Raw genomic sequence first — 137,343 nt, 5'->3', positions numbered from 1 at the left:
TATACGGATAAGGTGGCCGTCTTAGAAGCGCTCCAGTGGAATAACATGGCTCATTGCCCAACTTGTGTGGCTCTTGTAACCCGTGAAGCATCTTGCACTCAGCATGAAATGCGGTGCACTGTGACACTTTCCGCTTGTCTCCGCTTTTCCTACTAATTTCTCTCGGCGATGACACCAAGAGCTTTCACAAGTCGCTCCTTTCAGAGGGGGGGCCTGAAACAAGAGAAGAAGATATATACTGACCCCTGCACAGTCAATGTGCTCGCATAGGATTGTGCTTCATCATTAGGGAGATATGGTGCAAGGCCAAAAAACTACTCAAAAGGCGCCACCTCTCCTGTCAGCCGGCTGCGAACCGCACGTGCTGAGGATGCACACGAGGAAAACTATACTCCCTCCAGCAAGCATGCATAAGCTCAACTAAGCGGTTGAAGGTTCCAACATCAGAAGTTGTTAATCAGTCACGCACCGCTGATGGGTACACCGTCTTCTTTGCAGGGGCGTGAGAGCCATTACTGCCTGAAAATCCCTCCGCGGTGGCGCACGAGGTGGAGGATAGGCGTCTTTCATCTAAAACTGCGCTGCGCTCGTTCACTATTGTCAGATGAAGTGATGTTCGCAGAAACATGCTGTTGGTACGCGGGAAGTGAGAGGTAAGAGCAGCGACATACTTCGGGGTGACTGACTGATGCTCAGCGTATCGCAGTCCCGGGAAGGAGATGGCAACCAAGGCAGAAGAGGCGCAGGAACACATTCACGCCGAACGAGCAAAATCATCACCCCCGTCTATGGGCGTGAATCGCGTAAACCTGTTTATGGTCAGTGACCCGTGGAAAAAGCTCTTTTAGAACGCCTTTTGAAGAACTGGGGCTGCTGAAGGCCGTAAAGGATCGAACCGGCGTATCCTGCCCACTTTTACCGTCCGCCACCCATGGAATCGACGTTAGACGTCAGAAATCCGTCACTTAACCTGTCGCATGAGTCTCGCGCCGGCAGTCTGGGAAACGCGCATCTGAGAATGCCCGGGCATGAAATGCAGCCCGCACTGTAGCGGGACGGATTCTGGTGTTTCGTAGCAAATTCTCCCGGAGACCTGGCATACGTGCACCGGATTGCATGCTACGCACGACTACCATGCGCGATTGCTGAGATAGTACAGCACCCTCGAATCCTCTTGTCATGGCTTGTCTATACAATATACCCAAGGCCCGGCAGTGAGAACGGTATGCCGTTTCGTGTCACTGAACATCTTTCTGCAACGTTCTATTTGGAGCCAAATGTGGTGCTGGAGAAGCTTGGTAAGCAACCTTTTTGTTTATATTCATCCGAGTTCGGGACCTCTGTGGGGGGGGGGGGGGGGGGGCAGGTACGGATGGCGGGCGGCACAAGGGGAATCGAACACGCCGAGATAGCTCAAACACGTGACACGAAAATCGGATGGTTTTGATATAAGAACGCACAGTATGGATTGCCACTGAAAGCCCATGAACCCACTGCGTTGCCATCGAGTAGATCTACTCACAAAGTGGGAATTTCTAGACACGACATGGAAAAGAACTGAAGGTTCTAGTGTGGCCCTGATGCAGTTCCCGAAACCGGGCAATAACGGGCTGTTTCCTCGGCCACAGGTGGGCGCTCCACTAAAGCGGCGCCGGCGATGGACGGAGCACATTGAGACCATGACACTGGCGACGACATAAGAAAAGACATCCGTTGATGCTTCTGAATATCTTTGTTGGCGGGTGTCGGCACTTGGCCCTTAGTAGGAACCTGCCCAGAAGGCAGCAATTGACCGTTTTGGTAATGCGAATTACTTGCGTTGTGACTATTTGCTCTTTTGACAGGCTCTCCCCTGTCAAACAGCCATGTTGCAATCGCCTGACCAACGCCTCGCATAGCCGACGTCGGCGTGCCTGGAGCAGGGGTCTCTGAGTCTGCAGACACTTTCACTGGCAGGTCGGGTGACCGGACTTTCCGACGTCGCCGCTGAAGGCGTGGAATTTGCTGAAGGGTGAGAATATATTCCTTTCGTGTGCATACCCCTGACCGCAGCTCCAGGTCTTCAGGCAGATGCGCTACGGTTTCACGAAGATTCACAGCCGTGTGGACACCAGCAGGGTCAGAAGTAGCTGCAAGAAGGGGAAGGTCGGCGGTGCCATCCCTTGTGGAACCTCGCTGTTCCAGCAACTCTACCGCCTGCAAGGCGGCACTCGAGACCGGACGAGGTGTGAGTCTGTCGCGAAGCGAGGGTTGCAGCCGCTGTATTGCACCCTTTAGAGCGCTGAATCCGCCATTCAGGAGCAGCACACCTGGTTGCAATAGCACAGATCGAAATATCGTGGATACAGTGTCCGCACGCAATGCCGTGTCTGTTCGACATCAATCATTAGATAGGGAAAGGCGGCGGCGCGCCGCCGTCGCAGACCGATGGACCAACTCGGGTCGCGTGCGGGGGAAAACTTGTGTTAACTCAAGCTTGGCACTGGCACAACCCGATGAAGCAACACACGGGGCTTACACGGCTGTTTGGTCAAACCATCAGCGGATACGAAACAGGATGAGGGCCAAATCTGTGCTGAGACTATTTGATATTCTTACCTCTAACCGCAGCAGATGTAAGGCGAACGTAGGCTTCTTGAAGCACGGACATTTCAGACCATGGTACGTTGGGGTAAAGGAGTCCGAAGTCGAGCAGTTCTTCGTTAATTTGCGTTCCATCTGGGATGAGAATCCAGATGCGCATGACCCTGGCAGCAAAAGACACCAGTACGACGAGAAGCACATGGCTATCCAAGTCGAAACACAGAATTCAGAAGCGTTGCTATCGGAAACTTCTGTTTCCCTGTGCCATGTGACTGGCATGGTATCAGCTCAGGGGCGGCAGTTGAAGGCAGGTGGGACGGACCGGGCAATACATGTCGCCAAGACCCTCAAAGGAACATCGAAAGCAGATTGCAAAAATAGATATCACGTACGAAACGCTTGAGTCGTCTATGTGATGCGAAATGCTCTTCTGATACTTACTCTGGCGTTGTTGTTTCCGTTTCGTGAATATCATCGATGAGGTTGTCCAAGCTGATACTGTTGTGACCACCCTCCTCTCTGTCATGAGTCCCCAGAGGAGTGGTCGTCTGCACCAATTTGTTGCGAGAAACGCTTTGTACGTTTTTTTCCCGTACGACACCCTTTCGATGCCTTCGCCGTCGCATGAGCCAAACTCCGCTACCTTCGACAGCAACACCCCGAGACTGCTGGACGGACACATAGTTTTTAAGGCTTCCCTGTACCTCACACGGCCCTTGCGCTATTCTTTTACGGAGGCCCGCAGACGTTGGACAAGATTTACCGGCGTCTCCGGCGATGATTTGCGGCAGTGCACTTCTCCGCATGACATGCATGTTGTCGAAGGCAGCAGGTTCGCTTGCTTGATGCTGACACAAAGAAGACGAGCCCGCCTCTAACGTGCTAGGAGTCGGTCCCGACGAAGGCAACCTACCCCATCCAACCGTCAAACTTCGTCGCCCCGCCTGGCTGTCTTTGGCATTGATTGAACAGTTGTCTACTGCTTTTCGGAGCCCCCTTTGTGTTCTGACAGGTATCACCCGATACCGGGCGCCACCGGGTAGGCGATCAGGACCAAGTCCAAGTAGCGTTTGGACCGCGGGACCGCACTGACGTTGTGAGGCTGATCGGAGATCCAAGAAGTGAACTTCGACTGAGTCTGATATCCACGCTGATGCGGCGGACGTGTCAACTATGGGGCAGGCGCCTGCTGTGCCTCGTTTCTCGAGCACCCTCGATCTCGCGAGGGGGCCTTTAGACATGGGGCAGGTCGCGCCATCACGAGCCTCCCGACTGTGCGATGCCAGGTCCACATTTGAGCTGATTGAGTCCTCCTCACAGGACGCACTAGTCTGTGAGGCACCCCCCTCGGCAGGGGCTTCCGGTATGCCTGAGCGGGACGTGGAGTTTCGGGCGCGACGAGAGGACATGGCCCCGCGGATCAGAGCCAGGAGTCCGTAGAAGGCATCATCATTAGATGAGGAATCGAGGGTAATGGATGTAGGGGAAACGAGATGCCTGAGCAAAGAGAACAACGTCAAACGACGAAAAACATAGTGGACCGCGAGCGGATGAGGGTGGATCTCCAGCCCGAAGTAGCCCATCCCGAATACCGTTGTCGTCCAATTTTTCCATCCATAGGTTGATCCTCGCCCACAGACCTCCAAGAGATAACATCCTTACCTCGAGACGGAATCAAAGGCATCCTGCCTACATCGAAGGGGAGTGTGCAGCTCCGTGAGTAGGTCCAGCGGATCCAAAGACAAGCAAAGCGAGTTCTGCAAGGACATGAGGTCCATTTTCGCTTTAGCACTCGTGTCCGTTGCAGCCCGCATCTCAGAACTCATCGCTAACGAGCTTGGGTCGCTGCTCGACGCGCTGAAAAATTGTGCGGTCTCTTTTGCGAATTGCTCCTGTTGCCGAACAGGAGACACCGGAGATATCCGAGAGAGGTGACGCGGTAGAGAGTCGCGTAGCCCTGACCGAGCGAGAGAGGAGCTGCACGACGAGAAGCAGCACAGAGAAAGCTATTTCAGGATAGATAATACTACAGTAAAAATCGCGACTGCAACGCGATGTCGGCGACACTCCCAGACGGGTACCACAGCAGATCCTCCAGTACCACCAAGCCTCTGAAAAACGAGCAAAACGAATGCAAATCCACTGCCCTCTGCGAAAAGAGTATGTCTTCCATAAACATGTTCACGCGTTCCGTGCTTCGCGGATCGGCGACAGGGAACTGACTACTCTCGCAGTTCTGATCTGAGGCTCACCACGTGACAATTAGAGCCTGAAGATCCTGCAGAGCAGTAGGTGGTGTCAGCGAGTATAGCTTGAACATGCAATGCAACACACGGCGAAGGGGAAACGAACCTGCGAAAAAAAACCATCACCATACGCACGAAAGACGAACACATATATCTCCGAATTCCATGATCCCCAAGTCCCCTCACGTATGACGATCCACCAAAGAACGAGCGGTAGGCGCCGAACGACCAGACGCGACTATAGCCCAAGAGTGCGCTTGTTACCCTCGCGTTTGTAGTGAAGGGCCCCCGAGTTCTGCTGTCAATGGTTTCACGGAGCATGACAGCAGTGACATGCACTGTATACCGCAAAATAGAACCCACCGCATACAAACCAGCAACAAGAGAGGTACCATCATTCGATGAATTGTGTGCCTTACGCTGCCAAGTTGGCAATTCAGAACTATCATCGAGCTGTGAAATCGCGCTCGTAGAGGAGGGAATTTCTTCTTCATCTATGAAACACAGAAAATAATGCCAAACGAAAACGAGGTTACACAAAAATGGGAATATATAAGTCTTTCCCACGCTATCAATGTGAGCGGTGGAATATGACCTAGAACTGCTTTGTCGCCTTCTTCCGCCTGTTCAGGGTAGCGGGGCGAAGGGTTGGGCGACGGTTGTGGACTGACAGACAGCAGACACTGGACAGCTATACGATGCATTAATACCAGTGGAGGTGTCCATGCATGTGATGCCTCTAAGGCCAGCACTCGCGCGAGGTTTACTGATCCGCGAAGAATGAACTCAAAACTAGCTCACACCCCGGGGTGTTGCACATGCTTGACGATGCTTTGTGGCACTCACGGCACGCAGGGCAGGGCTCTCTTGAGAAGCAGGAGTGATCGAAAGAAACATCACTATTGATTATTATCTCCGGATATTTGCGAAGTTCTTCTTTATGTAGGTCCGCGTAAGCAAGAAGGAAAAAAAAGTATCCTAACGGCGTAGCATCATCCGGAGCCTGAACGCCGGCACAGAGAAAGGGACAGCATTGACGGACCCACGTGACTGCTTTGTTAGTAGGAATCGGTTTTTTCGACGAGAAACTTCAACAGTTTAGTGCGGCATCAACGAAACATGACCAGTCCAAAATCGACAGCGCTTCAAGAACGCATGACAGCCAGGAGGTATTTTAAGTGCACCTGGACGTATGCCTGCTGGGTCAGTAGAGGTCGCACAATCCGAGATTGGAATAAAAGTCAAGGACAAATAGGAAGACCTAAATTTGGGGAGGAGAAGATGCACCATTGTCCTGGCTCATAGAAAAAACTTTCGACGCGAAGTAGTTCCGGCTGGCGACCTGCTTGTAGAGAGGCACAGTCGCATACAGACCCTCATACTTTCCATCAGACTCAGGGGCAGGCAAATCATCACCGCCGCTGTGCTGCGTTTCGCTGTGCGTCATTGACCTTATTCTTGGAAAGACGCCTCGGGCGGAACCCTCTGCGACCTACTCGAAGCTCCAAAATGCAACGCCATATAGCAAGAAGCGTTCGTGGATCACGAAATCGTGAAAATCCAAGCGTGTGAATTAGCCTGCAGAACCAAACAAGGTCAATCGACCTGTACTGGGAGGGAATGACGGATGCATATTTGCAGAACAGATGTGTCAGGCAAACGTGTAGGCGCCGTTTCCCTCCCTAGACACCCCGTTAATTTTCTGGAAGGTTTGCTGACAATAGTCCAAACCGACTTCTGTAGCGTGTCCAGCTGGTCTCTTATTCCAGTGCATTGGTGGGTATGACGTGAGGTAACACCTCCTGCTGAATTTGCATTTGAAGCACCAGCGCCATAAAGACACGCTACGACCTGCAGCGTGTTCGGGATACTACCGGCCTTACGTTGTTTGACTCCACGTGACAGAAGGGATGAGACGTTCAACTTCGCTTGTCACAGCAGGAGAGAAAAACTGCAGTAACTGCCTGAAACAGAGGTGGAAAACACAAGGCACATCACCAGCGGCAGGTTCATCAAACCACAGTCGAATAATAGTTCTAAGAGCGCAAGCACCGAAGTGTCAAGTGAGACGCCATTGCTGTTGCACCATAACCCTACGCTCTAATCATCAGTCTAGCGGCTCCAGCCAATTCAGATACAGGGCAACACAAGAATCAGAATGTCTCGCGGAACGCGCCTCTCCCCTGACACTCTGTACCGTCTGTCCTGTTCTGTATCTACGGGAGCGTGACGGCGGCGGCTGCCTGTCAATATTTGGTAATCCTGCCAGTGACATGCCACACAATACACTCCAGTTGGTAATTTACCTAAAGAGCCTCGTTACGTTGGCCGAATGCTCGAGGGACTGCTGTGGCGGGAGCAGCAACCAGGGGGCGAAGAGCATCACAAATGCTTCAAAGAGCAGCACTAATTGAGGTAGGGAAGGCGTCGGAGAAAGGAAAAGAAATGCAGCGCATAGGTCGTGCATGCCTGAGGGAAAACGAAACAACTGTACGGACTACCTGGGAATCTCGTGACTTCGAATATTTTAGAAGACGCATAAAAGGGTACACGACGCTTTCAGCAAAAAAGAACGAACTCACAGGGCGAATAGGCTGGGTGCTAATCTGTCCCTATTTGCCCTGCTGTCGTATGCCGCAAACCATAGCCGTCATCCTGGTTAACAGAACCAAAATGACATGGCTACGTTCCCCCGTCTCGCAGTCGAAGCATACGAGCCTCCATTGATGGCGTCCCTCCGGGAATGTCATCGCCTATACTCGGCGCCCTGATCCCTCGTCTGTCACCTGTGGGACTGCTGCCTACCTTGCCAGTAAGAAACTCCGTTCATGATGCAGAAGATAGAAACGGCGTCAGTAAGCAATCTCTTGATCTTCACGTCATCTTCTGCATATCCTTGAGCAGTCTCACTCCTTGGAGGATTGCGATCATTGATCCACCGCTGACGGGCTACATCACCTGCCAGCAGATGGAGATCTAAATCTTCTGTCGCAACTGGGTCGCCTTTCCCGACTCCTCCTGTAGCTGGAGACGTTGGACAAGTGGCAGATCCACATCGTGATCCTTCTGCAGATTTCTGTTTGTTGGACTCCGGCCTGACTTTCCGTCTCTCAAACTCGTCCACTACGGAATTCACGCGAACCGCATCTGCGCGTGAAACTTGTAATAGAGTCATCCACTCGGATAAGGACAGCCCCGGCCGCCGTACTCCTTTGCCGCTGTCCTTTTGCCGAATGCTAGCATCGTTGGAAAATCCTACCCGCTTGCCGCAGTCTCGTTGTTGAGTCCGCACTGATGGATCATTTGTCTGCGTGAGAATGTCTCGCAGTTCGCCATGCGAAGAAGGCTCATCTGCAATAACTGGTAGCTGGGATCGGCGCGGCGTTGACGCCGAGCTGCACAGCGTTAAATCTCTTGCACACGAGTTTCCCGCGAAGGTCGGCGACTTCGAATCAGAAGGCGCGCGCGAGGGACCTTCCGCTGCAGAAATTGTTTGCTCCTGCAATGAGGAAGAAGCGACTTCAGGCTGTACGGGACATGCATTCGCAGATGCTGAGGAGGCTTCAGTGTTGCTCGGCACGGAAGAGAGGGGGGAAGGTGAAGTTGGAGACACCGGCGTGAGGTGTTCTGATACAGTACAGAGACTCCTAGGATTTGCAGACTGCTCGCCCGCTGCTTCAGAAGAGCAGTTGCACTTCTTGCCGGAAATATCAAGCTCCACCTCCGTCCGCTGGCACAGACGCCCATCTTCGCTAGTTAGGGTCTCCGTACCATCGCTCTGGCGGTCCGCGGGAGCACTTCCTTTTGAAGGCAACTCCTGCGCTGCCACTCGAACACTTGCAGCGTAATCACCGCCGCCACGTGTGCAAGCATGTCCACCATCAGGGAAATCACACAAGCTCGGACTTCCATGAAAATCGCCAACTAGTTTCATCGTACCTCCAGGTTGTTGACGGACTTCCTGTTCGCAGTGTCGGTCAGATGTGAACCATGTACTCTCACCATCCTCATGTATGAATGCCTTCGTGCCCCAGGAGTGATTCGTGCTGTCCGGCGAATCGTGTGGCGCTTCGCCTCGCGTAATCGTAGGTGGCACGCTTGATCTAGAAGATGCGGTATGATGGCGGATCTCTCCTAGGACACCGTCACACTCCTTTTTCTGCTCCAGGAATGATGCAGTATTACGTGGGATTACCGCGTCGCCAGTGTTGACATGCGGGTGAGGTGGCACGTGTGTTGGACAAACGTGGGCACTCTCGACCGTGGCACCGTTTTCGCGTTGCTGAACGTTCGGCGTTTCAAAAAATGCATTCCGACCCCCGGCGTGCACGGTCTGCAGTTGCCATTCTGCTGGCCGATGCACTACCTGACTGCCCCCCCTCAGACAAGCAGAATCACGATGCAGGGTTTGCCAGACCCCAGCAGGTTCGCCTCCTGGAGAGGAAGAGGGATGCTGCATCACGTGCGCTTGCCCGTGGAGATCAAGCTTCTTCTCGGAAAGAATGCGATTAACTTGCAAAGCTATCCTGACATCAGGATGCTTGATATTTGAAGAAAGCAGCGGACGGTGAACAACAGGTCGGTCGCTCACGCCTGGATCTACCGGAGGGGACTCTGCACACCACCGCTGTAGCATCGGGCGCAGCTGAGACTGAACGAGAGGGGGACCACTGCCCCTAGAAGCCGTGACTACAGAGTGAGGCGCCGGCCGGTCTGTGCCAACGCAGACTCCCGCCTGCAACGATGTATGCTGGTCGGAAGCATCGCTTCGGTCGACGGATGTGAGTTGACTCTCACCGAAGTGAGCGTTGCTAGCATGCATACTGTCCAGATTTCGACCACCATTTACAGACACACGGACGAAACCACTGCCCGGAACTCCATCGGAGGCTCGTCCTGTGTGGGTACCTTTTGGAGACAAATCTAAGCTGGAGCAATTGGTGACTCGGGTCAAGTAGCCGGCATGTCCTGCGGTTCGTGACTCAGGAACCGAAGCCGCCCCGGAGTCATGAAAATTGAGGGCCGTAGCAGCAGGGTTACTTGTTAGAGAAGGGGATGCTTGAGCTGGCAAGGTCTCGGCGACGACACAGCGACTCGGTTTCCACTCAGTCTTCACTGTTGAGAAGAGGCCGGCTTTGCCATAGGGGACCTTCTCCCTTGGAATATCTCCTGCGTGAACCAGCCGAGCAGGTGTGCGCAGATCTCCTAGGGCAGAGCTACTTTCTAACGGCAGCCCGGAGAGCGATAATCCGGACACGTCGGAGCTTTTCCACGGACCTCTCCCAGCATCGCAGTTTTTCTGCTGCACAGAGTCCAGCACCCCCCGCGAGGAGCCAAAGGCACCATGATGCACGCCGTGTTCTCCGGATTGCCGGCAAAGAACGGGGGATTCAGATTCTTGTCCTGCCTCAACTGGCACTGCGGCACCATTCTCGGTCCGCCCCACTGAAAGAGGCGTAGTGACCCCGACTGCCACGGCAGTCGGAGACAAAGAGTCACGCAAACGCTTAGAGTCCTTCCCAGCGTCAATTGGCTGAGGCGCACCTGGGCGATACGGAATGGATGCAGAGACACTCAGGCGATCGGCGGTGCTTCCTGCTGATGGATTTCTCTTCGAGAGACATGGCGACGTGGCACTGTTTGGGCAGACGACTTCTTGTTGAGACGCCTCACGGAGTGCATTCGCCGCATCTACACGTGCTGGGACAGATCCGTCTCCCGATTTCACGCCCCTCGATAAAGCTTCCATCCAGTGGTCGGTATCTGAAGGGACCGCCTTCAGGGCGTCACACGCATCTTGCTGTTTTGTATGGGCGGTCTGGTTGCCGGACAGAGACTCCGCAGCATGGCATCCGCCTGCCGTCGCACGCTGTCTTCCCCCTGGGCCTGTGCTCTCCACAACACAAGCGTTTCCGTTCGCCACAAGCCTGTGAGGATCCGATATGAACTCAGGACGGAGGAATCCGACAGAAGACCCTGCTCTAGAGGACAACTCAAGATCATTTTTCTTTTGGCATGTGAAGGTTTCAAGACGCCTTTGCGGTAGCTCCATAGCGCACGATCGAGCCACAGACGTCAACACACACGGAGAAGCACAAAACGCCTCAGACCCGCTGTTCTTGACAGCATGTAGCGGCAACCGGAAGGAAGGCGACGAGGCCCAATTCAGCATGGGGACGGCTTGGGCACCGTGAGAATCTGTTATGGAGATCTGCTCCCTAATGCCATAGCGTGGAAGAACGGCTTGGGTTGACGAATATCCGGACACCCCCCTTCGACAATTTTGGCTTGGGGACTCAATGTGCACAGAGGAGGAGGAACATGGTGTTGGTCTCTCATGCAATCCAGACTGAGCCACTGAAGATGCGCTACTCCCACCGATTCGAGACCGATCCATCGAGGCGCCTGATACACGTGATTGGCGTGCAGCCATTTCACGAGCATATGATTCATGAGAAGCAAAGTTGGCAGTGGCGTACGTCCTTGCCATTACGATATTTCTGTCTTCCCTCTGCTTCGAAAGAGAGGTGCACGGCGAGCCGCTCTGCAGCTGAGATGGTATTGAATAAGGAACACGTGGTGACGACTTGGCACCTGATGCAGCGGTAGAGCCTTGCGATGCGTCATCTTCTTGAAGAAGATGTCCTGGCTCGAAAAAATGGAGACGACCTGCAGCGTTCTCTTCGTCCGAAAAGTAAGCAGTCGTTGTCTTGGTGCATAAGGCAGCGCTAGAGATTTCATCAGCTGCCATCGTCGATCGACCTGGCAGTGGAGCCTGTGGTGAGCAGTCTTTCAATGCAGAAGGCGGCATGATTTCACATGATTGCTGATCCTGGTGCGGGGGCTCGCGTAACGGACGCGGTGCTTCCTTACCACCCCTGAATCCGGACTCTCCCGGGGGTGTCCCAACCGACGTGGTGGAAGTGCACTCGCTTACACGAGAAGTGATTTGAAGACAGCCGCTGAAAAAATTCGGCAGCCTCTTCTTGACAATCCCCCAGACACTCACAAAGGCTATCGCTTGATTTAGCCAGACCCCCCGACTTCTTCAACTTTGCTGGGAGAAACGCGGCCCAGCGCATTCATTACCAGACGTTCCTCGGTTACACGGGGCAGCTTTAGGAAGAAAAATATGAAGAACAACTCGGGTGACCCTTGCGCTGCGGAAGAGAGTAGTGAGGAGGATGATACACCCATTCAGTTGACCGACGCATACAACACGCCTCACATGCCTCAGGCGCGAGACAGGTTCCTCATACCGGCCACACGACGTGGACGAACGGTAAACAATACGGACGAAAGGGAACGCCTCCAAGGTTGAGAAGACAATGGATCTTCGCGTGAATGTCACTTCGGGAAAACGATTAAAACGTGTACAGCGGTTCTTGGAAAGAGGTGTATACACTCCTGCCCGCCTTTGTTTTTAGCATGGCGTTGCTAGTGGCTGCACAAGCGAAATAGCTATACGAGACAGTGCACTGTGAGCTATCTTCTGTAGTCTCCTCCGAAAAACATCACGAATCTTGCAGGCGCCCCTCAATACGCCGACCATCACATACGAACGAGCACGCTTGAAAGCCCCATCAAAGGGTGCCGATTGAAAAGCGTGGGTGGCGCGGATGGCCCGACCTGCAGCGCGCATGGGCAGCTACAAGACGCGCCTGCATGGAGCGCCAGAGTTCGCTTGCACGGGGACGCCCGCGCTCGACATAAGGCACGAGCGATTACAGTGGCACAACATCAGCCCCCTGCTCCTCTGATCCCTGTGCAGTTTGTCCCGATATATCCCACTGTGTTAGCCTTCTTGACGGACAGGAACGAAGGAAGGCTGGTGGTCTGGATGTGCCAGCGGCTGCAACTAACATGGCAACTGCGATGTCTTGCCGTGAGCTGCCGGCAGCGTTGTCCCTAGATTTCAACACTTCCAGAATGGCGGTGGGAAGGACATGAGAATCTCGGCAGTGAGTCTGAAAATATAGTATATTAGATCTGTAGGAATGGTAGTACCGGTGGTAAATTGAGATGGAGATTACCAGTGCAATGCGAGGGTGAGGGTTTGTGCGAAAGTGTTCATTCAGCGTGGAACTGCAGCGTGAGGACGGGGCCTTCCTGAACCCGCCAAAGTCGGCTGAAGTCTTAGTGTGCCCTGAATTTTGGGGCATTGCAACAAGGAAGGTACTGATGTGCATGCGTTCCTTGGGAAAGATCCTACCAGTTCTAAGTAAATAAAAACTTCGGTCTCCTCTTGCTCCCGGTGGGGATCGAACCCACGACTTTCGGCTCATAAGACCGACGCTCTAACCAACTGAGCTACGAGAGCTCAAAATGCTTCTCGGTTTGCGGCGCGGGATGTCCTTTATACTAGCGCACCAGTCAATATACGGGTGGCCTTTTGCTCCTTCAACACACACAGTGAAAATGCCATCGAAGTAGAGGCATAATTGGTTCATAGGATTCCTTCTAGGAATCGACAAGGAACAGCATCAGAAAGTATCCACGCCAGCTCATAAAGCCAAGTCCAACGCTGAAAACCCACGGTCGCGGCTCCTCCCCTGGTTGCGAGTTTAGAACCCTTCCCAGCGTTGTTTTTCTGAACTAGTCTGAAAGGCTGCACTTCCCACCGGGAAGATACTTGGCAGGCACTGACCAGTGCGCGAACATGTACGATCCGTCCCGCCGCAGTGGAACCTAGCAGTTCTTTACACCTAATGTATGTTGAGAATCCGCTCGCTGCCGCTACGCTTCTGTCTTTGTTGCCATCGGTTGTATTCAAGCGAATACGCAGCAGAACGTGAGTAGACACATGCAATCTGACACCGGCCGGCAACAGCGCAAGAAGTGGTAGCCGCAGCAGGGTTCGCGTTGACGGCACTGATTTTGCTTTTTCTTAGAGCACACGCCTTCTTTCTCATGAGAGGTGAATTTACGTCGTCTCATCATCCGTAGCGGCTCACGTCCGCGCGAGAAGGTACGCAGGCTGTGTAGGCCAGCTTCCGCCTGCCAACGGCACCGTCGTCCTGTGCATGCACTTCGCCCACCGGGCCAAGCTGTCCGCACTTTCTTAAACAGCGTGCCGGTATAGCTTTCCCAGATGCACTGAACCGTGGACAGAGCCACGACTGTAAAAACCAGCCAGCTATGTGAAGGCGGCCATGACCTCATCATCGAGGGACGCTGCAGGCTCTGCTTGTGCCGTTACTCCGCGACAGAACCCGCGGACGCCAAGCGAGAAGGAATCAGCTCATGACTCTGGGAGCAGATGTGGCTTGTACGTCTTAGGCTCCGAGGTACTTCCGGCGACTACAGATTCGGCCTTACCGAGCTCAGTGAGAACTGAAAGTCATTGCTCCATTCGACCTCTCGTCTCGGCATCTGCTGAAAGACGCCACGCGAGGATGGCAGCTGATCAGATTAATTGACAGGGAGCTATGGCACCTGGTTTGCTTCAAGAATGCAACTGACTTGTGGCTGGACTTAATCTGACGTTCCCCGTGTTGCTGCGGCGTTCATCACACTAGTGTTTCCAGGTCGATGTGCATATTGCCAAATGGCGATTATCTGCGTGTTCCTGGTGGTCCACTGTGCCACGTCGTGGCGTCTACAATTCTTTGTATACGACCACGCTTTTGGGTGTGTTCCACCATATTTTGAGTGTGCGGCTTCGTGACCCAGCCGCAGGTGGGTCATCCACATCACTGGAAGCGCATGCTTTTTACCGACCAAGTCCTGACAAGAGTGGCGACCACGGCAATACATCATCATGGTGGACGACACGTCAGCGACGCCGCCGCTGGAAGGCGCCCGTTGTCGCAATTAGACGAAATTGATTTTACTCCGTTTGACTTTCTTCACAGCAGCAAAACTGGCGCTTGTAGAAAACGCTATAGTGTGTTGCAGATACAGTGTGGACGGGACCACAGAACGAGCCTGCGCCAAGACTTCGACACGAGTGGCGCGGCTTGGTAGCCCGTGGACAGCGCTTTCGGCTGCCTTCTTGCGTTGGGAATGTTCCGGCTCATTTACTGGTGGGTCGCAACGTCATAAGCCTCTTCTTTTTCGCAGGTGCCTGGCACTATTTCAAGATGGAAGGTGATTCTCCTCGAAAGAGACAAAAGAAGTGAGTGAGCTGCACCGACAAGGCCACACATACTAGATTGTATTAGGCATCGACGCATCTTGAGGTATTATGGGACGGAACGAGCTGAGCAAGTTTCTGGCTGGGAAATTATCGCTACCCTGACGGGTCACGTCTTTCTCCAGTGCTTGAGTGTACCCCACCGTCTGTTTTATTCATAATGCTTTCTCGGTGATACGGGTTGTGTGGAAGGTCGGGGTCCACCTCTTCGAGAACGCCGCGGAGACGCGCGTGCTTAAATACGGGCCGTGTAATTGTGCTTTCTTAGTTTCGAAACTAATCAGTTTCTTTGACAACTGGAAGCCACCGATTGCTGGCTTTCGCTGCTGGGTCCCCTGAAGAGACCCAGCAGCATCTGACCGTCTCAGTGGATGCTACGCCGGGTCGTCGAGCGGAGTGATGGTACCGTGGTCAAATTGTTTGCACTGTGTGCCCCAAGCTTCAATGCGGTAGATGTTTTTGTCTGCCGCATACGTAGACTGAATCGCCCATTTATGATGCCGCAGAATCAGGCGTCAATTACCAATACCAAAAGCGGATTGGCGACTGCTCGTGCTGCGGAGGGTCGCAGTGGTGGTGGTAACGGAGGCTTCTAGAGAGCAGTGAGAACATGCCCAATTCATTTGGTGATGTGCAGTGGCTCTTCTCGGTGGTCGGCCTTTGGACACCTGTGGTCTACTTGCGGCCGCACGCGTTGTCTCTGGCGGCGGCATCAAGACTACTGCATTACTTTGAGTGACTCACTCTCTGATGCGCCTTTCGGTAGTCCGCGCCGAAGCAGATTGTCGCTTCGCCCTGTCTCGTTTCCAGCTTGTTATTGAAGGCCAAAGGGACACCGTGTCGAAGGAGGCTTGCTAACCTCTCCTTTATACGTGGCACTTTCCCTCTGTTTTGCCCCGGTCTGCGTGCTCAGGCAGAGCCGTTTCCGCGTGCTGGTATGCGACCCTATTGACCAGGCGGGGATGGAAATTCTTTCGTCCTTTGCTGATGTAGACACAAAGTTCAAACTTCCTGAAGAGGAGCTCTGCAGCATTGTTGGTAAGTCGGATTGCCACTGGCCTGTTTTAGAAACGCCGGAATTAGCGCGGCTGGAAGCGTATTGCATGAAACGTTCTACTCCACTCGTAACAGCACCATCGTACAGCCTCTTTACCCCTGTGGGGGTCACTGCCGAGGATGCCTTCCTCCGTCGCATTTTCAATTTCAGCCTGCTACGATACGAATCAAGAGGTAGCTCCACACGGGAGTTGGCTATCGCAGTTCTGCCACGTCGTGTGTTCTAATATGCGAGACTTCAAAAAACCAACAGCTGCTGCTACGGTAGATGCTGAAGGCAGCGTATCACTGTGTGCTGTCCTTAGTTATGAATGACGATGTATGGAGCACTTTTAACTGCCGCTCGAAGCACTGGTACTTACGCGAGCCTGAAAAAAAAACTCTAGTGAGAGATGGTGTTTCGGGGGCGCAGATGTGAGCACACACACGATACCGATAGATTCGCGCGCAAGGGATATATAAATATATGTATATGCGGATGCGCATGGAGTGGACGCTGCGCAAGCGTGGTTCCTGATGCGAAGACACCTTGGGGGGACTGTATACTACGAGTCTGATTACTGGTTAGGTCTTAATTATTTCTGTTTGCCGGCAAACACATTTTCTTTCATGCACCATGGCCAGTGTTGAGAACTGGATAGCGAAAGGTTGCGTGCACATTTTGCATAAAAGATTCTCTGCAATTGCTTAACATAGCAGCGCTGAGTGGGCACTTGAAGTGGAAAGCCAGGCTTCCAAGTCAAGTCAGCCACGGAGTAACTACTATAGGGAGGCGGGCATCGCATTCTTCCGACGTGGACAGTGTGCATGGCGCGGAATAGGGCGTGAATGCTGCGGGGCTTTGGTCGTCGTCGCAGTCAGGGAGGTCCTTCATTCTGTGGCTACTAGTTTCTGGAGTGACCATTCGACGAGAGAAGAAGCATCGCGTTCACTGTTTGTTGAAGGATTTCAGAGACGTTGTGATGAGCCACAGGGTGTGACGTCACGCTGTACTGTGCGTCCCCGTATTCAAGGTCGTGCCTACCCTTTTCTCCCAATAAATATTTATGTCTGCCACCCTGTTGAAGGCTGTATTCGCTGTTTGATTCTCTTGTTTTCCAATTTCACGCCCCTTGCTATGCAGGACAGTACGACGGACTCATGGTTCGAAGTGGCACGACCGTGACGGACAAAATTATCAAACATGGCCACAGGCTAAAGATAATCGGTGGGACGGGCGTTGCTTTCTTTTTTCTTCCTCCAGCACTTCCGTCAAATGGGGACGCGCTCCATATTTCTCCAGAGAGCCGCTTAAAATTTGCGTACTATCCATGGGTGAACACACCGCGGGGGCGTGGCGGCTAGGTTTTGCTTGCGGCCTGCCAAACATCACTGCGCTGTGGTCCTGCCGTGAGCGTGTGATTTTTGTGTAACTTCTACAGGTCGTGCCGGTGTCGGTGTAGACAACGTCTGCGTCGATGCGGCCACAGCGCAGGGTATCTTCGTGGTTAACTCTCCAAATGGCAATACGTAAGTATTTCCTCGTCGAACACTCCCCGTTACTACTACAGAATGAACGCGTTTGCCTGATACGCGGCCCGTGCGCCGACGGCGAGGTACAATTGGCAGTGCGATAAATCTTTGCGAACAATAGCAGAGCTAGATGCACCAGCGTTCTGTCCTAGTCGTCCTTACGCCGTAGCATTGTGCGTGTATTCGATATTTTGGAGTCAGGGTGGCGGCGGCGGAGTTAACCTTGGGCCTGATGATGGCACTTGCGCGCAAGATACCCCAGGCCGATGTGTCTGTATCAAGAGGCGAATGGACCCGGAGCAAATTCATGGGAAGACAACTGAATCAGAAGACGATCGGAATTATTGGTCTCGGCCAGGCAAGTGTTTGACTCAGGGTCCGTCCAGCATGCAAACCGTGAATCGATTCCGTTCTCTCGCCGATTACCGGTAGTGGCACTCAGCCACGGTTGCGTGAGTAACACGTAGATAAACACTGCGTATACACAGCTTGGCACCAGTGTCCGAGCGTTCCTTGCGGAAATACAGAATACAGTGTGAAGTAAGTCAGAGATACATCGAGTGCAACGTTGTTTCTCGGGCACGCCGTGTCTGCCCACTAGTATTCACTGGTTGTACCCTCGCACACGCAGAATCTAGTTCTGAGTCCTATGATATGACTTTTGGAGGGGTCTTCCAACACTTCGGGACTTCCCTCGTGCGTACGCACGGAAAGTCGTTCTACGGTGACGGCTTTTCGCCGGCGGTGTGCGCAGCGTCTGTCTACCGTATTTCGGAATCTGTGAAGCGATTTCTTTTTTTCTTGTGTATTATCAGGTCGGTACTCACGTCGCGCGTGTTTGCAATGCACTAGGGATGGAGGTTCTTACCTACGACCCCTTTATCACTGAGGAGAAAGCGAAGGCCATGAATTGCAGGAATGTCGGTCTTGATGCCCTTCTTGCTGCCAGTGAGCGAACAACAGGGAGAGTAGTCCTGGCGTCAGAGTGATCAGGGCATTCTTGCTGAGCATCATGCGGTGGCGCAGCAGTCAGCCGATCAGCAACAGCTGTCCTACCGACAGAGGCGGTTCTGCGTCCTACGTGTTGGCGATGAAATACCGACGGATTCGTTATTACTGGTACACACCCGTTACAGAAACGGGAGGTGGACTGGCCGCTCTAACGGGACGCTTTGCCCCAAGTCGAACCTTTGTCTCTCCTTGAGCTCGTCGACTGAAGCGTCAGATGCAGCCCGATTCCAGCTCATGAACACGTCTGGATCTAGCATAGCGACTCCTCAGGGTTAGAGATTGACACATGGTGGTATTCAGGCGCTCACTTTGTTGGCAGCGAAGCCCTCCGGGGCCATAACTGGTATGAGTCCATCGACGCCCATTCGGGTGCCCGTAGGTAGGTTAAGTAAAGGCTCATTCTTTGTAGGCTTTTTTCGTCTCCATTGCAGGCGATTTCATTACGCTGCACGTCCCTTTGCTTGAGCACACCCGGAACCTTATCAATGCGGAGAAGCTGAAAGGTGTTAAAAAGGGTGCTTGTATAATCAACGCCGCACGGGGTGAGCGGTTCATCATTGCGTGCATCCCCACGGTTCACTGGTTTTGGAGTCAAAACCTGTTTTAGTTGCACATGCGGCAACGCTTTTGTTACGGTAGAAGGCTAAGGCATTTGTTTCGCTAAGACGCATGAACAATGTACATTAGACGGTAGCGCGCCTACCTTATTTCCTCATGTGTAGGGCACCTCCGGTGAATCTTGCAATTTCGGACGTGCTCCCCGCGAGGCTGTCCGTGAGATCGGCCGCATGGAGGTGTGTCCGGGCGCAAGAAGAGAATACCCGCATATGAGCTGTTCACATCTGTAAGGGTAGCGGAAGTTATGTTGTTCCATATTCAGTCGTGGGGAAGGTGACGCGACAAACTCTCTGTACGCTGTGAACAGGGGGCGTCGTGGACGAGAAGGCAGTTGCGGAGGCCCTCATGGCAGGCGACCTGGCTGGAGCCGCTATGGACGTGTTCGAGAATGAGAAAGAGTTTTCGAAGGACAATCCCCTCATCCAAGCCAAGGAGAAGGGCAAAAACATCATTCTCACTCCCCACATAGGTTCGTTTCTTCAAGCGACTGAGCGACAAAATTGCTTGAAGGTGGTACTTTCCCGTCGCCTCAGTTTCCGGTTTTCAACCGTCAAGACAGTGGGCCGGTCTGCATCGGAGCTTGCTCGAATGGTAGAGTCACTATCACGCAACGACCGTCTGCCGGAATGTCAGGCCGCTGTCGTTCAGGGGTTGTCCAAGCCAAAGAGCAATGAGAGGAGCGAATTCGTAAGCGTTCCTGTCCGCAGGCTGACTCGTGTTTTTTTCAGGAGCAAGCACTTTCGAGGCACAGCACAACGTGGCTGTAGATGTCGCTCTTCAGTTCAGAGAGGCGCTGCTGGGCGGTCTGCCGCAGTCAGCCGTCAACCTTCAGGTAGGGCGCCTTTAAGTGGCTCATGAAGAGGCCGTATGGGTTTTGCTCATGAGCAACAACAACCGCATTATCACCGGACAGTCGGCAAACGTATCGAGAAGTCAGGGAAGTCACTGTTAGTGCGCCTGTGGTTCCCGCCTTTCTTCGCCTTTCGCATGCAAGCACTGATTTGTTCGCCCACCCTTAGCAGCTCAGTCCTTTCGGGGTCTCTCGTGCACGTGCATGAGGGAGCGTCAGTCGTGTTCTTGCTGCGGAGACAGGATCTCGGCCGTAGCAGGTTCAATGATATTCAGTTCCTCGTCTGACTGTCTCCTGAACTACAGTGCGTGCGCTCCCAGCATCTTGCCAGCGTTGTTCATCTTTCCGAGATTCTCGGTAGGTCAGGCGGACGTGCGAGCATGGAATATTAGCTGTTAGTAGAAACGGTAACACTGTAGCATTTGCCCTTTGTCCTAGTATCGATGCGTGGCACCGCTAAGTCGGTCACATAACACTCGTAGACTGTTAACGCTCGCCACATTTAACAAAGCGTGTAATGTGCAGCAGGAACTGCAATCGCTTCCGCGGGAGTCGACCATGCTTGTAGCAAACCACTGTGTCACACGCCTGTAGCCCGCACGATTCGGAGCGCACCGAATAATTGCAGGTGACGCGCGTGATTGTGCTGTGGCCGCTGGAGAGGGCTTCTCAAGAGCGGCTGAATGGCGGGAACTACTGTCTCCTTATGGATAGGGTGCGAATGCCATATTCTTCGCATGTACCAGGGCGACTATGCAGCAAATTAGTCGACGAGCCCGTGGAGACGCTAAGCTTGAAAATCACCGGAAGCATAAACAGTGCGGATGCGGACGTCCTCCTCTTGTCCGCTGCCCAGGTGCGTTGTCCGCGTGACTTATCCACGAAATCCGTTCCTAGTTGCCACTGCGTGAGGCACTGGAGGGGGGGGGCGGCCTATTGTCAGCAACCAAAGACCTTCAGTGTGCTCTCGTGTGTGTGCGCGCAAGCGAATACACTGACGAGGAACAACTGTGTCGGGAAATCTTTCAGTGCTTTCTTACCGCCGGGATGAACGAATTCTTTACGACACTGTGATTGCCAGTTATGCGAAGTGTTTCGCCACAAACAGCATATCATCATATGAGGAGTGGTGAAATGAGAAGATACAAAAAGGATGATCAACAGCGAAAGCATCTTACTGAGTTGATGCTGACACTGAGATGCGATGGAAGCTGCAGGTTTGTGCCAACCGGTCTTTGTTAAGACAGAGATTACTACATGACAAGACTCCCCGGTCACGGAACGTGACCATGAAAGGGAGAAAAACGTGTCACCCCATAATCGAGATTGTGACCCTGTGAGAGTAGAGAGGTTCAGTTCGTTGTGAGAGGTACTCCCAGGATGTGCGGTGTCTTTACGAAGTGTATCCGATAACTCGATCTTCGATGCGTAAGAAGCAGGGATCGGCCATGTCAAGGACGTGTGAGCCTTGGCGGCGTGTGTTGAAGGCTGACCAGTAATGCGTTGCCTCTGTATTGCCCACATATGAGGAGTGTGGCTGGAAGATTTGTACCACAGAGCTACTGTGCCAGTTAACGCGGGTCCCGAAGACCTCTGATTGAAGGGTATAAGAGAAAGGCGAAGCAACTCGTGTGTGAGAAATGCTTTTTTCAAACAGGGCATGCTCAGGACGCGGTGCGATCACATTGTGAACTTTGTGAATGTAAAGCGCATTGCCCACGAACACAAGGTTGAGCTCGTCGTTTCCAAAGGTAAAAAAATCATACGCTAGCGACCAAGGATAACGCCGTCTCGTATACCGTGCAGACAGAACCTACGAAGAAACACTGTGGAGAAAATGGATTGTTGATCCTGTTGTGGACGTTGGTTGCCTCATGAGTAGGTTGCTTGCCTTGTGTGTTTCGTTGGGCAATGGTAAACGTGCCCGTGTTTAGCCCTCTTTTTCGTGTGTCTATCAAATAAATTTGAGCATGACTGCCGCAAGCACGGATCTTCATCCATGCCACTTTGTGGCGGCGTAGGGGCATCGCTGAGCGGAACTGGGAAGCTCCGGTACTGTGAGTTTTTTCTCGATCACGACAGAAGCACTCGGCATGCGTGAATATTGATTGCGGTGATTGTTGGATTGCGGCCTATGCGCGTCCTATAGCAGTTACACCTTTTATGTTTATTTTTTGCTTGGCGACAGAGGAACTGACAGCTCCTCCACAGTACTCTATTTTGGAACTGACTGTCAAGACGAAGAACTCGGTGGCCGCAGTGGAAGGATGCTGCGCTGCGGATGGTAGTGTTGTGCTGAAGAAATTTCTGGGTACGCCGATTTACCTTCAAATGCCATCTCGACGACGTGTGCAGCGCAAAGCAAGACTGAGCTTGGAAGAAGCACTAGACACGTGTAACGGTGTCGCGGCAAATGGAAGCCCCTCAGCCGCTGATCAAGATGAACCGGACGTGAAGGATCCGCCGATTTACATGATGTATACCCTTCACAGGTAATATTCTAAACGGCGGTCATCCCGTCTCAGGCTACTCCCCAGATAAAAACTCCTGCTTCAGATTACTCGCCCGTCACAGACTCTCATCTTATTCGTGGGTATGGCAGAACTAAAGCTGGCCGTCGTGAAGGGAGTCAGCGCGCACCTCGTTTCGGCGGTGTCACTGGAAGACTGGCTAGGCGCAACCGATTGCGGATCGTTGACAGGAGCCAGCAGCGACGTCATGCGGTATCATTTTCTGCGTTTCCGATTAGTCATTCTGGTGTCCTTCCACAACAAGCACACCGAAGCAGTTACCACGATATAGTTGTATGTCTGCCAAGAACGCGAGTAGTTGCACCCCATGCAGCGCGGTCGCGCGTTTTCTCCCAAGCATCAGTGTACCCTGAGTTGCTTTTCGGGCATAGGTACCCATCAATACGAACTATACGCATTGATTTACATATGGTGGATAAAGGTCGCATATGCGCTGGGTGTTTAACCTGCCTCATATGCGCATATGTGACCTATTCGGATTTGTTTGCAGTGACAAAGCCGGAACATTGGCAAACGTGGCCCAGAAGCTGGCAGAAGCCAACATCAACGTTGCGAACTGTCATCTCGGGCGGAGACTGGTAGACGATGCTAGTTCACCCGAGGGAAAGACTATGATGGGGCTTTGCATTTTCCACGCAGACGGCGAAATTGACGATGACGTCGTAAGGTCCATTCGCCAGCTGGAGCATGTGAGGGAATGTAGAGTTTTCGCAACTCCGCAGTCACTTGGGTTGGAGGCCAGCTAACCTGTGGATTATTGGGCGACTGGGGCTCAGTGCGTGTCGGGTTTGCTCCGCTCAAAACCCGCATGGTATGTCGACGGAATACAGGAATGTGGGCCCGACAAGCTAGAGGGTCTCGGCGTTCACAAGATAAAATTGTCTAAACGGAAGAGGCGGGGGCTCATATATGTGTAACGCCCATTCGAGCGTGACCCACATACGATACGCCAGCATCAATTTGGAATACGTGATCGCCTCGTTGAAATAGCTTGTTCTTTACGGGAAGGCTTCACCAACTTGCGTGAGGGCTAGGTGCGTTAGGAGAGCGAGAACGCTTCCTTGTACTCAAACAGTGGTATTGTGCAGGAACTATCATACAGTCGTGGCATACCTAAGTACACTCAGAGGCGGTTATTTAGGACGTATCGAAGAAGGGCACTTTTTAACGGGATCCAGCCTCACTTCGTTGCAAGGTTGTGCATCGCGTTATGAGGTGTAGCGCACCGTACGACCACACCTCGGATGGCGAGGCCAAATCGTTCGAGGCACGGTAGTAAAGCCCGAGCACGCAGGTCCGACTTCGGCTGCCATCTGACAATCCGTTTCCCCGTGCGTCGGTCCCCGCAGCGCGCGCGGAGTTTGACCTCGCGGAGCAAGCCACCCCTAGCACGACGCCAGCGCTGTGATATGCTCGACTACTGTAAAGGATGTTGTGCTCACAATAGTCAAAGCGTTTTCGATCGGTGACGATGCCGCCGTTGTAGCTCTTATAAACCGGCAGCAGGGTAGAAGAGACTCCCGTCCATTTGAGATTGAGGTCCTGGATTGAACATGCGCCCACGTCAGCGGTCTTCGGGACACGAGAGGCCCCTCGCCGGCATAGAATCGAGTAACTCACCGTAGTGAGTTTTTCAGGATAATCCAGTTATATGGGCCTGCTTTCTGGCAGTTGAGGGGAAAGAAGCGGAAATCAATTACCAACTCTGACGGCAAGAGCAGCTGTCCCCGAGCGATGCAACACGGGCGCCTTCGTCTTCACGATTTCAGACTTGACCCACGCTCGGCATAACGGTCTGATGGCGTCACATACCTCTTCCGCGTTAGTCCTGAGCGTTCGTACACCAAACGACACTTCTGCTTTCAGGATACAAGCAAGAGAGCAGAGCCGCCACGTGCCTTCTGCTCGCCAGGCCGCCGGTCCGGCTGTACCATGAGCACCCTCGATATGACTGTCACTCGTACCGTCAGTCGATTCATTTGCCGAAGGAGACTCTGCACTAGATGGCAAGCTGTACGCTACACGTGCGACAATCTCAGCAAGCCAGCACGAGAAAGAGAAACGCCCACCGTTCGCGACGTAGGCACATACACTGATCGGCACGGGGAGGCCCAGGCGACGTTTCCAGTCGTGCATAGCGACGGGAAAATAGACAAGAAACACACGTGGTGTCCCCACCTGCAAAACCGCAGCACCGGCGACGCTGAACAATTGCCGAGCTATTCGAAACCCTCATCCACTAGGACGCGAGACACCCTTTGTGACCATACTACAGATGAACCTCTGAAATGACTACATAGCAATGCACCACCTTCACCTGATACGCTCCCAATTCTTGCAGTGAACGCGCAGTAGTGGGTTGTGCGTGCAACACCGCGGCAAATATACGCTAGTGTACGGCCGCCCGCCGCGCTGAGACTCCCCCTCCAATAGAAGCCCTTACACCGCTTGGCACCTGTTTGGAAGCTCGAAGGCCGTGCTCCGCTAGATGCGCTCTCCCCTCTCCTGCCCCGACGTGGAGGCGTGAGCGCCTCCTAGAAGGGTAGGTGCCCTCACTTGGGGTCCCTATCGCGGGAAGGCAATTCCGCTGTGGGTCCAGCGTGCGGCGATTGCGTTCTTAGTTCAAGACACGGACGTACACAGAATCGTGCACCTGACACGCATCTGCAAGGGTTTCCGTTCAACCGGGAAAGTCCGGAGGTACAATTTCCGCCGCCACCTCAGTCTACAACTGTGGTGACGCTTCCCCTCTCTTGGACTCAATGAACCTGTTCTCTGCAGCAAGGGGCGGAAAGAGGAGAAGACCTTGTATTTCAGCGAACTCCCCTATGGCTGGCTCCAGATCTTGGTAGGCGTGAATACTCATTGCAGACGGAGCCACGAACCCGGAACACCATTCTGATGTTATTGACATGAAGAACAGCAGTTCGTCGATCCTTTTTCAGCCATGAGGCCGCGGTAGGAGGCGATCCCGCAACGCTTCCACTTCCCGTGCGCCTGTGCCTGGGTCCTACAGGACGACTGGCGGAGCTCGGCCCTGCGCTCGAGCCCTCACTGTTGTTGCGTTTCCTTCGTCTAGGCTAAAGGTCCTCGTCTGTCTCCTGCTCTGTTTCGTCAGTCCGGGGACTGCAACCTTCCGCAGCTCTGCTATCTGCTGCATCGGAAGACTCCGTCTGCTGGGTTGGCAGAAGCGTTGGATAGGGCTCGCTAGCGGGAAATATGACGGGGCCCATCTCCAATTTGTTTTTCTATATTTGCATCTGCAGAGCGTACCCAGCTTCGATTCCTTTCAGAATCAGCGCGTATCGGCGAACCATGCTCTTGACGTATTCCGACACTTTGTCAACAAGCCGATCTACGATGAAAAGGATGTGCTTTCGTCGCTTGCCGACTGCGTTCGTGCCAATACCACAAAAATAGGTGGCGCGGCTAATGGTTCTGTTGTGAGCCATCAGGACCTGTGGTGAAGCTGCAGGTGGTCGCTGTTCTTTCTCTGCTGCACCCTGGGTGGCATTGCCGTGGATTAACTCACATACTTGGCAACATGCACGTGCAGGTCTACCCGAAGCTTTGTCAGGAACATTACGAGCTGCGACGTCGTATCAGTAGCCTCATCAAAATGGTATCTCGAGCCAATATGCTTAGAATTTCGACGATTCTGGGAGCTTTCTCGTTCCACATGAGCTTCCGTACCCACAGATGCGTCACTCGCATCACGGGCTTGACCATCGCGCCGCTTACATGGTTACAGGGCCGCCCTGACGGAATTGCGTCAGGTGATTGTTTCAACGACAGTTCTTCCCCTGGTGTGTCGTCTGCGATTCCACTTGGCGCATTGACCTTCGAGCTACGGGTCAAACGAACCTCGGTATCTCTAAATTTGTCGCACATCTCCTTTAGAAAACAGTGCATCTTCCTGAACGGTGCGTTGCGGGATAGTAGCTCACGCTCCTCGAATGTATCCATTTTCTACTTGATATCTGCAAGGAGGCGTTGCATAAGTCGCTGTTGCTTGTCGAGGTTTGGCCTCCAATTACGTTTCGCGTCGCGGGGTCGGCGCCGTCGAACCTCCTCGCCCTCCTCACCCAGCCACTGTAAGCCAACCATGAAATGCACTTTCGACTCCATCCGCTGGGTGCGCGTCAGACGTTTGAACGGAGAAGGCAGATCTTCCTCCAGCGCTTGCTGAATGAGCTTTTTTGCCCCTTCTGCTCCCCAAATCCCCCCTGGGAATGCGGCGGCCGCAGCAGCCGCGCCCACTCCTACAGCCTGTAGGAGGCCTTTTTGCTCGCGAGAAGGGCGTGGCGGGGGCTTTTTCAATTCTAGCGCTAGTGGCCGGGTGGCTGCTATCTTCGATCCACCGTCAGCAGGGTACCCCTTTTGGGCTTTCCTGTCCCCATCCGACGGGACCGCATTCTTCTCTGCGTGCATACCGTTGCTCTCCTGTCCATCGGGAAGCTCAGGCTGTGCTGGTTCGTTCGAAGCTGCAATGGTACTCTGTAATGGACTGTGGTCTTCGTCCCTTGACAGAGCCGTCACTGTGTTTGAAGAGAGTTGGTCCTGATCGCGATTACTGTCCAGGGTCACTACTAATTCACCACCAGGCGTTCGCTCTCTACGTCATCCGCAGCAGCCGCGTCCTCGAAGTACCCCTGCTCGGCGTCCTCTTTTCCATGGACAGTTCCGGCGGCATGCCCAACCTGAGAAACTTCCAGTGCACCCGCCTCATGTACCGTCCCATCCTCCGTAGGCGATGGTGCGGACCCTTCTTGCGGAATAGTCTCGTCTGTTCTCCCTGCTGAACCTGCCTCCAGGGCATCCCCGTCTGACAAAGAGAACTTTGCCTCTGTGTCTCCTCGGTACTCGACCTGGCTATCTGCAGTTTGTGGAGCATTCTGGTTGGGCGCGGCGTCCGTTGCCTTTTCGTCGCCTGGCGCTGCAGCTGCTAGAACACCTACCACAGAGCTCCCCCCAACAGATCGAGCGCGCCTTGGTCAACGCCACCAACTGCGTGAGACACGTCACCAACCAACGCATTTGGCGGCTTCCCTGGGAAACGTCTAGTGGAGTGCTCTTGGAAATCTGCCGTAGACGGGAAGAGTGCCGCCCCAACAGACATGGCCAACGGCACTTCTGACAATGCTGTCGAGGAACCTTTGTCTGTTTCGTTCTCTGGTGTCGCAGGTAGCGATTTCCCGTCCGTGCTAGCAATGTCCGCAGATGCAGTGCACTCCAATGAAAGAGCGCTGTTCTCCGCGATGCCCTTGTCCACCCTCCGAGCAGAAGGATGGCCTGCGAGCCGCCCTACTGAATGACGTTTGCGGAATCCTCCGATAGATTTTGTTGTACCGCCTTCCTGAGAAGTCATTCTCCTCATCTTGACCCGTGAAGAATGGATCATCGTCACTTAATTCAGATTCCCCTTCTGGCCGTTCACGAGGTGCTGCATCCGATGACAGTGTTGCCGCCACTGGGTCCTCGGAGGAACAGGCGTCTGCGGAGACCGTCGCGGTTGAGCCGAGGGGAGCTTCTCTCTGACCAGAGTCCCGTTCTGCTGGATCGCCTGCCGCCTCGTGTGTCTCTAGTTGACTGGGCCTTGCCGGGTCGACAACAATGAGGCTTCTGGTGCTGCTCGGGCTTCGCTCCGGATTCCCGTGACCGTCATTGTTTCCTAGCTCGGCAGAGGCATTTCCTCGCCGTTGCAGTTGTGAATCGGACGCCTGCGCAGCCGGTTCGTTAGGCACTCGCTCATTTTGTGGCCCATCTGCTTCAGCTGTGCCACCATGGGGGCAGGGGTCAACCTCCCCTCTAAGATCAGTAGCAGCGTGAGCTGACGCCCCCGGAGCCGCAGGGTATGCTGCCGCCGACTCTGCCGGTGGTATTGCGTTCGTACAACCTGCCTCGTCATGGCCCCCAACTGCTGCATCCGGACCCTGCATGTCATCGTAGAGACCAGACTCTGCACTGGTGACGAGTGCTGCGGTATTTGGTTGCCCGCCAGTACGTCGCATGGGTTCTCTGTACTCCCCATCCAGCAGGAAAGACAGAAAATGCGCTTTATCGGCGTCGTGTGGCGCAGACGGCCGCGCAGCTACTGCCGACCGTCTGGATGGCTCGACACCAGCACCTCCCGCGGGGAGTCTTCTTGGCCCAGCGGAATGGCGGAATAGCCAAAGGATACCCACCAAGAATAGAAACGTGTAGAGAACAGCCGTTCGAATCCATAGTTCACCGTCTGCCTGACACTCCTTTCCAGCCGCTGTTTCCTGTGTTGGCTGCCACGTTGTCATCTCGTCAGGAAGCCGTAGCTCATGCCCACTTATATAAGCTCCTCGGATAGGGTATTAGCCTGAATGACGAGGCGACACAGAGTATGCATCACGTGAGGAAGATGTTGCGGATGAATCTGGTTCCTGGGTCATGAGGCGGGGCGGCGTCTGCCCCCCAGCATTAACCTCCCCCGCAGCACCGGCCGGATCTGATAGCGGCGCAGAATGCACGCCCAACGAAGGAGAGACGGAAGAAGCCTGGGGACTCCGCATTTTCTCGGCAGCGCGACTCACGAGGAACGAGGGGCTGACGACAGGAAAGGAACGTGGGTTCACTTAAGGGATACGACCCTGCGCCGCCGTGATCTCAGGGCATGATCGCTCCACATTCGTGTAAGTTGGAGCAGGCCCCAGTTTTTCGGTGGCAGCGTCGGAAACACGAAAATGAAGAAGGCGCCGACCGGGTGGTCCATTGTTTTTCGCATGGCAACCCGAGTTTGGAATAGTTCCGTCACATCGGATGAATCTCCACTCTCGATCAGCTGCTTAAGCCTATTGCGGGGAGCGTGCCACGGCGCTGTCAGGCCGTATAGAAGCCGTGAAAAGAAAGAAGTCCAGCGGCAAGACTGGAGAGGCACAAAGTGAACTCGATGAAGCGCGCCTCACGAATCAGGACCTGAAGCAAAAACAGCCGAAGCTCATATTAGCAGGTGCCGCTTTAGAATAATGTGGGGCCTGAAACGTTGCAGTCCTCCCCAGTATGCGCTGCATTCAAGGAAAAACCTTTCCACAACTGTCCGCTGCTATGGTGCCCGCGAGTCGCCCGAAGGTTGGTCCTTCTTCCGGAAAAACAGGAGGTACCGGGTCGGCCTCGAGCTTGTGCACCTGCACGGACAGTCAATGGGTAGACCATGGGTGCAGGATCGAGTCCCACCTACCAGAAACACGCCACCAAACGGTTCCGAAGTTTCTGTTCGACAGCTCGTTGTATTCCCATAGAAGCAACCCGGAAACATCACTGCCTTGCAGACGGGCACGGGAGCGACCGACTCAGCACTGGGACAGAGTCGCTGTGTGTAGCAGCCGGGGGCATGCAATGAGGTCCACTCTACGGAAAGCCGCGATGCTTATTGTATACCGTGTCGAGAGACAAGCATCGACAAAGCATGAGAGTCTCGCCCGTCGAACCTATGTGGTTCAAGCATCGTGGGTCTAGCGACCGCCTGAAACCCTGACAGATACAAGGGCCGACACTATACTGATCTTATAAAGCCAGAGCCCATTACACTGCCTTTATAGTTTGCTCAAGGCACGATCGGCGTTAAATGACCACCCGCTGGCTTGCCCACGGCTTCATGGATTCCAGCGCCAGCACACTGTTCTGGTCACCCGAGACGACGAACGTAATCAAGCGTGTGTTACCAGCGTTCAGGTTAAGATTGAACAGCCAGACACCACGGGCGCTGCAACGATTCGAAAATCACCCACTTCACTGATAGAAGCTCGCTTTCCATGTTACGCGTCCAGGCGTTCCATGTGTTATCTCTTTGACTTCTGCTGTTCAGTCTCGTACCCGTGATGTAGGCACCGCTAGCGGAACCCTATCACAACTCACTGCTGTTAAATCCTCACGCTGCATGATCTTTGGATACCACGCTTTTGTATCCAAGGATAAAACCTCCCGAACTTGCTTGAGGGATCCAATGCGGCGTCGAGCCCAGCATAGTACGCGCGGAGGAAATGCAGCGCACCGCTCTACTTTGCCTTGCCCAAAGGGGCACCACTGATGTATCAGTGGAGAATAGTGCTACCCGTGAGATAGCAGCCCTCCGCGGGTATTCGTGTCACTATCCTAGATTGATTCCGGGCGGATGCGCGCGAAATACTGCTGTAGACACCTGCGCCACTGATGGTATCATCTCTTGCCTTTCATGACCTCATGCTTCCTTCAGCTTTGTTATATCTTCTAGAGGAGTCGCGCTGAGTCGACGAGCGGCAGGTCTTCTGGAAGCGATGAGATACCGCCCCGCAGGTTTTATGGCTTTCCCAGCATACAGCGTTAGTACGACCGACGGAGCCTCCTGCTGCAGTTTTGAATCGTGGAACTACTTTTCCGTACCTGCGCAAGAACAGCTTGCCGCGTTCGAAAGTTGATACTACAGAATACATGGCCGTGGAGTAAGTAATTTTGGCCATGGTCTTCAGAGTGTTTGAGTCAGCTTCCCGTTGTACTGTGCATAATGGCCACCCGTAATCCAGACGACGTCACTCAGACTTTCGACCCCCGTGTTCAAAATTCGTCGCGGGCGCTGGTGGTGTACAGTGATTGTTGAGCGGCGATTTTTTTCCATGCCTGCCGTTTACCCGATGTACGCAACGGTCGCTTCTATCGTAATGTTTGTAACCTGCGAGTGCGGCATAGTGGCGTCTCAGGTAGTGATTCTTCCTTGCGAAATACAAGCACATCGGCAAGAGAAAAATCGATCATAGTTAACGGTGAAGGCAAAAATGTTAGAACTCGAAATAGAAGAGGCATCCTCGGGTGATGCAGGCGGGGCACAGTGAGCCGTCGACCGGAGCGGGAAGGAACTGAACTGCTGTTTGCTGCCTCAGGACCCTTGCGCGCACATGACTGTGCCATCTACTCACAGGAACGGTGAGAACGATTTGGCCTGTAGGAGGCCGCCGTGGTGATGATTGCCTGGTGGTAGAAAGTGTGCGAAAGAACTGAGGGAAGAAGTGACGATTGCCGCGCCCGATAAACCCTTGATCCTGGGTTTACCATGGTGTCTAGTGATGTGTTTATGTCGGTACGCAAATCAATGGCACCTTAAACTCTTGGCCAGTCGCAGCGCCGCCCTACATGTGTGCGCCGCCGCGTCGACCTCTTCCCTTGCGGCATGGTTGTCGTACGGAGGGTCTGTTTCTTCGCATCTCAAGGATGGGCTCCTGAGGGAATCAACTGGTTATCTGCAGTCTTGAGCGATAGAACAAATGGCTGCTACTGTTCTTTCGAAGATTGGACTTACAACCGGGAAGAGCAGGGATAAAAAATGCGATATAGACAGCATCGCCTGTGCCTCGTTTGCAGCAACGCAACTGTGAGCGAATTTGTCAGACCCGTTCACCTCACCCAGACCTTGTTATGGTCCGTCGCCCCGGCGAACTTGATCGGCAGACTACGACTGGACGATAGTACTGGCAATCACAACGCTAGAACCAACGACGTGTCTTGCCCGTCGGGTACGGTGCTTCGTTGCGATAGAAGCCTTCGGCTCCAAGAGACTTTCTCAAGAAATGAAATCCTTACCACCAATATCTCGCGTGTAAGCTCGCAATTCTCTCGCGCTGAAGGAGAAAGGGAATTCCTCTACCATTCGCGAACGTTTTACGCGGGTCTTTCGACGCAGCCGCGAGATCGACCCTCCCGTCGGAATATAAGGCGATATTTGAATGCCTTGTGTTGCAAGGGCGAACAGGAGACCCCCGAAAAAACCCGTTCTGCAAGCCGCACGTTGGCTGCTCGGGTACCAGTGGGGAGTTATGACGCGCTTCCGGATTCGCAGTTGTCTCGTGTTTCCTTCATATTTCTCTTGGCCCTTGCACATTACTTTTTCGGTGCAGAATCTGAGGTTTCCCATACCCTGCCCTATAAAAACTTTCTTTTGGATCGGAGGGTGCCAGTTCGAGGATCGCAGGACACAGCCACTAGCTGTCTGCAAGACCGCGAGCAGTTGCGTCTCTTTGTCAGCTAACTCTCACTGCAATTGTACTTCCGCGAAGCGACCATTTTCATACGGTGCTGCCAAAAAGCTTGCATCGACATCGCACCTCTCTCTGGATTCTTCTATAAGGGAGATGGATTACATCAAAGATTTAATTCAGAAGACCCTTTCTCAGTATGTGGAAGGTACGTCATTCGATAGCGTTGCCGGGCTAGCAGGTCGTGTTCAACAGGGTACCTCGGCTCTTTTACATTCTGGTCCTCCTGGAACTGGATTCGTTTTCTTTAACGCAACAATATTAAGAAGAACGGCGCAGCTCGAGCAGGGAATTTCTACGGGTTCGGCTGAGTTGCTGGGTCACCCTCGTCCCTGCATATGCGTCGCCATGCGGTCGCTGCGCTGAGACTGGTTGACTCTCGTCATCGCGCCCGGAGCCTGTCCACCTGTGATAAGACAGAGTATTTGCGAGACATCTAGAGATGCTGGGTGTCATTTTTTCGTCAGAACCCAACTCGAATACGTCGTAATGCGCTCCAGCCGCTGTTGAGCGCCTACCCGCATTTTAGGGGCGAGCTGCGAATGCCGGATCAGACGCTCCATGCGCAATGCTCATTCGACCGTTCTACCTGCTTGTGTCCAGCACCGGTTAAACCTTTTAGGCCTTCCTCTCTTTGGGAGAATAGGCAATACTTGTATACAACTGATCGCAAAAGCGTCGCGTGTAGTCCATGGAGGTCGTCCGGGGCATCTATGAACGTCACCAGAAACTGAGGGACGGAGTGTAGGGCGACGGGCAGCCACACGCGTTTCTATATACTTGTCTAGAGACACTGTGCGCTTGTTAAGGTTTTTTATCGACTGACCCCCCAATATCTTCTTATGGTTTCCATAGCTGCTTGCGTTGTTGCCTTGCGTGAAATGCGGGTGAAGCGCAGCGCTGCACTGTTACATGATGTCTCGTAGGATGCGATTGCTATCGTGTTTTGGTCGCTACTTATCGCACTCTCGCAGTTCCGTATGAGGGACAAATGGAGGTTGGTAGCGGATACCAGGATGTGCCGCTGGGGCGCGGTATTTGTCATTTCGTCGGATTTGTAATGGCAGGCGCCTTCAACGTGGGTAACCGCTTCCGCCGTAAGCGGCTTGGTTGTTCACCAGCTTGCATATGATGGTGTGGACATTCAGGTGTCAACGAAAAGACTGTTACACTTGGTTTCAATGAGGGAGTGGAGATAAACAATCTTACACTGCGGACGGATTTCGTCAACCACTTGCTACAGGTAAGACCAGTTTGGTAGTTGACGAGGTTGGACCGATTAGGCACAATGATCGTCATCTTGCCAGTGTGCATAATTGCATGGCTGTCGCTGCCGCGGGCAATCGGAGTCGGAAGAATTATTTTTGCCTGACAGCGCACTGTGGTGTATGTAAACTCATGATTAGTCACCTCTCATCACCGTTTTTTCTGAACGAGCGTCTTCATCCCGTTAGCTCGTTTTGGTGACATACACCACATCAAATGTCCTCGCTTAATCCACGTGTTGGCGCTGCCTGCGTGCCCACTGTGTAGAACAATGGCGTCGATGCGCGGCTCGACTACGGTCGTATCGGGAAGCTTCGGCTGGTGTATACTGCTCTTCCGGGCATTGTAACGGTAAGCGCGCTCAACGTATGCATGGTGCATCGCCAAACCCCAGCTATCATCGTCAAGAAGTGGAACCCGAGGACGGGGGTGTTTCTGCAAGCACTCGCGCGTACGGGCCAAATTAGGTTAGAGGAGCGTGGAACAACCATTATCGTCTGGTTGTAGAAAATATCTCAGTTTCAGTTCCATGGGGACGTGCGGTGCCCTGATCACTGTAGATAGTAACGCAGTATCGCGCCAGTCGCGCATACCTGTTCCATCAAGAAACGATTATCGGACACATAATATCATCTTTTGTTCTCTCAGATGCAAGTTGACGGTTTGGATATCCGGCTAAGGCCAAACTTCACCGGCACTGCACTTAAGAAAATCTGCACGACCCTTGGAGAGTTACAAGGAGAAATTGAAGATGTCGATGCAGCTAAACCACACACGACTTTACCTTCGTGCAGCTTGCCTTGTCCGCCACCAGTATACCCTCAGTCTGTCTTCGGCCCGAAGCAGCCCGACATACACGATACTTTCTCAAGGGTAAGCTCCCTTCTGTAGGCGTGACATTGTTTGGCCTCCTTGCCACGAGTGCACATTGATTTTTCCTGTAGCTACACTGTGCTAGATCCTACATCAAAGGGCACAAGGCACAAGCGGTGTTTCGCCTTCTATGAAGCCGGTGTAATCAGGGTTGATTCAAGATCTTCTGTTTCATGAATATGTGTGGTCACGCTTTGCTGCTTACTCTCTCACCCTCAAGTGATGCTTCTGCTCCGGCCCATGGGACACACGCCATCACCCCAACATGCCTGTACCAGTCGGTGAAAGCGCTGTGCGATGCCCTTTATTTGCCGACTCTTCCAGAGACTCCCTCCTCATAGAGTTCCTCGGCCGCCGCCAATCGTGAGGCGGGCGCGCTACGTAATGCCGGAGGCGCCGATGGCACAGCTGGTCGCTGTACAAGAAGCTCTCCCGTCGCCTCGATGCCCAACCGCTTTACCCAGTCTACCCAAGTGCGAACTGCAGCTTCCTTCGTTCGAGGCGCCGTCCCTCCCTCCTCTGTGCGATAATGTATACGGTTTTCTTGAAGGCTGCACGGACACCCTTGCGAAAATCACCACCCCTGCCCACGAAAACTTCAGCGATGTCTCAATACCTTCATATCAATGCTGCGTAAGTTCAGTATTGCCTCACTAGCAGGATTTTGTATGAAGCGGGGCCACACCGGGAGGCTGCCGGCTGAACTGCATTATCACCGTCGATACCGCCCGGAGTGCTACAGTGGGTGCGGCAGATTCCGCGAACACAACTTAATTCTCGCGTCCATTCTTGCGTTGGAAACTTAATGGATTTCATTTCATGCGCCGCTCATCCCAGTCCTAGCTGTGATGCATTTGCAGTGCAGGTCCTATGGAAGAATACACTGCGTGACATCGCGAACTTGGGCGGGATGCATCAGTAACTTGAGGGGCGGCAACTGACTGGCGCAGCATGCACTTTGTATTCTGACCAGGATCGCTCGAGAGGCGATGGCCTGGCCGTAGTAACTATATTTGAGTCCCTGTAAACAACCGACCGATATGAATGTGAATTGCTTTCTTGTGCTTCGTGATTTTTGCATGAACTAGTAGTGGAGGTTGGGAACCGCATCACCGGTTTTTTCTTTGTTTTTCAGCCGAAGCCTTTTCGGGACCCCCCGATGCAGCAACCATACCTACTTCCGCCGATAGGAGAGCGTGGCTATTTTGAGCTGCAGCGTGCGCCGCAGTACATCACAGCGCCGTCACAGGGCAGTGCTGGGCCGCCTCACGTGAGTTTTGCTCTGCGCAGCGCTCGATGACCTGCGCGCCGGAACGCCCGAACTTCCTTTTCGCGAGAATTGCAGGTGTCTGGGCAATCCAATCAAGGATTTAACAAGGAAACGGGCGGTTACGTCCGTATGAGAAGCCGGTCGCAAAGTGTCCCTAGGATGTGTACTACGCGAGCTGTGGTACAAGCGTCTCGACGTGTGACACGTACACATAGCCGCACGTACTAGTTGCGTGTTAGGCTTCGCTTCACGTGGTTCACGATTTTCCAGTTTGTGCCGAAGGGGTCGAAGGCGTTCTCGTCTGCTGCAGCTTCACCAGCATTTATCACTATGCTCGCGACGGCAGCAGCGCCTCTATTTTCATTCACGGCTTCGCGGATCGCCTGCCTCGGCAGCTCGGGAGCTTGCTGAAGCCCAGTCGGGTGCCGATCAGCAACTAGACACCATATACAGTTTTGTGCATCGACGAAATTTTAATCGGTCAATGAGGACGTCGGTGGGCCTTGGGGCACAAACAGAACGACCTGGACGTTTCTGCACCCGGAAGTTGTCAGTAAAAATACAAATGCGGTAGATGTTCTTGTGCAACCCCTACATCGTAGAGGTTTTGTGACCGTGCAGAGCCTGGCTTTGCTTCATTAAAAAGTGTTTTTGGGATTGCTTCTTCTTCGTCCTTAATTTGGAGGCACAGAGCGTTTGTCTCATCGTAGCGGCATGCCAGGTGCGAACTTTCCTTGGGAGCAAGCATCTTGGTATGGGACCATGATCACGGACGAACGCGGTGACGACAGATGGGTCTAGTAGGCGAAAAGCGACGCCTCTTCTGCATTCATGTTTCGCCGTCGTTCAGAAGTCTTTTCACAGGAGGGCAAAGGAGCTCATGGGATAAAAGTGGGGCGACACCAATTATGTTTGTCGCGCCCATAGAGGTGAAAGGCGAGTGTAAAAAAGAATTTGACAGCGTCAATTTGGCAATGTTTTCTTTCAGCGGGCTCTGATGTTGCTTGAAGCAATATGCACACCTTGTTCTGTGCGATGCCGTGACGCATCGTGGCTATCTAGGGTATGTGGTAATTTGAACAACGATTTGGCGTGTAACGACACCTGCTGTCGTCGTTCGGACAGAAAATCTACACGCGTGGTCTCGGGCCGTGTAAGCAAGTCCAAGTCTCCTGTCAAAGTACCTTACCGGTGTTTCAAAAAGGGATACTGACAGGATTTGACCTCCGTACACACTGAGAATCGTAACATTCAAGCGTAGTGAAGCAGCTTCGATACTACTGGTTGCAGATCCAAAGCTTAGCGGCGATATCACCCTCATATAAGGCCGCTGGCGTAGCTGTAACTCTAAGAAGGACTTTGGGCCTCGCCGTACACATCACTTGGTCAGCACCGTCAGCAATTCTGAGACGCACGTAGCGCTCCTATGTGGGCGTCATCGCAAGGCAGGGGCGGAGAAGCTAGAGTTTCATGTAAAGTTGCCTTGTGGTGAGGGAGCCTGGAGGGAGTAGGTACATGCAAGCCCCCGACTTCGTTCGTAGTTGATAGCTAACCTGATGCTTTGAGAGCGTCAAAAATACTAGAAACAGTGACTAAAACTGTCCGCGTTGCACCCTGGGACAGCCAGAAAGTATTTTATACGGGTCGAACTGCAAGTTAGAGTGCATGTATTTACGTGCACTGCACACAAACAAGACGAAAGCGGGCGCAGTATATCCGACTAGCAATGTTTTAGGCCTCCACCCGTGTAATATGGAGGTAGCGCTGGCCCTTCGCGCGGGCGATTCCGGGACACGTTTGAACCAGAAGCCGCACGATGCACGTTAATCATATTCCGTGCAACCTTAGGCTTTCCTTCACCTTGCCCTTGTGCAAGCACAATCGCATCAACAGGCCATACGGGACACCGGTCATTCCGTCAAGACACTACCAGTCCTCCGTTTAACCACATCTGAAGTATCTGCGTGTAGAGGTCCCTGTGTATAGCCCCTGACACCTGCCTCCTGTGTTTTTCCGGTGAATGCATTATCGTGGACTGTCTTTGCCAAATCCAGCTGGTTTAGGTCACGTAACGTTGCAAGCCTGATGCGACACGTTATAGGGCCACCACCACCGCCGCTTGCTGGCCATCGGAAGACGCCATCCTTTTGAAGGGCTGCTGGCCGGTCTTCTGACGAGGCGTTCTTTTTGTCGAGCCCCGACAATACCGACAAGCACGGAGGTGGCGCGTCACATCCGCGACATTGAGCATATGAACAATGCTGCTCTGCGGAAATTGAGTCGCCCATGTAGATCTGCTCCGTCTGTGATGCTAGTTCTGCTGCCATGACTGTTTTTCCTTCGTTCGATCCTGATGCTGCATCAACTTCAGAGAACTCATTTGCAGGAGTGCGGCAGCACTCGACAGAGTCACGGCGGCTGCCCACATAGGGTGTTGTGTCCCCCCGCGTCCTCGGCACGCTCCCGCTTCCACCGCTTGCTCTTCCTGTCGGCGTCTGCGGACCTGCAAAATTTGCTTCTAACGTCCGCCTTTCCTCCCTAGGGACAATAAACAATTCCCGGCTGCGAGTATCTGATACGGCGCCCGGCAAGAGGTGGAGGAGCCGCCTCTCCACGGCAGTCACTCTCTGAGGATCTTCGTGGAGGATTCGACAGAAGGACGGCGGCCCACGCGGAACTGGACAGGAAACTGCTCGGAATGAGGAACTGTGCCAACGGAGGAACGGATCGTCGGAGCTACCGTTACAGTACCCCTTTTTCGTGCTTTCATCCGGGCTGCCGGCTCTGGCTGTGTCAGCATGTGCCCTTCCGAGGTGCCCTGCTCGGCCACTCCGCTTCACGACAATATGTGTGTATGATACGTGTCCTTGAGCATCCCGAGATTCGGGGGCGTTAAGGAAAGATGTCGCCCAAGCGCTGCGGTTTGCCGTGCGCGTAGACCCTAGGCAACTGCTGCATTTCAGCGAACCCCTGTTCAAAGGGCACATGGAGGGCACCATACACAAAGAGACGGACGAGAGGCTTGCCTGGAATCCACGCACCTCGAGGGCAGACGCGATAGCCCGAAAGACCGGTCCAAACGCCGGAATATATCGGTCTTTAACGATACCAAACGTTTTTCAGACAGAGTAGTAAAACTGTATGGGGGCTTCTGGCGTGCCGTTCCTACAATTTTGCACTGGCAGCCGCTGGGGGTCGACCAGAGCCCTGGATCACGCCTAAGCCCTTTCGTCTTTCCACCTAGGTGCCCGCGTTTTTGCAGTGGCGCTCGTGAGAGAACTAATGCGCCTATCACGTGCTGCTCTACGCTTATTTTGTATGACTATATGTCAGCCTACACAGGCTACCTGGAACTTCTGTACCCATTTCGGGTTCAGGTCACTCGTTTTGGCACAACGGTTCAGTTAGCACTACCACGCCCAGAAACGCACGTGTCTTGGTTTGCCACGTAAATCTCGGTTTCTAGACCAAGTGGCCTGGCGAGGCATCCAGATCTAGACTTCAAGTTTTGAAGCATCAACTCGGCCGCTTCCACCTCGTTTTGAAGTTTCGCAACCTTTACTGCAGGCAAGCATCCTCTACGGTGCCACCAGAAACAGAGAGAGTCATCATGGCAAGAATAGTTTCAAAGCAAGGGATATGTACAGTTGCATGCATCTGACTTGGGCTTTCTGCTGTTGCTGCCGCTCCCACCCAAACTAAGGACTGAGGTGACAAAGGCCAACTGATGAGTCCCGCACGCCCATGCGTGCCGAAGAAGGATACACGCACAAACGGTCGTGCCAGTGCCTTACCAATTCGTGTGTAATACTTCTAGTGAGCTACTGACACGCCTGGGGTGCTTACGGTCTGCTTTTAAGCAGTCGCTCTCTTCTTCGGGCGCCTCCATCAGGGCTGGGGCTGTGCGACCTCTCTGCGCTGCTTGGTCTCGCTGTCAACGGCTTTTTACAGAGGCAACACTCCATGCTACCTCCTAAACCAATAGCGTACCCGATAATTCAAGAGAGAAAACGCCCCTAAGAAAACCGTTCTTCAGCCGCTACTATTTGATGCGGTTGGAGCCACTGAAGTGCCTGTGTGTCTGAACTTATGAACAACCCAGAATCGGAATTTGTTTGGAAGTGGTTCCAAAGGCCTACTGAACACGTCCGACTGTTCCAAGGTACTGCTTGTGGCATGGCAAGAACGTTACGAGGATTGAGGGCCAGCGCAACACAAGAAGAAGTGTCGCATGCGATTCTCTGGATCGATTGCTACCAAGATGACAAGCGACTTGGTGCTATGCAACGAAGAATTTCTGCAGAGACCGTATGTTTCCTGGTTGCAGGAAATGTGTTCGCCTGTTTTCTTAAGCCCCCTGCGTTCCATGGGCCCCACGCTTGTGGTTGCAAGTGTTCGGTTGCAGCGTACCCCGCATGCGATGAGTGGTGGCGGAACAACTGGATTCAAGCGCACTTGTGACTCGCCAGGAGACATTCCGGCTGCAAGGCGGCGCATTCGTGCGACACACCTTACTTCATACGGCCAGCAAAACAACTGCCACTGCGGCAATTAGGAAGGCTTCATGCGCGAATGCCGGGCTGCGCACAGGCGGGGGCGGGGCTCAAGTGGCCCACGACGACAGGAAAGCTTTGTTTTTGCTATCATGCAATGCGCCCATTGAGTTTGAGCCGCATCCTCCTCCAAACCGACTTATCCATTACTCGGCAACTTTGACTGTATTGGCACTATGTTTAGGTTCTACTTTTTCCGCGTTCCACGGCCTGAACACTCGTCACAGCTACCTTGACGTGGCAGGCGTGAACCACATGAGAGGCACCTTTACTACGCTTGTCCCGATTGCCGCGTGCAGGGGCTCGGTCACAAGCATCCTGTGCTCGGCACGCACAACCATATGTAGCAGCCCGCCTCTCCGATGAACACTACGCTCCCGTTAACTACGGTCAAGTCACGTTCATATGCTTATTCTAGCTTTTCTAGCCCACTTCTGGCAAGATTCCAGCGATGCGTATCTAGAGTTGGCAGGTGCGGACGGTGAGCTTGACGGACCGGATAAACACATAAAATAGAAGTGGTTGGCACGTCGTAACGCTCGAGAGGCAACAGTGGACGGGCGTGTGAGTAGTGACCGAACGGCCGATGAGCCCCTGTCCACTTCCAGTGGCGAAGTGACACATGTTTGAAACTAGTCTTGCCAAGCGAAGCCGAGTTCCTGCACTCATATCTCGAAACCGCCGCCATGAATCTGAGCTCCACACTGGCATGCGTTCCCCCAGAACAGCCAAGCAGGCCGACGTCACCATGTGGACTGCATTGACACCCACTACATAATCCATATTGCTCCGGCCTCCCATGGGATTTTCCTTATAATGACGGCCGATAAACGCCTGTCTTTTAGCATGCCAGGGTACTGCGTTGCCACCGCAGGCTTTCCCTCATAGGCGTGCTTCCTGAGTTCATGAATGCAGGTAATAAGCAAATGGTCACACACCGAACACATCCGGTGAGACGCGCAACAATGCAATCGAGGCAATGCAGGTCTGACTTAGACTGCGGTAGTTCTCACGTATGCTCCCGAGGCGCTGAAATCTCCCTCTGCCAACTTCAGCTTCCTCGGCGTTCTAGCGCAGCTCGCTTTGCCTGCAGCTTGGCTGTCGCTTCCTGTTTCCGCCGTTCTCCGAACTGCAACCACAGAAGGTGAAGTCGGACACCTGGACTTTCGACGCGGCAGCAACGTCATCCTCTGCTATACACAGTGCAATGGATGATTCTTTCCCGCTAATCTGTCAGCAGACTTCCCGTGTGCTTTTCTCTCATCGTCACTCTGGAAAGCGAGCTCCACAATGCCACATCTCACCCAGAAGGTAATCGCTACACGCTAAACTGCACCAAGTCGAAAGGGGCGGGACTTTCCCGAGATGACGTTTCATCTCAACTATTGAGAAATCTTTTACGCCATACTCGGGTACCGATTGCTAAGCCTCACCTCTATTCGCTCTAATAATCGCTTGTGCTTCTTCGAAAGAAGTGCCTTCTTGGCTTCCCTTTCCTCTAGTTCTTGCCGGGCTTTCCTGTTGAGTAACCAGCTCACGCATATGAGCACGACCAGTGTTTCGACAGCATGCCTGTCGCCGTATAGCACGCGATCCCCTCCCCTACCGACGAAGAAACGCTTCTACTGCCTTGACAAAAGCTCGAGGCTCTGGAGCCACCGCACGAATACTATTCTTACCCGCTCAATTTCAGTGCAGAAGGCGCAGAGCTATCCTCGTCCCGGGCCGTTACGTCGCTCGACCTCGGCCGCTTAGCGCTTCCGCTTGTGTTACTCGCCTGAGTACAGCATTTGCGAACATACAGAATTCGACGCTCCGCCAGTGACGGCAAACTTTGTGAGTCCCCTCACAACCGAAGGGACGCGTAAAAGTAGCTGCGATCCAATCCGCCCCCCTTCTGAATAGGCCTTTGCAGTCGAAACGAAGAAGAGGTCACACCTGATGGTTTCCTCTTGATTTTGATAGGGTATATTCGCTGAGCGGAAACCCCCGGTGGTAAATACCCAGTCGATCACTTTGAGCACGCAGTTGCAAATGCGTCTCCCGTGTCCTTGAATCTGTGTAATGTGCACTCCCACGGAGACATGGACGGCTGACGCCGGTTTAACGCGCCGTAGTGCTACACAGCTGTCACAGCCATGTGCAGTTACGGCGCCCAGCAGCCGCTCACTGGAAGAGGTTTCTCGACGCTTTTTGGCAAATTCGCATACCACACGCTGGTCCCACCATTTGGCGTCCCAGCGCAGAAGTGGAATTCCGAAGGCGCCACAGCCCGTTTGGAACAAAGACGTTGCGAAATTTCACGGACATCTCGTACCGGATTTACTTCAAGAATCGACTAGCAACAGAGGTCACCACGAGCATTCCATGGACGAATTTCCAGAATGCCAGCTTCTTACCGCAACGGAACCATCTTCGTCAGGCGAGTTCGCTTGTGCCTCTCCCTCGACTTCCGACTGGAAGGTGCGCTCCTGCTTGATTGCTTCGTCATCGTCCGATGCATCGCCACCTGCAGTTAAGGACAACATGGCTCATGACTCTCGCCATCTACCCAAAGCCCGCTTCCACGTCGCTTCCGCGGCAGATTTTCACAAGCGCAACTACGAGCGCATACTTATTGCCGGCTCTACACAGCGTACTAGGTCAGTCCGACACGAGGTCAGATAGGGCTAGGGTGCAGGGAAGGAGACTTAGCGACATCGGGTACCCTTCTTACACCCACACGTGAACACGACGTGTATCCCCGCTTTCTCCGCCGAACTCGGTCGGCGGCCCCTAAATTTAGATAGAACTTACTGTCAGCTGCGTCTAGGCCGCTGGTGAATTCCGACTGGAGACCTGCCGCGGCAACACCCTTGCGCTCCGCGACGAGGCGATCGAGAACATCTCGCTGTTTCGGCACGTAACCCTCTTTTCTGTCATCCTGAATCGCCGAAGCACAATTACCACGTCCCAAAGTGACTATGGGTTTAGGGTTTAAACTTGACGCAGTAGCTTCCTCAGTTAACAGAAGGCATGAGTGCCTGTAGCTCCACGCCGCGCTTCACATCATGCCGGCGTGGCCGGCGCGTAGGCATCGGGTTCCATGCGGCATCGGCGGGAACGATCTGATGGTGTACAGCGTCCCAGCTTAGCCCAGAGCCGCCCCCCGATGCTCCGCTTGAGAGGCCACCCCGGTAGCGAGCTGCGTTCCACATCTTCACGTGTCACGCTACCATATAGCATTTCGACCACCACAGCGGAGAATGATGAACTCGCTGATCCCACAGGTGACAGGCCGAGCGCTGCTCACTTACCACGAATGGCGAAAGATGAGGTGGCAGAGGCTTTCCAGGTGCATAAAGATGAATGGGCAACTGGATGCCGGTGTTGATACTGTCCATTACCCACTGGGGCTGTACGTAGTCTCGCTGGCTGTTTTCCATTCGCCGCATGCCTAAGGCACACAGTCACAGACCACGGCGAATTCTCACACACGGCCATAACTGCCTCCGGTGAAACAGCAGCCCTGGCGCTTTTCGGAATTGACTATCATGCTCCAACACGACAGTGGGCTGTACAGTTTTCCTGAAATTCCCAGTGAGTATACGAACAGCAAAACGTGGAGAGACGTTCTGTGTGCTGCCCAGCAGACCGTTCAACTCAACAGATCCTTGCGCGGGTTTCCTCCACAAACTGTAAAACAGAGAAGTAAGTCGTCGACTAGACCACACGTACACTCAAGGGGCCGATCAACGACGTGGTGCGTAATGCTTGAGTCGTCCTCCAGAAAGGGTGAGCCAGGGCCTTGCCAGCCAAGCTCCCCGCCACAGCTGCGGACCATGAAAGCGAACGGCAAGAGGGGCACCTCTCTGCAGGCAAAAGACGAACGCAGTACCCAAAACCAGCGACAAAATACGACGAAAGCAGTCACCTGGGGATGGTGCACCCCTGGGTAGCAACCAGGCCTCGTTCACATCGATTGCTACAAATACCTGCCCGGGATGCAACGGTAGAACGAATCGACCGCAGAACCTACTCTGCCCGCTCGAGAATCTCTTCGACCGTGTACATGTTACGCAACAACCAACATGTGAACCCAGCGCCAGTGATCTGTTCCCGCGTCTCTAAAGTGGCATCACCGCCCTCGCCAACGCAACACTCAACGCATGACCTCAGAAAACCCAACGAAATTCCCCAAGTGGAGATCCCCACCTGCTCAGGAAAATGACGCAGCCCTTGAACAACTGCTGGACAGCATGTGGCTGTACCCCACACACGGATGCCGCCCCTTCGCTCTGCTGGAGTCCCTCTGCGGTATGCTTTGCAGCACTAGGCTTTTCGTCGGCGTCAGCGTCTTCCGTCTCATCCGAGTCCTCTGCTCGGTCGCCTTCCTCACTGGGCTGCGCCGTCTCTCCGACATCGTCATCGTCCTCCTCTTCTGGATCCTCGTCACCTTCGCTTTCGGCATCTGCTTCGCTAGACGGTCCTGCTCCTTCGTCTGATTCTTCCTCTTCCTCTCCCTCTTGTTCGTCGGTGGCACCGCTGCGCTCTGCCTCTTCACCGTCTTCGCGGGGGTTAGCACTTTCTCCCCTGGTCGCTTTGCCTGCATGCTTGTGGACTTGGTCGGTAGCAGTCTTTTTTGTTTGGCCCTCCACAGGCGCGGACTCTCCCGCGGTGCCCTGCACGTCCCGCGTCCTTCTCGCCTGAAGAATAGGGTAGCGCCACCCTGCCATCCCCCAGGGCCCATCTCCATGCAGCCCTCTCTGCTGCGGAGGCAGCCGGCCCGCCGCCAGAGCTTTGATTGCAGCCGCTTCGTCCTTCCCGATGCGGTGCTTCCTCCTCACCGCCTCGCGCTTCGTGGCCGTCGGAGGATAGGCGAGGCCAGCCAGAAGGAAGAGCTTGAAGATGACCAGGTGCAGAGTTGCGGAGTACAATTCGAAAAACGTAGATAAAACGCGGAAGTCGACTTCCTCGGGCATTTCCTGGAAAAAAAAGACATGCAGATTTGCCCGTGAGAGGAACAGGGAACGACTCGTAACGGCTACCCTTAGAGCAGCGATACGCTAACAGAGCCTGCCGCAGGTAAACTTCCATCGCTTCAGCCTCCGTTGCACCTGCATCTGCTCTGAAAGAAAACCAGCCCCCAGAGAACAAACGACGCACCAAAACGGTTCCAGCCCTTACCTGCTTGAACTGGTGGGGCATCAAAAACGTGACTGCGTGGCCAAGGAACTGAACTTGAAAGTAGTAGCCCTTGATGGACGCAAATACACGACGAAGAGCGCGTTGCTGAGTGGCGACCAGCAAGAATTCATCCAGCAGCTGCCCTGCTTTGATGCAGTACTCCGCCTTTACCCCCCTGCGGCTGTCAGCGGGAAGCACTGCAGAGCATAACCGCAACACAAAATCTCGTCGCCTCTGCCGTCCTCCGCCTTTTCTGTTTTGCTACGCCGCCAAGAGGCGTTTAAGGTTTTGCTTCACCAGCTCTCTGCCTATATGAATGAGCAGCACAACTGGAAGTTCCACCAGCGAGAAAACTGTCAGGCCTGGTACATCTGCCTCGTCTCTTCCCACGTCAGCACCCGTCGGATATCGCGGCTCTCCAGTCACCAGACACTGAACTCCGGAATCAATCCTTTGTAAAAAGAGCTTACTCGCAAAGATGCAGATAGTGCTCAGGGCATCGTCGAGATCCGCCACAGCGTCGCTGAGAGTAGGAAACCGCTCTCGAACAATGTGGTGAAGCCGAACGGCCGGTTTCGACCGCGCATATCTCTTGGCAAGTTGCATTTCCTTTCTTCCTAGTGCACGCCGGACCTTTTTGTTGGTCGCCTTCAGCTGTCTAAATGTCTCCAGCAGCGGCTCATGTGCAATGTGCAACACATCTTTGGTATGGTAATAGATCTTGTCATTTCCCTTCTTCTTCTTTCTCGGGTCACGGGGATAAATGCCTTTCAAGATACATAACCGCCGAAAGCTCGAAAGAGGTAACTGCAAGAGAAACAGAAAGGCAGAAACACCCGAAAAGATATGGTGCTGAAGCCGGGGCCACGACGGATACCGACGCTGGAGCGACGTGCACGAATGCATCTCTCCATCAGTGTACTTTCGAAATTCACATGCCTGACTGAGTGCCAAGAGGTACATATGACAAATATACGAACTACCAAGAGAGCTCGATGTAGGCGGGCCATTCTCGAGGCGTTCAGACCATGCCGCTCCCCAAGTCGGTCCGTCTTTTGTGCCAAAACGTACAGGACCCCCACCGAATGTTAGCATATGGCTCACAGCTTTCAAAAAAAAACCATTTCCTCACAGTCCGTTAAAACTAAGTGACATACCTGCAGTTTCTTGAGCGCCTGGCCCCTGGTCATATACTGAGCCGCTTCGCCGCGGGTCCCCGCCTTGATTTTCTTCCCCATGGCGATTCATGCACCTCACAACCAGAAAACCAGCCTGAGCAATCTTGTCATAGGCATATGCAGCGTCAAGGTCGACAACACACAGGATCCCTTAATACTCCGCGTCACGAGCTCCTCTTTGCTACATAAGATCCGAGTACGTACAGCCCGGTGGTAGGAACTCCCGCCCCAGTGCCGCGTACTCCCACATGCAAATGAGACAAGGCTGCGTCACCTTGGGACACGGCAAATGATGATGAGCAACGGGGCAGTCAGAAACGAGATCAGCCGCCTGTTACGCGTGAGAAGCCAGATCAACAGCTGGACGGGCCTGACAGGTTCCAACTTCAGCCTCACAATGACGTGTTCACGCAACCCCTATCTCATCTTAGCAGATCAGGGGGGTCGGCAAACATAGTGCAAAGTACGGCCTGCAAATGCGGACAGATCATGAAGTCCGCTGTTTGAGAGTAATTCATCTCGGGCCCCACACGTTCATGAGGTAGAAAATGCCGTGGAGTCGACGATTCGCATGCGTGCGGTGATGTTGAATGATGCATGCAGGGGCACGCATGCACGATGCCGGTCGCTGTGGCCACCCGCGCCATAAAGGACGCTGGTTTCACGCCTTTTCTCACAGCAATTTTCCAGGCCTCCCCTGGACCCAGTATCATTTTTCTTCATAAAATGCTTTCCCTAAATATGTATACATGTGCTACTAGGAGCTGAGACCAGAATATATTCGTACAAAGAGGTGTTGCCATTTCCTTGTCTCCAGTACCCTGTGGGAGACGAGCTGGGACCTTCAGGCTACCACCTCAGGGGAGCCTCCCTTCGACAGGCGCAAGTTTTCTTTTCATTCTTTCCAACGTCGGTTCTAGACCGGCATTCTGAAAGCTTCCCAGCTCCCCTCCGCGTGCCCTAGTCAAACTATCCATCAGAGCCCTATTTTCAATAACTGGTACGTGGGTCACGGTATTTCAGAAGTCGCTCGCGGGCGGTACCCTGTGTTCAACTGCCGAACCTGGGACTGATGAAGAGAGTGGAGTTGTTCGTCAAGCAGACGCTTCGGTTTGAAAACATGGATGCAATCGTATTTATCGTACCACAGCTATATACCGGTTGCCATGTACGAAGAGCAAACCTAGGAAACTCAACCGATCTCAGTCTAGTGCCGAAGTTTCTTCTGGAACTGGTCTTCGGGGAACTGGAAAATCCTCACAACCGGTACGCGGTCCAGAATCGTCGAAAGTGGCGAAAGGTAGCACCAGCAGGCGAAAATCCCAAGCAATACGAGCTACTGTTTACCACACCAGGCACAAGTGAAGGACTGTCAGCGAAAGCAGGGCCAGCCATGACAGTGCATGTGGTTGTCTGTCTTCACATCTGGAAAACTTTGGGGAAATTGATAGCTTGGGATCATGTCACCGCGCACAGCCTGCCCATGGGCCACGAGTGGAATCGGCCCGGTTGCCACATAGAGACGTGTCCTGTTGTCTCACTTAGCCGCGGCGGTGAAAACGGGAAATCACCGATACATGTCACGGCTCCATTCCTTCGCATTCGGGCAGTGAGAGAAGGCATCGCTCAAATGCGTTCCATCTACAAAGGAAGGCAGACACGTAACCGGAAAAACGGGACGGTAAGGCGATCGTGCACGTGCCGCTCCGTCGGAAACCGAATATGCATCAGTACGTGAGGCGCCTAGAATGCCTTTCCTGCTTGCTCCTACATGCTAAGGTAATTTTTGTGGGAACTGCGTTCTTGATCTGTATCAGTAGTTTTTTTTTGTTCGGTTCGCGTCCAGAAACCGGCTAACCCACCATAGAGAGTAGAGCTTCTACACACAACGTACCTTCACTAGAGCAGGAAAGAAGCGAATTCCTTGATCTGGCAGGCCAGAAGGGACAAGACGCCACCGCATTAGCTGTGATGGAAGATTATATCTCTGTAGCACGCCCCCGTTGCTTTCAGTAGAACCGTCTGATCCGACAGCCACGTGCGACGAAGAAGGAAGGTCATCAGTTGCGATGTACGCGAACGGGTAAGGCTTTCCATTCAGGTCCTGCGCACATGAGATGACACTGCCCGGAGTGCTCTTCCTCAAAGGTGCTTAGAGGCGTCATCAGCGAATGCCTCATATCAACAGCGTGCTGTGGCCCTCCCCTGAGTGAGCTGACAAGTAGAACGGCTCATATGGGAGCATAACTTCCAGTTCCAGTGCATTTACAACTGCAAGGCCAAACTACGGCTGCCGGCTTGCGTTGGAAGGACAGATAGGGGGCTGGCAAAAGATCACAAGGGCATCATAAAACGCCGGGCACTCATATGCATCAAGATGGTGTGCCGTCGCTGAACTCAGGGGGCTCGTACCTCTATATGGGGATCATTGGGGACAATGGCTGCCCATGAACTCTCATCGGTGGTGCCACGGCTGCCCGGTAATGAGTGGGTCAGATAAAGACGTTCAACGCGACGGTCACCCACCGTCCACCCGCTGCCGTCGGGGAAATCCTTAACATACACCGGAGCAGCACCAGGACCTAACTCAACAAGCTTATATACGCCGTCCAAGAGGTCTGGTCGTTGTTGATCCAGATTTTGAGCGCACGCGAGATGAGAGCGACATGAAAGCTCAAAACCCCATAACAGCACGCTTGCTGCATTGACAGAAGTAGAGACAGAGGCCTTCGCGGTGAATGTGGAACGTGAGAGTGTTCTCATGATCCGAAATCACTCCTCTGCTTCTACGAATGAACTTCTCCTCAATCGGACCGCTATTTCATAAGCCTGTATCTTAAGCCATCATTTACAGCTGCGGAGACGAGCGGCAACTCTTTGCCCGGCCTCAGCTATAGAGGGCTGTGACACTTCCTCTGCAGGTTGTTGAGTAAGGTTGCTTACAAGGCGGGCCCCCGTTGTCCTCGTTGTCCCTCGGCAACTCGTCTCGGCCGCAAGGTGATATAGGGATCTCCAACACAAAAGTCTTGCACTTTGCCAGCATCGCGGGTGTGGCTTTCTCTGTCATAATGCACTCGTCGGTTCGAGCGTTGTCACTCCTACGACCGCTCAAAAGCCCCGCCTCAGATGCCGTAGGAGGGGAGAGAATAGTTGGAACCCTATCTGTGACTTCTAGTCTGAGCTGCCTTCGATTAAAATACTGACGGTCATACGTTAGGCGACCCGAGCGGTGGCTTGCCCAGCTAACTGCTCAGGCAATTTCTGCCATTCAGTTTAGTGTCTGCATTAACGGTTACTTACAGGAGCCTTACATGGCATCAAAATGAGCCGGAGACCAAGGAAGAGTAGCGTCAGTTGCGCCCAAAGCAAGAGCCGTGTCCAGGCTGTCCAGAGAGCCTTTAAGATCCTCTTCCAGCGCCCACAAGAATGTGGTAACTGGAGAAATCACTGCGGAGACCACCTGCAAAGGATATCCTGCTTCCTGTAGCTGTCCGGCATGCATTGCCATTTGGCCCCCATGAGAGTCACTGTCCGTTTGGGGACGGAGACCAGTCATCGTAGTATGGCTGGCCAGTGCCTGCGGGCATGGCGCATGTTTGCAACGACTGGCATGTGAGGCGAAAGAGAACAAACTGAAGGGACAAACGCGTTGAGTGTACCTCTATCTGTTCGACGTGGCTCAAGAAGCTTTCTACAATTTTAGAAAAAGGCCATTCCTCGACAATCTCTGGAAGGTCGCGCGCAAACTCGCGCATAGTGGTGCACTTCAGATCTCTTAATTCGCAATAGTTGCGAATCTCCTCGTCCGCCATTGTAGCGGCTTTTTTCATGGCCTTGCTCAATGCTGCATCTCCATCTACTAACTCCTTGACATCGGCAAGAAATTTTTTTGTGTCGAAATCATTGAAGCTGATACCACCTGATGCGTTACTCAGCTCCTGATGCAGGGTTTTTGTACGCAGTGATGTAAGCGGTTGAACGTTCCTGAAGGTCTCCTCGGACACATCTAGGCCTTGCAGGAGCGACACAGCCTCATCCTCGTCAGGCGAAAGACCGACGGATGCCAAAGTGTATTGGTTTTTTCCAGCCCTCTGAAACGACGGTACAATGGGAAGCATGACTGGAACCACGATCTTCGCGCCGTGCCCACCCTGTGGGTGCAGGAGATGTACGTCGAGCACATCTGGTAAAGCCTCACCTGCGAGTAGTGTCTCATTGGTGCGCGATAGCTCGCCAGGGATTCCTCTGTGCGTGCCAGTCTGCAGCGCAACGGGTCGACTCGGTCCATACGAGGTAGCTGCTGGCGCACCGTGGGACCATCCTCCAGAAGAAGACGCACCGGTATGCATAGCAAGGGGTCTGTTATTTTGCAAAGCATCCATCATGTCTATCCTAGGCCAAATACCGTCTGAAGGGGTTTTCTGCTCTGCAACTGAATGGCGGGCTATCAGGGGCAGGACGCTGATCGGTAGCCTGTCGCGCGGCGCGGCGACCCCCGGTATCAGGCTTGCCCCAGAAGGTGGAAACCCTGACCACGCGCTTGCCGAAAACGCTGACTGGCGGTTAGTGTACGACGCTGAAGCGCCAAACTCCAAAGGAAGCCCACCGAATGCCAGTATCGTTATGATCATGACCTTCATCCGCGCCCACGTACAAGACTCCATTCCCAAAGAACGACAAACCGTGCGGGCGGTGGGGGATGACTGAAAGCATACAATGAATTCGAAGCCGAGGAGCAGTAACCCGGATGATCCGTTGTGTCTCAATTTTCAAATGACAAGTGATAGACGCAGATAGCAATGAGACCTTGATTGTCAAAGGCAGGGCACACTGCGTGTGCTGCCCACGCGCTGCTCCAACAAGTACGCGCCACTTCCAACTGCGGATCTGCACTCGCGCCAAGGAAACTGCCCTTTTGGTGAGCGTTTCATGCGGGACGTGAAAGCACGGGGGCGCAGAAATGAGGGTGCCTCGCAGAAGGACAGGGCCACAGTGGGCAAGTGAAAAAGACCCTTAACCCCCGAAAATTGAAAGAAACGTTACGATCCGTGTGCCACGCTTTAAGCCAAAAGTCCACTCCCAGATAACCGCGACGCATAATAGAAGTCAACTATCAACTACAAACTTGGTGGATGTAAAAAAAATGGGCAGGCGCTCATGTCTGGCCGCTGCTCGCCCGCCTGGTCACTAGAGTGTGGCTAGCGTCCCGGAAGAGCGTCCCGAGCATCAAGCCATCGCTGGGTAAGGCGGGGCGACGGAGGGCAGGCGGCAGGTGCATAGCGGGTTTTTGCTCGACCGAGCACAATTCTACCCTGGCGACAGGACAGGCTTATCTCACTGTGTGATGTAACTAGAGGGTCTTTTTGGCCAAAGAAGAGCAAGAACTGAGTCCGATGGTCGGTTTGAATGTGACGTGGTACGACTCCGAAGCGTGGTTGGCGGCAGCCGGCGCTGGTTGGCCTGTGTGGAGGCGGCGCGTGCACGTCTGCATCAACGGAAGCGTGGTCACTCCGCTGGCTTTCGATGTTGGTGGTTGGCCTGTGCGGAGGCGGCGCGGTGCACGTGTGCATCAACGAAATCGTGGTCACTTCGATGGCTGTCGACGTTCTCACGCTCGCTAAGCAACCACGAGGGGCCAAATGCGTTAGGCAGAGATTCCTGTCTGCAACTGCGTTTGCTCTTCCCTGTGGGCGTGCACTCACACGTATTTTCTACTACGAGAGAATTCTGCCCGTGATGTCCACTGCTTTACCCCGTTAGAGGACCACTGGCAGAGCTCCGTTACTCGGCGCTCATGCTGAAGCAAGAGATAACTGTTCACATTTCCTTGGATACTAACCCCCGTGTTCAACAGTGATTTCAGCCAGTCCCTTTTCCTTTTTGTGGCAAGTGGCAGTTCGTTACCTCGTCAAATTAACCGTGCATCGACGAGGGCACCACAAGCAGTTGCGGTGAAAGAGACGCACCGCTTGCTTTGTGTCGAGAAGGTCCATCGCCGGTAGCAGGGACAGGACCCGGCAGTAACGTCTGCCACACGATAGAGAGACCCGGAAAAGGTCGGTATTGTGTTCTCATGGTGCAGGGAAAAGTGGGCTGTCGGGCATGTTACTGCTACAGTGGATCTGCCTACTTCAGAATCGGTACTTCTCTGGTACGCCATGCGAATGAGAGGCTTGCAAGGAATCACAGTTGTGCGGCACCGTGGGTGTGTGAGCTGAAGATGGTTGGCTTTCTGCAGCGGTGCGCGGAAGCCACTAGTTTACTGTTATTCAGTCCACAGTTCACAAGACGTGTGCATCGGGGTTAACAGCCGCAGCTACCTGCAGGACGCGTGGAACTGAAGGCCAAGAACTTCCGCCGCGGTGACGGCTTGGGTGGCAATCGCCTTGACTGAGGAATCCCGATTTTTCTCTGCGCAAAAATGAGCCACGAAGAGCGCGTTCATTCTCTGGCATCTGCATTACCGAGAGAGGAGGCCACAATGAACCACCGTGAGGCGGGTGATTGGAAGCGAGGGCACATGCTCGGCGCTCATAGTCTATGCCATCGGAGGCCGTGGAAGCAAGACATTGTAGAAGAGCAGTTAATCGAGCCCCGAGTTATGAGGCAGAGTGATGCACGAGAATGGATTCAGATTGCCCTCTTGCAGCCGGTGGATGTTCGGACGAAATATGTGAAAGTTCCCGTCGTGAAATTTGTGGATAAATACGTGCCGAAGATTATGTATCATGAGAACACGATCGAGGTCCCTCGAATCGTGCACAAGACAGTACAAAAATTTGTTGAGAAACCATACATCAAGTATGTTGACAAGTATGAAGAGGTTCCTGAAATCCGATACAAGTATACATACGTGCCCAAAGAGACAATCCAAGAGAGGAGTGTCTACAAACCGCGTTTTACCGTCGTCGAGAAAGTCAAGTACAAGGAGAAACGGCAGGTCAAATTTGTTGACAGGTACGTTGAGATCCCTGAACGCGAAGTGGCACTACAGTGTGAGGCCGGGATATTTCCGGAGAACAACCAGTTGGTTGATCACGTGGTTCAGGGAGAGGAAGCCGCGGAATCGTCAACTTCAAGGGAAGTTCGTCTTCTGCCGAGCGAAGACAATGACACATCAGGAGAGGAGGAAAGAAAGTCCGACCAAGATGTGACCTCTAGTGACCTTAGCAGTGAGTACAGTTTCGGAGGCAGGTGCCTGAGAACTTGCTGTAGTGATTCCCGTGGCATGGCGCGTTCTGGAACCCCCCTATGGAGCGTACAGTCGTGCGTGTGTTCCGAATGCAGATACACTTCGTAGCCGACTCCGCGGGTACCCTTCGTAAATGCGTGACTTGGCGTAGACCCTAAGAGGAATTTCAGCGCTGGTTAAGCCAGTTGCCCATTGCGATGATGTAGAAATCCTCAACATCTTGGAGTTCATCGCACTGGAGTGCGTTTTCTTCTTTTCCTCCTGTGTTTGGTAGTTCGGCCGCGACACAGCAGCTCACGAAGCGTTTTATTGTTTAACTCAAGGGCAGCTTCAGGTTGGTGGTGCGCTTTGCCATAAGTTCTCGAAATAACTGAGGGCGAACTCGTTGTGCATAATGATTTGCCGGCGTGAGGGTGTGTGGAAGGAAAACGATCTTGTTTCTGTGTCGGCATTTGCCTTGCTCGCGGACACGGTGGTCAGGCGTCTGTACGTGCTAAAGAGTAGCGCAGACCTTGAAGAACTGCCAAGACCCTCTAAACGATAGCGAGCCCTGCCTGCAAAAGTGGGTAGGGAGCTGTATGATACATTTTTTGGTACCGATGCAGCAGTACCAGTGACCAATCAGGCATCACGCGTTGTCACAGCCCACTAGGTATTCTGACAGGGGGAGAAGCAGTTGTTGCCAGGTGACCACCCTTAGACCCTAGCCATGCGGGCAATCCTACTTACGAGGATGATGTCAATCTGGTTGACAGGGAACACTCTCCCGACGCAAGCCGCTGCCAGCGCTGTCGTTCATATGTGCCTCGTGAGGGCTAGCTCGACTCAGTAGGAAATAGATAAACTGATGACAGACGGTCAGCTTGGAACACAGCCTTAACGTGCATGTGGAACATGGAAATCGCATTCTGGCGTCGGAGATGCGGGAGGCCGCGTGGTCGGCTTCCGAACGGTAAGACCAGCCGGTCAACAAAGCGTACCATCTGGACGAAGCACGATATTCACATATCTTTGGGTAGTATCTTTCTCTACACACTGCAGCCGGCACCCGGACGGACATGGAAGGAGATTCATAGGTTCTTCCACTACCTCCGCCACCTCGTTCTCGAGAACGTTGCCTTTCAGCATGCCGAAGTATGGCGGACATGCTGCTCACTCGCTCGAGAAACCGGCAGAATTTCTAATAGACACAAAATCTCAATAAGTTTATCCGATTCTCAAATTTAGGTATATTTGGGCAACAAGCGTCATGCGTACTTGAATTATCCGGTGCGTGGAATTTTGGCCCCCGGCCCCCCACTTGATTCTGTAGGACTGCGCCGCGGCGGCTGCCTTTTTATCTTGTGGCCCCAGGAACTATTCAGCTAAACCAAGTTCCTATGCTGCGCTATTTATTGAAACCAAGTTGAGTATTTGAGCACCGCACACTATTGCTGGCGGCGGTTTGTGAGTGCTATGCACTGATCCCGGCAACTCCCCTTCTCGGGGCCGACGGAAAACAACGCTGCCGTGGAGGGAACATACGCGTGCTGCATAGCTCACGTGTGCCGCCTCGAATATAAGCGCGGACCGGACGACAGCATGCTCGCCGCCAGCCGCCCTTTTGTTGGCGCATGTCAAGCTTGCGTTGCGCTCGCGTTTCATGCGACCTGTATGTCTTCCAAGAAGCGCTGCTGCTCTATCCGCGTATTTCCTTGCTGTCGCTTCTGCAAATCTTTCGTGGTTAGATTTCAACCCGATCTGCGTGGTCCTTTCTCAATTTTTCTGTCGACCGCTGAACAGAATGGCAAAGGCCCACAGGAGGTCGCCGGTCTCTGGCCGCGTTGCTGGTGGGAAGAAGGGCGCTGCGGCCAAGCCGGTAAAGGTGAAATTCACAGTCGACTGCCAGAAGCCGGTCGACGACAATATCATCGAGGCAAAAGGACTGGTAGGTTGCCAAATGTTGGAAGTTTTGACCTTTGATGGGTCTCTAAATCGTGCCCCGCATCGGTGCACTGTTCCGGGGGAGTTTGCTTGCCCCACTGTTGTGCGTCAATACGATAGTATTGCACTGAAGCGTTCGTGCGATGCCACCCGTTAATGCCCGTCTCGCTTTCTGCCGTCGTTTTTTTCGCCGCGACGCACTTCTTTTTCTTGTGGCGGGATCCTGTCCTGCCTACCTACTTGTTTGACTCCTGCGCCCCTTAGCGATCGTGGAGCGCAGGGCCTCGATGTTTCCGCGTGCATGCCGCCGGTGCATGGGGAGGACTGGCTGCCTGTGCCCGCGGTATTTGTACACGACACGCGGACATAGTTGTGCGCATCGGTCCACTGGATGACTCTAGTTTGTTCAACGTCGGGTGTGCACAGTGGAAGATGGAGCTTGTTGCGTAGCTGTAATGTGTCGTGCTTGGGCGGGTCTGACATATTCGCGGGCGCTCCAGTGCGTGTTATACGGGCTGCTGCCCGAGCGGCTCTCAGGGATGGTGGAAGTATGGCGGCGTGATTCATCCTGTGTCATCGAGGTGCGCATGTGGATTGCTTCTTGCGTGATTTACCGTATGTCAGCTGGACGAGATGGCGGCGTGGACACCGTAGTCTCCCTCGGGTAAATCACCCAACGCTGTCCACAGGGACACCGTGCAGAGACGGTAGCGTGCTGCAGAGCTCGCAAGTGCTGTTGCTGCATCCGTGCTGTATATGCACGTCGGCCAGCAACCTCGCGCGGGGCTCAGAGGAAGTAAAATAATTAATGCATGTTTTCGTGGGTGTTGCGCTGGTTCACAGGAGCGATTCCTTCAGACGCACATCAAGGTCAATGGCAAGTGCAACAACCTCGGAGACCGCGTGCAGGTCTCGCGGGAAAAGGCGAAGGTGTTCGTTACAGCAGAGCTCCCCTTCTCCAAGAGATACATTAAGGTGAGCGAGTCGTGTACCGGCCGTCTCGAGTATCGTTTCGTCACTGAACAGGGTGAAATATGTCAGCCAGAGGCCACTTGGTCGATCTCGCCTTGGTGCACCGAAGGCTCCTAACGTGTACTACTAGTGCTTGACGGCTAGTTTTCCACAAGTGCCTCTCTCTGAGTGGAGGGCGGCTGGCGGAGCCGACTTTGGCAAACTGTCACGGCAGCAGGTGGATATGCGCTGTGCATTAGACAAACGCAATTTAACGCTGTTGCGGGAAAAAGTGGCGAGTACGACCCACAGCGTCGGCTTGCCATTCGTCTCGACACTACCAACGAAACAGTGCGAGAAGGCAGGAGGTTGGGCAGCCATCACGTCATGTAGATGGGTCGCGAACATTGGTGCCTCACTGGATTGTCTTTTTTGGTTTATGCTTGTGTCCTTCAGTATCTGACGAAGAAGTACCTGAAGAAGCAGATGCTGCGTGACTTCATGCGCGTGGTCAGCAGCCGCGACACCGTGTACGAGCTGCGCTACTTCCAGATGCCTCAGGAAGACGACGAAACCGCCGCGGCATAGACGTGTTCTCCCGTTTGTTGTATGTATCCGAAGGTCGCTGGCGTCGTTATAACTCGTCATCCTCTGCCGAACTTTGTTTATTGTTCTGGTGTCTTGATTGCGCTGACGCTTCTAAACTCATTCGTTCATGGGTTGGAGTCGGCTAGGTTTGTCAGAAAGCTTATCCGATTCTGACATAGGCGGACGGTTTTTTTCGTCCAGCTTGAGACGCTTTTGTGTACAGCTGCGGCACCTGCTCAGCTGTACTGCGAGGGATGGACCCAATAGACCGGTTGCGCAGAGCGAGTTAGCTGGTTTCTTCATAGGATTTCTCGATTGTGTTCAGAGGGTAGCACCGCTTGAGCTCGAGAACGTGTTCATAGCTTTGTGGAGTCGAATAGTGAGTGCAACGTGGCGGTGGCGGCTTCCAAATCAGCAGCAGCACTTCTTGTTAGTCGACCCCGCCCTGACTGGACAGTCTGCGATATGAAACTGGTGATTGCTCATTTTGCAACACAAGCACAACACACGAAGCTTCACATCATCTACGGCACTAGAAATGTGTAAACCGCCGGATTTCTCCGGGGCCACACGCCCGTGCGCCGCACGTGTAAGACACACGTCCACGCTACTGTCAAGTCCTTAGCTCTATGTGTCAAAGCCAAGCCTGCGTCACCGCCCGCGCAGTGTATAGCAACACTTTGTTCTGAGGGTCTCCTTCGCTGGTGCAGCCGCGTTGCAAGGAGGCAGGATCCGCCCGGTGGGCGGACGCCGGTTTCTGGTGGGGATATATGCGGTGGAAGTTTTCCCTCACGACCACCCCTCAGTGAAACAAAAGCTATGATTGGACACGGCTCTATTTTACAGGTACCTGCACCCACCCGAGGAGAGGTACCGTCTCTTACCGTGCATCCTACTCACTACTCGAGATGCGGCTCTGAAAAAGGAGAAATCGCACTGTTGCCAGCGTCTTGCGGTGGACAGCCTGCCTCATCAGGCCCGTGGAAACGCGGTTCTCATACCATACCGCCTCCTGTTGAGCGGCCTATTGATGTGAAGGCACACTATCGTTCCATTCGCATGGGGCGTTCCAAACGATGCGCCCCGAACGATTGCAAGCTCTTAGTAAAATTTTACAGCACTGCTTTGCCCTGCCATGGCATGACTCGAAGCAGCAGCCGAAACCGAAACCGAAGTGCGACATCCAAAAGTTACCTGGATGGGGAGGCCGAGGATGCCTGCAACCTCGATCTCAACAAAGGTCCACGCGGTTGAGGGAGGACCACTCCACTGACAGAGGCGCCCAGTGAGTCTAGGGAACTGACGCTGCTGAAATCCGACTGCGGGGTGCCCCCGTCCCGTCCAGGGGCCTAGTCACGAAGACACATTGCAAGCTACTACATCTGCTCACAAGAGGCAAAAGCTGACCCAAAAGGAACCGCCCTCGACTTCAGACAAGGGCTCCAAGCCCGACCTGCAGACGTGGAAAACCGAAAGCAGCAACCACAGCTGCACCGTGACCCTCCTGCCGTGCTTCGCAAGTGTGTGATCGACCACGACTGCGCACCTCTCATCATCCTCTCGGATGCCAATGGACGCATACTGTAAGTCCCATTTTTGTCTTCCAGGTCGCACTGCAATGGTATCTCCCACGAGAAAAGACCAGGAAACGCCAGTCCCCCATCGCCGAGCCATCACTCGAGTTTGAACACTTTTACGATACGCCCGCCTGCCCAGGAGAAGGCACCTCGACGAAGTGCTCCACCACAACGTTCACCGGGACTTTTGATCACAACTCATCATGGAGCCAACTCCAATCCTCGTCGTCGCCATTTCGTCGTTCCTCGTCTTCCTTGACTTCCTTTTCAATGTGATCTGCTATGTCGGCGGGCGACATATTCTGTTTTCCCTGTCTTTTCCCCTCTTCCACGACCCGTTTCACGATTGAATGGAGACTGAGCTCGTCATCGTTTTCATCGTCGAGGTCGTCGCCGCCGTCGTGGTCACTCCACAGCACGTCCTCGATTTGCTGCCAGTCCAGGTCGATCCAGTCAACGGCGTCGAAGTCATCCAGGTCTTCAGCGCCCAGGTTCATCCCATCGCCAATGTCCACAAACTTGTCGAAGAGCTTCTTCGTCGCAGCCTCTTCTTTTTCCATCCGATGGAAACTCACGGGCGTAGTCGCTCGAACGTGTTCAGGGTGATAGTCGGCAGGTCGCTCCTGGTGGAACCAACGGCTGTGCAGTGCAGGAATCTTCAGCTGGTGCATCCACAACCCCAAAATCATGTCGTCCGCGGCGCCCTCGGACGGGCACTGACACGTTTCGCACTCCAAAATCGCCTGAACAGCCTCGCGATCTAGAACCACGCCGCCGCCCATGGTAATGTAGTCGTATCCACGTCCGCCAGAATGCCCACTGTCCGTGTGCCCGAATGAATACCGCTGCCCCAGATACAGCGGGGAGACGCGATCTACCACGCGCGAAAGACTTTTCTGGCCGCCGCCGCTGCCAGCCTCGCCTGCCGCGTGACCCTTCACATACGCCTTCGAAATGAACGACAGCGAAGGCGGCGCGGGACTGTCATTTCTAGAAGTTTCGGATTTCTTCTCGCTGTCTGACTTGCCCGTCTGCGGCCCTCCTGCACTGCCTTCCTGTCCGCTGGACGCATCCGCCCGCGACTCCTCCACCGCGTGCCTGGCTTCCCAGTCACTCAGGAACGCTTCAATATCGCTGGCGAGCGCCCGGTACGGGGCATGCGCTCGGCGAATGCCGTTTTGGTCAGACAGCGCCTCCCGGAAGTACGCGCGCGCTGGAACTGGCGGGTGCAGCGTCATCGAAATCGCATCGAGCAGATGGCGGACGTTCACAAGCGTGTCATCATCGACGATCACAAGGAACCTGCGCGTGGGGTGGCGCTCGTAAAAGTGCTTCAGAATCGCGCGGAGCTTCTCGCACAGCGCCCTCTTCTCTCCAGGGGACGACACCTGGACAGTGACCATGTCTGCAGGAGACGCGGCCGCGCTGCTGTCTTCAGCTTCCTCGGAGTAGAACTCAATCGCGATGTTGCGCATGTGCTGCTCGAGACTCGCGTGCTCACGCTCCGCGACCGCGGCTTCAAACGGGTGCGAGTGCCTCCCGGCCTTCGCGCGCCGCTGAGCCATTTCCAGGACGACGTCGGGCGCAGCCCAGAGCTTCTTCAGGAGCGGGACACGCGTCGTGTGGTTCTTCGGGTGCGTCTTGACAGCGATGAGGACGTCCTGAACAAAAAGAAAACCCAATGTGTAACTAGCATGTCCTCCCGCGGTTCAAAGTGCAGAAAAAAACTGGGACTTGAAAGCCACTGCGAGGAAACGAATATGCACACGGCGAAGAGAGCAGCCGTGACAGGAACGAAACTGACACACAAGTCGAAGAAAGGCCCGGCCCAACTTGGCCACTCTGGCACGCTAAAACAAGCGAGAAGGCGCTCCAGCACGGAAACACATCTTGTGGAGAATGCGTCGTGCTGCTGCAGGACTCGGGCCTCGTTCCCTTACTTCTGGCTCAGCAATGAAGACCGGGCGCTCCTTCAGGAGGACCTCCTCTTTGGCTCGCAGTTCGCTGTTCTCATCCGCGTCCGCGTCGATGGGGTACTGCTCCACCAAGGCCTCCTTGCGGTCGAGAAGATCCTGCTCGAATGCAAGCAGCCTATCGAAAAACTGGTGTGAGAGGATCGGGGAGTGTCTGCATCCGACGGCGAACGACACGCACCCTTCGATTTCGTTCTTCTCCGCCCGCGAAACTACGGGGCTCCTTCTGCTGCCCGCCATGCCTTTCGCGGTGCCCTGCTTGTGCGCGCCTCCCGCGTCTTGCTCTTCATCATTGCCGCGCAGGCCCTGTTCTGAAGGCCGTAGTCTCTGATGCGGGGGTGGATAGATGTCTTCTGCGCGATCGAAATCGCGGGGAATCGGCGAAGCCGGACAGAATAGCGGAGAGTGCTGCACGAGGAAGCCGCGGGTTTCATAGAGGAACTTGAACAGTTCGTGAAGCGGGTCGATCTCGATGCGCGCCGACAGTTTCTTGCCTTCTTCTTCGATCGTCTGATCCAGGAACGTCAAGAAGCGCCGATCCATGAGAAGCCCCGCATCCAAAAACGGATACAGAAACGCTTCGTCGTGGTAAAAGTGGTGTGCGATGGACAACACTTGGTCTCTCAACCCGAATCCAATGCAGAGACCGTGCGGATACCACTGACTGCTTGTCGGCGCTGCCTCGCCGCTCGCTTTCGCCTCGTCCGCGAGGAGAGTCATCAGCTTTTCCAAGGAGGGTCCGACAATGCGACTGTATGCTGTGCCCAGCCAGATAAACTCGATTTCAGGGGGCAGCGCCTGGTGGACACTCCGCAGCCACGGCAGCAGGGCGGCATAGCTGGATTTTCCGTGCTCCGACAGGAGAATCTCATCGAGAAGCTGAACGTGTCCGTTTGGAACTTGCAACGTGTAGAGAAGGTTGTGTAGAAGGTTGCTGACCACGTGGCTCTCGAGGACGGGTTCATTGGCAATGAGGAAGAGAGTCTTACTCTGTAGAAATGGGAGGGGATCCATCACGCGCTGAAGAGTCGCGGGCTTGGGCAAGTCACCGTCAGCCACCTCGCACTTCCCATCGAGTGACGGAGTACACGGCAGAGCAAGCACCAGCCAGAGGAACCGCGAGAGCCAGGAGGCTCCCCGAGAGCTGAACTCCACCGGCGCCATTTTTGCTCGTCATGCACAGGAAAAGACAGGATAAAGTCCGCTGAAGCAACTGGATTGGTGGCCACGTACTGCGGATGGAGGGCCGAGATACCGAGAATTCTTCAAAATTAAAGGCACATCAAGTGACGATAAGAATGAACGCAAAACTCAACCGGAAACCCCCACCGCCAACCCAACGCAGACGTGGATGGTTCAGTCCACACGACTGCAACACGAGGTGCGGAAAACGAGGTCGACCCTTTGACATAATAGTTTTCTCTTCTGGGTAGGACCTCTACGATGTTGCGGATTTCTGACGTCTGCAGCTGCAGCACCGCACACGAAGTGAGACACTCAAAGATACAGGCTAAAGGGCCTAGCCCGTATATCGATACCACTTTTGATTCCCACGTATAGTCCTGATCCCAGGTCCTTCGACCGACCAGAAGACAATTTAAGAAAAAATCAGAGACTCGGATACAAGGAAAGGAGGTGTTGACATGCCTCGACAAGCGCCAGCCGTTGCAGTGTACGGTGTCTTCGCAGCTTCGGTAACCCGCGACAGAAACAGATGGCCACGGCTGGTTGATGCGAACAGACACCGCGCGCTAATACGGACTGGTCAAGGAGGAGGCATGTTTTGTTGGACAACAGCGAAAACGTCTCGCAATGTAACGTGGAATAACGCTGAAGATGCTCTGCCGGCCCGATTCGATGAGTGGACTGAATCAACCTGCGCACGTTTAAACGAGCAGGTACTGGAACGACTTTTAGAGAAGAAACACCTCTAGACTGGTTTTCAAACTAGGGTCCAATTGCACCCTCCCAAGAGAGGGGACACAACATGAAGCTTTCTCGCAGAAACGCAGTGGAAGACAACTTTACAGTACGCGGCACACACAAACGAACCCTAGAGCTGGAGGAAAACAACGAGCGAGGAGGGGATGGTAAGCGCTCTGCATTGCAGACAACCCGTTTGTAACCGTGTGCTCCTAAACTCTAGACTCTGGGAAAGACAAAAAAAACGGTGTCTGCTCGTTTGCTTCGCTCCTCGGTCCGCGGGCGAGACACGCTGTCTCGTCGGTCAGCGAGCCCTGCGAGATGTCTCGGTTGTTTTCCTGTTTTTCGAGCGCATGCCAACCCACAGACTTGTTCGACCGAAGCACATGCTCTACGGTATTTAAAAGTCTACAGGCGTACAGCCCCAAATGGCTTCTTCGTGGGTGTCCGTTCAGCTCATAGATGTCAGAAGAATAGGCTGCTGCGCAGAAGTAGCTGGGGGCTTGCTCCCTGCGCCGCCTGTGGCAACCCGTGGCGCCGAGGAGTGACCTGGTAAAGTGTGCAAGCCCTTTTCCATTGCCAGTACAACGAGTTTTGCTTTCCTGCACTATCAGTGAGTCCCGCCTGCTGTGCTAGTCCTTCCTCACGTGGTTCGATTGCCACTTTTGTTGCCCTCGCGGGCGCCTCTTTGTGAGCACGATTCGTCTTGTACTGGGGTCCTACCCGCGGTGCGACTCGTCGCTGTGCCCAGCGCCAGACACGACTGGAGTCTAGAATCTTCTGCGAATACTGCTGAGAGCTGCTTCGAAGCGTAAAGAGCGTTAGCTGAGAGACCAGTTCCGCGTGTGCCGGTCGACCCACCCAGAAACAAAAACGTGTAGAAAGCTCCTGGGCGTATTGGGCCATCGGACTTACCTTCTTGGATTTGGACGTGACACCAACTTTTGTCGTGACTCGGGTACGCATCTACCAGACTCAACAACAAAGGACGACTAAAAAGAGTTGTGCCTGATATCCCCGTTTCGCGCGGCAACACTATGAGCAGCCTGGTCGCCGCTCCCGCCGGAGGCGGGGCAAACACAACGGTGTCAGCTTTCGCTGCGGCGATTGCTGCTGTTTGTCGTGCCCTCGACTATAGCTGACGCTCACCAATTTTATCACCTATGGTGATACTGCTGGCGGACATTGCTTCATTCAATAGCCCATTCCTAGACCTCCCGTTTAGCCCACTCGGGCTTCCCCCATACTGCTGCGCTGATGATGGCATATTGCCGGCGTTTATCGCGGTTGAGCAGCCGACATGTAAATAGCCACATGAAGTCTTCGGCTGCTTTCCTAGGTAACAAAGTTGCCGCCGGCTATGAGAGCCTGGAGAGAAATTTGTCGACGGTAGGTGGCATGGACGTCCGTCGCTAAAGCAGGACGACCGAAACCTCTGCGAGAGACGATCGGCTACCTATGATTAATAAACTGTCTTCGTGCCTCTGGCGACTTCAGTCTTCTTTGCAGCAACTCTGTAGATATGCCTCACACTGAAGGCACTCGAGTGGTTCAGTGTTCTCCTCACACGCGTCACAGGGAGCTTTTGGATTTCGTTGAAGCGGCATACGTACGATTTGAACGGGAAACAGTCAGTGCTCTGAAAGTCATGAAGCTATTACTGTGTGGGAGCCAGCTTGCGGGACTCACTTGATAAGTTTATTTTGCCGACGCGTGGTACGCTGAGCGGAAAGTATGCCGGAAATACGCGAAGCTACCATGCTATGCCACGCCGATATTCGCATGTCTGTCGTCCTGCTGCTGGAGCATCGGCAAACACGCACGCACTCTAATGATGCCGAAAATGAACCATGAAACAATTTTTGGATTTCGACATGGCAGCCGATGCGCCACAGTAGCATCTGCTCAAAATGCTGGATCTTGAGCTCGTACGATGACTGCGTGAGCGCGGTCGCCTCCCTCGCAGTCTCTGCCTTCGCGCCGGCCCCAGAAATAGAACAGCGAATCAGCTTTCTCTTGTCAAGGACCACGTGAGGCTTTGCGCTGCAGGCGACAGCTCGAAATGGGGCTTGGCCCTGCTACTCATCTCACTGCAGCGGGAGTTTTGTGTCGCGCGCCCAGCACCTCGCCGTTTGGTTACTCGTGCGGGTGAACTCGGTCCCCGACGTGCAAAAGGTGGTGAAGGGTTTCATAGATCACCAGGTTTTCTTCTAGTGGCAAAGAAAAATGCTGCAACAAGACATTGTACACGAGTCAGAGCCTCACGGGGAGAGACCGGAAGTCCACGATACGCAGTACGCCGACTCTCACATCATCTACCGGTTCACACCGGGGGCCAGGACGGTTGCGTGCCTGCGTCAAACGACACGGCCTCATATGTTGTTTTCGGATCGGTTTTTCATCGTGACTGCGCGTTCAGCACGAGACGACTACACCGCACACGAAATTCGATTTGCAGCTGCATGCGTTAAGAAAACGACCGCTGCGCTGCCCCTCCTTCAGCTGTGATAGGCATGTGCTGCACACAGAACCGCCGCTTACCTGGAACGGCACAACCATGTTTGGCCGATCTTTGACAAGAAGCGCGACGTAGAAGATAATGTCACAGACGCGGAATCCCTGCAGGCAGCACGCCAGCGCAGCGCACGGCCTCTCAAGGTCTTTTGTTGCCGCGGCAAACCCACACCCCCGGCTGTGCCTAACCCCACACTTCTCTTCTCGTTCCTCGCGCCTGAACCAGAGACTCCTCCCCAAGGGCTGCGGCAAGCGAGCTGTCATCGAGGTGGCGTGAGACGAGCGCCCCGTGCCACATCAACAACCTGGATCCATTATCTGAGCGCGGCAGACCCTGAATAAGGCTACATTAACTCCTTAGACATGCAAGGCCCCCAGGCGGCCGCACAGCGAAAAATGCGCCAAGCACAGCACATGCCAGCCGCCGCGCTTTCCGGCACATAGAGGACCGAGTTTGCGTGCGCACGACGCGAGCCCAACAAGGGCTTTCCTCAAGCGGCAGGCAACTCGCGCCAAGCCATCCTAGTCAATGTAAGGATGGGCGTTCGATCCCAGGAGGCATGTGACGGGCAAGAGTCGAGAGACGGAGGCACACCTCGTTGATAATGACGTCAGAGACTTGCGAGGCTTCAATGAATTCGCGCCGGACGCCGCCCCAGCGGGTCGTGTGCTGCAGCTGCACTCCAAAGTTGGCGACCACCTCGAGGGACTCTGAGTGCACACGCAGCAAGACCGGACAAAGCAATGAGCGAAAAAAGCCGTTTACGAGCTGGCGCGCTGTAGCGACAGCGGGGGGTGTGTCTTTGCTGTCATATACCTCAACATGCTCCCAGCAGTGAAACAACGCCCCTTTCACCGCCTCTGGAGTGCGGCCGCGTTCGCACTGCGCAGTCGACATTGCGGCAGCGACCAAGAACAAAAGGAGCAGCGCACGCCGAATCCACCAGAAAGCTTCATCCCGACGTGCTGTGAACGGGACGATTGCCAGCGCCACCGCCTCCTCGAGAGCTCACCTTCAACGATATGCGGCCCGGTCAAAAAGGAGGCGAGCACTACGACACCCGCCGCGAGGCCGACCACCGAGAAAACGAGGCTCGCGGCGGGTCGCCAGTAGGCGAGAGGGGACGAGTGGAACACGGTCTTTAGGTAGTGCATCAGTTCTGCGACCGAGCTGGCTCCACGCGCCGCGCCCGTGGCAGCGGTAGGGAAGGTCTGCACACACATCAGTCGCAGCCTCGCAGCCATTCCCAAGGAGTGAGAGCGCGCTGCTAGCGCACAGACACACGCATAGCGAGTGAGGAAAAAACGGCGTCTAGAGGGGCCCATGTAATGAAGCGTTGCCGAACTGCCTCGGTTCGGTGGCCTGAGCGCGACCAAGTGAAGCGCACCTGTGCGAAGGGGCGCGTCAGCGACATGATTGCCGCAACACCAATCAGCGCTCCAAACGCGAGCCAACAGCGCGGATGTGGGCGGCCAAGAGCTCCGGTCACCAGCGATGCTCCACGAACGCTGGCTCTCTTCATCCTCGAGGACTCACGTCCGCCGCAGGGCACGTCTCCGTGCGAAGCCGACGCTCGGAAAATCCGCCGATCCTCACGCCACGCGCTGGCATGGAAATGTCCACTCCCGCACCCCACTCTCAGCTGTTTGGATCTGGGACAAAGGCAGCCATATACAGGAGGGCCCCTTCCGCCGCGCGCCGGACACGAGGAAGGCTGCCGGCTCGGCTGGAGCTGCGCGGAAGCCGGGCACTCACAGTCACGGTTTGTTTCATCTCCCGAAGAGGCGGCGGGCCCCGCTTCACTCCGTCGAGCTTGTTGCCCTTCGTTTTCGGAGACTCGTTGACGGCGAGTGCCCGCGCGGGCGCAACGGGCACACTCGAACGCCCTGAGGACTGTCTCCGCTACATGCGGATTCGCAAGGCGGAAAAAATCGGCACCAGAAAGGATCCTTGCGGGTCGCCAACCCTTGCGCGGGTGTGAAGATACGGCGGCTGTCTCAGCACCTCCTGGCCACGCGGCATCCACGTTGCTCGTCATCGTGGGAGCGCCAAACGTATGTCCTGCAGATTACGCGCCTCGTCAACAGTGAAGCGATAGACTGGTCGGCGTAGGCTGCTTAGCCTGAGGCATTGGAAAGGTGCCCGAAGGCCTGATCACTAGGCCTTCGTAGGCGTTTCTGCCTGGCGGAGCGGCACGGAACTGGAGCAGTACGTGCGCGAACTACGCAGACTACCGAAATACTTGTAGCTCGTCTAGGAGAGCTAGAGATAGCCAGAACTTGCTCGCTACGGGCCACATGCTCTGGCAAAGATTTTTCTCAAGCAAGAGCGCCGTTGCATGCATGCGGAAGTGACTGCCTTCGCTGAAAGAAAGCATGAGAAGATCCATGGACAACTCTGTCGAGTATGCTAGAACAAAACGAAAAAAAAGGCTTGAGATCTACTCTTTTTTCTGTATGCAGCATACGCGCGCGATGCCGAGTGCGATGCACGCATGCAAGGGACACGACGCCAGAAGCTGAGCTGGTTGAGCGATAATCCGTAGGAGCTTCTGGTGGGACCACTGTCTGGCGCAGTTGGATGTTCTCAACTTGTCTACCTGACACTGGTTGGCCCGGTCGCTAGGCTGTTCCGCAACAATCCGTTGGGCGCTGTCTCCAGACAAAGCCGATAACTCCAGCGCTCTCTCGTGAATATGAAAATGGTGAGCAACTATAGCAGTGACCTGGCGGCGATGCCAGTTGCTGCCCTATCTCCATCGTCGCCCCTGTTGAGAAAACATGGCTCGTGAAACCTACAGCGGCGAAGCCATGTATCCTCGTAATCGCATTTCGTGTTGCTAGCATGTCTATACAATTGAAATCGTGAACCTCGATCCGATACTCGATGACATCTTCCATGAGCTTTACAGTTGTGGTGCCGCAATTAGTCTAGCGCCGTAGACGAGCAAAACGCCGTTGAGACAGGTCTGTTGGACAGGGCACCTGACCAGACAACGACCCGACCTGACATCCCGGCAGAACCGCCATTGGCTCAGCAGCGCTCGGAGCTCGCTGTTCGTTTACAAAAAGGAGGGGGATTCCGCGAAACTTTGGATGGATGAAAGCACCGGCGATATACGAAGGAATTGATTCTCTGCTGTGATGAACGCAAGTTGCGGCTAGAACTGTCGACCGTGAAACCAAGCATTTCACGCGTGTCTTCAGACATTTCGGTGGAGGCTCGTGTATCGCGCAATATACAAGGACGAAGTTGAGCTCGGCGTTCGCCTGGAAATTTATTTTAGTCGCATGTATGTCAAGTAGCTGGCATTCCGTGAAGTGAGAGGGCTCGACGACTACTTCCCGCTACAGCAAGAACGCTCAGGGCAGGTTGCACCATCAGTTACCACAAACCCTTCCGAAAGCACCAACTCCTCTGTGCAAATCCCTCTCTTCAGCAGTTTGTCATGCCTGTATCCTGACATCGGAAACACGCGTTTTCCACCTTATGCCCGTCCTAACAACTTGCAGCTGCAGTAGCGCACTGACAGCGCCTCGAGGGGATCCAATGCACAGTCTGGATATTGGAGAGCTGCTTTCCGGTAACCGCGTACCCCGCCGATGGCCGGTACCGCAGCATCCCCTGACCAAATGCAATCACCTACTCTGCGCCTACAGGAAGGGTGGGCTGAGCCTCTCCTTGCTCTTCTATGATGACTTCTTCTTCCGGTCCACTACCGAGAAGTACGGGGCGCTCTTAGCCCGGGGCCCGGCTGTATTTCTGTTGAATCCTGTGATCTGTGAGGTGTGTTTCAACTAAACGGTTCACCTCGCCATGCATGTGCTAACTAGTGTTGGCTGGAATGAATGGGAAAGCCAAAACTGGTTGCGCCGCAGTGAGACGCAGAGGAGGAGTTTCAAAGGACGCAACCACCACGCGAAAATTTCACGCTTGCGCCGGAGGCGGGTGCTCTAGCGAATCTTGAGACATCGGAAGACCGGCCGAGAGCTTGACACTCCACCTCCGCGCCCCCCGAAGGTTGCGAGTTCAACGCGTCTCGGGTATGTGAGAACGGTGCGCGGCGTCTCTTTGTTGCGACCATTCCTCGAGGGGACATAACGGCAGCTGGCAGTCAGTTTGCACAGGTAGATGAGAGCAATTATTTCCCAAACCGGTCGAAAAGTGCGGTCGGAACTTGTATCTCGTGTATGCTGAGAGTTTGAGAATTTCCGTAATAGGGCCTAGAAATGTACTGGGCGACTCGGCGATGCCGTTTACGGCGACTGCCCGCCAGTCATCGGTTGCAACGGGCGTGTTTAACGGCTGTATTGGGAGCTGCCTCTTTGATGGGCCCGGCTTTGGCCCAGAGTGTCGTTCGACTTGAGAGAGAGGGGCACCAAGGGAGTGCTGCCACAGGAATGAATACCGGACCTGCTTCCCACAAATTGATTGTGAAGGTCAGCTCTGTGGGGGAACGGTTATCTTCTGTGTTGGACGGCCTCAGTCACCGGTCACATCGCTCGGTGCTAGTGGTTCTTTCGCACACTCGGGTACACCCGGTTGTGGTGGGCTTTGTTCAGAAATACATGCCTGCAGATTTTTCAGTGCGTGGGCCTCTCCACGGTGAGGCCGCCCGTGCAACTATGGCCCTTCCGCAAATTGAACGAATGACCGGCGATCCGCGCAACCTCCTCAAATGCGCAGAAATTGTGCTCTATGCTTTGAGGCTTTTTACTGCGGTTGTCGCGGACGCTTTCTACCGTAGCGACCTAGAAGGTCTCAACGAACTCATGCAGACACACCTTCCCGTGGTAAGACGAGCACTCATGCATATCCTGTCTTTAGTGGCCGCCCTGTCGACGGCAGAGGAGGAGAAATTCGCACCTGTGCTCGCTCTTCTACAACATGTCGTGCTAGATTTTAGTGCATTGGAGGAGGCGGTTGTTCATGCAGTATCCACCGCACCAGGGGGTGCAGAGGCTTCTCCAGAGAGCGAGCCAAAGTATGAACCCAAGCCATACCAGAAGGTGGTGGTAGTGAAGGGCCGGCGAAGTGCAGTGCCACTGAAGACAAAAAACAAGTCAGCATCATGGCTTATGCGGACGGGAGGGGCTGCTCTAGCGCTTCTGGCGGTCTTGTGGGTGTTTCGAAAAAGGCGTCCATCGTTTGTGGACGCCCTCGGGCTTCATCTGAGAAACAGATTTGATCGTGGCCGTGAGTTCGGCGCCGCTGCGGCAGCTGCTCTGCGCGTCATCACTGACCCTCCGCCTCCTTATTCTCCTCCCCGTTCCCCCTTCATTATGCCAACCGGCCATCCGATTTCTGCGGCATGGGGGAGCCCTTCACCGTACTTCGCAGCAGGAGATACTCCACGTGTCATGCCGTCTGCTCCCCCCCCCCCCTAGTTTTTTCTAGGGCTGTTTGCAGCGTATCACACGATTTTGGTGGATGAGTGCCGTCCTGGGTAGCTCGGTGCAAGGGCGTTGTGGAGCCAGGCAACTGCGTAGTTTGTGCAGCGGCCAGATATGATGTGCCGCTGCGCATCTGCCGTACACGGATGTTTGCCTGGTGTAGTATGGCATGGTGAACCGAAAAAGTTGCCCGTGTTGTCGACAAAGTTTTTGCAGCACTGGTGGTGGCTGTTATGGAGCTAAAACTCATCGAGTCCTGTGACGGCTGGCTCTTTTTCGTAAGAGTCTACCATGTAGCTTAGCATTTGACCAGCTGCAGCATGCTTGAATTCTGTGACTCATCTGCGTGTTACCCGCATCGATGCGGTAACTCTACTCCGTGCTAGAATCAATGATTCGTGCGCCGCTCTAAAAACTTGGAGTTTTCACGAACGGAGGCACGCAGAATGAAATGCGTTTCAAAGGCTTTGAGTACAGTACATGTGCGTCGGAGTTTCAAGGAGATAGGCGCCGGGGCCTACGACCGACTACCTGCCGTCCCCATGGAAGCTAGCGTGTGTATGCATGTGCATGTGAAGCCGCGAGAGCAGATGAACGCCTACGGCACATTGAGTGGCTCGCAAGACGTTGAATAAGACGCTGAGTGGCGTGGGTTCCAGTGTTAGTTGACACTGCCAAATAAGGGAAGCCAAGACGTCTGCGGGTTCTCCTGTTGACCGAGGGTAGAGAGACTGCTCGTGGCTACACTCGCTTCGACCTCGGAAGAGCGTGAAGAAAGGAAGAAATGGTACGCCAGCTTTTGTGGATTGGTGTTCGCCTGACACGAAAAGCTTTGCAACTGTGCAGTCTGGAGCGAAGCTGCAGACTGCACGGTTGGTTATAGATGCGAGAGGTATCCAGTTTAGTGGACTACTTGCTGCGAAACGATCATTTGCAAGTGCATTTGGGGAGGGCGGTGTGGACAGCCGCGCATGGCGCAGTGGAATGGCAAGAAGAGCGGAGCGAAATTTTGAGGGAGACGAGCGTGTCGCGGTGTCGTCGCACGCGTACTCACCTGCTGGTACAAGCTCGTGGAACGACAGACTGCTGAACACCATCAAACAACTTACATGATTCAGTGGGCTGTGAGCCCTCACATCCCACCGGTGGATGCCCCAGTGGCAATGAACGTGCATTTCCTAATGCGGCTTTCCTCTCTTAGAGGTTCAACTACTGCACGACTCGAATAATCCATCATGCGGGGAAATTAGTCCTTGCCGTTGTGGGTAAACACTGAAATAAGCGGCGGGCGGTGCCTTACGCCTAAATGAGTTTAGGCCTCTCACTCTCAGATGATTCAATTACAGTGTACGAGTTAAACACAAACGCTCTTGGCAACGATGATGATCGAACGGAATTTCTATGTGCTATTGACGAAGGCGTGCGCTAGACCCAGCCCTCGTCGTTGCACGCCAAAGTGGATGGGGCCCCACCAGGTGGATATAGCACAAGACGCACACGGTATTGGTACTCGTTTTGTTAGCACTGCCACTGGTGATGCCTCTAAAGGATGGTTACTCCGTTTGACGATGCCTTGGACAGACACAAGCTAACAACCTCATCAGTTAGTGAGGCTCCGTGGGTGGAAGGTCTGCCATGCTGCCACAAAGAAAAGCCTCAGTCATGAACGCGTCCGGAGAGGTCAACAGATTATTCTGCTCAAACTATGGCCGGGTATGATTGTCTTGATGCCTCCCGAGTGCGTACTTGGCCGTGCTTACTCATTAGATAGAAGTAAATAACAGCCCCCAGCGTGTACTGAGAGCTGTCCGTAGATCGCAGCGGTGGTAGAAAGAGGGACTGGCACGATTCCCACAAGGCACCACGAAGCATCATTGCTCACGATAATGAATCTTGTCTACTGTACTCAGTTTCCAGGGACTGCAAGACCAAACCAGACAGTACGGCTTTGGAGGGTGTAAGCTACCACGAACCTTCGTCAGTTCTGCTCGAGGCGTGGTCCTTCAAGGTGTCACACGGCTGCTGCGCTGGTTTTCAAGGAGGAAGGCAGCTGCGGTCAAGCGCATAAGCAGCTCTCAACGCTATCCCCTACAGTGCTGTAACCGTCCTTCCAGTCGTGATGCGTTTTTCCCCGCGCCTGAATCAACTCGGGTTGAACGACAACTGTTACATGCTAAGCGAAGTTGCAGTGCGTGCAACCTGGAGAGCGATTTTACGCCGAGGGTGCTCCTGTACCAGATACCGTGACGGACTGCTCTTGCTGTGGCCAGCAATGAACAGAAGAGTCTTAAAAATGGGCCAAGAGCACGGGTGTACTGGCCGATCAAAGGCGATGAGATACAGGTTCGTCTTGCCGGGGGGTTAAGAATGGATAGTAGTGGATGTTCCACGTAGGGTACTCGCAGTTACCGCGCCATTTCGTTTTGACGTATTCTAGATGTCTTACACAGAAACGATCGCAGGGACAACCTGCACGCGCAGGGAGCAGGCGGTACGCGACGGCACTTTCTGTGCGCGGGGATTGGGTCTACCATTTCAGCATGTGTGGAATGACGCTCACTTGCAGTAACCCTCTGCATGTCGCCTGGGGTTCTTGCCAATGCCAGGCTTAGCCTGCAGCGGTAACTAGCCACAGGAATAACACGCACAAACTCGCTCTTTCTGGGGACATCGCGCTACGTCCTAAGAGAGGACGAAACACACACACGCACCTCATCCCACAGGTACATTTCACCTTGCAATGGCCCTACAGGACACCCAGATCAAAACGGCTCCAGGACAAGGTGAAGTGTTGCATCTGACGCCTGCAAAGAAGGCGGAAAGGTACTGAGAGCTATGCGGATGTGCATCCGGAGCAACGGCCTGCCATTTAGAAAATCTCCTGTGACTGAGTGTCGTGGCAGCTGCATTCCCCAAGAATTCAGAGCGAAGAGACTACTTCATTGAGAGGAGCTGTTGCGTTTTAATGCTGCCTGCTCGAGGGAGAGCGAAAAACACAGAGCAAATCGAGAAATGATATATCCATCATTTCCTGTTTCTGCACTATCTCGCATGTACCACTAGTATAGGCGCATGGGAACGTCACCATCACAACCATCCTATATACCTACCGAAGGGGAATGATCATAAACGCAGATTAATTGTCCGTCTCGCCGGCGACCAGGAAGAGCCAACATCTGCCAAACCGCCTTCCACGGCAGGAATAACAATGCGCGATTGTGATCAGCGGGATGCGGCGTGGCGGCATTGTGAAAATTTCTGCGATATAGTATTTTACTCGGTCTTTCTGATTCTCTGACGTCCAGGTGTTATCGCGGGGACTGGAAGGACAACAAAAGACATGGATTCGGACTGCAGACGTGTAGCGACTGGAGCACATATGAGGTACATACCGCCTTCCCCAGGCGTGGAGGGCGCTTAGCCGCCCCATGATTTCGTACCTGAGGGAACACTTGAGGCCATTCACGTATAGGTGCGTCTAGAATGGGCATGCCGTGGACAGGAACCGTGCGGTTGCGTGGTCGTTCGTCTTATTACATGGCACGACAATTTCCTGCACTGTTGAAGCCGTAGAGTCGCGTCTCACTATTAACGCACTAGCAAGGTGTGAATGCCCGTTAGCAGCGTGTCAGCGTTTCCGTAAAAAATGTGAGAGAAGTAGCAATCTTCCAAGGAAAGATTCTGTCAAAAGCCTGGTAGGTCGACCAGCCTAGCGACTACCGACTGCCACCCGCTCGATTAGCTTGCTGCTGTGCAGGGCTACTGGTACGACGACCGGAAACATGGACACGGGACATTGTGGGAACGAATCCCCGGATCTGACTTGTGAGCCTATGAGTGCGGTGTCGGACGCTGCGCCAATCAGTTCATCTCGATAGACAGACGAGGGTTGATGCACTTCTTACTGGCCAGCCAGCCTACGATATTCGCGTTCAAAGACGCCCCTTTACCTGGCCATGAACCATCTCTTGCACACACTGTTCCATTACTAGATGCCTTCAAGGTGCTCTACGCCTTTGAGTTTGGATCGTAGATACCAGAGAACGTACTGCGGCCAATGGCAAAGAGACAAGCCATGGGGCGAAGGAGAAGCGCTCACGGCAAACGGTGGGAGGTATGTTTTTCAGGCATCTCACCAGGATCTGTCTTGGTAAGCCTTGCAACTATATACAGGAGTCACCAGATGACGCAGAAAGTCGCCACGTTGATACCACTGATTCTCTGATCTAATGACGCTGAACGACGGCCATGCTCAAACATCGAGGGGTGAGGCTGGGAAGTTTTCACTGGTGGCGTTACTTATATTCAGACCCGTTCGACAAGCTTGCGACGCAGATTGCATGCCTGGATGCTGTTTGCTTATGAAAGCAGATGGGAAAAACATTTTGTTCTCAACACGGTCATACGCTTACTCTAACAACAGGTACAGGGGAACCTGGAGAGCAGGCAAGAAGCATGGGTGGGGCGAAGAAGTGGACTCAGCCGGTAATGTGTATACAGGAAGCTGGCGAAATGGTCGGAAGTGCGGACAAGGCACCCTGAAACTGTAAGCACGAAGAGCCCGCGACGAAGTCTTCGTTTGCTGATTACGAATACGAAGAAAATGCCGTCACAATTTAGTGTTTTTGGAGCCTGAGCATCGCACAAACCTATCACGTCGGATATCCCCAGCACAGAGCAGGGCACGCTTCCCTCGCCGTCGGCATCTCGAGGGCGGAATACCGCGCCCCCCTGCTTTGTTAAACTATGTGCACCTATTGACGGTGTTCATCAGAGTCGCTTTCTGAAAAATTCACTGTGACTCCCATCCTCCTCCGGTGACGGTAGCTTACCTCTGTAAGACATCCTACGCCGCTAGACGTTCTATACATGTTAAACAAATTTACATTCATGTACCCACGTGGTCAATGCCATGTGTTCCGTGTTTCCTCTGGGACTATGCATCGGGAGCCCTCGCCTTCCCGGCTGGCAAAGAACCTGCGATTTTGCATTCACCTGCATCGTAATGCGCCCCAGCTGACTCGCATTCTTACCTCGCCACGTGCATATATAGGGACGTACCGTACTTTCCCGCGTGTGCTCATACGGCCTTACAGCGTGAACGGCGACGTTTTCGCAGGGACTTCCGTCAACGACAAGAAGGTACAGAGGAAACCAGGCAATATGCTTCACTAAAAAATTCATGGGTCACGTGTCGAAGGAATGGCCGGCCGCGCGTTCCGCGTGCTGCCTCTGGTAGCGAAATAAATGTCTAAACAACCTGTACGGATGAATTCACTTTCTTTCTGCTTGCCAGGAGGGGAGAGGAATGTACATGCATGCATCCCGTCGAGTTCGCGTAGGCGAATGGGTAGATGATTTCATGATCACCGGTAAGAACCTCCATTCTTTTCTTCCGCGTAAACATGGCTCGTAACAAATTGGCAACAGATGCGGAAGCATCTCGGCGACAGACTCGCCTTTCACCTGGAGATCACACAGACAGACCGTCATACACATTCCTGCGCCGACCACCTGGCCTTTGCGCCCCAGGGGCTGGCACCCGGAGGTTCTAAACGAGGGCGGTACAAGACAGTTTATTTTTTTTAAGTCGTTAATCCGCTCGAAAAAAACGTGGAAGCAGGAGTGTCTCCTCCGGTCTGCGACTGCGTCACTGTCTGACCGAAGCGAAATGCGGTCTTGGCCTTGCATACTTCTGCCAAGAGAAAGTCAAGACGCCTTCGCACACTTTCCTGGGAAGACATTCTTGTTATTGAATGAATCGTCGCGCTGATTCGCTTGCGCAACTGCATGCGGTGCAGGCGAGTTCTGGGATACGTGGCCACCGCATTTCCATCCAGGACCAGAGGAGAATCCTGACACTGGAGAGTGCCTGCCCACGTGTCTCGCGGATAGCAGCACCTTCAGCCCCGCCGGCAAGTTGACCTGCGAGAGTCGACCCCACTGCAGTCTGGAGGATGCGTCTCTCTGCGACAATCCACTAGAGACTTTAGACTTGAAGAAGCCCGCTCAACAACCCGAGAGTACCCTATGCGTTGACCAGGAAGAACTAGATGTTCCGCTTCCCCCCCTGGAGCTTCTGCATCCGAGTCAAGTACTTACTACTGCGCTAGCGGACGTCCGAAATGCGCGCAGGCTCCACAGAATCGAGAACACACCAGTACGTCCGTCAGACGGATTAAACGGGCCTCGCAGGAAAAAACGCCTAGGCTGCTGTCCACCAAAAAAGTTATATACACAGCACTTTCAGCAGCGCGCCTCCCACAGATCTCACGACCTGTTCAGAGTTCCACAACGAAAAAACTAGCTGCTTCTGCCTTGACCCTGGCCCCAAATACGGGCGCTTTGAGTATCTACTGGACAGCAGGGAGACCGCCGGCAGAAATCGGCAGAAGGAGCAAATAATTTGAGCCTACGGCTGACTAATCATCACTGAAAAGCCTGCGTGAATCAAAGAAGACAAGGGGATGACCACGGAGATGGCGGATTCCCGCGACTGCGACACGCAGCAATGACGGCTAATAACGCATGAGTAACACGCAGAGCAAGAAGTTACCGCAGGTCCAAGCAACTAGTAGGCGCCGACGCAGATAGGTTCCATTCTGTGGGGGGAAAGACTGATACGCTTTTCGTCGTTAATCAACATGCGAAATATGGTTCTCCTGTTTTGCCTTCCTGGCTCTCCCAGCTGAACTTGTTACTGTCGAGTGACGAGATCGACGACCTGAAAGAATCCTTCGTGAAGTCGACCACGGTAAGCCAGCACGTGTCTTCTAGGGAAGAAAATCTGAGTGGAAACAGCTCCGCAGGAGTTAAGCACGCATCACTCTACCAGCCTCATTCATATTCTAAAACGACTTTAGCTGAGATAGGGTTCTCTGACTCGTGGAGCGTTATGGTTTCGGTGAGACCGGCGCGCTTTTCACCGCCGCTGTGGAGACTCGGGAAGGCTGTCATTTGCACCCCTGGCCTCAACACCATCCGCCTCCGGTGTCCAATGTTAGTAGCGTCTAGAAGAATACGGTAGAGAGGGAAGACGGCACAGAATAGCCGCGACTTCGAGAGGAGAGTTGGCTCTGAGGGGTGAAGGACGACAGCACAGCGAGTGACGTCGACTAGCCTCTCCCGGTGCTTTCCCGAGTCTGGCTCTCTGTCTGCGGCTTGCGGACAACCTAACCGCCCCAGTGGAGTCAGTGAAGCGGCGATGAAAAGCGGGTCTCTTTCCTCTTGCAAGTGCATCCATGTGAGCATGCGCGTGTCCGCCGCAGGGCAGTTTCTTCCTTAGTAAGGATGGTCTGGCGTGCTTACTCGAGAAATACCAGAAGAAGGTGTCTGGTAAGCACTTTGCGTGACTGCATCCGTCTGCACTACGGCTTTTCGAGATGAAGTCTATAGCGAGACTTCACCGGAACGGTTCTTCAACTAGATCGACCGTTCCAGGCCACGCGCGGCTCTCTCAACACACACGTTCTGCCACTATGTGATTTGAATACTTTGACGAGCCGACGCGTTCGGAAGTCCCCGTTTTCTGCCTCAGCTGAGGAGATGTCTCTGTCGCCCCTCGTGGCCTCCGGTGGGCGCGTCCTTTCAGTTCTATCTTTCCCGATCTCTGTGATGATTCTTTTATTCCACATTTATGCGAGACACGCTTGATATGTTGCATGTGAGCGAGCTTCGCAAGCCAGTCGAGCGCAGCAGAGGCCACGGTGCCGATAGCAAGCCTGCTACTGAGTTCATGTGATCGAACGAAAGTATTCAAGACGTCAGCAAGAAAAAAGCTGAACTGTGGTGCCCTCTGTGCGCAGACGCGGAACTGACATTGCTTTTTGACCAGTTTACGACATTCAGACCTCAACGGCCCCGTCGCTCTGTCCACGCAGCGGAGGGAGTCGCGTCTAGCACAACAGAGAGCCGACCCGCCACAATCCATGCACCGAGGGTACGCCTGTGAGTGCTGTCCTCAATTTGTTTCGAAACTATCCTGACGGCAACCTCCCCTTTGCCGCGCATTTGCCAAGATTCATCCACGTATATCTCCGGTCGCATTCGGCGCACACGCAGTGGTGCCTGCCTCCGTTGAGTTACCGACCCCCCCCGTCAGATTACCGCACGCAAGTCCAAACTAACATAACTGCTTGAGCGGTTGTAGGACCGCGGCAGGCCTCAATTTCTGGGCGCCCTTTTTCGCTTACACAGGCTAGCAAACGCTCTATTCCGCAGTGTGGATGACACTGCGCTTCTGCTCTGTAGAGAACGAATGAATGAATCGTTTCGAGTCTGACACCTTCTGCGCCGCTTGTGAACGACTTTTGCCTCCCTTTCAGGGCGACAAAGAACCAGCGCCAGCGCAGAACAAGGATGCGGGTATCAGTCTCGACGACGACGGGCAAGACAACCACCAGGACGTCGAGGACAAAGGGTTTCCGCTCGAAAATGAAGGCCTCGACTTCACACGCTTTGCACGCCTGATGGTACTCGTGTCGCAGGCGGAGCGGCAGCAAGCAGAGTTCGATGCGGCAACTTTGCCGCCGCCCACCAGCGCTGATCACCACGCGACCAGCCAGCAGAACTGAAGGCTGTTTCACAGCCGACCCCATCAAGTGTGTGAGCGGGTGTCGTTGAACCACCAAGCGCCCAGTGCCATGTGAGAGTGAGCAAACCTTTCGTCTCTGCACGCTAATGCGTCTGCGGCGCGAAGACGTGCCTGCCGCGACTTGGCGGACTCTGGTGAATCCAGACTGCGACGCATATACGTTTCCAAAATTCGGATACACCTGCGCGCGTCGTGAGGCGGCGCAGTCTGAGTCGACAGCGGCCCTGCTGAACTGACGCACGCTCGCCAGAGTTGGAGGGCTCAGGATGGCTACGCGTACAGCGTTTCTCTTTCGTATCATACACCTGGCTCCGGGCGCCTCGGAGGCAGACGCCGACCGCAGAAATCACCCGCACAGCTGGCAGGACCGTCAAACTGCGCCTCTGTTGAAATCGCTGGTCGCGCACTGTCTGAACTGCTTTTACTTTAAATACATGTACCAGCTCCACCTCTCCGTTGCATTTGATTCATTTCTGCTGCTCATGTGGGCGGTCTCTGCTGATGACGCTCGCACCCGTGAGCAGCTACACACGATCAGCCAGCCACTTCGCTCGTTTTCGTCACGAGCGGAAAACCCCGCTTCCCGGAGCTTGAAGAGGATTGAAAACACTTGGGACCACGCTCCACAGATGGGGTTTTCAATTTCAGCCGACAGTTGCGGTTCGGGGACTTTCACCGCGTAGCAAAGGAGAGGAATATTTCCTTCAACTAGAAACGTGAACAGAGAGACTAACGATAGAGTGCGCGTCGGCACAAGAATACAAAAGCCAAGGCGCCCACCGCTACGCCTGTATATACTAATACACGCATACATACAGACGTCGCTGTTCACACATTTAACGGTGGAGGTGCCTCGACAGAGAACGCGTGCAGCATCCTTTCCATGACTCACGGGACAAGGAGAGAATTGGGCAGTCAGAGCGGCGAGCGCGGAATCCCCCAAGAGAGGGAGGCGCTACGCCGAGACGAGCGAAACTAGAGGCGAAACAGAGACGCTGCACTGCCACCGGAGCAGACACAGCGGAGCCCGCAGCCCAGCGTCTCATGCTTAGGTTAGTACCGTAGTCCCTTCATCGGCCCTCCTGCGCCGCAGAGGCCTATACAGACGTGGAGATCACGTGTACTGGAAAACCTTCAGGGGCGTGCGGAAGCAGGCGTCTCGCGACTCACCGCTGTAGAGCCATGGGCTCCGGCTGCCGCACTTGAGGCTTCTCGGCGGTCGGAAGGGGCGCGCCCTGCGCCCACCGGATGTGCTGCGCGAGGCGCTGAAGAATCCTCAAGTTGAGAGGATCCGGCTTCGCATACGCCGCCTGCACCACGCACGCAGAAACACGAGAACCCGCTGTCGAAACTTCGAAATTCCCACGCTGACCTCAGGCGCCAAGAAGTACAAGGACGCAAAACAAAGGTGTCTGCACTCCGCTGGGAGACTGACACCCGCGTCCCCCCCCCCCTCCGACTCAGAAAGTCTAAACTCAGCACACGCAGAGCCTCGCGTCGTGCTTTGCATGGCAAACTCCGCCTCAAGCGGGGCCCCTCGCCATGCATGCTAGACTGGCCTAAGACTGGCGGACAAGCGGAGGGAAAAAACGCGTCTTCCGCGTCCATCTCAGACGCCTTAGCGAAAGACAGCAGCCGGTTGCCGCGGGCGCCGCGCCCGTCGGAGTGAAGGCGCCAAAAAAAGTTCAGCTGAATCCCCATTTTTGAAAGAACCGCGTACTTTGATGGGTGGCCCCAATGCTTTCTGCCGCAGATACTCTTGATAGAGATTCGGCTGCCGCAGTGCGGCCGCAGGTACGGGCTCCGGCATCGCGCTTCCTGCAGTTGCATCAGTTGAAAAACGGAACCCTGAAAAATGTGGCTGCCACTGTTTCCACTCTTCATGGAAGCGAAGGTCGCTCCCTGCGCATGCAGCCTTTTCCGCGCGTATGGCTTTTATATACATAGATACATATATATATATATATATATACTTGCATAGAGAATTACGTGGAGGTCCATACATCTCAGTGCGCAGCATTCTCTACGCACGTCAACAGCGCCAGAACCGTCCCAAGGCAGCACACACTCATGTGGGACTATAGAGAGAACGAAAACAAATATAAGAATATATATATATATATATATGCATACGCGTATATGCATAGGTGTATTCAAGGACCATCTACAACTAAGTCTAAATTTGACGGCCATACATCCCCAGAGTCGGGACTGCTTTCCTGCACTGTATGCCTTCCTAAGTCAAAGTCAGAGATTAGCCTCTCCTTTTTTCTAAGCCCGTTCAACCCAGAAAAGGCTACGATCGCGCCTCCCCAGCCTCGACCTTTGCTGCCACAGCCGCCGGAAGACAGATCCTTGACGAGGACGTACCTGACAGCTTCGAGATGCGAACGCACTCGCCGTTCATCATGAAGCGCCGCTTGACGCGCGTCGGCCGTCTACCCACAGAACGCAAAGCCAACGTCGGTCTCACTGAGCGCCGAGTTCACTCGGAAGGGATGCGCCCAGACACAGACTTACCACATGCGCGTATATATCTCCATTAATCTTCGCATCAGCCTCTGTTGACCGGCTTACCAGACACAACCCCAGTCAGCTCTACGAACAAACTGGTGTCTTCGTGCCTTGCCGCGACAGATACCATCAGGCGTCTCTCGAGACTCTCTCCAGACTCCCTCTCACCGAAGACACAGCAACCCCAGCCCCGCTCGCCAAAACTCCTGTCTTCGAGCTGCTCGGCATGCCGCATGCAACATATATATATATATATATATATATATGTAGATAGGTGTATTCTTATAAGCCGACTATTTTGATCAGAGTTCCACTCGTCTGCACACCTATATACATATAGACATACATACATGCGGATACACATATATACATACGTATGTACACGGCATCGTGCGTGGACTGGAGCTCTAGGTGTGTCTCAGGAGATGTGCGTATGCCATCGCTGGCGTTGGCTAGAGACACGCGGAGGCGTCAGCCACGTGTAGGGGGTTTCGTTCGGCCTTACTTGACAACGGGGTCGAGGAGGGCGACGTTGGTGATGTGAATGGGCATTTCTTGCGTGACGAGAGAGGACCCAAAACGAGGGTTCCAAAAAGTTTTTTTCTGCGGATATGCCGCATGCAGAAACACCCCGAAGCCGCCCATTCCTCGCCTTTTCTGTGGCCGCGCACTACGTAGACGCCTCGCTCGCCCTTCCACTTTCAGAAATTCGGGGCCTCTCCGCATCTGTCTGCCCACGGCGGCTGCGGGGAGACCCCAAATCTCGAATTCCAGAGGAGAAAGCCTCAAAACAGGCAAGCTGGAAAGCTCTTTCACCTCTCAAAATCGCAGCCAGACTCCGACAGAATGCAACCCCAAACGCAGACGCCCATCTTTTATTCATCACCGCAGGATGCAAATTGGAAAAAGCCGACAGCCACGCGAGAGAAGACTCCTATAAAGACTCCAGAAAGCATATCGCGCGAGACCGCCGACGCCCTGAGTTGCCGGCTGCGCGCAAATAAGCAGCCCAGGTCGCCCCGCGTGCGTGTGCGGCAAAGACTGCCGACCGAAAAGCAACGCAGCAGCGGGAAACATACCCGAATCCGAAGATACCTGGCGACAATTTAAACAAAGATGCCTACCATATTGCATCCGTCCACGATGACAGTGTTTTTCTTTTTATTGATGGAAAGGACGACGCCCTGGCGACCACAGTCAGGGCCGTGTAGCACCTGCGCCACGTTGTACATCCATCCAAACATGCAAAGAACACTTACGATCGAATACAAGGCGAACAATTCTTTTGAGCATCCTCTACGCTCGCGCGAAAACACTGCAAAGACCCAAAGCGCTGCGCGTCGGATCTAAACATTAACTGCCTTGACATAGGTCAAGACGAAACACAGCTTTCTGCACAATCGCAGCGGAATACACTCGGCGCGGGTCCCCTGCGTCGACATTCGGAGACAGGCTTTGTTGGTCTGCCTCTGTTTTCTCTCCAGCTGCTGCTTCCCCCCCTCCTCCCCCCCTCGCGGAGTCCCCCGCCAGTTCTTGGGTTTCGCGCTGCGCCTCCTTCTCTTCTGGGCGCTGAGACGAGAGACTGTCCCTGCGATGTGCGAAAGCTGCAGAACCCATTCGTGTATCGATGCGTTGTATGCGCGTTCAAAGCGACAGTCGCCCGCTGCGTTTCGCCCCCTCAGCACCACAGTTTATTACTATTGAGTATCCGATTGACAATTTTGAAGAATAATCAGTTTCCGCGGCGCGACGGGCTGCAGCAAAGCAGATTGTCCGCGTATTGGTAGCACCATTTTGCTGAAAATACTGCAACGTTTACGTATCTTTTCTTCTTCGCGCGCTTTCCACGTCCCTTTGCGGGATTCACTGCTCACCTCGACGAGGTCGCCGACTTCCATGTTCAAGTAGTACGACAAGTCGATTGGAGCCGGTTGAAGCTGCGAAAAGCGCAAAAGAGAAGAAAACGGCGCGGCATGGGAAGGGCCAGCCACAGGGAATGGCTGGAACCAAGAGAACGAAGGCAGGAGAGACGGGAAGAGAGAGAAGGGAGAGAGAGGAAGAGAGAGAAGGGAGAGAGAGGAAGAGAGAGAAGGGAGAGAGAGGAAGAGAGAGAAGGGAGAGAGAGGAACAGAGAGAAGGGAGTGACGGGAAGAGAGAGAGGGGAGAGAGAGGAAGAGAAGTCGGAGAAAGAAAGAGAGAGAAGGAGGGAAAAAGACGGAGAAAGAGGAACGCAGAGAGAGAGAGAGAGAGGAGAGAGAGAACGAGGGCGCCGACCAGAGCCGGCGAAGAAAGACAAAACATGCAGGGGACGCAGAGGAAAAAGAAACGGGCCTCCTCAAAGAGCGCAGGCGCAGAGGAGCAAAGCGGGGAGAGGAAGAGTTAAACTAGATCTACCTGCTAACACAGACTTGAAACTACGGCGCTCTACCTGCAGGTGAAGACCTCCAAGCGAGCCGCGCAGAGGTACAAAGCAGCAGATACCCTCAATCGCGGCAACCTCGAGGCTACTGCGGATCGTTCCTTCCATCGCATGCCAGCAGCAGAGTGGGCTTTTTTCTTTCTCACTTTTTCGCGAACGGGAAAAGGAACGGACGTTTCCTTAGTGAACTCGAGAAAGGTGGGCGTCCAGGGCAGCGGCGTCTTGCGCCGCTGAAGGTTCATCACCTTCCTAAAGACCTTCACGTAGCGCGACATTTTGGAGAGCTGCCTCTTCAGAAAACGGGGGCGGCAGCGCCACAGACATACAGTTCACTGCGCGAGCGCGAGATATAGACATACACCCACGTACGCACATATATACATCTATATGTATACCTATATATATTATAAATGTATGCATATCACCGGGTGTCCCAGAAGTGGACGCAATAACATGTGATGAGTATCTTCTGGTGCAGACACAGAGGAGAGACGCGGAGAGGAAGATGCTTCGAGTCGAGAGACTTGCGAACACGTGTTTGATACCGCATGCGTCGCTGTGCAGGCTGGCAGCTCGGGACAGGTCAGATGCAGAGCGTCGAAGACGACAGACAGCGAAATTTCAAACAGACAGATTGCGGACGAGGCGCCACAACACAGAGAAAGAGACAATCGTGTGCGCCCGCAAACACGAAAGGACGGAGTTCGTGTTGTTGAATACGATCGGCATCATTCGCAGGAACCAGGGCTGAGGAGACTGTTGACCTCGGCAAAAGAGAGCATGAGAAGACGGGTGGACTCCACCTTCCTCACATAATTTGAAAACTCGAAACAGAAAATCCTTCAGGGCGACACGCGGAATTCAGTCCGCGGCCGCTGACGACGGGCGAAAGCCGCGGAGGCGCTCACGGCCGCCCAAGCCGCAGAAGGTGAAGGAGAAGAAAAGGGAACTCAGCGGGGAAAGGAGACTAAGGAGAGACAACATGAAGAGGCAATATGAAGGAAAGATGTTCTCTGGAGCCGCGTGTGGCCCCCTTTTGAGCCACTTCGTTTATCTCCCTTTTTTCCGCCGCATGCAGACGCGTCTGGGCAAGGAATCCGCGTGCGCATGCGGCCGCGCCCTCTCTTGCGAGCGTCGCGAGCGCTTCCGGCTGCGGCGCTTCTCTGAGCCGCATTCGACCTCACAACACTACACAAGAGAGACAACACTGAAAGAAAACCGAGCCTTCAGGCCGAGGACGTCTGAGAAGAATGCACACGTTCGTTGCGCGGCCGTTTTGCCTTGCTTTCTCGTCGCGCCGCTCACCGCCTCCGCAGCTGCATCCGCGTCTCGTCGTCGCGCCGAGCGCTTGCGGCTGTCGTGAACACTCCTAGTCGACTGTACAGACACAATAGCTGCTTCTAAAGTGCTCGTAAAGATACATGGGCCAGCTGGGACCTTTTTAGGTTTCGAAGACCTGCTAGCTCAGTCTCTCTTCGGGGCTCGTCAGCCTCGGTAGCCTTCGTGCGAGAAAGCGGAAGCCGTGAGAGCTCGATAAAGGGTTGCAGCGACGAAGGCTCCGCGTCACCGACTGGCGATCGCGTCCAGGATCGTGCTTTGAAGAGTTTGCAACGCAGGAACGCGACACGTGTGCGTTCCATTTGTTCTTTGTCCCGCCTCATCCGCAGAAGCGTCTTCATCCTCGCCTTCAACGAGGGTGCAGTTCGGAGCGCGGCTGCGGCGCGAACTCTTCTCCGCCCCCTTCTCCATTTTCTTGCTCGATTGCGCCTGCCGCCTTGATCTTCCTCACTTCCTTTCTGAGGTCTGCTGCGACAGCTCCGGCAGGAGATCTTCATGCGTGGCCTCCACTGTCGTCCCTTCCAGTGCTGTGTTCCTTTTCGGTTTCCAGCTCCTGTTTCTCTTCGAGTTTCCCCTGAACAGCTTCTTCCATCGTTCATCTGCCTCGCGCCTCCTGAACCCCTAAATTCTCTTCCGACGACGACTTACTCTCTGTTCGTTTCTCCCTTCTCCTGCTCGATTTTTTGTCGGGTAGTTACCGTCGTGCGCGAAAGTTGGTTCACGTGTAGATCAAGAAGGACCACAACTTTCCACGCTGGCAGCCTCCTCACTCTGAGCATCTCGGGGCGCCTCAGTCCGCGAGCGCCCTGCTCCGATTTTCTCGCTCTCTTCTCGCGGTCTCAGCTTCTCGTCTGGGGGGCTGCGAGTCGCCTCGCCTTCTGACTGGCGCTGCGCGAGCGGCGGCGGCGAACGCCGACAGGCAAGGCCGAAAACGCGCCGAGCAAAACAGAATGACTGAGCCTCGCACCGTGATGGACGGCCCAAAGAAGGAGCCGCGCGTCATTGCCTTGTTCGACCTAGACGGCACACTAACAGAATCGCGACAGGTAGGAGGAAATCGGAGGGGGGAAGAGAGGGGGAAAAGGATAAACGCTGAGCGAGCCACTTCTCATCTTCCTCCGAGGGGTGAAAGTGAGAGGCTGCCGGTGTGATTGCCGCCCTCTGATGACTGCGACGTAGTCCCTAACCCGTCAACCCTCTACGCGAGCGCCAGGAGTCCACACCTGTGTCTGCGGCTTCGACATGGTGTCCTTCTTGTATATCCCGAAGCCCGAGAGGCGTCTCTCGAGTGTTGTATTTTCGCGCAGGCAGACACTCAAATGCGCATGCATTTCATGCTTCTATATCTCTGCTTTGCCTTCTGGAGGGTCGCCCGGGCGCCGCGAGGGGCGGAGACTGACGCCTTCGAGGTCAAGATTCCGCGCAGGCATCTGCAAATGAATAGATCGTGGAGGCTCCAATTGTCACGCGTGCGCAGGCATATATGTCTGGCTGTTCTGTATGTGCAAATACATTCGCGTTGCTATTCATATTTGCACCTATATAATAATATAATTACCTATATATATATATATATATGAAAATTGTGTTGTAACGTACATATATATATGTAGTTCTGCGTGTAATGGTGGCGTGCGTTCGATTCTTTGCATGGTAGAAGGCCTGAATCGACTTGGCGTCTTGAAAGGTAGCTGCGTGTTTCGAGTTTCGGCTTTTTTCGCAGCCCGCCTCAGAGGACATGCTCGAGTTGCTTTCGCGACTCAGAGAGGTCGTCGCCGTGGGCGTTGTGAGCGGCTCAGACGCGCCGAAGCTCCGTGCGCAGCTGGGTCGAGTAGGTAGGAAGAAAATCGGGAAAAATCGAAAAAAATGTGAAAAATCTCGCACAAGGCATGAGAGACGGGCAGACGTGAAGAAGAGTTTCACGCGCGCAGACGCGTACAGGCCACAAGCGTTTCACGAGCTGACAGGAGGGAGGGACGCGAGCGACTGAGGGCTGCAAAGGAAGAGGAGAGCAGATGCGAGTGCGGGAGCAGAGGAGACGACAGGCATCCAAAAACACAACGCAAGGCCAGACATAACCTTGCCACGAAGAGAGACGTGAGGAGAGTGCAGAAAGAGGAGAGACGCAGAGTTTCTGTTGAGACTCAAGCTCCGTGAATGCTCAGGGTTCGCCGAAGCAGCGGCGCACGAGGGTGCTTCGCAAAGGAAGAAAAGAGAAAAATCCTGACTGTAGAGGGAGGAAATGCATGAAATTGGATGCGATTACGTGTTTGCCTCAGACTTCGCGGCCTTCGATTTTGTTTTCTGCGAGAACGGATGCGTCGTCTACAAGGAGGGAAGACTCGTCGCCGAGCAGGTACGAATCAGAGAGCGATAAAAGGACGGGCGCGGAGAGTCGAGCGGCAGATGCTAAGAAACGGAAATTACAGGCTGAGACCCAGAGGGGATGCACAGCATATGGCGAGAGAGAGGAATGGGGTGAGAGGGAGATCAAAGAGAGGAGACGAAAGAAGACTACTGAGGAAGGAGGGCGGAGACACGAAAGAAAGATCCCTCGCCGAGTAGTTGTGTAGGGCGTTTCCTTCCCGAGTTGTCGTGTGGCTTGTAGAGTCTCGCATCGACGATCGGGGAGCAGAAGCTAAAGGAAATCATCAACTCCTCTCTGCGCTACATCGCCGACCTTGACATCCCGATCAAAAGGTAATCCCTACCGATCGTTTATAGCTACTAATATTACGAAGAATAGAATAGGTCGTTCTTCAAAATATTTCTGCTAAATATCATTATATATATTTTTTGTAATTATTTTCGTTAACTACAATAATAAATATCTATTGTAGTTATTTTATTAAGTACCTCTGGCGCTCACCGATGCGGGTAACATACACCTTCGTGGAACCACGCATCTCCACAGATGTACCTCACAGACCTGCATGCTTTAGGGTTGCGCTATGTTGCTTGAACTTGAATGTTTTCGTCGAGGCTTGTTTGTAAAAGGTTCCTTTGATTCAGGCCTGAGGGCGGTGGAGGGTCGAATCATGCGGCTTTGCTTCGGTGGATTTACTTTGTTCCATTGTTTTCCGTCATGTCCCTGCCCTCCCAGTGGCTTTCTTTCCGCCTTTTTGTCTTTTTTGCTTTCGCTCAAACTTCGTTTCCGCCCTCGCGTTCCCTCTCCGTGTCTGTTCGCTCGCCGCACATTTCCGCCTGCGGGCGGCAGACGCGATTCTCTGCTTTACAGTCGCTTCGCAGCCGAAGCAGTCGTTCATGGTGACCTCGCGGCCGCGCCAACCTTTTAATGAATTATGCACCATCCGCGCGCGAGAGAGACTGGCGCAAGAGGAAGACACGCAAGCAGGCAGGCTCGCAAGGCTGCATCCTTCGTGGGCAGGCATTTTTCCTTTTCGCTCAGAGGCACCTTCGTCGAGTATCGCCACGGCCTGCTCAACGTCTCGCCGATCGGCCGGAACTGCAGCCAACAGGAGCGCCTGGCGTTCTTCGAGCTGGACAATAAAGAGAAAATCCTTGAGAAATTCAAAAAGGACCTGGAAACGCAGTTCGCCGACTGCGGGCTCCAGTTCAGCATCGGCGGACAGATTTCCATTGACTGCTTCCCCCAGGTCGAGACAGCGAAGAAGCGACTGAGGCCTTCGCAGCCCCGCGTGGGCGTTGTTGTCGTGCTTGCGTTTCTCGTTTCTGTCTGCAGCTCTGTGAAGTTTAGGGTCGCCTCTTTTTCTGCATTGAGCCACACCTCCACGGAGGGTCTGAATTCCGCGATGCATCTGTCACCGTTGCGGCGTTCCATCGATCGCTAAGCTCTAACCTTTGCAGCGAGTCTCCTGTTTGCATCTTTATTGCACACTTGCGGACCCTGGACGTCCACCTGCGAGGCGTTGCCGCGTTTCAAGCATACAGTTTTCTCGCTCTTCTGTCTTCTTATGAAGATGCATTGTTGTGTTCGCGCGCGCGCCACGGACGTCTTGTTGCCCACGCACAGAGAAGCTTCACTCCTTGCGCATCCACCTGCCCGTAAACGCCGCCTTCGCTGTTCACTGTCATTCTGAGACCGCGTGTTGCGTATTGTTTAGTTCTTCAAGGAGACAGGCAGACTCTACACGTGAGACGAAGGGCGGTGATACTCGGGAGGCCTCCCGGCGGGCCTGCAGGAACGCTGTCCGAGTTCGTCGTTACCTCTTTTTTTTTCTGCGGTGATCTGCGGCTGCGGTCCGCAGGGCTGGGACAAGCGACTGGCGCTGCCGTATCTGACCGAGCGCTTTGAGACAATTCACTTCTTCGGCGACAGAACCCATCCGGTGCGTGTTCTGCGGCTGGTCGCAGGATAAAGGATCTTCTTACTTTTTAGCCTTTGTGCCCGCGCTTCTGTGATGTGTTTGTGTCTACTTTCTCCCGTCTTCAACTACGCGCACGTCGACGTCTCCTTGGCGTTTTTTGCCTCTATGCACAACGCCTGCATGCAAACAGATGTGTACATATCTATACATAGTTACAAATATGTATGCATGCATGCATATGTATGTCTGCATATATATATATATATATATATATATATATATATATATAAGTACGGATGTTTATATATATATGCATGTATGTAGGTCTGTATTTATGTGTACATGTATGTGCATATGCGTGTATGTATGTATGTATGTATGTATGTATGTATGTATGTATGTATGTAGACGTGTATGTTTGTGTCCGCTTGCACGCACACGACTGTGGAGGAAGTGTGCGTGCACGCCGCCGCGTGTGCGTTTTTCCAGGGTGGAAACGATCACGAGATCTACGCAGACCCGCGCACGGTAGGCCACTCCGTGAGCGGCCCCACAGAGACGAAGCAGCTGCTCCGAAAGCTCTTCGGTGTCTGCTAGCGCACAGGCGGCGAAAAGAGCTTGCACGCGGAAACCGGACGAGGGGTTCGCGACTGAACGTTTTGGGGCAGAGGCTCCCACGGAAACTGTCGAGCGATCTAGGACTGCAGGCGATGCAGGGAACGGGGGCGTAGGGGCCCTGTTTGAGCATTTCGAGTTTTCCGCCGTCCCCGAGTGAGAGGGAGGGCGCCGCCTGCGGCCCGCCGCCTCGGCCGCGACGCTACCGCGTGGAGTCGAACTGCGCGACTGCCTGGACGCTGGGCGAGGCAACGCAGAGTCGTTCTTCCAGTGACTGGGGTCACGTCTATTCGGGTGTCCACGTAGACACGCAGGCGCAACTCGCTTTCGTGTCAGGGTTCAGGGGAAATCTGTTCCGGAGTCATCCCTCTGCGTTGTAGCCAATGGCAGACGACCTTTTGTCGCGTTTCAGTTTGTTTCTTGTCAAAAAAGGAGGCCTGCAGAGGCTTGGTTGGCGCTGCGCACTGGGAAACGCCAGAACTGAGCGAGTCATTTAAATGCGCTCGAGTTTGTAACTTGAGACTTCTTTGTCGCCGGTCTTCGCCCGCATGCAGGCGGAAATCAAACGAGTCTTCTCCGCGGGCGCGCGGATCAGTGGACCCCCCTACACATGCTTCTCGGGAAAACACACAAGTCGGCTGGGTCCAAGAACGCGCCTCCACTTACATTCGCAAATTTTTGCCCAACCTCGCACCGCCAGTCCCGCCACCCCTCCTACGTACACTGCACACCGGAGCTTCCAAGCGTGGCCGCCGGTGACGCGAAATGAAGGAACTTGTTTCCGAATGTCGGGGCTGAAGGCGGAACGCGTGAGGAGTAGAAGGCGCAGACGCACGACGGGAGATGCCGGAGAAGCTCCTCGGCGGCAAAAATAAAAAATCTTTTCCCCGCTTCGGTTCTTGTCCGGGGTTTCCACGTTGCGCACGCGACCCTGCTTGACGCTGGCTAGACTAAAATATATATATATATATATCTATGCTTCGCGTGCTTGGAACACTCGCTGATCAAGGTCCATACCTACATATATCCGGCGAAAATGAGACACGCATCGAAGGCACGGGCCGCTGTGCGACTCCAACATTTATATATATATATATATATATATACATACTGTGGATGCAAAACACGCTTGAGGCTGGCTCAAGGACGGCGCATCTGCGATGAGAATCTTTTGGGCTTGCTTTATGAAAGATTCCAGCCCCATTCCGGAGGCTCAGGTTGTGCAAGCGTCACACAAACGTCGCAGAAATGGAAACCGTTTTGTTTCCTGTTTCCCGAGCAGCGGGCGGTGCGGCTGTATTCTTGAGAAGGTGAGTTCTGCAGCGTGCTTCTCAGATTTTGCTCCGCGGAGGTTCGCGCTCTTTCAACTTTTTGGCGGAGGTCGACTCCCGCCGCGTGCTGCCCAACCGCGCACCCAAGCTCTGGTTCCATCGCACGTCCAGACTTTCACTGTTTAGCCCTCGACTTTCAGGCCAAACCTAACCCACGCACTTTGAAAAGAATGAATACCTGGGGCCCGTGCGCCCGCATCGTCGTTCCCACACGAGCGCGCGGACGTCTCAGCGCCTACGCACACGCCTCTGCGAGCCGCGGTTTCGTTTTCTGTTTTTGATTTCAGCCAAGGCGCGAGGCTGCGCCGTCCGTTACACTTTACATCGCGGCCAACGCTCGACGGCAGGGCACTCGCCAGGCATGCGTTGCGTTCAGCGCGGCTCCTAAGGACGCCGAGAGCGGGGGGCCGGCACAGCGCCACAACGGTTGGATGTGCGTGCAGTGAACAGTTTCGCATCGCGCCACGCATCTTCGCCTGCCTCAAAAAGAAATTGGCTGTGCCCCTGCGGGCACAGCCAATTTCGGACGCACACTCGGAAACATACGTACAGATCTATACACATACATGCGTATACGCATGTATACATGTATATACATATATATACATATATTCATAAATAAGTATATAAATATATAGATACGTATAGGAGTACGTGTACGTGCGTATACGCACGTGCGCACATCTGTATATGTGTGAATGAATTTGTGACTTCAGCGGCAGACGTGTCCATCTGTGTATGTGTTATGTTGGCGCTTTCGCTGAGCCTTCGGGCGAGCGCTCTACTTCCGCACTCTCTCTCTCTCGAGCGAAGGATGCGGTGCCGGCGGCTGAGTGTTGAAGGCTGCGAGACACGCTGAAGCCGGCGCGGCGTGCGACTCCAGTAGCGGCCCTGGAGCAAGCGCGTCAGCGTCCATGTCGCGCGGATACTCGACGTTCGCCTCGCCATTCCTGAGAAAAGGGCGGGGGGGGGTTGCACGGAAGCATTGGAGGGCAAGAATACACACAGCTATCGGCCTCGTTCCACTCCGAACACAACTGCCGCAGTGCCTGCTCATCTATCTACACACGCATCTATATGTGTCTACGCCTCTAGATCAATCTATGTACCGATCTACATCTATCTATGCCTCTATATATCTCAGACGCTCACACGTCTGTACCTAACTATACTTTTTATCTCAATTTAGGAATCTATGTGCATCCGGCTATACTGACACATACATATCTCTCTGAGTCCCTCTGTGCGGGGGGGCTGCCCCCAACCGCCGTTCTGTGCACAGACGCGCGTCGCCAAGAACAGGCCCCTCGGACGCAACAGCCCTCGATCCCTCGATCGCTCTTTCTTACAGCTGCTCCATGTAGATCGAGTTCTTCTTCTCTCTGGGCTGCGGCGCGGCGGCTGCTTCGCTCGGCGAAGCCCGACGCGACTCGCGCCTCCTCTGCGCGGCAATCGGGGTCGCGAGGAAGTCCTGCAGGGGGCGCCGGCGCCGGTGAGCGCCGTCGACCGTCGGGGGACGTCCGACCGCCAGAGGGCCCGCGCCGCCCCCCGAAGCGGCCCATGGAGCGTCCGCGGCCGCTGGGTCGCCCGAGAGCAGCAGCGTGTGGAAGACGCCGAGGCTGACCTGCAGAAAAAGACGACACGATCCGACCGATACGTCGGAGTGGCGCACGGGACATGCGGCGAGCCGCGGGGGCAGGCGGCGAGGCGGCGAACCAGATGCCGAGAAAGGAATGCCTTCCTTCCGCCTCGCAAGGCTGAAAACCCACGTTGAGCCGTGGGGTGTCCACGGGGAAATAAAGCTTTGTGTGGATGTGTGGGGCGCAGCGACGGAGAGCGACCTGAACGACCTCGACATGGATGATGACGGGCAGCTTCGTTTGCCGCGGCGCCGGACTTCCAGCGGCCGCGACGCTACCGGAACACACAGCCTGCGCGCGACTCGCTGCGCGGCAGACTTGCGGCGTTGGTGTGCGCTGTGCTGCTCACCGTGGAAACAAAGTAGCCCTGAAGAAGAGGCACGCGCGCAGGGTCGAGCTGGAGCGTCTCGACTTCGCCGTCCGCAGAGGCACTCCGCAGAGGAGGCACCGACGCGAGGCCGAGCGAGCCAAAGCGCTCGCGGCCCCAAGTCAGGACTTCGCCCGTGTCTGTGCAGACCGCCAGCCGCCGCCCATCAGGCGAAATGCATGCGCCCGTCGCCTTAAGCCGCAGCAAATTGATCTTCTGAGGCTCAGACGTCCTCGCCAACCTGAACGGCACACCGGAAGAAGGCGGCGACACGCAAGACGCCGCTGACGGCAGACCGACCCCTCGGGCACTCGTAGCTCGCTCGCCACACAGCAGTCGCGTCTCCGCCCCCCGTCGCATGCTTCGTTAGGCACAACTAGGCCTCGCCTCTGTGGCTCGGGCTGTCTGTCTGTCTGTCGCGGCATGTATCGATGACGATAACGCATCAAACGTGTAAAAGTTGCCTTACTGGTCACGCGGGGCGCCGAGGAGCCCATCCGCGTTGCTACCCCAAACCCACAGCGCCCCGTCGTAGTCGACCGCCGCGGACACGTTCCCGCCTGAAAGATAGACACGCGACAGCATTCTACGACCCTGGATGACAAAGGGAACTCACCCGAATATATATATATATGTATTTATATTAAAATTATAAATATGTATCCATATGCACGGAGGTTACATGTCCATGCATGTATTCTGGTGGAGGTCTCCTGCGGCCCTGCCGCCTTAAATCCTCGCCTGTCTTTCGTGTTTTCTTGAACTTTCATGCCGACTCGACGAAAGCCTTGGCATCTACATTCACAGGACAATACGCTCGTCCTGCTCGCTTCCGGCAGCCAGCCTAGGTGGGAGCCAGACAGAGGATATATACAAGCACAAGCTCGAGGCTACACGCCTCAAGAGTTGGTTTCCACGACTTCGATTTCACCAGCGCCTGAACACGACCCTCGCTTCGCGTGCGGTCTCCGCCCTCGTTATGAAACGACACGCAGACGGCTGATTCGCATGCTTCCTCCTCACCAGCGGCAATGGCCTTCGCGCGCTTGCCCTCGAGAAGGCGGCACCCGTGGAAGCAGGGCGTCGCTCTGCAGCTCGGCGCGTCGTCGCAGTCCGCGCCTCTTCCGGCGCCGGCCGCGGCGAGAAGCGCACCCTTTTCCTTCTTCAGAGCGTCTCGTCGTCGCCCGTCTTTCGCGCGCTCTGCCTTCCAGCTCGCCAGCGCAGTCTCTGAGCGCACCTCCCTGGCCTCCCCGTCCCTCGCGAGCGCCAGCTGACCGTCGCCGTCCCAGCCCCACGTGAGAAGGTTGTTCGAGATGTCTACACACACAGTGTGCGACGCGCCTGGGCGAGGACATAAACGAGAAAAAGGCCGGAAAAAGGAGAAAGTAAAGCAAAGAAAAAGACCAGCCTGCGCACTCAGAGTGCTGGGTGGAGGCGAGAGAGAGCGAGTCGTTATTGGTTGCCAAAGCGTATAAAGAGACGAATACCACAGCGCAAGCACTAGCCTGCCTGCGGGCCTACCCCGCGAGGCTGCGCGGGGGAGACACGTCTCTAACCTCACCGAACGCAATGTCGAGGAAGAGAACCTCCTCAGAGGGCGTGGGGACTTCGTGAAGAAGCTCGTCGGGGAGGGTGGCTACGAGGTCATCGGTTCCGGCTTCGCCTCGGCGCAGAGACACCAGAGACAGGGCCTTCTCTTGCCACTCGCCTCGCAAGTTCCACTGCTCCATTTTCTCTTGGAAGTGCTCAAGACTTCCAAACTGCAGGACGCTGCGGACAGACAGAGGCGCTCAGCGCGGGGAGACTTCACGCGAAGGGGCCGGCGACCAGAGCGAGACTCCCGGAGACAGCCGACGCAGATGAGATGTGAGGAGGTCATCGACGCCAGAAGGCGAACACAAAGACACGAAACACACACGAACAAGACCTCATCGATGCTGAATGCCTTCGGCGAGGTTGTGCGCTTCTCGCTGCCTTGTGTGATCGCATGCCGGTGTTGCGTTGGAAAACAGGGAATGTCACAAAGAAAGGGAAAAACGCCGTATAGGAGAGAACCGCGGAAACAAGGTCGTGCGCAGATGAAGACCGGCATTCCGCCATTTGTCCGTATCTCTCTGACCCGTTTTCCGTTAGATTACATCTCTCCGGTTTAGCACTTCTTAGACATTTTAACACTGAAAGACTACGTGCAAGTTGTTGACAACTGTACCATTTATGGTGGCAGGTCTGTAGCCTAGAAAACACTAGGCAGCCTCCCGCCGCCGCCATCTCTGCCGTTTTATGCTGCGTCCCTTACCGGAGGCGAGTGGGCGTTGCAACACATCCGTTCCTGCGCGGAGAGCCCTGGACGCTCTGTGTGAGCCTCCTGTACCAGGCCTGCTGCTCCATTTTCCTTTTCGCAGAATATCCAGTCAAGCCCTTTGCACCCTGCGATTGCCAGACGTGGAAGACGTCCTCGTCTTTCTCTCCGCTTGTTCGCCGTCGCTCCAAGGCTTTCGGGTTTCTCGGGGGGCTGTGTTCCTCGTCAAGGCCCGCGCCCGTGTTTGGCCTCGCCGCGAGGGAAGACTGAAGACTGTTGGGCCCAGGCAGCCAAGTGTCGGGGTCCGCCTCCACGACCGAGGTCGTGGAGCCCAGTGACTGGCTCAGGGGCCGGTGCCAGAGCATCGCCAAGTACGCAGGCGGCAGACCCAATTCGCCAGAAGTGCCGCGACCCCACACCCAGAGATTCTGCTCTTCGCTCAGGGCTGCGCACTGATCAGGGCCGCAGCGGATTTCTGTGATCTGAAGAGACGGAAAATCCAGAAAATTCGACGCAAAGTGACGGGCGCGTGCGCTTGAACCACGCAAACTCACAAGCGAACCCGAAGCCAGCAGGGATGAAAGTTAAGGAGCTAACGAACAGGAGACGGGCGACGTGGTACGCGCAGGCACACGCCCGGCACTCAACACAGAACTCTCTCGCAGCGGCGGCATATCCCTCCCTGCGCGCCTCCGCGCGCGACAGCAGCCCGCGACCGGTTCGCTCCTCAAATCAAACTCGACTCGACACCGTCGTGATGGCCAAGACGCGGGTTGTGGCACATCGACATGGACTGAAGACCCTGAACCCGAGAGCGGAATGCGTGAAGAACAAGAACGGATGTTGATAAGGCACTCCATCACCGGAACAGCATAGAACTCAGCGGAACACAACCCGACCCCGTACCTTGGCGGGTTCGATCTCGATGCGCGCGTCGTCCTCGAAGCCGCGGAACTGCGCGACAGCCACCGAGAAGGCCGCACTGTCGATCGCCTGGGGCCGTGACCGCGACCGGAAGTCGGAGGCCCCCAGACAGCCGAAGGCGTTGGAGCCCCACGCGAACACGTGACCCTCGGTTGTGAGCGCGAGCGTGAAGTCGCGGCCGCAGGCGACCTGGAGGGGAACGACAAACACGACGCACAAGCCCGCAGGAAGTGGAAGCGCCGACGACGAGCTGCCCCCCCAAACACCCGCGGACGCCTCGCTGTGCTTTGAAAACGTAAGTCCTGCGAATGATGTCGATACGGAGCGCAGACCGTTTGCACGGAGACCCCGTACGGAAAGCGGCTCCAGACAACACTGACGGGTGAAGAAGCGGTGAAGCAGCACGTGACCAGCCAACAAAGCAGACGGGCTGACGCACTACAAACGAGGATTCAAGGAAATGGAGAAAATCGAGCGGCCCGCGGGAGCGATCAGCCCCCCAGCCTTTGCTTTCGGGCGCGCGAGCGATGTGCGACTCCATTCGCGTAGGAGCGGCCAAGCCGACGGTGACCTAGCCCAGCCGGACATTCTCTGCGTCGTTTAAAGGTCTGCGTTCACCCGAACCCGTGCTTCTGGCAACTGCGCATGCGTCTCAGCCGGTCCTTTGCGTTTCTATCTTGACATACTGATGCCGTCTCGTACCTGTTTGAATCGCGCCGCGGGCTCGCCTGGCACGCTGACGAGCGTGGGGATGGCGGCCGTGACGGCGTGTCGCTTCTGTCCTGCGGTCAGGCTCTGGTTCTCGAGCGCTGCACTCAGCCGCGTCTGCTGCGCGCTGTCTCGCGCCGTCTGTCCCTCCTCGTCCTCGTCGTTCTCCCCTTCGCCTTTGTGCCTCTTCTTCCGGCTGCCGTCCGTTCGTGCGAAGAGGGAAGCTCTCCAGCGCGCTCCCTCGGCCCTCTTTTCCGCCTCGGCGTCGCCGGGAGCTGCATTCTCGTCGGTGTCTGGTCCGCCGTGTGCAGGCGGCAGATCTGTCCCGCGGGCCTGTCTTCCGGAGTCTTCGCCCCCCCGCCCAGGTCGCGGGGCCTCGCAGCCGCCGACGTCTGCGCTGGTGAAGAGCGCAAACTGCTCAACGTCTAGGTCGGGCGTGTCCTGCATGTCAGACTCGAGGGTGTTCCAGGAGAACGCAGAGAGCTCCTCCAGCCGCGCGCCGCGCACCACGTCGGCGTAGTGATGGTAGCTCGCGCCGATCTATAAAAAACGAAGCACCCTAAACCCTGAACAAAGCTAGAGAGAAGATGCTGCGACGCGCGCGCAGCGAGTGGAATGAGGATAAGACAAAACAACGACCCGAAGCCGCGCGCCCCTGGAGCTCGCTGAGGAGCCTTGGAGGGTCGCAGCAACCCTCTCTCGCAAAAACAACTCCCGGACATCGCCGCGCCGAGCTGGACGAGTTCGAGCGATCGGACGCCGTGAAACAAACCCGCGACGAGAGACGCGCGATGAAGGGACAGAAGCAGAAGCGCAAGCAGCCGCAAGTCGCAAGGCGACTGGAGGAGAGGTCTGCCGGGCGGAGAGAGACACAGGAGGGTTCGAGGACTACCTAGACGCGTGGACGCACCTGGCCTTCCGCATTGGTGCCCCAAGCCCAGAGGCGACCGGCGACGTCGACTGCCGCGCTGTGGAAGAACCCTGCAGCGCAGCACATGACCGGCGCGTCTTTCAGCGCGCTGACTACCGAGGGCTGCGGCGTCCACCAGACATCTACCCCTGAAGGCAGAAGCGAAAAACCCGAAAAACAACAAAAATGACAAAGTCCCGGCACGCGTGACCGATGCGGAGGGCCGGCGGGACGCTTCAGCAGATTCAAACACCCACCGCGGCTGCACAGAAATAGACATATATATATATATAAAATGCAAGTATGTACGTGCTTACAAATATGCCCACAGCAAGATACATACATAAAGAGAGATATACGTTTACGAATATGTGTATAGTTGCGTGCGTATACCGAGCGACTGACCGTGTTGGCGGTCATGCATGAAACGATAACGCATAGCAGCGATATATTGCAGACTGAGAAGGGCACAGGAAAGCCCGAAAGCAGTTCCACGCACAAGGCGTTTGCGAAGGACACCGCGGGCGATTTACAGCGGCAGAAACACAGCACGTGCGACGAAAGGCGCCTTCCGGCGCACCCGCCCAGCGAACGAGCCCTTTGTTTTGCGATCGAAACGCCAGAGGAAGAAAAGGCAAAAAGGGAGTGCCGGCCTAGGGCAAGACATCGCTCAACACAACTCTGATGACCCTTGACTCTGGCATTATTTTATCTTTCCGCGTTCGAAGGCCCTCTTGCACGAATTGCGGCTGCTCACCGCGTTGCGCCGCGTCGTCCGCGCACCGCCTTCCAGGCTCTGTCTTTGGTGTCCCATCTCTGTTTTTCTGCGCATCGTCAGCTGTACCCTCCTCCGTGGCATGGTTCGCGGCGCCCAGGCCTGCAGCAGTCAGCTCGCCTTCGGCCCCTGCCTGGCCTGCAGCCGAGGCCCCACCAGCAGGGGACGCCTGCGTAGACGCGGGCCCGCCGGCGGCAGTCGCCGGCGCTGTCGGGAGCCCAAGGCCCAACTGGCCCGCGACATTGGAGCCCAAAGAGAGCAGCCGGCCGGAGAGCGCGGCCTGCGGGACTTGGCCGCCGCCGTCGTAGTTGATGAGTTCCATATCCACGCCGCATCTGCACGGAAGAAATGGCGGAAAACTCTTTTTCAGGTAACTCAGGGATAACACAGGAAGCCGCGGCCTTCCGTGCACGGATAATGACCAACGACGCTGCCTGGGTTAGGGCTTGTGGTTAAGGGTGCTGACGTCTAATCCCTCCGCGCCCAGTGAAGTTTCCACGACTCAAGGAAGGAGAAGAGCGTCTCGGGTTCGTGGCCTATCAAGGCGCTTGCACGAGGCGGCACGACGCCACAGCACGATCAACAGGAGCTTGTTCGCCTTACAGAATCGCAGAAAAGGCGCCTTTTTCCTTGACAGGTTCGCTGTCGCTTACGTGTGTCGCGCATCCGTAGCCAGCTCAGCCTGAACCTGCCCGCCGGAGCGGGAGGCGAACCTCGTGACCTGCAGCGCCTGTTTGGTCTTCCGGATGTCCACGGTCTGGCTGAACGTTGTGCCGTTTGCGGGGTGAGTCGCCGCCATCCAGGCGACGAGATCTTGCGAGATGAGCGCGAAGTTGTACAGCAACGTGCCCCGGATAAACGCGTCGACTTGCACCTGCTCGCGGCTGTCGGAGCGCGCGCCCGCCGTGGGGCCGTCGCGCACCCACGCGACGTAAGCCTCACGCGCCTGCACGCCCCAGTCGCCGTCCGCGTCTGGGCACGCCTCGCCCGCGGTCGGAGGGTCGGCGGCGCCGCTCCGAGGAGGCGCCTGCCGCGCCTGTCCCTCCTCGCCCGTTGTTTCCGCCGCGCGCCGCGCGCCCTCGGCAGGTGGGCTCGCGGGCGCGGCCAGCGAGAACGGGCAGGAGGGGTAAAAGAGGCGTGTTGCGCGGAAGATGCCTGCGTAGGCGCGAAGAAGCGCCCAGTCGCGCGTGAGGTAGGCGATCTGGCAGAGGGTCCACGAGAGGAATAGCAGAAAGGGGTGGCCGCGGCCGCCGTAGAGCCGGGGGTCGCCCCAGGCGTCGAAGAGAAGCAACAGGGCCTCGATGAAGAAGTCTTTCGCCGCGTCCAAGAACCCGTGCCAGAGATTCACCAGGCCGCGCAGAGCCAAAATCGAAATCGCAATCTCAATCTCCGAAGAAAACAGCGACCGCGTCGCGTCCTCCACCGCCGCAAAGTCGCCCACACACCGCGCCAGCAGCAGCCGACGACCCTCCTCCTCCACGCCGCCCTGCGAGAGCAGAATCAACGTCCACGTCAGCAACGTGTGCCCAGCGTACAGCGTCGTGAGCCTGCGCAGACACACAGACACAAACAACGCGCCACACACAAGCGACATCAAGCGGTGGGCGGGCGGCGGCCTCCTTACACGACCCCGCGGAAACGCGTGCGCAGTCAAGCAGCATCCCAGGCAAAAGTCGAAAGCCCTGCCCATACTCTCACGCCTACGCGTATCGTCACCCTAAACCCTAGACACGTGAAAACACGTGCAGAAGCATTACCATAGCGAAGCGCAAAAAACAGGAGGATACATGCGCGCGAAGGAGCCGACCATGCCTGCGGACGTTGACAGGCCGCCCCTGCGGTCAGCCCCGCCCCGCGCGAGAGGCGCCGCCATCTGCGCACACATTGAAGGCAGAAAGCGCCTCAGACGAGGCAACGCGGGACTCCTACCCCTCCTCTCGCTACGCCTTAGCTCCAGTGCGTTTGTTCGGGGTGTTTTGATCTTTCACAGGTTGCCGCCTTACCGTGAGCTGGAGCCAGTCTCGCTGAGAGTTCTCAAGAGTCTGCATCCGTCCAGCATGCCGAGTTGCATGGGCGTGAGGTATTTTGAGAGGTCGAGGTCTGTAGCCATGTCGAGGTTCTGTTTGATTCTGACTTCGAAAGTCTGCATCTCCTTGCGCTCTCTGTCGGCTGCGGCGGCAGCGCCCGCGAATGCGCTCGCCGCGCGCTGCCACCCCGGCAGCGGCTTGTCGACTTTCTCCGCCTTCCGCTGGCGCACGACGGCGTCGAGAACCTCGGGGAGTCGCTCGCGTCGGCCCTTGAGGCGGCCGTCGCGGCCGGGCGCCTCTCCGCCTTGGGCTCCGCCTCCGCCGCACGAGGCGGGGACAGCGGCGGCCGCGTCGCCCACAGTGAGCAGGGAAGTGAACTGCCGCACGAGGCCCAAGACCGACCCGCGGTGCGGCAAGCTCTGGAGCGCACCGCTGGCCTTCCGACCCATCCACCAGCCGGTGCTGCCTCTGTCGCTGCGCCGCGCGTGCTCGTCTTCCTCGAGGAATCGCCGAAAGACGAGGAGTCGGTACTGGGCCATGCCTGAGTCGTGTGCGTAAGACAAGTTGCTTGCCAGCAGGCGCCCGATGAACGAGTCGAACTTCTCCTGACGCGGCGCAAAGATCGTCGGCGCCGCCGGCCACGCGGAGCCCCGCAGCCTCCCCTCCGCCGACGCCTGCGGCGCCGCGCCGAGCGAAAGCAGCTCTTCAGACGGAGGCGGCGCAACGGCCTCTGAGAGCCGCCGCGCGCAGGCCACCGTCTTCCGCCGCATCTCGAGAAGAAGCGACTCTGGCGTGATGTGCTCGCGGAGACCGTGGAGCAGCAGCAGCTCCGTCGAAATAGCCTCCTCAGTCGGCAGCAGCTCGAGCTGCTTGAAGTGCGCGCGAACCAGCATCGAGGAGACTTGATACAAGTCGCTGACGTCCTGCAACAGAAACCAAGCGTCCCACAAAAGAGTTGCCGCGCCATGCAAAAGACGAAGAAGACAGAGATGCAGGAGATGGCATAAACCTCCCGAGCGAAGCATGCGTAGAACGATAGAGAAGCGCTCGCATCTGGAGCTGCACGTTTGTGAAGGCGTACGGATATGCCTCTACGCAACCGCAGGTACAAGAACGATCCCTCTCCACATGTGGCTCTTCACGTCCTCAAAAAGCACATCTACATATGTATATAAGTAAAAATATTTACATCTATATATAGAAAGAGAGACAGACTCGGCAGAGCGTTGGGGGATGCAGGCCTACAACCGCGCCTCCTTTGAGAATTTCCTGTGCATTTTTGCTCTCACCAGGGAGAGGAGGCGTCTGGTGGCGGCGTCGACTGAGTCGACGGATGCGTCGACGAGTTTCGCTTTTCTCTCCTGGAGTTCGGTCTCGGCTTCCGCGTCAAATGCGTCGAAGAGCGAGTCTGCGTCTTGCGACATAATGCACGAGTTGAGCGACCGCACAGCACTCGATTTGGCTGCCTCGACGAGTGCGCGCTCGTCGTCGGTGTCGCTTGCGTCCTCTGCAGCCGCCAGCCGCTTCCGCTCCGCGTCGCGGCCAGCATCCCCTTTCCGGCTGCGGCCTCTGCCGTGGAGCAGCCCCGCGACCGCACGGGTGCTCTGCTCGCCGCGGCGCTGGCGATCCCCCTCCTCCACCTCCTCCGCCAGGCGCCGCGCGCGCCGCATGTGCTGATCGCGCAGGAAAAGCGCGTGGACTCGGCTGAAGCCGTCCTCGGCCTCCGCCTCCGGCACCATCGAGATGACGTACAGAAAGGAAGAAGAAAACTCCACGTTCAGCGCATGCATCAGACAGTGCGCCAACGTCGTGGGAACGCTCCGCGCCTGCACGCCGCGCAGAAAAAAAAACGACACTCCCAGGCGTCTCGAAAAAACCCGCGCGCCGACAGCCGCGCAGATGGGATGCACGGACCATCGCGGCCAGTTGACTCAGTCGTGAGAGCGTCCACGAAACTCTTCCGGAAAGACAAAAAGCCGCGACGCCTGCCGTATCACTTTGGGCGCTACCCAGGTGCCTCGAAAAACGCATTCGCGAAAGTGGTGCCGGCGCTCTCTGGAGGTCTCCGCCCCGCCTCCGGTCTCCATCCCATGATCGCTTCACGCATCCAGCAAGGAAGTCGAGCAGCACACCTGCAGTACTTGGACTCATGCATATATGCAAATATATATCTATCTGTCTATCTGTCTACGTACCTATGTATCTGCATATCGGCCTATCTATCTGTCTATCTCTTTACATATATATGTATATATATATGTGAAGTCCCACAGCCGATGACCAACGAGAAGACCGCGGAGAGGCTGCGGTTCGAGAGAGCAACGCAGGGGAGAGGAAAGCGCCTTCGCGCAGCGGAGCTGCGCAGAGCGGCGCGACAGACTGACCGTTCGCAGAATCGAGTTGAAGGTCGAGACCACTTCCCAGGGACGCATCGCCACGACTTGAGTTCCCTGCAGACAAGTCAGCCCGCACAGCACGAGGCGCTTCAACAGATGAGCACGTCTCACAACGAGAGATCAAACTCTGGCAACACGCGAGGAGAGGGGCTCGGCGCAGAGATTGCGCACACACGCCTCTGCGGCACAGAGCCACGCGTCCAAAGTACGCGAGGAAAAAAAAAAAGAAGTCGCGGCGAATGGCGAGCTGATGCAGCGACGTGCACAGCGCGAGCCACGCGGCCTCAGCTAAAGAGAAGAGAAACCAAAAAGGCCGCGCGAGCCATCGCCTCAGCGCGACGCAGAGAGAGGACGCCAGTTGAGGCCTTCAAAGAGATATGCGCAGAACGACCGACGACTGAGCGGACGAAGCGGCTCCAGGAAGCCCAGCGCGTCAACGCCAACAGCCTGACGCCGAAATGAAACGCCAAACTGGAAAGCATTATACATGGACACCGAGGGAAAACACTGACCCCAAAACAAAACAGAGGTCGCGCGCACCTCGAGGATCGACAGCCAGAGGGCGACCATCAAGCAGCTCTCGTGGTGCCGCATGTTGCGGCGTTCGTCTGGCAGCATCCTGGAAGAAACCACACATGCACGGACACGGACACAAAGAAACGGGTGTGCATGGCGTTGATCTCTCGTTCTTTTCGCCTCCACCCTTCCCTTTCTTCTGGGCCTTCCGTGCACGCGCATATCGCCCTTTACGCGTCGCCGCATTCGGCCTTTTTTCGCGAGTTACTTAGTACGTGTTGAGCTCCTCCCTTCTGCGTGTTTTTCGCTCTCCCCTTGGATTTTTCCTAACTTTTCGACTTGTCGCCACCAGAGGTCGGGTCTGAAGAGGACTGGGAGCAGCGCCTCAATCGCGTAGACGAAGGGCAGCGGGCGATCGGGCAGCTCGCTGGTATACATTCTGACGACGCGTTTGACGGCGGTTGCGACGATCTCGCACGCCACCAACTCCCGCACGAGCTGGTCCGCCTGCTGGAGCAGCAGCGCCTCCTCCATCCGCAGTCCGCCGCCTCCTCTGCCTCCGCCAGAGCTCCAGGCGACGCCGCGGCTGCCGCGCGGTCGGCGGCCCGCAGCGTCGGCCTCGTGGAGTCGCGGACTGTCGACGCCTCCTCCGCGAGGCGTGTGCGCCGCGCGCGCGGCGGCGGCTTCCCGCGCCTCGGACTCGGCGTCCTCGAGGAGGATGCGGTGATGGACATGCAGATCGAGTTCGGCCCAGAGCAGCCAGAGCGTGAGACCGACGTTGCTGCCAAAGTGGTGAACGATTTTGCGCAGGTGCCCGCCGTGGCGCAGGAAAGGCACGCGCTGTCGGAGCACCGCGAGGAGGCGCCGGTGGACGCTCTGCGCAAAGTAGGGCGACGCCGGCAGTGACGCGCGCGCAAGAGGACAGTCCGCATCCGCCAGCCGCTCGGGCGACTCAGCGGCGTCCCGCGAGGCCGGCAGCCGATCGGCGGGGCGCCGGCTACCGCCCGACAGCGCGGAGGCGCGGCGCGCGATCGATGGCAGGCTGGGGAAGAGCGCCGGCCCCGCTGCGCCCGCAGAGCCCTTCGCCTCGTCCTCCTCCGAAGTCGGCAGCGGGAAAAGCAGGTAGTTCTCGGGGCGAATCGGCACCGCGCGGGGCGCCAGCGAAATCACAAACTTCGCCGACGCCCAGGGCAGGCACATGCGCAGCGCACTCTTGCCACGACTGGATACCGAATCCTCCAGCGGAGGCGCCACGCGCCCGATCGTGTCAACCTGAAAGTAGTCGCTCGTCGACCCCACCTTCGGAGCACGGCCCGCAGAGCGAATGTCGGGCACGCTGGAAAAACAGGTCGGAGACGCAGAGCGACGGACGCACGCCGCAGAGATACACGCGCATGGGAGCGCGACGGAGACGCCACACACCCGTTCGGGGCTCCACGAGAGGCAGCACGGTATCAGGCGCGTAGGGGGAAGGAAGCGCGAAAAACGCAGACGCGAATTTCTGCATCTCAAGACACGTGAAGCAGGGGGCAAGAACACTGGAAACCCAGCCAGCCAGTTACACATACAGACATATAAACATCTATACTATGTATCTGTACGTACATATATATATATATATACATGCACATGTATGAATATACATCATTTAAATATATATATATATATATATATATATATATATGTGTCGAGTAGCTCAGCGAGCCTACCACCCGGTGTTTGGGCCCTTCGCGAGGGTCCATATTGAGCACTGGTGGCCGAACGCCCAGATGAAGTCGTCTTTCTCCACTCTGAAGACAAGAAGGCGAGGAAAAACGGACATCTGCTGCGCTCCTTCGGTTCGCCGAAATCTCTGCAGACGACGCTGCGCGGCTCGCGCCGGTCCACTCTTGCCCAATCCTGCCTCGCCTCATCCGCTCGTTTCAACCGCCCGTGGCCCCCCCCGCCTCCTCGCTGGGGTCTCTTAGCCCCGGGGATAGTCTACCCTCCCCCACCTCTGCCCCCTCCCCCCCCGCCTCCCCCTCACGAGTCTAGACTCTAGAGTCTGGGTTTCCGTTACCCGATCGTTTCGTCGAGCGGCTGGTAGGGCAGCAAGTCGTTCTGGCTGCAGCCGAAGAGCGACGCGGCGAGGCGCAGCACAGGCTCCATGTCGCCGTTCTCCACGGGGACGATTGACGGTCGCGTCCACGAGACGCCATCGAAAATCAGCGCATACTGCGGGTTGTTCGCGAGGCCCTCGCCCTCCGTCGGCCGCGGATCGTACCTGAAGGCAGCGGACCCAAACGCCCACGCGAGGCGACCTATCTCTCACGAACCGAGGGCGAGACTGCCGCGCCTCTCCGGAGCAAGCAGGGAGCTCGAGGCTGAGCAGCAAACTGCGTAAAGAAGGCAAAACAGAGTATGCACTCGCTATTGACTCAGCGACAGCAACAAAGGATACGGCGCACGCAGCGGGAGCATCCTTGCTGCGGTTGCCGCTTCCGACGCGACCTCGGCTTCTGCGCCTTGTGCTGGCACCTATGCGTGCGGCGTGCGCCACGCCCGCGCCCAGCATCGGAGAGCGCCTCGCTCTCCTCTCCAGACCTCCCAGTTGCTCTTCTTCCCGCGTCTCATCTCCTCAGTCTGGTTCATGGTTCAGACCGGGCACTCGGTTGCCGTCCCCCAGACTCGCGGCGCTTACTCCTTCACGATGGTTAGCGGTTCGCCCTCTCCCTTGCCAATTCCAAGCTTCGTTTTGTTCACAAGGGACGTTCGGTGGCTGTGCGAGTACCCTTCTCTGCGCGCCTCGCCCTCTGCGCTGCTGTCGCCGAGCGCGGCCGCGGCTCGACTCCGCCGGCCGCTCTCGCGGGCCCTCCGCGGAAAGCTCTCCCGCTTCCCAGGGCCGCTGGCTGCGGCGGCGGCTTCGACTATAAGCCGACCGAGCTCGCCGCGGCGAGGCTTGGGCGCCGCGCGCCACAGGACCCACGCGTCGTAGAGGAATCTTCGCGAGATCCCGTTGCGCGCGTCGTGCAGCGCCGCCACCAAGAAGGGATAGAGTTTGCGGTAGATCTCTGGCGGGCGCCCGGCCTCGCAGTCCACGGGCAGCGGCGCCGACGGCCGCCGGTAGACCGAAGGGAAGGAGATGAGACGCCGCGCGCGCGCCTCGCCTAAGCTGTGCGCGTCGCCGCGAAGCGAGCGCGAGAGAGAGGACAGGACACTCAAATTTGGAGCCGCCGAGGAAAACGGAGTCGGCGTCGAGGCCGGCGCGGAGGCCACCAGCATCCGCCACAAATGCGGCGGCCCCAAAGACATCATCTCCTCCGTCACCGCCGAGTACGCCGTCGACTCGGGGGCGAGCGTCTGCGCACGCACGCAGAGGAGGCACACGAGAGAGACAACACGCATTGACAGATCAAATGGAAAAAGAAAAAGAAGGAGAGACGGGCGACAGCGACATGAAGAAGAGAGAGGCCGTGCTGGCGACGGCATGGCGAGAAAGCTTCACCGAGTCTTAGGCCTCTCAAGCCGCGCACATACTCATTCCACTCGCCAGCAACCTCTTTGTTCTCGCTGCTGATCAAACTCCTGGGGGAGGGAGGGCCCGCAGGCTGCGTGGAGGAGCGCATGCCTTCTGTTTGGTTTTTGCTCTCACCTGAAATCGAGGCGCGTAGAGGCTCAGCTTGTTCTGAGGATTCGGCACCCGAACCGCGTACTTGGCGGGCTTGCCTTTGTGAATCGAGTTGAAAACCTTTAGCATCACGTCGCCCGCTACCGTATATGGCAGCGGGTAGTGGAAACGCTCTACACGGACGCAGACACAAGGCGGAGACATATAGGCGAGGAAACGACAGCCTGCATCCCGCTTGGGGTCCAGGGCATCTGGAATTAAAGACGGCCTCTAGTATGTGGCCCCGAGCGGCGTCAAGCGAACTCAGGCGACCGGCAACCCCTCGCCGCACACCCACCTTCCCGGCCTTTGGCTCCCGCTCCCCGCCCAAGCCTATGCACTCATATCCTACCACTGCACTGGAAACACTCCGCATATCTCCTTAGAACTGGCGCATGCATTTGGCTGCTTCTCGCGTGCACCACCGCAGTCCGCCAGCGCCGCAGTCCCCTGGGCCCTCGGGTTTCGCTGCTCACCGATGCAATGCGGGATGAGCGGCGAGGCGAGGACGCGGAGGCCGAAACCCTCGACCGCGCAGAGGCGCCCACACTTCGCCGCCAAATGAACGTCTGTGGGTCGCGCCGCCGCGCGAAGAACCTGGCAGCAGCGGAACTCCGCCCGCACCGCGGACCTGGGAAAAGGGAAAAGAAAAGACGCATGCGACAGAGGCCAGTCTAAGCGCGCTCAGCGAGACCCAGAGGCCGTGAAGCCGCGCAGGAGAGCCGAGACACAACGGCACTTCCGTGGAATAGGGAGGGGGGGGGGGGGGGAAGGGGGGGGATGGAGCGCGGAGGCTCGCAGACTAGGCCCGACAGCTATCCGCTGTGCGGTTAGAAGACGCGTCTGCCAGACGCAATGAGCACCGGGATGGTGGAGCTACAGATGCAGATCCAGAGTAGACCCCGCTGCGGTCTAGGCCAAGACGTGGGGCCCCAATTCCTCCAGGCGAAGAATTGCAGGTACGCACACACATCGATGTCCACGCGGCGGTATGGGTGTCGCACGATACATAGTATACTGCAGCTCATTTCCACTTGGATTTATCTTTTGGTGCAGTGCTAGCTACTATTTGTGACTCTACTAACTATAGCAGAGATATGTCCGGAGACTGCTTCTGTTCGCGGATTCGACTGCGTGACTCGGCAACATCACTGCAGGGTGCGCGCAGATCGCGACCTTGCCCAGAAACGAAGACCTTCAAACACGAGGAATTCTCTGCCTCTACTGCGTGTCGAAAAGAATTTGGTATTACGAATGAAGTGAGAGGGCTCTCCCGGAATGCGCCGCACGCCCTCACCAGAAGGCCTGGTCGTGGACTAAGACGAAGACGACGCCTTTGTACTCGAAGCCCGCCAGCGCCCAGTCCAGCACGTCGAGCTGAAGCGCGTCGGAGTCGATGCGCTTGGATTCAACGTATTCCTTCACGGCGTCGGCGACGCGCATCAGGCCTAGGTATCCGTAGGTATCCAGGCGCGCGCCGTCACGGTGAACTGAGAAATAAAAACGCGCAACAAAAAGCGAGCGACGCGCGTCAAACCGGGGCGACCAGCACTCTCAGGCCCGCCAGGCAACCGCAACGCCGTGAGACAGTAAAGACTGCGCAGGCCTAAGAGAGCAAAAGCGAGACAAAGAGAGAGATAGAATGGATGGCATCCGAGAGAGCGTGAGGGGTACGCGGGGGGGGGGGGGGAAGGCAGGGTAGTGGCAGACCCGTTCGGCGGGGGTTTTGACTTACAGATTCTGGAGCTCCTTTTTCTGTACAATTCCGATCCCGCAGCGGCGCGGCCTTCTTCGCCGAAGTCGTCGGCTTGCCCGGCGCCTGCCTCGGCGCCCTCGTCGATTTGATCGCGGATGATTTCGCGCAAGGCTGCGCGCGTGACCGGGTCGATTTGCGCCTCGTCGCGCGGCTGGCGGAGGCCGAGGGGAGGGCGCTCTTCGGTGTAGTAGGCGTAGAGCGCGAGAGCGAGCGCCTTGCGCAGCTCGGGCGTCGTCAGCGCGTGCGCGACGATGCTGGTGAGCCACGAAAGGTGCTGCGACAGCAGGTAGGAGCGATGCAAGGCCTCTGACCACCGCACGAAGGCGTTCGACAGGAACGCGATCTTCCGCGACGGCGCGCTCTCCGCCGCTGCGTCTCCCTCCTGACCCCTGCCGCTCCTCTTGGCACTCGGCGGCCGGAGCGAAACTGGCGAAGAGCCGCTGTCGCTCGCGCCTCTGGTGCAACCGCGGTCGGCGTCGCTGCCCGCGTCAGACGCATGCGCCGAGAGCCCAGACGACGCCAGCTCGTTCACGGGCGACAGCGACGGCGTTGGCCAGTCCTCGGCCTGCGAAGGAGCCTCTGCGTCCTCGTCGTCGCCGCGTTTCGCGTCTTGGAGTGTCTCGCCTTTCCGCGCGCCAGGGGTCCACGCATTCGTGACGAGCGCCTCAGTGAGACTCTGGAGTAGTTCCGAGGCGCGCGCTTCGTAGAAGAGGAGGAGGTGAAACCAGGCCAGCGTGGGGAGCTCCGGCAGCCGCCGGACGCACTCGGCTTGCGACTGCGCGCGTAAGTCGTGCTTCAAGGCGTCCCAGCGCGCCTCCACGTGCTGCCCGATGAGCTGCGGCGCGACCGGGTCGCCAAAGTCCGCGAACCAGTACATGCGCCGGTGGTAGCCGCTCGCGTTGAACAGGAGCGGCGACCAGAGGGAGACCTCGAGGTTGTGAAGGAGCTTCGGAGGGAGGGACAGCAGGCACTCACTGTCATCCGCGCCGGCATCGCCCCGGTCTGGAGACGACGCGACGGAGAAGCGCCGCCCGTCCTCCTCGCCGCGGAAGCTGGTGTAAAGCTGCCCGGAGAAGCTGCTTCGGCGCATGCCGCCCCCCGCAGACTTGCTCGTGCAATGCCCCATTGCGGCCGAGAGAAGACGGGAAAAGGGAAATACAGCGCGCGGGGCTTCTGGCTGACGAATGTCAGGTCAGGCCCGGGCGTCGAGAGACCTCCCGATGGAGCGGACAGTGCAACGAGCTCTCGCACGCTCTCCAGAGCTCAGGAATTGCGTGGCCACACGCCAGGGGAGGCGTCAGCGAGTGTGGCGAAGGGAGACCAAAGCGGCAGTGGAAGGCACGGACGACACGGAAATCAACGCTGCATCTTGGGACTCAAAAGCTGCAGTTATCGGGCACACTGTGTGCACATAAATACGGAGCCCTGTCCCTGCGGGAGTCCTGGGAAAAAGCAACGAACAACCGGTAAGAGAGAGGACCGCGGGCAGGACAAGTGCGTCAGCCGACGGCCGCGTACGGTTGGCTGGCCGGTCTGAGGGGCACCAGCAACGTGGAATGGGAGACGGCGCGGGAATCGCCTTGAGCCCTGCTTCCCTAGGGATTGATAGCGAGGAAATGCGGGCCTCCAAGTCCCCAGATGGAACAGCCGAGGGAAATCCAAGTCCGGCTGGAGGAAAAATGCGACAGCGAACTGCACTCACACGTTCAACACAGGCAGGATGGGCTGTATGTACACCGGTGCGAGTTACGCCGGCCCTGGCGTTGACAGGTCGGATTCGAAAGCTGCGCGGGAAGGAAGGGTGGAAAAAACAAAAGTTACGGCCATGCCAAGTTGAACCGCCGGCGCGGGCGGGACGGAAAAAGACGAAACACAATCGGATACAAAAAAACGGCAGGTTGGTCAAATCGACGCCAGTTTCTCTAAGCACGGTAGCAAAACCCGTTAGGTCGCGCCGTGTGTCTGGACACACACGACGGCAGCGGCGACAGCGACTTCCGCTTTTTCCTGTCCGCGTGATGCAGCTGGGGAAGCAAAACGGTAGAACACTGAATCGCCTGGTGCGTCTTCAGGGTGTTTCCATAGACGAAACAAACAGAAAGGAAAGGAGACACGAATTAATGGCTGCGTACGAGGAAGCAGAGGCGCCAAGTGGCCAGCTCGGCGCCGAGCGGAGAATGGCGAACGAGGCGGCAGAGACGTTTCTAGAGTTGCTTGGGGAGATGTAACTACTAAGCAGAGATTCAAAAAGATACTCAGCGCGCAACCAGAGAGACAGAAAGTGGAATTCCATGCAGCACAGACAACACCCGCGAGAGGAGGATTGTCGTTTGCGAGTCTGGGAAATCGACAGCGCTGTGCAACAGGCGCGAGTGGCAGAGGAAGCCAATAAGCCGAAGGGAAGAAAGCCTCAGAGCCGAGGAATAGCACGGTCCTGAAGTGCACCAGCCGGGTGAGAAAAGCAGGAAATTGAGGCGAGCTTACCCGAAACAGGCGCTATGGCCATTACCACTGAACGTGCGACGAGGGAACGTGCGCTCGAGCCACTTTTGACTCGACGAGAAACGGGATACAGCTAGCCCTGCCGCGGTTGCCGGCATTGCACCCCGGCGGAACCGCACACCAGATCAGACCTTCCGCCGTCACGGACTCAACGAAACTGTAACTGTGCAGATAAAGCACTCTTAGTTAGACTTGTATTTGTACGAAGTAATACTTACACACTGAGATCGGCGCCTGTGAGCACCCGTGTGCATGCGACTCAGTCTAGGCCCAGACGGATGAAGCTGCATGAATCTCTACGCCGGTACACACATGCGAGAAGCGAGCGCTCTGCATGTGTGCCCAAAATTTTGTTTTCGTGCTTCCCAATCTCGTGCCTCGCTTTGGCTACCCATTCCAGACTTCCTGCGACCACAGAGTTAGCTGCGGCGATTTTCCGCATTTGGGAGTACGCTCGCATCCTGCACGGATCGATTGAGCAGCGTGCCTCTGTAGGGGAGGGCTCATCCGTCTCTGCGCCTCTCAACATGATTCACAGATAGGCAGAGAAAGACACACACTCTACGTGGGGTCTGTAGTTACCAGTCCATGCAATCTCTGCGCCAGCGACCGCAATCCCGTTCGTCGTTCCTCCTTTGCTTCGCCTTCTCTCAGCTCCACGCACGAAACATTCTGGTTCCACCAGGGTAGGAGCGAAGTTAAGCAGCCCGCGAACGCACGGATAGATTAGTTCCGATAGACGCTCCGGAAGCATGCTTCAGAAGCGCGAGCCCAAAACCCCTCGCATCACCCCGGACGGGGCTGAAGCGCAGGCGGCCACACTTACATGCGAGGCAAGCAGGGACGAGTTAACATAAATGCCGCCACCAGTGTTGCCTTCTGGGAAGCCAAAAATGCAATAGAGCTTGCCGCACGTCTAAGTGTGTTTCGCATCGTGCCGGGGTCTCCCGGTAGCGTTGTCCTCTCCAGCAGAGATAGCGAAACGCAAGAGAACGACGATTACAGCAATAAATCCGCACGCAGCGCTTGGCTCAGGTAAGCCGCAACAGCACGAATCCAATAAGTCCGAAGGCATACATATATATATATATATACAGCGGAGTGTTGCACCGCCATTACTCTTGAGATAGATTTGATTACTATATAATGGCGCTGGATGACACCGAGGCGCGGCAGATGGCGCATGCATCCGCACAGATAGGTGTGGGTGTTTTCGGCGTTTGCGGAGGCTGCTAAACCTCGTGCTCTGATTTCTCCTTTTGCCACTACCGCGGGGCGGGTTCCGGCCTCCCTTGACTACGTGAGCGCGCGAAACGGTCGCCGCTTCGCACTTGTTTTCTAGCTCCCAGCTGACTGTTGTGCCAACAGGCACGCGGAAATGCGTGCTAGGAGAGCAAACTAACGATACGCAAGAGTCTCGCGTGCGTGTCTCACTGCGCATCCTAAGCTCAACCTGCTGCAGCCTCTCTAGGTAGATGTTGAGCGCTGGCAAATGCACGAAATGCTTCAAAAAAATATCGGAATACAATCCCGACAGCAGCCGTGGCGCATGCATCGGAGGCACGCCACTGAAGGAATTCTGGGAGAGCGAATGTGTGCGAAATATGCTAGCCGCAAGGCCGGGCGATTTTTCAGTGCGAAGGGCAAGATCTCTTCAATTGAAAGAGCCGACCGTCGGACGTTCAGAAATCAGAGAGAAGCGAAAGCTCCTAACGCAGGCTGGGTGCAGACTGTCGGCAAACTCGAGCCTCTCGCGACGACGCCGAGGAAGGAGATACCGGTAGCGAGCAGCACCCGCCAGGAAGAGTGAGGAGAGCAGAGCCGAGGGGGATTTTCACCAGGCATCGCTTTGCCTTGCAGGCGCTCCGCAGCACTGCCAGGCAATCCCCCGCGAGCTGGCAAGGTCTCGCGAGGTGACAAATAGGCAGCAGAATAGATTCAAAAGCAGCTCAATCGACAGCGGGCAACACAATGCACAGAGACAAAACGAGGCGAACCGGTGCAGGGGACGAAGGCAGGGAGCGTCAAACACTCCACACACCAAGAGGCACGCGGACACGGCGCCCAAACACCACGCAAATAAATACCCGCAGGCAAATAGATACCGACGGCCACGGGCGGATTACAAGGAGGAACCGAGGCGCGCGGCGAGACTGGACAGGAGAGCTGAAGAATGTGAGTTCACCGCCGGAAGCACACGCGACTCACCATCGCTACAGGCACAGAAGGGCGACACCTCTAAGAGCCAAAAACGCCGACCTCCACGCGGAGAGAAGAAGACGAGAAAAAGCCGAAGCATGAAGAGGACGAGGCGAGAAGGCAAGACTAGAAGATGTAGACGACGTTGTAGACCAGAGTCCATACGAGGATAAACGTCTGCGAAAAAACAACCACACAAGCACAAAAAACCGCAGTCCAAACATGAGACGCAAAAACGTTTTGTGAAACCTCCCTCTTGGTTAGACCTGCGAAAACATCACAGCTTCTGGCACGCAGGAGCAAACATATACATAGGAGCCTTCATCCATCAGCCTCCTTCGAGACTGCCCTAAGCAGATATGAACATAGTCACACCTAAAGCGTGGAGAGGTGCCTATACACACAGACAGGCATGAAGATCGCATTAAAATACATCACGCGCTCTGACGCAGCGACGTGGGGATCCGGGCAATGAGGCTGCGCACACGCGCGTCTGTTCTTTTGTCTGGTTTCCGCTTCAAGTCTCACGAGTGCAGCGGTGAAGAACTGCGCGAAGAAGATATCCTTGGGGTTGGTGAAAAACGACTTGCACTGGAAGCCAGTCTCCGCCACCATCAGGCACGCGCCGAGCAGAGTGACTAAAATGAAGACAAAGAGGCCTGAGGAAAGACGAAAAGCATAATAGGATGGGGCAATTTAACGCCTCGGAGACAAGAGGCGAGCCACGCCAAAGATTCAGAGAGTGCAGCGCCGCATGCAGCAGATGAGCCGGCGCGACAGCCAGACTGAGTCGCCTCGCCTGGTAAGAGGATAAGCGACACCGAGAGGGAAGACGGAAACCTAAAAGAGAAATCCACGGGAAAAAGGGGATCACCGTCCGGCAGCAGACATGCAACTACACATGCAAGCATGTGTGAGGGCGCTGGGCCGCACCATCTGCAGACATGCACACTTGTCTAGGCATGCATAGTCATCTCACATCGATTATATATATATATATATATTAATATATATTTATATATATATATATATATGGATATATACGTATGCATGCGCGTGTGGTAGTATACAGAGCCGCACAACCGTGGCTTGTCGGGTCGAGTGAGCTGCCCAAACAGAGGCAACCGATGGAAGCATGGGCACAAATATATATATATATATATAAACACATTTTACATATATATATTTACATATATATATATATATATATATGTTCAGAGTGTTCGCGCGAGCAAAGCTGCCGGGGCCAACAAGCCATCCACGCCGCAGTCGGAGGCTGCTGAGGACTTGCCTGGGAGTCCCTCGAGGCCGAAGACGCCCGCGACGCTGCCTGCGACCACTGCTGCCAGATGGCGACTGAGAGGAAAGACAAAGCCAGCCGCAGAGGGAGAGGCAAACATGGCGCATGTGCGATAGATGGGCAGAGAAACAAAAACAAAACGATCAAGGAGCGAACCCGGTACGCGAAAGAAGCAGGAGGGCGACGGTCGACAACACACATCTCGCGAGAGCTATACGCAGCGATGGCGAGAGGCGCAGCTGAGAGATAAAGCGCGAGAAGGAAGATGCAAAAAAAAAAGAGACAGGGGGAGGGTGAGTACGACAGTAAGGGTAAATAGGGCAGTCACAAAAAAAGGCGGAAACAGTGAGGTTGCTGCAGCAACGCAGATGCACACGCGACGTCGAGAACGAGTGTTGTGGAGAGCCGAGGATCGACGAAGGCCAGGAAAAGGCCACTAGACACGCGTCGCATGTGTCTGGTGACGTGGAGAGGAAACACAAAGAGAAAGAAACACGAAAACCGCGTCTATAGCACTATAAACGTGGACACACTATCACGCACAGAAGAGCAGACACGGCGGACGCGTTTGAAAGCTCACAGGAGAGAACTAAATGAAACACATAAGCGTAGGTGGAGTAACGTGAATACGCGGACGCGGGCATTCTCCTGCTGTGAGTTGCAGCGAGAACTCTACAGGGCGACATACGACGAACAGAGACGGCGATGGAGTAATCTATGGGGCCCTTGGGGCCCACACCGACTGTCGAGGGGATAGAAACGCAGAATAACCTGTCAAATGTGCAGCAATCCCCTGAGCTCTACACCTCTCCCGTACTTGATCGCGACTTGGCGATAATTGTGCGCGACCATGGGGCCGATAATTGGGGGCGCTTCAGATTCTTTTTTCAGGGCATTTTGACTTGTCGACTTCGCTCCAACCGCCGAGGGAGACGAAGAAGGGACTGGCTTCTCTTCCTCCGTCTTCGCGGCAGTCGCGTCCTCCGCTGCAGAAGCCGCCGCAGAGGCCGCTGGCGCCACGCGGTTTGCTCTCTTCATCTTCACAAACGCACCTGCATGTGCAGCCGAGAAAGAGCGACAGAACAGAGCAAAAACAGAGTTTTCGACGATGAGCCGAGCGACAGACGCCTGTTCCTGTGCCGTCAAGACACCGCGCCAGCGTAGTTTCGCGGGAGGATAGAAGCGCGTCCCTTCAGTGTGCCGGGCGGCGGAAATGCACAATGTGGGCTTGAAGAGATCACTTGAGAGGAGGTCACGGCGGCTCGAAGACAGAGGTGGTGTTCTGGGAAAGAAACCTAAGTCTGGAGACAAAGGCGTGCTGCAGATACGCGACGAGAGTGTTCCTGTAGTGTTCAGAGTTACTGACTCTGTGTTTCGGAGCAAAAAACTTTAGCTGACGGGCGAGCGCGCCGGTGGAGCCGGACTCGAGGGTCGGGGTTGAAGGCGGTGGTGCGCGGGGCTCAAGAAAGAGGAAGAGCGAAACGCACGATGGAAAACGCGGTGAAGAATGATGGAGTGCTGGGCGCTTAGCGAGCCGGTTGAAGCGGAAACCAATCGCAGAGTCGGTCAGCGGCCGCTTGGGCGCCAATGTACGGTGTGCACGAGGCGCACAAAGCCACACGAAACCAGACGACCAGCAGCCTGCGCGTGGGGCCAAAGCTAAATACGAAACGTAGCGGGAAATGAGTCCAAAGCAGAAAACAGTGAAGGCCATGCTGGGGAAAAGATACTCTGTCAAGAAGCCAATTGCTTCTCCGAGTCGGGTGCAATGCATGCAGTTCGGCTGTCTTTAAAGGACAGCGAGTGCAATGGGATGCGCCGGCACTGTCTCTCCGACTCTCGTCTCGTCGATTGTCAACTTGTCCTTTTGATGTCTCGGCTGCTTCATCAGCCCTGTACAGAATAAAGAACCGTTGTCTACTGGTTTCTCGTGCGCTGCAGCTCTGCGGAGATCCATGAACCTGAGGAGACCTACCCCCTCCAGGCACGATGTCATTTCGGCCCAAGTAAGAATCCTGATACGAAAGAATCTATATGCCTTTTGTATGCTTTTTCTTCGGTAAACGTGTACTGTGCCCATGTTCCTGTCGACGCGTGTTTTGTCTCGAAAAAAATTCCATTCCATGCGCATCACCTGTCTTCAGCACTGCCTACTCCAGTTGTACAACTCTGCACACCATTGTATTTGTCTTGTCGCCCACGTGGGATACGAGAGCATGTATGCAGTGCCGCTCTCTGTTCAAGAGACACTCAAATCGTCATGCGTGCGCTGTAAGAACCACCGGTAAAACACCAGCTTTCCCCCAGGAGGCCTGCGGATTCCGAGCGTTCAGGGTCGATGGCAACTTCGGCGGTTTGTTGGACCCACGTCGTCCCACGTCACCTCGGGATGCCTTCAGCCGCTGTTTGCTGAAAATATGTTTTCCTTCGTTCTGACTCGGTTTTCACTATCTGCGTAAATAGTCATGACGTCTCGTGCACTGGCCCTGTCGGAGCTGCGTAGACTGTATGCGCGCCTCCGTTCGCTGGCGGCGGTTTGGGCTCTTCTGCCGGTGTGTGCGGTCGCTCTATCGCACGCTACCCCTTGCTCAAACGCTGCTTTCTTCGCTCGTTGGGGAGGAGGCAGACGCCTGGAGGGGAGACCTTTCGCGCCGCAACCGCCCTTCTCCATCACGTCAGCGGAGGCGTCGAACTCGATGAACTGCGTCCGCTGTCTGTTCCCCGGGAACATCAAAACGCCCGCCGCTCCCCAAGGCGCTTCTGACGCAGCATCTTCGCCCGCGTGCCCAGCTGCGTGTCTGCGCAACGGAGCCCAAAGGATTCCTTCGCTGCCGGCGCCTCCTGTGGGGTCTGCGCATCCGACCTGTTTCATCCTCTCGCCCTCCGGCGCTCTCTGTCTCGATTCCTCCGCACAGAATTCAAGTCGCCTCTCGACTCGAAGTTCGTCCTTTGTTCACGCTGGATTGCCGTCTAGTATGCCCCACTCCTCTCGCTCACCTTTCTCTCCGCTGGGCGTCTCTTCGGTTTTCAAGCTTGGCAGCCGCCCGCCGCTTCTCCCTGCCCCAGGGGCCTCGTGGTCAGGCGCCCTGCGGTCGGTCCGCGCCTCAGACGGCCGGCTGGTCGTGTCGGGGGACAGCCGCGACGCCGGCGATGCGGCTGCGGGCTCTGCGCGCCTCGAGGCGCCTCTTGGGGCGTTCCCAGGGCGTGCCGAAGTAGCCGATCCGGGTCTGCCTGCCCTCGGAGACGCGGCAAATATATTCGCGGCTTCTAGCGGCTCGTCGGCACTCTCCCGCTTCGCCGGCTCTGCCGCGGTGGGCGCGCCTCCGTACAGCTCGCCCTCTGCGCCGGTGCCTGCGCCAGCAGACCCCGTGCGCCCAGGGCCGCTGACGTCGGACATGTCCCTCGCAGGGCGCAGAATGGAAATCGACCCCAGCGGGCCTCTGGGGCAGATGCAGACGCTGCTGCGCGAGGGGATCTACAAGGCTGGCGCCTACATCCAGGCGTGGCCGCAGAACGACGAACGCGACGTCGACATGCTGGTCACCAAACTCGACGAAACTGCCGCCATCGTAAGCAGCGACGGCGAACTCGCAAACGCCGAAGGACGCCGGCGACGGGAGGCACGATGCCTCGGTGACATCTGGGGGGATGAGGTGGGGGTCGGGGGGGGAGAGGATTGCGGCTGAGGCAGGGGTCGACAGAGGGTCTCCTTTTTAGCCCAGATGCACGCGAGAGCGGCCGCGTCCAGCAAGCGGTCTCTGTGGCTCGCGAGACACGACGAGACACTGTACAGAAAGTCAGTGTGCTCCGTGGCAGAGGCCTACTCTCCGAGGAGACCCTGAGATTCAGCTTTGTGTTCCCCCGCTGAATCAGCGCGAGTGTCGTGCGTTCGCGGCGGCAGGCGGCGCGCGTGGACGCGTGTGCAAGCTGTGGCGCCTCGGCGCATTCTCTGCACAGAGTGAAGACGTGTGATCTTTTTTTTTGTGTTCTGGCTTCTGCTTTTTTCAGTCTCCGGGGCAGAAGACTGTGGTCCAGCTGCCGCTTCGTGAGCGCGAGCGTATCGTGCGGCATATGCGGGCGACGCGATCGGCGACGATCTTTTTGGGGTACGTGGACTACCGGGAGGAAGGCGACGTGGAGATTGACCAGCCGCAGGAAGGACGCAGCGCGCTGACGGGACCGCCGCCTTCGGGACAAGGCACCAAAGACGACTACATGCTCATTGGATACGGCGCGATCGCGGAGCCGACGGAGATCCACATGCTGGACAAGAGCGGCGAAATTGGGCTGCGAATCATGGGGCGCGTGAAAATCGTCTCTGTGCTAGAGGCATCCGAAACGAACTTCCGGGTACGCGCATAGAGCCGCTCGAATCATGGCTGCCTCGGCGTGAGACGCGGCAGCCTGAATCAACGACGCTTATCGCAGCTTTGTTGCACTATCGCACCCGGATAACTCCTCACCAGTGAACCGGTTTCCCGGCTAACCCCGCTTCATATCGTACCTGAATGGAACGCTTTAGCGTATCATACAGTGGTAAACGACCTAAACGAGGTGCGAGTCCCACACGACGACTTGAAACAACCCGACCTTCGCCTGCTGCTGTGTCTTGGCCTGCGTATGGCGCCGATTGCAAGACATTTGGCTGACATCTCTCTACGCGCTGCCTGGCAAGCGGCGGGCGCCTCTGCACTGTAGGAAACAAAGGTTTGGCGTTAGCAGCCAGCGGAAAAGGGTGATGAATCACTTGTCGCTGGCACGTATACTAGAAGAAGCTGTTTCCTTCCGCTCTGTACAGCTGGGTGCTTGTCGGTATGTGTGGCGGATCGCAGGTTCGCGTACTGCCACACAGGGACGAGAGCAGACGAGAAGGCTTTGTGAACCCTCTGGTGTCACGCGAAAATATCAAGGCACTGTATAGCTTGTACGACCGCGTAAACAAGACGGAGCTTCTTTTCCGGTAAGCGTTCCTCAGAAAAGGAGCCGCGCAGTTTTGCTTGGCGTGCTTCAACGTCTCGAGAGCATCGACCGGGATACGTCTGTGCATTGAAAGGAAGACGGCGGTAGATGCCTCATGTCTGGCGTGTCGATGCCGGTAATAGCGCGAGCAGAGATGAGATTCTGGGTCAAGCATCACTTCAGAGTCCTCATCTTGGTTTGTGAAAATGGACGTGACAGAGACCTTAACGTGTTCACGTATCTATACTGGCGTGATTTTCCTGTTTCACAGTACTTCCATGAAGCGACGGCAGGGGAGAGGTTCGAGAGACGCGATTTCGCATACCCCATATATGACACCTGACACTCGATGTATATGCGTGTATCGTATACATCTGATCGATTTCTTCAGGAAGCTAGAAGGGAAAATGCACCAAGCCCATCTCGTGTCACTGCGGCCGCGCTTGGAGGACAAAGTGGACGAATTCATCAATGAGACTTCCGGCGCCACTGAGCAAGACATCGGCGAATGGGTGTCTTTCTGTGCCATGGATCATCACATAGATGCCCGAGCCAGGTGAGTGGGCACTGCATGGATTCAGTTGCACCGATGCGTTTTGGTCCGGGTGCGCAGCATGAGGTTTTCCTCTATGTGGCGCCAGTCATTTGGATTTCGTCCCCGCGGTTTTATCTTACGATCGCCCAGACTCGTAGCTTGGGAGTAGCTCAGCGGTGGTCCTTTTCACCTTGACGTACAGGCGGGGCTCTCTGCGGTCAGTATGCTACGAAACCGACTGGCGTTTAATGCAAGTAAAAGAGACGCTTCCATCTGTGTCATCGGCGTTACGCCACAGCTCATAAATAGGGGCTACTCGCGTCTGGCATGCATGAATCCAAGCGGGACGCAGAACGCTGAGAATACAAAGACCTTCCAGATCTAAACCAGGAGTCCACTGTATGGATATATGTTTATACTATTGTGTGATTGTAGGTGTTGGGCAATGGCACAGCAGGACACCGAGCTGCGACTCGATGTCGTGAGAAGGTCTTTAGAGGACAAACTCCGGCAGCTACAGGCGGAAGTGAAAAGCCTCAAAGACCAGCCAGGCGCACGTGATCCAGACGACGTCATGAGGTCCATTTCTGAGGAGATGCCTCTCAACATCAAGCTGTGAGAGACGGACAACGACCGTCGAAGGCAGCCTTTGACTCTGTCGACAGAGCCATATTCGGCGCGTGGATGGGGGCATAGATTGAGCCCCTCAGCGTAGTGCGCAGTGAGAGATCTTACCATACGCTGACTCCGTGACTACATAGCCACGGCAACTGCTTGCTCTCAGAACGTGGGCTCAGTGCTTGCAATGGGGATTGCCTAGCGTTTTAGTCTCCTTCAGCCCTTCTCTTGAGTAACGAGAACTGCTGTATCTGATTTTGAGAAGACCTTGAGGAGTGGTTGGCACAAAGCGCAGCATGAAGCATATTGATGTAGAAGAAGGCAGTGGCACTTCGGCATATGCGTGACACAGTACCCGCCACGAAAGTATCCGTGGTCAGGATTCTAACTCCAGTTGACACGGAGCAACTCACATGAGGCGCGCGAGTGACATGCAGTGAGACACGGAAAGTGTTGAGTCAAAACTCTTTTTACGCAAAAGTCAAGGAAGACAGATAATGACATTGTTGGTGTATCTCTTCCAGAGAGGAAGAGAACGCAAGAGACGGGACTCATCCGTTTAGCATGCAGTCCGAACCTCTGGGTTCTTCGGTTCTAGTGTTTTGCTCCCATCATCTCTCAAGACAAATTGGACAGTGCTCCAAAGTTGCGGGATCGAAGGCCGGTCAGCGGCGGCGACACCTTGATCACCTGTGAGCTGGCTTGAGTCCCCGGATTCGGCGAAGCCTGGAAGACATGAGAAGGAGACTCCCTTGGAGTCTTCCTGAAGTGAACCTGTTAGCAAGTGAATATCCGCGACATCGCGGTCACCCGGATCAGTCGAGCAGCAGGACCCTTCTGGAGAAGGGTCGCTGCCCCACGCTGTGCGCGTCTCACACAGAGTTTTTGAAAGGGCGCCGTCTTGTGTGTGAGATGCACCGAGACTGGAAGGTTGGGGAAGGGAGAGCGCGGCAGCGTCCAAGGCAGGTGTGAGGTCGGGGTCCGGAGTCTCCGCCGGAGCCTGAGCGTCGTTGGCGGTGTTGCCTTGCGCAGTCTTCTTCGTAGCCCGGCGATTCCGCCGCACACCGTGACTCGCACCGGCCCTCTCTACGTTCGCTGAGACACCCGCGTTCGGGGGTTCGGCCACCGCGCAGATGCTGCTGGAGTCCTCAGAAGGTTTGACAGCGTGTGCAGCTCCAGATTCCTCCTTCAGATTCTCGTGGGGCACGCACGTCTGAGCTAGGGGCGCTACTGTGGAAGGCGACGGAGGAGACGAGGGGATGGTATCGCTACTGAACGGGAACGGAAAGGGCAGCGAAACGAAAGGACTGGGGCATGAGGAGATGCCGAGAAACGTTGATGGATCGCCTTGGAGATCCGCGTAGTGAGCCACGTCGAAACTCGGAAAAGATACGAAAGGCTGAAATGGCGCGGGCGAGTCGTGCCAGGCAAGAGACCCAAGCGCCGGCTGGTCAGCTGCCACTGCAGGCTCGCAGGCATGTGCCCACGCCAAGAGCTCGGCAGAAGGAGTCGCGTGCTCCTGCGCGTGTGAGCCATCTTCGCAGTATTCCTCGTGCTCGAGGCTTCTTTGCGATCTGCGGCTTTCCAGACACCTGCGTTTCGTGCCACTCATCGACTGGCGTGTCACTCGCACAGAAAGGTCCCGAACCCGCTCTGGATCCTGCCAGAAGTCGTGAATGGACTCGCTATAGCACCGCAGAATATCTTCATCGATCCCCTGCGGCACATGAGGAAGCACAGTAGTCGCAACGCTTTGAGCTGCATCTAGACTGAACACGACACCGGGGCAAGGGCCTCCGTTTGCGAACTTATGGAAGAGCGGAACCAATTTTCACCGAGTGGTCGCGAAACCGTTCTCCTTCAATCGTACCTCCGCGCGGATCATCTTCGTACGTCTTGAAAATGACGTATTTTTTGAGAACCGAGTGTCAATAAACTGCCTGAGACGCAATACACCGCATAGACAGCCAAGACGATCGAGAGCCCACCCCACGAAGCAAGACGGCACTCGAGGGATCTAATAACGGAAATATTTTCGAAAGCATAGTTCGTGAGATGCGACAGCGTTGTGTGTAAGAAACCACGACAGTCAGGTGTTGTCTTCTATTTCTGCCAGCCTTACGTGTTTATTTTATGCACATCGACCTGAAAAGAAGGGATATGGTTGCAGATCTCTGCGGAGCTATTCCAGTCTGTTCCAGAAGGTGGCCCCGTGCCATACGTTCCATTGGCGATGCAGCGGGGGACCTGAGCATACAGAGCCCGCAGTAGCAGGGGTAGCACACAAGGCCTGTTAGTTGTTTCGTGAGCCAAGCAACCGGGGCGTGTCGATTCTCAAGGACAACCTCGACCCCTCACCCATATGAGTGAATTCTGCTTTGTCCTGTTCCTCATGACTCCGGCGAGCTGCACGTGAAGCTGGACGCATCCCAGGACGTAAAGGAGAACTGATTCCGGCGTCGCAACCACCCGGGAGCTACTGTCGAGCGACACCGTGATGCTGTGCCTGTACTCAACAGCCCGGTCCGTTGTGACCTTTACACGAGCGACTCTGCTAGCGCGAGACTTTGTCAGGGGTCCTCCTCCGTATGTGTTATTACTCGGCAGAACCCAAACATGGTTGAAAGCGGACGCCTGTGACTGAAGAAGAAACCAGACAGGGACATGCATATGCATCAGCAATGGGCGTGGTCTTGTAAATCGCGCTTTGCTGAAGACGTGGTAGTGACGCGCACCGCTTGATATGCATTACACAAACGAATACACCAAGACTTTTATGAGCAAACCCCCGATGGAACTGGATGCCAGCAAGACTGACAGTGCGTTCATCGCTTACGTCGTCTGAAAGCCCCATCGAGATGCATATGATCCGATGGAGGTTGAAAAGTGTCATGCCCGCGTTGATTCCGAACACCCGCCGTATGGGAACAGCATCTGCTGGCCGATCCGGTGACGCCGTCAAGCGTGGCAAGTGCCAGCTCACGACAACCTCACACATGTCATATTCTCCAAGGTTCACGGTCTCATATTTCACATCCACCAACGGGGCTGGGTCGTGATAAGGCAATGCCTCCTGATCGTCACGCCGGCCGCCTGCCCGACCTAGCTGGTCATAAAAACGCTGGTATCGAATACAGGGTTGCTCCAGCGATAGAGTCTCGAACGCCCTGGCTGGATCAAAGGGTAACAGCGCATAAGGCTGCTCGGTTTCCTGTCGTTCTTCTGCGGTATTTGCGATGCTTCCGACCTTCGGCGGCCCACACATATAATCAGCGCTCTCGGCCGGATCAGCGTTGGGCCCCGGCTCTGGGATGCGTATGCGCTTACGCAACGACTGCTCTGAGGATTGCTTTTGGAAGACCGCGTGAAGCGGATGACTGCTGCCACGGTGTCGCCGCGATTCCCTCTCGCTACAGTCGCACGGAGTAGTTACCAAGGGCTCAGCCTGTTGCAGCGCAGATACATCAGGAGACGACCCCGGTGGAACTTGTACACCTGCCGCCACGGGCTCCGGCGCTGCCTCTCTAGAAAGAAAGTACGACAAATTATTAGGAAGTTCCCTAGTGCCCGCATCCAGCTGGGCGGCCCCATTCGACTGAGACAGCGCATCGACGCCAGCTAGTCCCACCCCAGAATTTGCGAACTGATCCGTAGTCCAGAGGTCTAACCCCGAGAGTGGGATCCCGTAGAAACCAATATCTCCCAAGGAAACTTGATTGACCCTAACCCCCATATCCAGAGGTGGTGGTAGGCCCGACGTGCCTGCAGGTGCACCGCTGGCTGCAGTGGAATCTTGAGAGTAATCGAGTTCACTTGCCCACGTGCTGGTGGACAGACGCCGCATTAAAGATCCAGCAGGATCGCGGAGGCATTCATCAGCGACCTGTTCCTCCGGTCTGCCTTGCAACAGATTTTCCATCAAAGTCAGAGCGTTGTCGTGAGGAGGAGCTCCTGGATTATCAGGGCATCCAATAGGGTCGAGGTGGTTCGTCATGGCTCGAGCGTAATGAGGATGGTGACACTACTGGGTGAAGACGACGAACAGAGTTCCAGTTTCCGGCACGGGAAGCTAGTTCCCTTCTGCCGCAACGGAAGTATTGTGTGATTGGAGGGTTGACACGGCCAGAGATCAAACAGTGGAAACTGCATCATATACTCATGGTGGTAGTTGTATCTCCTTCTGTTGTACAGGTCGAGCCCGTGAAGGAAGTCTTGTGTAGTTGACACGGTCGAAGACAAAACAACGCAAAAGGTATTATATACTGGTGATGAGTGAAGTATGTACAAACTTGTCGTATAGAGCGGAAAAAGTGCTTGTCTTGCGGAATGCACTGCGCAATTGGAAAAATAGCTGTTTTAAGCGCAACTGCCGATCTCACTGACATGGATACCGCATGACAGCGCCATTCGCTTGGCGGATCAGTCGCGGTGTCGCTGGAGAGGTTGCCAATGTTCAGATTCTAGCTGTTCTGACTTTAAAGCGTCGGGTGCCCCGCTAGACTTCGTCAGCGTGCTTGCTCAATTCTGGCGTGTGGCTCAGGCCATTACCGGCGGGTGACAAACTTTCTGGGCGTTCGTGTGCCAAAGCGTCGTTATGCTGCCCCTGGGTTGTCTATCGCCTATTCGTCAGAACCTGGCGTCACAGACATCGCTAATACAGGGTCATATACAGCGGTTACACGTGGGGTAACAGTTCCTCTTGAAGTCAGACAGCAGCGTTCCCCTATGCACTCACTGAAAGGATAGTAGTAGGAGAGTTCTGTCCGCCATCGCCGCGAAGCGCAGCAGCGACAGGTACTCACTTCACAAGTTGTGATACAACAGGTGTAACTAGATATTCCGGCTTCATCACTGTGAGATGGAAATCAGGACAATTCCACTTTTTCCATCGGTGACGCATGACACAGATTTTTGCCCGGTGTCTCTACACAGTAACTCCTTCAACAAAGACATACGAAAACACACCGTCCCGTGTGCTGGCTGATCATGCTAAAGCACCAAAGATAATAAATAGTGACATTCTTGTTGGGGCTTTATCGTCCAAGAAGATGGCGAGAGCTATGCATTGGGGAGGGAATTTCTCGTGGCTACCGTTTGCGTGGCAAGCCGAATGCCGGCGGTCAAGGAGATCCACCGATACCTGCGGTACGTTCTTATCTGTCAGTCGCCAAGAAAGCCTACCGTTCCATCTCCGCCTGCAGGGGGGTACTGTTGCTTGACGAAATTCCTTATGGTAACTTGATGGTCACTCCGATTCTGCTGGTGTGCATCTACAGCCTGAAACTGTTTCACCAGTGCCCTGAGGCAGCTGTCCTGCCGACAGGAGAGGTCAATTGCTTCTCCTCCTGCATGGAGGTGAGCGGTGTAAACAATCGTGACAGCCGTTCCCACAGCCGAGCCGACTCTTTGACAGGAACTTCCGGCTACTGAGCTCAACGCATTGCTGAGATGTATGGTGCGTTACCATAAATGGGGCACCGAGGGCTCAAGTAATTTGCCGTTGGCCACCTCTCTTGACATTTTCCTGGCCAAGAGGCGCAACGAGCTGTTAAAGTCATTCAGCGAGGAGGACTCAGCCTCAGCCGTCACTCCTTATTCGCCGTGCAAACCTCCACTACCGTCAGCAGCTGCTGGTGAGACGGGGGAAGGTGTGGGGTACCGGCATAGGTCACCTTCGCCGCCTAAAGCCGACACTGAGACTGTCGACCAGCTATCTGGCCAGGCGGCTGCAACTATGGCCCCTCACAAAAACCGAACCCCAGAGAAAATTGCCAAAGCATGCCTGCATATTGCTACCACAGTCGGCCAGGTAACAACTGCTATAATCAACCAACACATTAACAACCATATTCGTTCTTTATTTGCCTAAGAAGTGCCTCGAGGCACCTATGCGATTTCTTGAGACTTACGCCACAGTCAAAACTACAGGCGCCATGAAGGAACTCATTTCGCAAGATTCCACAGTAGTTTTCTCTCTGTCCTTCGGTAAGCTGCTCTCTCGGAGGGAGCTTTCTAACTGTATGAGGCCGACTCACCGAGACTGCGCTTGCTAGAGGAGGAGGATGATGTGTTTGCCGCTGCGATCGGACAGTATCTATCGGCTTCTGCTGCCAAGCAACCGGAAGAAGTACCTGTCCGTGAGGCACTTGATAAATCCGTTTAGGCAGCGCGCACTGTGCGTACATCGGCTGCAGAGGGGAAGTTTTTGTTTATCTCGCATATTCATGGCGTCGAAGCAAAACGTCTACTGGAGCTCGTCGAGTGTCAAGCGGAAGCGAACGGTTCGCAAGGTCTGTCGTACGGCATACTCGGCGACATCATCCACATTTATTTCATCAATTCTCGCCAGCAATCATCGTCCAGTACAGCCCGAGCCAACCGGAACTCGTAGCGGACAGCCTTATGACTCCTCATGCGGAAGCGGCAAACCACAGCCCTTCGCATGAAGGAGCAGCAGTTTGTCCGCAGCAGGGCGCCTGGCAGGTCCTGTCAACCGAAGACTTCAAGCAGCTTTGTCGGGAGTGCTTGGCGTGGGATCGTACCCTTCGGTGAGTGGGAACAGCGAAACGAAAAATCTTGCTTGAACACCGTGGATCCAGCCTTGCCTACAAACGCTTACCTGGGAGTCGCCGGCACGGGACACACGAGGGAGTGCCGGAAAGAGGCATTTCATCAAACTCGCATCCACACAGCTGGCTGAGGTCGACTCCTCCCTCCTGTGAAACAAACGACCTGCTCGGAGATGCCGCCGTAGGCCGGTCCGCGCTTGAGAAGGCATCAGATGCATCAGCGGGGCCTCAGGTGAGCGAGAACCTTACAGTAGCCGCAGCCAGCGCCACATCCACGTTTGTCTGCGCAGACACCGTACGCGGAACAGCTGAGACACGAGGTGTGCTCGGAGGCACCTGCAAGGCAGCTGCGGGCTGAGTCGCCCGGTGTGCGTCAGTCTAGCAAGCCTCACGACATCCCCGAAGCAGGACAACGGCTTCCCACATCGCGGCGCATCGGCCGCCGCGCAGAAACCCTTCGAGCCGGTGGACCCAAAGTGACACCCGCTCTTTCTGCTGACAACTTGGATTTCACTGTGGAGCCAGCAACATCGAAATGCCACGCTAGACCGTTTCCCACATTAGACAAATCACTATCGAGGCCAACACGCACGTGCAAGAACTCCCAGGACGAGACCTATGGAACTCTCACAGCGCTCGGGATGCGGTCTTCGCAGTGCCCTGGTGAATCACGCGGGTGTGCTCTTGACCCCGAAATAGACGGGAGAAAACGGAAGACGGTCAGTGCCAGTTCCGCAGGTGCTGTACCTCTGTCTCCGCGCAAGGGCATCGCCGTACCCCCACGGGGCAGCGTGGCCAACGGGGATACCACAGCAGTATCTGAAAACACAAATAGAAGATTGCTCTCGGTCGGGGGCGGGGCTAGCAAGGAGCCTTCTCTGTCCTCAGTGAGGGACGAGGACCCTGAAAGCGCGGCGGGGGACAGTTCCGCAGTTAACGAACGGCTCCCACCTACTGCGAGCAACACCAATGGCAATGCTGCTGCTGCAGCGGTGATGCAGCTGCGGTGGGATGAAGACGTCGAAGATATGGAAGATAAGAGAACAGCCACCGTTCTCAGTGCTCCGGCCGCAGCGCAGCTGGTTCAGACATCCGTTCCGGAGGTGCACAGCTTCCAATGCGGCGAACGCCGTCGCGGTCTCCATCGAACGCTGCAAGGCAGCACACCGGCCCATGCAAATGCAACTCCGAGCTGTGACACTTCAAGCCAGAAGACACAGTCAGAATGGCCTGTAAACGCTCCTAAGCAAGGGCAGAGAAGGCATCGGGTCCCCAAGCGAAGCCAGTCTCAACGTGGGGGGCAGGAAAAGCACCTCTCACTCTCTGGGGAGGACCCACTTGAGGTACCCGATTGTAGAGAACCTGGAGGAGTGATAGAGCCGCGAGATAATGCCCGCTTTCAGAGTTCAAAGAGGAGGCGTCTAGGCGAAGTCTGTTTACGACAGAGCAGAGAGGACACGGAATGCCCCGCGTCGAGCCATCTACTGTCCAGGGATACTCGTGAGAAAAGCAGCCCTCTATGCCCGCCAGGGCACGGCGAGCAGACAACTGCACAGCGATCCTGCAGCAGAAACCTACTAACGGGTGAAGTAGCTTCCCTTGTACTCAGCATGCTGGAGGAACGAGCAGTGCGAAGAATATCCATGCGCTTGCGGTGGGATGAAGCACTGGAATGTTGACCATGCGCAAGCGAGTTTTTCACATAGGTATTGAGTCAGTGTTCCATACGTCTTTGTCGACAGTCAACACTATCTTTGCTTTAAAAATCAACACCGCGCAGCTTTCACCACACATAGCGAATAGAGAGCTCGGCATTCGGATTCAACTCTAATGAGTGCATGACATGTGATGCTGACGACCAATAACATGGTAGAAGCATTAGGTGACACGGGGATGTCGCTGTGTAGCTAAACACGAGTGCCCGCCTGACATACCTGACTACTGCCTTAATTGCTAAACGTTTTATGGCCACAAAGCACACAATTACGATGCTCCAATGTGTAATTTTGCTCGGGAAAATATACACAGTGAAACGTTGCCCGCAGCGTCCCGCTTTGATCAAGAAATCGTGTACTATAGATCATCTTCCTTCTGTTGCAAACGTTCTCTGCCGTCATTGGTGCCCACTGATAGTAGACTTGTGCTGGAGAACACGAAGGGAGATGGCAACACGAAATAACATATATAGAGAGGTTGTGAGATGCTTGCACTACACGTTAACCCATACCACAAGAAATCCGCGAGCATGAGGCTATATGGTACTCCTCTGATGGCGCGGATGATATATTCACTCTGAGGATAAACAATTCAGGAGAATCGTGAAATGAGCAAGGCCCCGCATCAGATCCCCCTAACAGCGCTCAAGCGGCCGAACATGGCCATCTCAACAGGTGTTTGGGCGAGTTGAGTCTGCTGGAGGCCTAATATTTCATTAAAGCAAACAAAGCAGTCTTCGTTCACATAAGCCAGAGCATGACCAACAGAATCACTGTAAGGCATAGAATGCTGCACTCGAGTATACAGTACTCTGTTTTTACAAATTCGCGATTTGCGACAGCCCGAAGGGCATCGGACAGGTCTGCAATGGCAACCCTATGGTGCCGAACTCGTACACGATCCTTATTCGTGATTCTTACTGGACAGCCGTTCGATTTCCTTCCTTGTTTTCGCGGAGTCGGCTTCTAGTTTTGCTCGAAGCAATACATTTTCTCTCAGGAGTCTGCAGCACAACTCTGCTTCCAGGAAGGGTGCACGCCGCCGTAGGTTGCTACGAAGGCGCTCACCTCTCGTAAAGGGGTCCGATTCTAAGGGGACCCCTTTCATCGGAGAATCCTGTCGCTGGCCTAATGCTGGTCCATCAGAACACGCATTACAAGCCGGCAGCGCAGCAGCATGCGAAACAGACTCCAGTGATACCTGCGTAGGAGCCTCTCAGTGACACGCGATCTACACCCCCCGGCGTGTCCCGGCCTAACCTGTGACGAAATTGGCGCCTTTCCCAAAGTTAAAGGAGTACGTGGTATTCGGGATTCATACGTTTCAGCGTTACACTGAGTAACGAGACCACTGCTGTTGTCGAAAGCCATCGGCCACTTTTGTGCATATGATCCGCAGGCCGTCGCCAGCGCCGGGCTGATGTTGGTGTCACTATCGGTTCGGTGCATTTATTTGAGCGAGCGTCTATCCTCGTAAACATTCACGAGCGATGCCATAAAACATGAGGGTGTCAGCCGAACTGGACTAGCGGTCACCTGGGCTTAGGGTGTCCACACGCCAAGTGTACGTACACTTATACGCGGCAATGAAACACCACTTTTTCACCCCTGAACGGGCATGGATTGCTATTGGATGGCGGCGTTGGTGTGAGAGTTGACTGTGCAGAGGTATATAACTTAAAGGAGGCCAGCCAAGTTGAGCTGGTCCTTCTTGCATCAGCATACTCGCCGCTGATTAGGGAAAACATGTGCAACAATAAAGCATAACGATAGATTATACATGGCAAGCCTTGGATGCGGCCGTGTCACTGACATTCATCCACACGAACGTTTGACAGCAACGTTACTGGAATACCGAGGGACATGGCGGATTCTCATGTTCGGCGCTAACGCGTTGCGGTGGCATTGCTCGCTGTGCTTTCCAATAGACACGACAGATCCCGCAGCGGGACAGTCTATCCCTCGTACCCTTCAATGTGTTTAGAACTTCAAAATGCACTGTGAACACGTGGTTGCGTTGGCAGAAGAGAGCTACCCACTGGTCGCCACGTCAAGCGAATTGAACGCGTATGGCAGCAGATCACTGCCATGTAGTTTTTGGCATTGCCAGCGCATAGGTGTCGCCGTTTCCGCGCCTGATTCGTCAGGCACTCCGATGAGTCTGCGACAGGCATACACAGAAATAGGGTTGGCTCCGGCGGCCCCCATCCTGCCGGTCTCTCCGATCACCTGCCTGCATTTGCCACAGGGTCTGCCAAAGCACTGTAGGAAGTTCTGGAAGGCCAGGACCACGGCAAAGAATTTCTGTGCGCCACCAGCACGAGCGTTCGCAATCGCCATTTGCTCCGCGCACATCCTGTGAGACACATCACGCACCGCTTCACTCTGGTGTTCCCGGCCCGACTGCGGCGGGCCCACTTCTACAAATGCCATTCAGGATCACGACGTCAGCTCCCCCCCACCTCTTGACCTACAGCAGCCACCGGACGGCAACTTCCAAGGCAAATACAACAATGCGCGCCATCGCTTCCATAACACGCCAACCTCTATCACGTGAGTCAGCGGGTACAGAGAGCCACAACCCACCACACCTGAGCGTATGACGTCGCCCCGACAGTAACGCAGCCGGATTTGCGGCACCACGAGCGGTATTCGAGAGCCAGACTCACACTCACCCCAGAGCCAGAATCTCGTTCTCGACGTTGCATCCTAGAAACACGCCTTTGTCGGTGAGAACAGAAGCTCCAACTGGGAACCCCGAGTACGGACAGTACGAACGAAGGAGCGCGACCGCAAGCGTGCGGAGCATCCCGGGAAGGAACTCAGGCACCGGAGAGCCTGCACAGAGAAAACAAAAACGCATTCCCGCTGGAACAAATCGGTCTGCATTCACAAGACACGCACACCATTGGGTGTCAACCAGCGGGCGGCGGGTGCTTGGGTGGCGCTTTACAAGCGAACGGTACAGAGCGACCGCCACACCGCCGCCGACTGCAACTTCAGCTACGCCTTGCCTCTCACCCGCAGTGGGCCCCAGGGCTCTCCGATCCTGTCTCGATTGCGTCTAGTCCGGCCGGACTCACACAACTACGGGATGTGACGCGACGCGATTGCCTATCCCGCGGGAGCAACTGCGCGCGGTTGTTTGGAAGTGGTGGCAAGCAGCCACACTCCTCCACGATGCCGTGCGGTTCCCATGCCACAGGGCGCGAATGCCAAGAGCAATTGAATCCGATACGTGTCTGCCGAATTGGACTGTGCGCGCCTGCCTACCATCTGTCATGACTACGTCGGCCCGCATCCGCAGCCACCGCGTGTGCGGGAGAGTTTCGAGGTCTGGGCGTGCAGACTGAGGTCCCGCAGAGAGAAGGCCGTTTTCGCCATCCCCCACAGGCAGCAGGGCGCGCAGGGACTCGACTCGACACGCCAGAATTCTCGGCGTCACGACACGCCTGTCAACGCCCTCCGCTCCGGCCTGAAGGCCGTTCTCAAAAACACATGGGGCGGCCGCGGACAGCAGGCGCGCAGAAAGAACCTCAACGTCTCCCCCAGGCGCCCGCACCTCCGCCAGCCACTGACGGCAGCAGCCGGGGACGGCGCGCTGTGGAAGCGGGCGCTGCGTCGCGGGGCTGTTGGCCACATCTTTTTGCCCGTCCCGCTGCGCTTCCCCTCGGTCAACTCTGCCGGGCTGAGGCGCGCCAGCCGTGGCCTCGTCAGCCAACTCGACGACGGCACAGGCGACGACGTGCTGCGAGACAGAGCAGGCAAGCAAAACGACGCTCAGGTGCATGGCGGAACGAGACGCGGCTGACGCCTGATCTGACACACAGGGAGCTCACACACAGGCCAGCGAGAGGCCTCAGTCCTTGCGCGAGGGCTCCAGCGCGAGGGCTCCATGCTTGTGTGCACCCACTCACGACAGACACATGCAGAGATCTATTAAGTACATTATATTTTATATTGGAGAATGGCCAATGCGTTGCCGTCCACGGCGGCGCCTCACAACAGACGAATGAGGACTCACAGACGCCAGAGCGAATCCTCTGCAACCGCGATGGCGGGATTCTTCGTCTGCGTATCAGACGTTGCTGCTACACTGACGTTGCTGCTACACTGCACACGCACAGGATAAGCAGATTGCGCCCCTCGTCGCGCAGCAACGCGCAAGCCGTGACTGCGGAGCCCTTATCAGAGCCACACAGATACGCTGATCCACTGCGTATATATATATATATTTATATAGGTAATCATGGATTGGGGACGGGCTTCACAACGCATCGTATGCGTATATACGCGTACGGGCTTTCAACATCTAACTACCTGTATCAATGTATGCACGGGTAAACACATCCATATAGACGCATATAAAGATATATATATATATATATATATTTAAAAAGGCGGAATTCACATGGTGCAATCTCGGCAAAGGATCTGCATGTACGCGTGACTCGCTTTCTAGAGAGGTCTTCGACAAGAGGACCAACAATAAAGAAAGGAAGTCCAAGAAAGGGAGACCGCCATTTGACTTTTCCTTTTATTCTTACTCCCTCAAGACGGCTTTGTCTTCCAAGCTCCGCGGACACTGCGGACGCGACAGCGCAGTGGACGGCGCAGAGGGAGCAGGGGAACGCCACGTTCTCTATTGAGCAGCCTGAAAGAAAGCGAAACCGATGCTTGTCGTGAGAAATATATCGGGCTTTACGGGCGATTTCTCTGTGATTCCTGGACAAGCCTGCCGGCAGTCGTGCTTAAGACGGCAAGACGCGCCGGCGTCCTACATCATGTTGCGCTGCGACGCTTTCACAACGATCATGGCGCGCCTCTACAAAGGCGGGGCTACGTGTATGAATGAATGGCGTGACTACAGAAGAGGCTGCAAGGATGCATGGGTACCCTGCCAAGAAACAAAAATCGAAGCCCGACCCCGTGGGCATTTCACGGACGCGCTGAAAGCATGTACGCACTTGTAAATGCATGCACCGCCGCATCCGTTCTACTTTTGAGGCGATGCGAAGACATCATCAGCTCTCAAAGCATGAGAAGTGCAGAAGTTCGCGGGGTGTCGCACGTCTGTTTTCGCTTAACGAGAGAAGAGCCTCACTTCGGCGTCCAGCCCTGCCGCCTACCTGCGTAGACGTTTCCTTCTGCAGTGAGAACTGCCGCCCCTCGTCTGACTCCGGTGTACGGACAATGCGCGCTGGTCGCAGCGGACGCGGCGGCCTCGAAAAGGCGCGAGCCGAACTTCTTGAAAAACCACCTGATCGCGCCAGCCCCCGATTCGTCGCCGGCGCCCACAGGCAGAGAAGAACAGAGGCCTGGGCAGCCGCTCGACACCGCGGAAAAGCCGCTGCGCTGGTGGGAAGGCTCGGCAGGACTGTGGAATTCCATGGCGACGTTTCTGCGGAGGAAAATCGAGAAAAGCCGAGGCAAACCGAAGGGGGTCTCGACACGCGCGGCAGGCGACGGCGATGCGAACGCGGTGGCTTGGGGAGCCTCTCCCGGGAGGAGACGGGTGAAAAACGTGGGAGGCCTCACAACGAGTGCGAGCGAAGAAAACACGTGGGAAGTGTCAACGCTGTGAAGGACGCCCGCAGCTTGAGCCAGAAACGGGGAAGGCGAGAAAGAGAGCGGTCTGTGCCTCTCCTTGCCTTCTTCGTCCTCCCTCGGCCTCTCGCACTGCGGTGGAATCCGAGGCGAGCACACTGCTGCGAATGGAACAAAAAGTAAGTTGGCAGTCTCCTTACACACTCACTGCGTCGACATGCAAACGCGTTCGTCGTCTCGTGTGCGCGAGGCCCGCGGGAGGCAGCGAATCGTTGCGCAAAGAACGCTTCTACCTGCGAAGCGAATAAGACTGCTAGACCCTAGGATCACTTGACAGATACAAGAGTTAAGAGAGAAGAAAACCGCGGGCAACAGGCTCGCTTTGCGCCGGCGGATGGCTCGCAGGCCAAGCTTGCAAAGAGGCTCTTCTTGTCTTCACGCGCCGAGGGCGCGCGCGGCGAGGCGCGCGGCAAGCGAAACTTTTCTCGCGATTTTCTCAATATTCTCGCTTTCTCCCGTTGTGACAGAGGATGCACAGCGAAAGAAAACGCCGGAGGTAGACAACCCTGAGGAGCCCTCTGCAGAAGCACGCCTGAGAAGCACGCGGCTCGGCTGAAGGATCTTTGCGAGAGGCCGCGCGGCTCCTCGGCGCGTAGTCGGCGGGCGTTCCCTGCGTCCAGCGCTTCCACCACTGAGGAAGCGCCGAGTGTGCAGCGGCAGAGTGTGCCGGTTCTTGAGGACGAAAACGGGGGGAAATGCGAAAAAGTGTGGATTGATTTGAGGCACAGAAAGTTGTGCCTCTGCCCTTGGCTCGTCTGCGCTGTCTGTCGGAAAGAAAGAGTTCGCTTGAGAGGCGAGCTGCCGTCACCTGCCTGTCGCAAATGCGGACCAGTCGGCTAGAGTTTTTCATTTGAAATTTGCGCCGCTGCTTGCCTCGCTGTGTATCCGAAGGCGTTTTTCTCTTTTCTCTCTCTGCCTCCAGCGTTCTGAAGGCTTTTCTGCCAACAGAAAATCTCTGGGCGCCACCCGTTTCCGCGCACAATTGCCGCCCTCTCGGTGGCACTCCTCCGCGAGCGACGCCAGGGCCTCCTGGGTTTCGATGCACTAAACAGACAGTAAAGATTGCTACGTGTCTTCAAGCTTAAGATCTCGGCAGTCCTCCCTTGCGCGTAGCGCAATCTGCTTCTAACCAGGGCGCCTCCTCGTCTTCTCTCTGAGGCCTTACAACGCTCCCAACGGGCGAGACCGCGGGCCTTCAAGAGATCTCCACACTTCTACCCCTCCCTTCTTCTCCTTCTCGATTCGCTCACTTGCTCTCCTCTTTTCGAATAGTCTCGCTGGCCCTTGAGCCCTATTCCCTCTTCTCCACCTCATCTTCCTCAAACGGCCTGTGCGTCTTCCTCGGCGGCCTCACACTCATCC

General features: G+C 55.4%; 20 protein-coding genes and 1 non-coding gene across 21 annotated transcripts; 8 read left to right on the top strand and 13 right to left on the bottom strand.

Annotated features, from left to right (window-relative positions):
• Positions 1 to 1,566: 1,566 nt before the first annotated feature.
• Positions 1,567 to 8,763, bottom strand: BESB_082650 (TBC domain-containing protein; the record flags this gene model as incomplete). Its single annotated transcript, XM_029366615.1, has 11 exons — positions 1,567 to 2,309; positions 2,599 to 2,747; positions 3,025 to 4,080; positions 4,246 to 4,560; positions 4,836 to 4,935; positions 5,249 to 5,323; positions 5,676 to 5,832; positions 6,326 to 6,407; positions 6,713 to 6,793; positions 7,136 to 7,298; positions 7,635 to 8,763. 11 exons carry the CDS (start codon positions 8,761 to 8,763, stop codon positions 1,567 to 1,569), a joined length of 4,050 nt encoding a protein of 1,349 aa, XP_029217075.1.
• Positions 8,764 to 13,075: 4,312 nt separating this feature from the next.
• BESB_085800 lies at positions 13,076 to 13,149 on the bottom strand. Its single transcript has one exon. It is a non-coding gene; the product is annotated as a tRNA-Ile (tRNA).
• A 1,762-nt stretch (positions 13,150 to 14,911) lies between these two features.
• BESB_082640 (D-3-phosphoglycerate dehydrogenase) lies at positions 14,912 to 23,288 on the top strand (the record flags this gene model as incomplete). Its single annotated transcript, XM_029366614.1, has 14 exons — positions 14,912 to 14,946; positions 15,878 to 16,002; positions 17,144 to 17,227; positions 17,442 to 17,529; positions 17,734 to 17,806; positions 18,348 to 18,480; positions 18,975 to 19,085; positions 19,469 to 19,630; positions 19,890 to 19,993; positions 20,317 to 20,368; positions 20,758 to 20,867; positions 21,669 to 21,762; positions 22,200 to 22,503; positions 23,033 to 23,288. 14 exons carry the CDS (start codon positions 14,912 to 14,914, stop codon positions 23,286 to 23,288), a joined length of 1,731 nt encoding a protein of 576 aa, XP_029217074.1.
• A 3,843-nt stretch (positions 23,289 to 27,131) lies between these two features.
• On the bottom strand, positions 27,132 to 28,832 carry BESB_082630 (uncharacterized protein; the record flags this gene model as incomplete). The annotated part of the gene is made up of 2 exons (XM_029366613.1): positions 27,132 to 27,496; positions 27,851 to 28,832. The coding sequence occupies 2 exons, from the start codon at positions 28,830 to 28,832 to the stop codon at positions 27,132 to 27,134; spliced, it is 1,347 nt and encodes a 448-aa protein (XP_029217073.1).
• Positions 28,833 to 32,669: 3,837 nt separating this feature from the next.
• On the top strand, positions 32,670 to 36,012 carry BESB_082620 (uncharacterized protein; the record flags this gene model as incomplete). Its single annotated transcript, XM_029366612.1, has 6 exons — positions 32,670 to 32,721; positions 33,722 to 33,816; positions 34,107 to 34,190; positions 34,488 to 34,712; positions 35,037 to 35,345; positions 35,848 to 36,012. The coding sequence occupies 6 exons, from the start codon at positions 32,670 to 32,672 to the stop codon at positions 36,010 to 36,012; spliced, it is 930 nt and encodes a 309-aa protein (XP_029217072.1).
• Positions 36,013 to 41,586: 5,574 nt separating this feature from the next.
• On the bottom strand, positions 41,587 to 46,939 carry BESB_082610 (BRCA1 C Terminus (BRCT) domain-containing protein; the record flags this gene model as incomplete). Its single annotated transcript, XM_029366611.1, has 11 exons — positions 41,587 to 41,664; positions 41,969 to 42,053; positions 42,215 to 42,312; positions 42,935 to 43,044; positions 43,332 to 43,458; positions 43,832 to 43,971; positions 44,253 to 44,386; positions 44,730 to 45,499; positions 45,702 to 45,898; positions 46,172 to 46,508; positions 46,859 to 46,939. The coding sequence occupies 11 exons, from the start codon at positions 46,937 to 46,939 to the stop codon at positions 41,587 to 41,589; spliced, it is 2,157 nt and encodes a 718-aa protein (XP_029217071.1).
• Positions 46,940 to 47,301: 362 nt separating this feature from the next.
• BESB_082600 (uncharacterized protein) lies at positions 47,302 to 51,543 on the bottom strand (the record flags this gene model as incomplete). The annotated part of the gene is made up of 6 exons (XM_029366610.1): positions 47,302 to 47,349; positions 48,774 to 48,983; positions 49,292 to 49,578; positions 49,823 to 49,977; positions 50,191 to 50,456; positions 50,539 to 51,543. The coding sequence occupies 6 exons, from the start codon at positions 51,541 to 51,543 to the stop codon at positions 47,302 to 47,304; spliced, it is 1,971 nt and encodes a 656-aa protein (XP_029217070.1).
• A 1,856-nt stretch (positions 51,544 to 53,399) lies between these two features.
• On the top strand, positions 53,400 to 54,204 carry BESB_082590 (alveolin domain containing intermediate filament IMC1; the record flags this gene model as incomplete). The annotated part of the gene is made up of 2 exons (XM_029366609.1): positions 53,400 to 54,051; positions 54,167 to 54,204. The coding sequence occupies 2 exons, from the start codon at positions 53,400 to 53,402 to the stop codon at positions 54,202 to 54,204; spliced, it is 690 nt and encodes a 229-aa protein (XP_029217069.1).
• A 1,650-nt stretch (positions 54,205 to 55,854) lies between these two features.
• On the top strand, positions 55,855 to 57,533 carry BESB_082580 (ribosomal protein RPL22; the record flags this gene model as incomplete). The annotated part of the gene is made up of 3 exons (XM_029366608.1): positions 55,855 to 55,998; positions 56,838 to 56,969; positions 57,402 to 57,533. The coding sequence occupies 3 exons, from the start codon at positions 55,855 to 55,857 to the stop codon at positions 57,531 to 57,533; spliced, it is 408 nt and encodes a 135-aa protein (XP_029217068.1).
• Positions 57,534 to 59,301: 1,768 nt separating this feature from the next.
• Positions 59,302 to 62,247, bottom strand: BESB_082570 (uncharacterized protein; the record flags this gene model as incomplete). The annotated part of the gene is made up of 2 exons (XM_029366607.1): positions 59,302 to 60,771; positions 61,051 to 62,247. The coding sequence occupies 2 exons, from the start codon at positions 62,245 to 62,247 to the stop codon at positions 59,302 to 59,304; spliced, it is 2,667 nt and encodes an 888-aa protein (XP_029217067.1).
• Positions 62,248 to 64,767: 2,520 nt separating this feature from the next.
• Positions 64,768 to 67,559, bottom strand: BESB_082560 (uncharacterized protein; the record flags this gene model as incomplete). The annotated part of the gene is made up of 5 exons (XM_029366606.1): positions 64,768 to 64,806; positions 65,548 to 65,625; positions 66,116 to 66,231; positions 66,534 to 66,732; positions 66,909 to 67,559. 5 exons carry the CDS (start codon positions 67,557 to 67,559, stop codon positions 64,768 to 64,770), a joined length of 1,083 nt encoding a protein of 360 aa, XP_029217066.1.
• Positions 67,560 to 70,170: 2,611 nt separating this feature from the next.
• On the top strand, positions 70,171 to 70,908 carry BESB_082550 (uncharacterized protein; the record flags this gene model as incomplete). Its single annotated transcript, XM_029366605.1, has 1 exon — positions 70,171 to 70,908. One exon carries the CDS (start codon positions 70,171 to 70,173, stop codon positions 70,906 to 70,908), a length of 738 nt encoding a protein of 245 aa, XP_029217065.1.
• A 5,368-nt stretch (positions 70,909 to 76,276) lies between these two features.
• BESB_082540 (uncharacterized protein) lies at positions 76,277 to 79,487 on the top strand (the record flags this gene model as incomplete). Its single annotated transcript, XM_029366604.1, has 6 exons — positions 76,277 to 76,286; positions 76,716 to 77,074; positions 77,603 to 77,668; positions 78,183 to 78,249; positions 78,720 to 78,853; positions 79,239 to 79,487. 6 exons carry the CDS (start codon positions 76,277 to 76,279, stop codon positions 79,485 to 79,487), a joined length of 885 nt encoding a protein of 294 aa, XP_029217064.1.
• A 1,186-nt stretch (positions 79,488 to 80,673) lies between these two features.
• On the bottom strand, positions 80,674 to 84,715 carry BESB_082530 (putative 50S ribosomal protein l24; the record flags this gene model as incomplete). Its single annotated transcript, XM_029366603.1, has 7 exons — positions 80,674 to 80,817; positions 81,228 to 81,325; positions 81,878 to 81,945; positions 82,527 to 82,624; positions 83,146 to 83,235; positions 83,896 to 83,958; positions 84,587 to 84,715. The coding sequence occupies 7 exons, from the start codon at positions 84,713 to 84,715 to the stop codon at positions 80,674 to 80,676; spliced, it is 690 nt and encodes a 229-aa protein (XP_029217063.1).
• A 1,125-nt stretch (positions 84,716 to 85,840) lies between these two features.
• BESB_082520 (uncharacterized protein) lies at positions 85,841 to 86,377 on the bottom strand (the record flags this gene model as incomplete). Its single annotated transcript, XM_029366602.1, has 1 exon — positions 85,841 to 86,377. One exon carries the CDS (start codon positions 86,375 to 86,377, stop codon positions 85,841 to 85,843), a length of 537 nt encoding a protein of 178 aa, XP_029217062.1.
• A 351-nt stretch (positions 86,378 to 86,728) lies between these two features.
• On the top strand, positions 86,729 to 90,664 carry BESB_082510 (phosphomannomutase; the record flags this gene model as incomplete). Its single annotated transcript, XM_029366601.1, has 7 exons — positions 86,729 to 86,824; positions 87,502 to 87,613; positions 88,058 to 88,134; positions 88,387 to 88,478; positions 89,188 to 89,395; positions 90,008 to 90,088; positions 90,557 to 90,664. 7 exons carry the CDS (start codon positions 86,729 to 86,731, stop codon positions 90,662 to 90,664), a joined length of 774 nt encoding a protein of 257 aa, XP_029217061.1.
• A 2,130-nt stretch (positions 90,665 to 92,794) lies between these two features.
• Positions 92,795 to 111,103, bottom strand: BESB_082500 (uncharacterized protein; the record flags this gene model as incomplete). The annotated part of the gene is made up of 24 exons (XM_029366600.1): positions 92,795 to 92,963; positions 93,363 to 93,637; positions 94,003 to 94,261; positions 94,490 to 94,580; positions 95,044 to 95,361; positions 95,582 to 95,790; positions 96,317 to 96,801; positions 97,226 to 97,432; positions 97,946 to 98,491; positions 98,862 to 99,010; positions 99,619 to 99,971; positions 100,290 to 101,183; positions 101,640 to 102,586; positions 102,953 to 103,489; positions 104,048 to 104,113; positions 104,600 to 104,678; positions 104,907 to 105,911; positions 106,285 to 106,365; positions 106,635 to 106,838; positions 107,256 to 107,914; positions 108,207 to 108,355; positions 108,698 to 108,852; positions 109,519 to 109,711; positions 109,957 to 111,103. 24 exons carry the CDS (start codon positions 111,101 to 111,103, stop codon positions 92,795 to 92,797), a joined length of 9,177 nt encoding a protein of 3,058 aa, XP_029217060.1.
• Positions 111,104 to 114,804: 3,701 nt separating this feature from the next.
• On the bottom strand, positions 114,805 to 117,016 carry BESB_082490 (uncharacterized protein; the record flags this gene model as incomplete). The annotated part of the gene is made up of 4 exons (XM_029366599.1): positions 114,805 to 114,855; positions 115,207 to 115,337; positions 115,970 to 116,034; positions 116,796 to 117,016. 4 exons carry the CDS (start codon positions 117,014 to 117,016, stop codon positions 114,805 to 114,807), a joined length of 468 nt encoding a protein of 155 aa, XP_029217059.1.
• A 1,427-nt stretch (positions 117,017 to 118,443) lies between these two features.
• Positions 118,444 to 122,091, top strand: BESB_082480 (uncharacterized protein; the record flags this gene model as incomplete). Its single annotated transcript, XM_029366598.1, has 6 exons — positions 118,444 to 119,171; positions 119,250 to 119,547; positions 119,987 to 120,328; positions 120,811 to 120,938; positions 121,329 to 121,493; positions 121,908 to 122,091. 6 exons carry the CDS (start codon positions 118,444 to 118,446, stop codon positions 122,089 to 122,091), a joined length of 1,845 nt encoding a protein of 614 aa, XP_029217058.1.
• Positions 122,092 to 122,649: 558 nt separating this feature from the next.
• Positions 122,650 to 126,084, bottom strand: BESB_082470 (uncharacterized protein; the record flags this gene model as incomplete). Its single annotated transcript, XM_029366597.1, has 5 exons — positions 122,650 to 123,807; positions 123,961 to 124,030; positions 124,213 to 124,337; positions 124,449 to 124,730; positions 124,927 to 126,084. The coding sequence occupies 5 exons, from the start codon at positions 126,082 to 126,084 to the stop codon at positions 122,650 to 122,652; spliced, it is 2,793 nt and encodes a 930-aa protein (XP_029217057.1).
• Positions 126,085 to 132,405: 6,321 nt separating this feature from the next.
• On the bottom strand, positions 132,406 to 135,765 carry BESB_082460 (cytidine and deoxycytidylate deaminase zinc-binding region domain-containing protein; the record flags this gene model as incomplete). Its single annotated transcript, XM_029366596.1, has 5 exons — positions 132,406 to 132,730; positions 133,050 to 133,212; positions 133,648 to 134,122; positions 134,922 to 135,028; positions 135,504 to 135,765. The coding sequence occupies 5 exons, from the start codon at positions 135,763 to 135,765 to the stop codon at positions 132,406 to 132,408; spliced, it is 1,332 nt and encodes a 443-aa protein (XP_029217056.1).
• Between the last annotated feature and the right edge of the window lie 1,578 nt (positions 135,766 to 137,343).

This window comes from Besnoitia besnoiti, chromosome VIII (assembly GCF_002563875.1).
Source record: "Besnoitia besnoiti strain Bb-Ger1 chromosome VIII, whole genome shotgun sequence".
In the NCBI taxonomy this organism is placed as follows: Eukaryota; Apicomplexa; class Conoidasida; order Eucoccidiorida; family Sarcocystidae; genus Besnoitia; species Besnoitia besnoiti.
The sequence above is the reverse complement of the archived record's forward strand: the minus strand, read 5'-3'. Positions and strand labels throughout refer to the sequence as shown.